This window comes from Anomaloglossus baeobatrachus, chromosome 1 (assembly GCF_048569485.1).
Source record: "Anomaloglossus baeobatrachus isolate aAnoBae1 chromosome 1, aAnoBae1.hap1, whole genome shotgun sequence".
NCBI classification, from domain to species: Eukaryota; Metazoa; Chordata; class Amphibia; order Anura; family Aromobatidae; genus Anomaloglossus; species Anomaloglossus baeobatrachus.
In genome coordinates, this window is record NC_134353.1 from 572,515,340 (window position 1) to 572,659,518 (window position 144,179).

The 144,179-nt window shown below is 44.1% G+C and overlaps 2 protein-coding genes across 3 annotated transcripts in view; one reads left to right on the forward strand and one right to left on the reverse strand.

Moving 5' to 3' along the window:
* Positions 1 to 9,128: 9,128 nt before the first annotated feature.
* Positions 9,129 to 77,000, forward strand: ERMP1 (endoplasmic reticulum metallopeptidase 1). Its single transcript, XM_075317508.1, has 15 exons — positions 9,129 to 9,407; positions 33,471 to 33,772; positions 39,221 to 39,348; positions 41,089 to 41,194; positions 44,491 to 44,637; positions 54,926 to 55,018; positions 55,536 to 55,748; positions 57,452 to 57,672; positions 60,214 to 60,388; positions 65,209 to 65,399; positions 66,649 to 66,801; positions 68,283 to 68,482; positions 69,881 to 69,996; positions 70,291 to 70,454; positions 75,899 to 77,000. The coding sequence occupies exons 1-15, from the start codon at positions 9,148 to 9,150 to the stop codon at positions 76,061 to 76,063; spliced, it is 2,634 nt and encodes an 877-aa protein (XP_075173623.1). The 5' UTR covers positions 9,129 to 9,147; the 3' UTR covers positions 76,064 to 77,000.
* Positions 77,001 to 113,423: 36,423 nt separating this feature from the next.
* The window catches only part of RIC1 (RIC1 partner of RAB6A GEF complex), a 212,419-nt gene continuing 181,663 nt past the window's right edge, over positions 113,424 to 144,179 (reverse strand). For both annotated transcript variants that reach the window (XM_075317531.1, XM_075317521.1), the window contains exons 22-26: positions 139,413 to 139,699; positions 122,631 to 122,819; positions 122,001 to 122,178; positions 121,672 to 121,860; positions 113,424 to 118,046 (exon numbers count right to left, since the gene is read on the reverse strand). In XM_075317531.1, coding sequence (XP_075173646.1) covers positions 117,761 to 118,046; positions 121,672 to 121,860; positions 122,001 to 122,178; positions 122,631 to 122,819; positions 139,413 to 139,699 — 1,129 coding nt within the window. In that variant the 3' untranslated portion in view covers positions 113,424 to 117,760. The remainder of the gene's footprint in view (positions 118,047 to 121,671; positions 121,861 to 122,000; positions 122,179 to 122,630; positions 122,820 to 139,412; positions 139,700 to 144,179) is intronic.

Genomic DNA, 144,179 nt, shown 5'->3' on the forward strand with positions numbered 1-144,179 from the left:
CAGGCTCATATTGGTCTGGGTGCACAATTTCCGTAAATACAGCCATCTGAATGATGCATCATATACAGACATTGCATCCTGGGCTCATTTTTTAAGCTATAATGTCTTTGAAACGCTGAAGTGTTTTATACCAGAACACCTCTGACATTGATGGGATTTTGTACTGCTTGTGGATTTATCCTACCCATGGAAAGAGATTAAAGGCCGCTTTACACGCTGCGATATCGTGACCGATATCGCTAGCGTTGGTACCCGCCCCCATCAGTTGTGCGACACGGGCAAATCGCTGCCCGTGGCGCACAACATCGCGTGGACCTGTCACACTACTTACCTGCCCTGTGACGTCACTGTGACCGGCGAACCGCCTCCTTTCTAAGGGGGGGGTTTGTTCTGCGTCACAGCGACGTCATAGTAGCGTCACTGAACCTCCGCCCAATAGAAGCGGAGGGGCGGAGATGAGCGAGACGAATATCCCGCCCACCTTCTTCCTTCTGCATTGCGGGTGGGAGGCAGGTAAAGAGAGGTTCCTCGTTCCTGCGGTGTCACACGGAGCGATGTGTGCTGCCGCAGGAACGACGAACTACATCATTACTGCAGCAGCAACGATATTCGAGAATGGACCCCCATGTCACCGATGCGCGATTTTGCACGTTTTTACGACGATGCAAAATCTCTCATAGGTGTCACACGCAATGGCATCGCTAAAGCGACCGGATGTGCGTCACAAATTCCGTGACCCCAACCAGAACGCTTGAGCAATGTCGCAGCGTGTAAAGCTTCCTTTAGGCCATGTGCGCACTAGAAATTGACTTTTTCTTAAGGAGAAACGAGATCCTCTGAAAGAATACCGCACCTGCGGTAAAAAACCCGCAGAAAAACCGCAATGAAATCCTCATGCGGTTTTGCCGCAAATTTTCCGCAGGTTGGTCCCTGCGGGTTTTTACCATTATCTATGGCAAAAACTGCAGGTACCTGCGGAAAAGAAGTGACATGCACATTAATTCCGCAGCGGAAATTCCGCGGGTAAATCTGCGGGTAAATCCGCAGGTATAAAAAAACGCAGTGTGCGCACAGAATTTTTTTTATAGGTTTTGCTGGGGAATGACTGCAGAAATGTTAGAAACATTTTCTGCAGCAAATCCACAGCAAATCCGCAACATGCGCACATAGCTTAATAGTGAGAATTCTGGTTGTTACTCATGGTAAGGGGTTAATGGAGTGAATTTTGGTTTTGAACTCAACATAGCATTCCACATTCTCAGCTGATTTTTTGCATTCTCATGATGGTCATGGGTTTTAGCCTCATTCATTCCTTACAATAACTGCAGACAGTGTTGAAATGTTTGTATAACTTAAATTATTTTAAAGGCAAATATAGCTAAAAGAATGGGTGAGATTTACAAAATGTGCTACAAATTGGAGTAAGTGTTGAGCCCAAATTATAATTTGCATCTTTTTTTAAGTCATTTTTCTTTTTTTTTGTCTTGCGGTACTGGTTGACTTTTGAGCAACAAATTGAAAAAAAAAAAGTTTTGTGCAAAACAAAAACTGATGTTTATTTTTCTCTTTAACATCCTTTGCTACTTTATAGTGCAAAAATTGTGCAAAATTTATAGAAAAATATAAAATCACTCCACGAGTATATTTGGGCAAATATTGAGTGACTTTTTAATAGTTGCAATTCGAGATGAATGGATCGCTTCACACATCTGTCCGCAGTCCAGGTCAGTGCTCTTGTGGAATTTCCTGACCTGCTAAGTTTCTTGGTAAGGTCTTGGTTCCACTTGCGTTTTGCAGGGGCAAGTGCAATCCGATAAAACATTGGACTGCACTTGCACCAGTGCAAAACTATGGGTCAGTGTCCATCTGCGATTGAATTCTCATGCCATGTCGGCATAAGAAATTAATCGCAGCACGCTGCATTTGGCAGCGGGTCTAGGCTCACACACCCCCACACAAGTCTATAGGTGCGTGTGATATATTGCACTGCACTCACATGTCATCCAACCGTAGTGCAATGTATGCAGAGACAGGCAGTGGTCCCTCCCCCTCCCCTCCATAGCTGTGATCCGATCGTAAGATCGGATCACAGTTGCAGCAGTGGGTCATTAGCATATAGCTTCTGATGCTCTCGCATCAGAAGCTATACACAAATGGAACCGAACCTTAAGGAGTTTGATTTTCCAGCCTGGTGAGAATATATTTGTGCACCGTGCAGCACAAAGATCCTCATGACATCCCAACACAGTAAATCATAAAAAGAGTCCGGGATCCTGGAAGTTCAGGAAATTCAAGAAGCTTTACGTCCACGGCCAGAGAGCAGTGACCTGGACCATGGTTGCACAAAACAATCCGCACAACTCTAATCGCAATTAATGAATCGGCCAAAAAGAGCTGGAAACCCCAAACCCTGCCCACAACAGTGAACATGAAAAAACAAACAGGCAAACAAATGTAAAAGCATGTAAAACGCTGGAATTTTGATGTTTCTTGCTTTTTACAACTTCTCATTGACTTCAGTGTTATCAAAACACAGCCCAAAAGGCAAAAACAATTACATGCTGCTTCTTTAAACGCTGAGATTTTGCCCAAAATTATGCAAATTAAACGCAGCGTTTTGAACTGCATGGTGGGCACAAGAAATTCCTATTTCTCATAGACTTTGCTGGGAAATCACAACGCATGCATTTTGGCATTAAAAAGGTGCAGTTGAAAACGCTGCAGAAAAGCATGTCAAAATGCATCGTGGACACATAGCCTTAGGCTGCTTTCACATCAGCGGTATTCTGCCGCACTGCCCGATGCGGCACAAATGCAGTACAGTTTAATACAGTTCACTGGCATCGCGGCAAGCTCTGGTCACATGCGGTCATGTGACCGGAGACTGTGACAGCTTGTGACCGGAGCTTGCCGCGATGCCTGTGAACTGTATTGAACTGTACTGTATTTGTGCCGCATCCGGCAGTGCGGCAGAATACCGCTGATGTGAAAGCAGCCTTAAACAATTGGAAAAGGTTTTTAGGATTGGTTTATTACCCTACCCTCCTTAGGCCATGGTGAATATTTGGTGAGAGTTTTTTTTTGGTGAGGTCTCTTTTTTTACCTCAGTATTTGGAGGGTTTTTGTACCTCAGTATTTGGAGGGTTTTTGTACCTCAGTATTTGGAGGGTTTTTGTACCTCAGTATTTGGAGGGTTTTTGTACCTCAGTATTTGGAGGGTTTTTGTACCTCAGTATTTAGTGAATTGTTTTTTTTACCTCAGTTTTTGGTGAATTTTTTTACCTCAGTATTTGTAAGCCAGAACCAGAAGTGTAACAATCATAGGAAAAGTATAATAGAAACACGAGCACCACTTCTGTATTTTTTTTACCCACTCCTGGTTTTGGCTTACATACTGAGGTAAAAATCTCACCAAATACTTAACGTGTGCAGGTGGCCTTACCACCACTTGTTGAAAACATTAAGCAAAGCTTTGTGTAGTGGAAAGAGATAGCTGTCAGCCAAAAGAATGTGAAAAAGTGAAAAAAAAAATTCTAATTGTGGAACTATATACCCTGATATTGTCAAATAAAACACTTTGACATTTTTCATAATTCGTTACAACTGTCTGCTAGTGTTATAAAGGGTAATGTTTCTCCTCGTGGAGAGTGCCAAGTCCATGTAGGAAGCATTATAGGTCATGCAATTCTCCTCTGGGAATTTAAATATTTTAACTGTTCACAAAATAATATTTCTTGTTATTAATCATGTTGGCCACTGAGTGGCTTGTGAGCTTTCCTACCTTAATTCAAATAGATTATCCAACATTCAGTGCGACAACAGAAAACACTGTTGTCAGTCTTTCAATTAGGCCGGAGTCACACTTGCGAGTGACTTGTTCGAGTCTCAGGCCTGTTTCACACGTCAGTGATTCTGGTACGTTTGTGCTTTTTTTTAAACGTACCAGAATCACTGACATACGCAGACCCATTCTAATGAATAGGTCTGCTCACACATCAGTGATTTTTCACTGCACGTGTCTCCGTGCAGCGTACCCGCATGTCCGTGATTGCCGCACGGAGACATGTCCATTTTTTTCTGGCATCACTGATGTCCCACGGACCACGCAGTCCGTGCTGTTTGATGAGACTTGCATGAGTAAGGGCTCATGCGCACGTAACTGCTGATTATTCTGCAGCGATTTGACAGCACATGTGCGCTTCAAATCACTGCAGAAACACTGCATAATGGATGCAGTATTTTTGTTTAAAAAAGCCGATTTCATGCGCTGTGGCTGCTGCCCCCACCATAGACAGAGTGGGAGCTGCATCCAGAACGCACTAATAATTGACATGCTGCTTTTATGAATGCACGGATTTGGGTCAAAATTTTAGCACCCAAATCACTGCATTCATAAAAGCAACGTGCGCACGTATCATGCACAATCTACATAGATTGTGCGGGGGAAGCAGGACGCATGCATTTAAGCTGCAGTGCAATACGCAGGGGAAATGCATTAATTCGGCAACGTGCGCATGAGCTCTTAAGCGCAAGTCACTCGCAAGTGTAACTCAAGCCTTATAATTTTTCTCTGTAAGTTCCACTCCTGGCTTTGGCAGACAAACACTGACGGAATATACTGATGTGTGAACGGACACTGATGGAATATACTGATGTGTGACTGAAGCCTAAAGCGGGCTTTACACGCTGCGATCTTGCTGCGATCCGCCCACCTCCTTCCTTCCTCATTGCCGGTGGACGCAGGTAAGGAGATGTTCGTTGCTCCTGCGGTGTCACACATAGCGATGTGTGGTGCCGCAGGAACGACGAACAACATCGCTAATAAGCCGAAAACGTTTTTTTTTTGTTTCAGGACGACCTCTCCGCGGCAAACGATTTTGACCGCTTTTGCGATCGTTTAAGGTCGCTCATAAGTGTTACATGCTGCGATATCGTTAATGATGCGTCACAAACACCGTGACCCCCACGATAATTAATGATATTGTAGCGTTTAAAGCCCGCTTTAAGCTATTTTCACACAGCAATATTTTCACATAGATTTTTGTGCATTTTCTGTCCCGAAATCCACATTGAAATCCGACTTCCAGTTATTTCAATTTGAAACCTGTGTTTCTTTTCAGCCATCACAAAATATTTCATTCCTGATTTGAAGTCCAGGATGCAGAGAATTCGGAGGTGACCTTTCACTCTTTGTTGTTGAATCCATGTAGCCTTTATCCATTTAAGGCCCCCTTCACACGTCTGTGTCTCCGGTACATGTTTGGTCCGTTTCTTCACGTGCCGGAGACATGGGCACACGTAGACCCATTAAAATCAATGGGTCTGTGCACACGTACGTGTTTTGCTATGGACCGTGTGTACGTGTGGCGCATACGTGTGCCCGTGTGCTCCACACGTAGACATGTCCGTTTTTCTTCGGCATCACGGGTGTTACACGGCCCGCACAGATGTGATTCGTGTGACACTCATCAGAGAAAACACACGTGTTGGTAAAAAATAAAACATTTCTATACTCACCTGTCCCCAGTGCTGCAGTCTCTGCCGCTGCTGTCACTCACTTCCAACCCCCGCTCATTATGCTCATCGCATATTCACTCCACTGCGGGCGGAAGCAGCAGCGGGGAGTCAGCAGGACCGGAGACCGAAAATCAGCACCACGGACAGCAACGCCAGGGACAGGTGAGCAGAAAGTTCCTGATCTCCGTGTGTTATCACGGATAGCACACGGAGAACACACGTGTGCCATAAAAATGGCACACGGAAGGATATACGCACCTTTGACATGTCCGTGAAAAATGTGCGTGATTTTCACGGATGTGTGAAGGGGGCCTAAAGGGAACCTGTCAGGTCCAATATACACCCAGAACCACAAGCACTTCTGGGTGTATATTGCTAATCCCTGCCTAACAGTCCCTGTATACACTAGCATAGAGAAAGGGATCTTTAGAAAAGGTATTTCTAAAGATCTTTTATCGTATGCTAATGAGTGAGGGGAGTAGTCCCCTAGGCGTTAGTTTCCTGACTAGTTGGCTCCATTATCATGTTAGTACACCCCTGTGAGCGTGCTAACATGCTAATGAATGCGCACCATCAGAGGATGATCTCACTCTCCTCTCCGCCGCCATCGCGTCCGACGTTGTATTTAGGCGCAGTGCGCATGACCCCGGAGGTTTAGTCATGTGCACAAAGAAGCTGGGTGTACGCATCCTGACTTCAAACTGAAGTAGTGTGCATGACCCTACTAGGTACTAGGTCCAACTGTACTAGCAGGTCCTGTGACCCTTAAAGGGAACCTGTCATCAGAAATTTAGCTATAAAGCTAAAAGTTCCCCCCTCTGCAGCTCCTGGGCTGCATTCTAGGAAGCTTCCTATAGTTCTTGTGGCCGCTTTTATACCAAAATAAACACTTTGTAAACGTGTACCTTTTCTTATGCAAATTTCGTAAATCTTCCATGGGGGCGGGCTCTCTGCTGACCATTGCTGTCCTCCTGCCGATCTACGCCGCCCTCGAACGCTGAATTTCAAAGCTCAGGACGCCGCCCCTGGGTGCCCGTGGTCCCGCGCATGCGCTGTTCCACTGTAGCGGTGCCGTGCACGTGTGACCGCTGGTGACGCTTTGCGCGGGCACGAGGTTATGGGCGGCGCTGTGAGTGTCATCAGCAAGTGCCGCCCATAACCTCGTGACCGCACTTTCCCCTATTACTCCAGCGTTATGCGCAAGCGCTCGCTGGCCAGATGACCGGACGTCACCTGCTGCTGAGCAGGATGGGAAAGAGGTGACGTCCGGTCATCTGGCCAGCGAGCGCTTGCGCATAACGCTGGAGTAATAGGGGAAAGGCGGTCACGAGGTTATGGGCGGCACTTGCTGATGACACTCACAGCGCCGCCCATAACCTCGTGCCCGCGCAAAGCGTCACCAGCGGTCACACGTGAACACAGTGCACGGCACCGCTACAGTGGAACAGCGCATGCGCGGGACCACGGGCACCCAGGGGCGGCGTCCTGAGCTTTGAAATTCAGCGTTCGGGGGCGGCGTAAATCGGCAGGAGGACAGCAACGGACCCCAGGCAGCCCGCCTCCATGGAAGATTTACGAAATTTGCATAAGAAAAGGTACAAGTTTACAAAGTGTTTATTTTGGTATAAAAGCGGCCACAAGAACTATAGGAAGCTTCCTAGAATGCAGCCCAGGAGCTGCAGAGGGGGGAACTTTTAGCTTTATAGCTAAATTTCTGATGACAGGTTCACTTTAAGGCCCTGTGCGCACTTGCCGGATTTTCCCACGGATTTGCTTCATGTTTCACTGCAGAAAATGTTCATAACATCTCTGCAGTGATTCACCAACAAATCCTATGGGAAAAAAAAATGCTGTGCGCACTATGTGGAATTTGACAGCTGCATGTTTTGCTGCGGGATTCCCTCAGCAAAAACAATTACATGTCACTTCTTTTCCGCAGGTAGCTGCAGGATTTCACTCTATTGACTGTAATGTAATTGTGAAATACTGCAGGGAATAACGCAGGTAGCAAATTCTGTGCAGTTCATTGCGTTTTCCTGCGTTATTCCCTGCAGTATTTCGCATTTTTCGGGACATAATGTTCATCACTGCCCTGCATTTTGCAGGGAAGTGATGTCATTATGACAGGAAGAGGAAGCGGAGCAGAGAGTAAACACACACAGATCACACTCACACACAGACACAGACATATAGAATACACATTGAAATCAAGCGTACATATTAAAAAAAAAACAAACACAAAAAAACCCCATGGGCTCCACTGTATTTTTACCATCCAGCCAAGGTAAACGCACAGCGACGGCCCGGTATTCTCAGGCTGGGGAGGGCAAGGGCCAGGGTTAATGCCCCCCCCCCCTGCAGCTGAGAATATCAGCCCGCCACTGCCCTGGGATTGTTGCATCCTTTATGCGACAGTCCCGGAGTGTTCCCGGCTCTTCCCGATTGCCGTGATGCAGTGGCAATTCGGGGTAATAACGAGTTAATGGCAGCGGATCGCCGCTACTAAGTCCAGGCTTAATCATGGCAGCGTCTATGAGACAGCTTACATGATTAACCTGTAAGTAAAGTGAATAAACACAAACACCGAAAAATGCTTTATTTTAAATAAAATAACAAAAAAAGCCCCCTCTTTCACCACTTTATTACACCCCCCAACACACAGCTCCGGCGTAATCCACGCAGGTCCCACGACGCTTGCATTCAGCCGCGACTGACACACTGTACTGAATGCAGTCTGGTAAGGAGACTGCAGAGAGGTAACTACAGGTCATTTCTCACGGTCGGTAATGTGAACACATTACCGCTTGGGAGAACTGCAGTGATATCTATCTATCTATCTATCCATCCATCCATTATCTATCCTTCCATCTATCTCAGAAGGAAATTACTTTTTTTTTTTTTTTCTCAGTGTGCATTATTGCATTAAAACACATGTACCACCCTGCGGAAAAACCACACAAAAACTGCACCAACACGCATGCGGATTTCAGTGCGTTTTTTTTCCATGGGTGCGGAAATCTTTCAGTGCCTGCGGAATTTTCTTAAGAAAATTCCATTTTCTAGTGCGCACAGGGCCTAACACTGTCCCTACTCCAGCTGAACCTCTCCATACACTATGACGCTGTGGCCAACCAATCACAGGCATTCCATGGCCCCGGCATTACTGTGATTGGCAGGCAATCCACACTTTTAGTGGCTGAAAAATAAAGCTAAAAACTGTGGAGTAGCCGGATACCCGATCGAGTACTGAGTGTCGTCATGCTGCTCGATCAGTACCCAGCTGTACCGAGCACACTCGCCCGCCTACAAATCGGTATAGTTCAGTACAGTGCGGTGTCCATCATATCATGTTAGGCAGGTGACAGCAGATATCCCTGTGATACGCCGTATGTGCAGTCACTGCGGAGCTCCAGGATGTGTGCTCCACCGCAGCGCTCTCCTCTCCGCTTGTGAATGAGCGCGGGCATTGACCCTCTCCGCCCCCTGTTATTTGCCGGCAAGGACACCCGGGAATTGTCTGCTTGTCAGCTGCTTCCGCAGCCCTCTGATTCGCCGTATCAGTGACAGCGCGCTCTCTGGTTGGCTGGCAGTTGCTATGGCAGCGGCAGGCGGGGCTACAGTGTGTCAGGCATGGAGAGGTCGGGAGGCACGGTCCGCAGGTCCCGGCACAATGTGCTCAGTTCTGGGGCAGGATCCGGTTCCGGGCTCCGGCGGGAGGACAGCGCTGGGAATGACCGGAAGACCCGGAGCCGGGGCTTGTGGTTTGGAGCTGGAGTCCCGGCCGTGCTGCTGCTCTACCTGCTCGGGATCAGAGGACTGGTGCACCTATCATTGCGGCAACTGGTGACACCGGGCACCCGCAGCAGCAGCTTCAATGCCAGCACTGCCAGGTAACTGCAGGGACCGTACCTGCGTGAGGGGATCCACGGTGTGTGGAGGCAGCAGACACTCAGCCTTCCACGCTATAACGTGGGCTGTGTGCATCAGGTGCAGGGTGGTACCTGTGCCAGTGTGTGGTGTACAGAGCCAGATGTGCCCGGCAGGTGGGGATATGCTTGGCATGACTGATGGGGTTATGCCCTGCACGGCAGGTGCTGATGTGACCGGCAGGCGGGGATATGCCCTGCACGGCTGGCGGGGATATGCCCTGCACGGCTGGCGGGGATATGCCCTGCACGGCAGGTGCTGATGTGACCGGCAGGCGGGGATATGCCCTGCACGGCTGGCGGGGATATGCCCTGCACGGCAGGTGGGGATGTGACCGGCAGGTGGGGATATGCCCTGCACGGCAGGTGCTGATGTGACCGGCAGGCGGGGATATGCCCTGCACGGCTGGCGGGGATATGCCCTGCACGGCAGGTGGGGATGTGACCGGCAGGTGGGGATATGCCCTGCACGGCAGGTGCTGATGTGACCGGCAGGTGGGGATATGCCCTGCACGGCAGGTGCTGATGTGACCGGCAGGTGGGGATATGCCCTGCACGGCAGGTGCTGATGTGACCGGCTGGCGGGGATATGCCCTGCACGGCAGGCGGGGATATGCCCTGCACGGCAGGCGGGGATATGCCCTGCACGGCAGGCGGGGATATGCCCTGCACGGCAGGTGGGGATGTGACCGGCAGGTGGGGATATGCCCTGCACGGCAGGTGCTGATGTGACCGGCAGGTGGGGATATGCCCTGCACGGCAGGTGCTGATGTGACCGGCTGGCGGGGATATGCCCTGCACGGCAGGTGCTGATGTGACCGGCAGGGCAGGTGGGCATGTGCCCATCATGTTGGGTGGAGTTGTGCCCGGCAGGTGGGGGTGTGCTTGGCACTGGTGTAACAAGCTGCTTTGTGTATGTTCATGTACTGCTCCATGCTGCAGGACCAGTCTAGCCTGTCCTATGTACATTGGTATACAATGTCTGCCCACACTGTAGGAATTGTCTGCATGTATGAAAAAGTAAGGCACAGGTCCCAAGATGTGACACTTAGACTTCACAAACGTAACACTTAAGGGGCGCTATTAAAATGAAACTTTCCACCTGTCACCTTTTCTTACTTTCCAGCCACAATCTCCACTGTCTGGGTGACCTCTAGAATATGCCTTGTCCACTACCTTGATATTCAGTCGTCTAACAGCCAGTGAATGAAAAACTGATGAGGTACGGCTGGTGGATGAGCTGCATTATGCTGGCTTTAGAGGGGGCATTCCAGGGTCTCTATATGGACTGCAATGCCCAGACTGACTGCAGGTCCTCTGACCTGATCTAATAGGCATATATGTGGCTTTACATTTGTGATAGAAGGATCAGTCCATGCATTGTAGCCATATACAGACCATGAAATGCACTCATCTGAACCGGTCTTGCAATGGATTAACCTCCAATGTTGCCTAAGAACTCCACCATGAGTAAAGAACGGTGTCTAACCATCCTCCAAGAACAACTGCTCCCAGAGATCCTGGAGCAATTTTGTGATGAACAATGCTTTTTCCAGCATGATGGAGACCATGCCACAAGGAAAGTGATAACCGAATGGCTTAGAGATCAAAACATTGAAAGTTTGAGTTTTTGGCCAGGAAACTCCCCACATCTCAATCCTATTGACTACCTGTGGTCAATCCTCAAGAAGTGGTGAGCAAAGAAAACCACAGAAATTGTGATGAACGCCAAGCACTGATTCGGTAGGAATTGGTTGTCATCAGTCAGGATTTGACCCAGAAGATGACATCCAGCATATCAGGGGGAATTGCATAAGTATTGAAAAATAATAGACAACACTGTACATATTAAGTATTTGCATAAACCTGATGAATTTGTAAAAGTGTAAAAATTTATGAAATGATTATTGTATTTCAGTAACTGGAGAAACATCTGACTAAAAGTTCTTAAACAGCAAACTATGAAAACAAGAATTTGTGTCCATCTCCAAAATGTTTAGTCACTAGGGATGGGCAAACCTCAACTGTAATGTTCGGGGTCTGTACCTAACACATGGTGTTCGTGCATACGACCCCCAACACGAGCTTTCTGGGACGTTCGTGTTACAGTTCGGGTCCAGGGGCTGTTTAAAAAAAATAAAAGCACGTTATTAAAAAAACATTCTGATCATACTTACAGGTCCCACGACGTCCTGCAGACTCTGTCTACCGGCTTCTTCTGCTTCCGCGTCCGTCCGATCATTGCTGTCCCCCCCCCCCCCTTCCTCCCGGTAAGCACCTCTGGCTAAAGGGACCTACCGTGACGTCATACCCATGTGACCAGTCACGTGTGAATGTTGTATTACGTCATTGGCTACAGACTGGTCACGTAAGTATTACGTCATCAAAGGTCCTGGTGCGCCGTGATGCGAGTGTCATCGCTTTACGGCGCACAATCTTCCCGACGGCAGCGGGTGAGCTGCATGTATTTCCATGCAGCTAAGGCGCTCCTGTCCAGAGAGAGGGAAGATGCAATGCAAGACTGCACGAGTAATACCCTCACTGTCAGCGTTTGCTTCATTGCTCTGTCCAGACCGATGTAGCAGATCTAACATGGCTCTCTGTGCTATGTATAGACACTGTCTATACACAGTGATGTAGCAGGCTGACATGGCTCTCTGTGCTTCTCACTATGTATAGACAGTCTGTGCACAATGATGCACAATCATGAAGCAGAGTTGACATTGCGCTTTGCTTCTCACTGTGTATGTGCACAGTGATAAAGCAGAGTTGACTTTGCTGTCCCTGTGGATTACGTCGGACTAAGGATTTTGTTTTATAATAAAGATGAAGTCTCTAAATGTTTTTTTATTTTATCTCTAATAAAAAAAATTTCTGTGGTGTTTTTTTTTTTTATTGTTTGTTTTATACTGTTTCCTAGAAATTCATGGTGGTCATGTCTAATTTGTCGTGACACCATGAATTTCGGGCTTAGTACCATCTGAGAATAAAAAGCCCTTTATTACCCAGCATGCCACCGCCATCATAGCCGCTGGACGAGCCGGGTAAAGCGCCTGGAAATGGCGCTAATAAATAATGCGCCATTTCCAGGGGCGGCTGTGGGCTGCAGAGAATTCCAGCCCCCAGATTCCTGGCTTTACCTGACTGGCGATCAAAATACAGCGAGAGCCCACTAATTTTTTTTTATTATTTTTTTAAATAACAAAAAAAATTAATGGGCTTCCCTGTATTTTGATTGCCAGCCAAGGTAACGCCAGGCAGATGTGGGTGGCAGCCCGTAGCCGTCCATTTTATCTGCGCTGAGAATCAAATCTGTCAATCAAAATACAGGGAAGCCCATCTTTTTTTCTAGTTATTTAAATAAATAATTAAAAAAAAATTGCATGGGCTCCTGCTGCATTTTTTTTGTATTGCTAGCTAAGGGTAATCCAAGCAGCTACTGGCTACTAAGCCCAACTGCTTGGTGTTACCTTCACTGGCAATGGAAAATCCAGGGAAGCATATTTTTTTTTCTTTAAGTTTTTTGCCAAAAAAAATAAAAAATATAAAAAAAATGACGTGGGCTTCGCCATATTTCTGTATGCTAGCCAGGTAGAGGCGGCAGGTACAAGCTGCCCCCAACCGCCAGCTGCCTATTTGTACCCGGCTGGGAACAAAAAATATAGGGAAGCCCTATTTTTAATCATTTCATGAAATAATTAAAAAAAACCAACATGGCCTTTGCCCCATTTTTGTGTCCAGCCAGGTACAACTAGGCAGCTTGGGATTGGAATCTGCACCGCAGGTTGGCCCAAGCTTTCTGGACCCCCCCCCCCCGGCTTTGAATTGCAGTCTGCAGCTGCCCCAGAAAATGGCGCTTTCATGAAAGCACCATCTTTTGGCGCTGTATCCAACTCTTCCAGTGGCCCTGGTGACAAGTAGCACACTGGGTAATAAGGGGTTAATACTTTGTTTTACTAGCTAGGAGGGTCATTCCGTGTCAAGTGGACCAGTGGTCCCCACTCGACGTTCTCCGATTTTGCTGAAAATTTATAAGGATGTACATGTATGTTTGAAAAGAGGTTCTGTAAATTTTTAGGGCCAGATCTCAAATATATTGGGCACTGTTGACCTTTCACTGGAGGCCCCCCCAAGGCTGCGGCTTCAGCTAAGAGGATTTTGCAAACTTTGGCACATAGCCATCACAGTTCTATACTGGCTATGATGCTGAAATTTGGCATACTAGCTCAACTTTTGCTGCTAAACGCGATAAAATTATTACCGGCTATGACAAAATAATATTTCGGCCGCAATTTTGTGTCAAAGTAGCTTGCAAAACGCCTCGCATAAAATTTATGCCAAACTTTGCCCATATATAACTCAAGACCAAAAACCAATAGGAACTGGTGCTTTACCCTGTACAACAAACATCTTCATGACTTTGCATTGCTGCAATATCACGGTCAAAGCATATGTATTTGTGGAAATATTCACACCCACATATGATGAAAAACTTAAAAAAAACGAATTTTACCTATTTTTAGGTCAAATTTCCCAAAAAGGGTACCCCTAAAATATATTAATTCTGTTATCGTTTGAAAGAGCACATTTTTCTCTACAAGGATCATTGGGGTTTTTTTTGGAGTCTCTCCATTTAAGAAAAGAAAAATGCCACTGAACATGGTGTTATGTATGCACGTAATGCATTGATTTTGTGTTTGATTTTCAGATTCTTATCACATGTTACAGAGTTGTATTGTTGCTAGCAATGTCTATTATAATCAAAAACCTATAAACCTATTGACTATTGTTACATTTTAATGCATATATTATTTATTTTTTAGTGATGGAGAATGAAATTGATGACAAAAAGATTGGCATTTCAAGGGTGTCAAATGACCTTTCATCTTTCATTGCCCATGTAGATGGATCTGTCAGATCAGAAATGCCTTTTGTGCCAATTGCAAACCTCCAGCCAGGGCAATACATTGCCTGCATTTACCATAGGAACTGGTGGATTGGAAATATTTCTGAAATTTCAGTCGACGACCATGATGCATTAATACATTTTATGCATCCTCATGGAGCAGCTTCTTTCACTGGCCTGTGAGAAATGATACATGCTGGATTCCCGAGCAGTCGATCATTGCAATAATTCCAGCACCAGCTGCAACAGCAATGGGCCGACAATACAGCTTCTCTGAACCCATTATGTTGCAAATTCAGCAACAATTCCAGACCACTTACTTAGACTGAACATTATGGCTTGGGAACCAACAAAAGATACCCAATATTAGGCTTGGGATCCTAGGCAAAGACCCCCACCCTCAGGCTTTGGAACCTGCGATAAAGAGACCACCCGCGACTTGCCTGGCACGGCTATCGGCCATGGCTCCTAGGCGATGGGGCTGCCAATTCTCGAAAGACAGCATTATTACAATTCTTAATAGGATTATAATACAAATTCTTAGGGAATTGGTTGTGGTATAACCACCATGGACCAACGCAAGGGTTTGAATAGTGCAGTTAGCATTCATTGCGTATGAATAAATAACACCATGTTCAGTGGCATTTTTTCTTTTCTTAAATGGAGAGACTCCAAAAAAACCCCAATGATCCTTGTAGAGAAAAATGTGCTCTTTCAAATGATAACAGAATTAATATATTTTAGGGGGACCCTTTTTGGGAAATTTGACCTAAAAATAGGTAAAATTCGTTTTTTTTTACGTTTTTCATCATATGTGGGTGTGAATATTTCCACAAATACATATGCTTTGACCGTGATATTGCAGCAATGCAAAGCCATGAAGATGTTTGTTGTACAGGGTAAAGCACCAGTTCCTATTGGTTTTTGGTCTTGAGTTAAATATGGGCAAAGTTTGGCATAAATTTTATGCGAGGCGTTTTGCAAGCTACTTTGACACAAAATTGCGGCCGAAATGTTGTTTTGTCATAGCCGGTAATAATTTTATTGCGTTTAGCAGCAAAAGTTGAGCTAGTTTGCCAAATTTCAGCATCATGGCCAGTATAGAACTCTAATGGCTATGTGCCAAAGTTTGCAAAATCCTCTTAGCTGAAGCCGCAGCCTTGGGGGGGGGGGGCCTCCAGTGAAAGGTCAACAGTGCCCAATATATTTGAGATCTGGCCCTAAAAATTTACAGAACCTCTTTTCAAACATACATGTACATCCTTATAAATATTCAGCAAAATCGGAGAACGTCGAGTGGGGACGATTTTTAAAACTGGTCCACTTGACACGGAATGACCCAGTATTAAGCCAGAGATTCTTAATGTCAGGCAAGTTTGACCCGGCCATTAAGAATCTCCAATAAAGGGCTAAAAAAAACACCACACAGAGAAAAAATACTTTTATTAGAAATAAATACACACACACACTTAGAGACTCAATGTTTATTACTCCCTCTCACCCCTCCACGATCCTGGTCTTCTGTCTTCTTTCTCCTTCAACCCATGCAGCTCTGCTACATCAGACAGCACTGCATGGGAGGAAGAACGCTGCTGCTCCCCGTGCAGTCTAATTACTCAATAAGTGAGCAGAGGCTGCGGGTTGGTAAGCGGTGATGTCACCGCTGCCACTGTTGCAATAGCAACCTGACAGGCGGGTTACTATAGCAACAGTGATTTCCGATCACCTGATTCCCGGCGCCGCTATTCATCGGCTGTGGCAGCCAGTCTCTGCATGTGGGCTGACTCTGTAAAGAGCGCTGACATGCAGGGACGGGGAGTCAAGCATGTGCCAAAGCATGTCGCCGGTACACGGCGTTTTCCGAGTATACCGAGTACGGAGATGCTCAGGCGAGCACCGCATACTGGTGAGCTGCACTGACAGGACCTAGCATGACGTCATAGCTATGTGACCAGTCTATAGCCAATGAGATAATACACACGTGACTGGTCACATGCTATGATGTCACGGAAGGTCCAATCATCAGTGCTGGTTACCGGGAGGGTACAACGATGATCGGAAGGAGAAGCAGCGGGAGACAGAGTGCAGGACGCATCGTGGGTCCTGTAAGTATAATGACAAAGTTTATTATTAACTGTATTCTTTATTTTACAGCCCCCCCCTCACATAACTGTAAAGTCCAAGTTTGGTGTTCGGACGCAAGTTCGCATTATATCAGAACCCGAACGCGAACTTTACAAAACGTTTGGGCGGGTTTCCCGAACATCCCTATTAGCCACAACTGTACTAGAACATATTTGGTTGTTTCAATTTTGGCATCTAGTGGATGAAGGGATCTACTATGTCCGTCTGCTTGAGACCAGTCTTTAGTGCTTCAGATGGAAAAGGTCTTTTACATTACATTTACTGCTGAAATGTATACAATGGCATGCAAATGTTTGGGCACCTCTGGTCAAAATTTCTGCTATTTTGAAAGTCAAGATAAAATTATTTCTATAAGTCGTAAAGTTAAAGATGACACATTTCCTTTTGTATTTTAGACAAAAAAATGTTTTTTTTTTACCCCATCTTTTACATGCAAAAGTTTGGACACGCTTGTAGATTTGTGTACTCAGATAACTTTGACCAAGGTTTCAGATCTTAATTAGCCTGTTCAGGTTATTATTACTTGTTCACTATCATCGGTAGGAAAGGCCAGGTGATGCAAATTTCACAGCTTTATAAAAACCCAGTCTCCTCTAACCTTGTGCCTAAAAAACAGCAGCCATTGGTTCTACTAAGCAGCTGCCTAACACTCTGAAAACGAAAAAGCTGGAGACCCACAAAGCAGGAGAAGGCTATAAGAAGATAACGAGGTGTTTACAGGTTGCCCTTTCCTCCGTTTGAAATGTAATTAATAAATGGCAGTAGAGGTCAAGATGAGGTTTGGAAGACCAAGTAAAATTTCTGTGAGAGCTACTCCTAGGATTGCTAGAGAGGCAATTCAGAACCCCCGTTTGACTGCAAAAGACCTTCAGGAAGATTTAGCAGATGCTACAGTTGTGGTCCATTGTTCTACTGTTGAGTGACTACACATGGAAAGGTCATCAGAAAAAACCTCTCCTGCACCCTCACCAGAAAATTCAGAGTCAGAAGCTTGCAAAAGAACAGATAAACAAGCCTAATACATTTTGGAACTAAGTTCTGTGGACAGATGAGGTGAAAATATAACTCTTTGGCCGCAATGATTAAACGTATGTGAGAAGCAAAAAAAGGGCACAGAGTTTAAGGAAAGTAATATATCGCCAACCATTAAGCATGGGGTGGATCAATCATACTTTGGGGCTGTGTTGCAGCCAATGGCAAGTCTCGAATGATGAAGTAGCCGACAACACAGAGATAATTATACCGTCAAGCAAACCTTAAATATGGCCAGGACTGAAAAACTACCATAAAACTTTGCAAAAACCCTAATAAACTTGCAGCAAATGTAAAACTGCTTAAAAAAGTAAACTTTTACTTAAACTCCCCCTCCCCCCCCATAAAAGTAAAAAATTACCAATTGGGGCCCTAGTTCTCGCTAATTAAAGGTAATCTCATCATGTGAATTGCCAACATTTAAAAGTCCACAACATTCTGTATTCACTGCAGTGCAAAAACCCATAGCCCAGCAGACTGAGATTGCGTTGCTGATAGATTCCTCTGCAGATTTGCCCACGGATATCACACTACTGTATTACAAACCATTGGCTTACATCTTGTGCCCTGACCTGTCGTTTTTACCAATACCATTTTTGGCTAGATACAATGTTTTGATCATCTCATATTGTATTTTATTGTGATGTTGCGGTGGCCAAAAATCCCTAATTTTGACGTTATGAAGCGTTCTAAGTCCTACTGCCAGAGATTGACATCAGGATTTAACTGGTTAACATCTGTCTGCGGATTTCCGAGGCACATGACGACTGTACAGATCAGCCAGCATGTGCAGGAAAAGATGCAGGCTCTGCGTGTGAGCTCGCATCAAAGGCAGGGACACGACCATTGACATAAATATACATCAAGGGTCATGAATGGGTTAAAGAGCCTACAAAATAGAAACGATAATAAATTTCAATCGTTTTACAGAAAATGTAGCAATGCATTCTTCATGATTTGTGGTGGTATAATATCTTCAATGCAGGCCTCTGACGCCAATGTGACCACAACCTTAGCTTTTTTTTTCTTTTATTTTGCGCGTTTCTTAAAGGGAATCTGTCAGCAGGTCTTTGCTATGTAATGTGAGAGCAGCAGCATCTAGGAGCAGAGAGCCTGATTCCAGCAATGTCACTTACTGGACTGCTAGGTGCAGTTGTGATAAATCTGTTTTCTCCACTGTAGATGTAACAATGCTCAGAATGCTAAGCTGTGTATAACCCCGCCCATACCCATGATTGGCAACCTCCTCTGTACATTGTCAGCAAACTGCCAATCAGTGGTAGGGATGGGTTTTATAGATTAGCAGATCGGGTTTGCAGCAACACCTAGTACTCTAGTGATAATCTCCTGCTGATAAAACACTGATTCTATTGAAACTACAACACACAGCCTAATAAGTGGCTTATCACGATAGTCAGGGTCTCTGCTCCTACATTATGCTGCTCTAACATTATATAGCAAAAACCTGCTGGCAGATTCCCTTTAAGACAGACGTAAGTGGAAATAGATTGAATGTATGAACGTGTATTTCAATATACCGCAAATTGTAGTATGCATTTGGATCTCCCTAGAAAGAAAACATATTTGTCGAATGCTAACTGTATACATTATGGCAGATAGCTATGAAGCTCTCATTACCATTAATATATATTGTAGTTGCAAATTTATTTGTTTCTCTCTGAAGAAAAAAAATGCTTATCTTAGATAGGTTTACACGACATTCGTGCTGTATGAACCCTAAACCGGACATCAGATAAATGTCACATAGCTGAGGCTAACGACTGCGGAAAACTGAGACAGAGTTCAACTGTGGTTAGTTGTAGTTTTCCCCTGACCTCATACGAGCGGTAAATTTGTACCACGCTCATAATGTCTCCGCGTACCTTTTATACACATATATTCATATGTAGATGATATGTTTTTGCCTTGAGGTGCCACATGTAGCATGAGCTCTTAAAGGGAACATGTCACCACAATTTTCCCTTGTGAGCTGTGGCCACCACCAGTAAGTTCTTATATAGAGCATTCTAGAATACTGTATAAAAGAGCCCAGGCTGCTCTATATAATATAAAAAAGACCTTTTATTATACTCCCCTAGGGGACAGTCGGGTGCGATGAGTGTCACTGCCCTCGGTCCGACGCCTCCTCTTTTCTTTCAATTGCTGTCCTCCTGCCCAGTCTCGTGTGGACGACGCATCCTATGTCATCCACACAGAGGCCTACATTGCGCTCCTTCACATGCACACTTTGATCTGCCCTGCTGAGGTCAGAGCAAATTACTGTAATGTGCAGGCACGAGTAAAGTTAAAGACTGCCCGCGCATGCGCACTACAAGGCCTAAGGCGCATGGCATGAAAATTGGAGCGAGTGGAATGCGGTAAAACATCGCATTCCACTCGGACCAATATTAACCTATGTGCCAGCACACATGAGCAATTATTTTCTCATCCCTTATCGGAATGCGATCCTTGTTTCTCTCGCACCCATTCAAGTGTATAGGGCGAGAGAAAAATCGCACTGCACTCGCGGTACACTGGTGTAATGCGAGTGCAGAGCGAGAATGGCAATAGCCAGCAACGGAGGAGAGAGGGAGATAAATCCCTCCCTCCCCTCCTCAGCGCCAGCCCTCCCCTCCTCAGCGCTGGCCTGCCCCTCCGCAGCACCGGCCCACCCCCCAGCTGTGGTCCAATCGCATGATCGGACCTCAGTCGCAATGACACTCGGCTCCCGGTGTGCTGCCAGCGTGAGCTGAGTTTCATGTGAGGATGGCAGTAGTCCTTGTGTGGCCCCGGCCTAATAATTTATCTGCCCCCAGTCCAGCAGTTCAAAGTGCGCAGGGGTGCAATGGAGGATTCTGTGTGGATGACATAGGACGCGTCAGCCACATGGGGCTGGGCAGGAGGACAACGACTGCACAAGATGAAGGAGGTGCCAGTATTCTAGAATGCTGTATATAAGAGCTTACTGATGGTGGCCGCAGCTTATAAGGGAAAATCCTGGTGACAGGTTCCCTTTAATGAGTTGATAATCCCTCTCATCTTTCAAGACTGATGTTAGTAGATTTTGAGAGCAAATGATCTGTTCAGGAGGCGTGGGCAGGGATGAAAGAAGTGACTGATAAGTGATCAAAGAGTAATTTTTCTCTATTAAGATATAGTAAAAAATGTCTCATCTTCACTTTTCCCACTGATTTCTGGAAAAAAAAAAGAAAACTTATTTAAAGTGTTTCTATGCACATCCATGGCATGGACAACAATTTTTGAGAATGCCATCTTTATTCTCGCAATCTCGATCAATAGATGTTATACTGTGGGCTTAAAGCTGGTGTCACACACAGCGACAACGACGTCGCTGCTACGTCACCATTTTCTGTGACGTTGCAGCGACGTCCCGTCGCTGTCGCTGTGTGTGACATCCAGCAACGACCTGGCCCCTGCTGTGAGGTCGCCGGTCGTTGCTGAATGTCCAGCTTCATTTTTTGGTCGTCACTCTCCCGCTGTGACACACACATCGCTGTGTGTGACAGCGAGAGAGCGAGGAAATGAAGCGAGCAGGGAGCAGGAGCCGGTGTCTGGCAGCTGTGGTAAGCTGTAACCAGCGTAAACATCGGGTAACCAAGGGAAGACCTTTCCCTGGTTACCCGATATTTACCTTCGTTACCAGCCTCCGCCCTTGCTGCCAGTGCCGGCTCCTGCTCTGTGCACATGTGGCTGCAGTACACATCGGGTAATTAACCCGATGTATACTGTAGCAAGGAGAGCAAGGAGCCAGCGCTAAGCAGTGTGCGCGGCTCCCTGCTCTCTGCACTGTGACATGTAGCTGCAGTACACATCGGGTTAATTAACCCGATGTGTACTGTACCTAGGAGAGCAAGGAGCCAGCGCTAAGCGCGTCTCCCTGCTCTCTGCACATGTAGCACAGCGACGTTATGATCGCTGCTTCTGCTGTGTTTGACAGCTAAGCAGCGATCATAACAGCAACTTACAAGGTCGCTGTTACGTCACAGAAAATGGTGACGTAACAGCGACGTCGTTGTCGCTGTCGCTTAGTGTGAACCCAGCTTAACTCACACTACAGTTTACCAATTTGTACACTTGGGGATTATGTAGTAGTTTCTGACTAGATTTCCACCTCCTATGAATTAAATACTTCTCCACCTGTTCTGCATCAGCTGGCTTTTCAGGTTTCATGAGATTATCAGGTTTTATGAGGGACACGCCTATGTTGCATGATAAGCGTACATTTCTACTATCATTTTTTCTATTCAATTAATGGGTGTTGTTTGTAGGATTGCTTGACAAAGATTTCATGATGATCCTCCCTATTACTGTAGGCTTTTTATTTAAAGAGGACTTGTCAGCAGGTGAAAAGTGGCTGCTTCAGCTCATATTTTATGCTGCTTCTCAGTATTCCTTTGAGTATTGTTCTTGCCCTTTGTTTTTTTCCTCCACTGTTTCCCAGAGCCATAACTTTTTATTTTTCTTTCCACATAGATGTATCAGGGCTGTTTTTTGTGGATCAAGATGTAATTTTGAATGACACCATTCATATAGTTGTCACGTTCTCACCAGAGTCCACTCCTGCAACTTCTGCTTCGATCACCAGGTGGCGCCGTGTTCCCGCCGTAGACAGTGCTGGTGATAGGAGAGGAATTTGTGCCAGTGGCTCTGGTGGACACAGGCTCCGCTCATCTACTAAGGCTGCTTTCACACTTCTGTCTTTTTCCATCAGTCATAATCCGTTTTGTGACTGATGTGACGGAAGCGTTGGAGAATGTGGTGTAACTGATGGAACAGATCCGTTAAAAAAAACGTATCTGGCAAAGAGAATCCAGCTGTGGCCGTGGGTAACCTGAGTGAGGTTGACAGCGCAACTCACTTTAGTTGCTCCGTGGAGCTTACAGCGAGCTGCGGTGTTCTACAGCCGCTCCTGTCAGCTTCCGATGTAGCAGAGCTGAAAGCGTCGTGGGACCTAGTGTTGATTACGTCGGACCTGCAGCGTTATTAGGGGATTATTAAAGTGGTGAAAGAGGGTGGTTTTGGTTTTTTTTGTCTTTTATTTCAAATAAAGGATTTTTCAGTGTTTGTGTTTATTTACTTTCACTACAGTTTAGTGATGGGGTGTGTCTCATAGACGCCAGCCATCACTAAGCTAGGACTTAGTGGCAGCTAAGGGCTGCCATTAACTCCTTATTACCCCGATTGCCACCGCATCAGGCTAATCGGGATGAGCTGGGTAGAGTCCCGGGACTGTCGCATTTAATGGATGCAGAATTTTCGGACGGCTGTTTGCTGGGTGCTGCTCCCCATCCTGAGAATACCAGCCCTCAGCCATGTGGCTTTACCTTGGCTGGTATCAAAATTTCAAAATTGAGGGGGACCGCACGCCGATTTTTTTTTTTTTTTTTTTTTTTTTTTTTTTAAGAATGTATTTTACTGCAAGATATAGACCCGCCCACCGGCGGCTGTGATTGGTTGCAGTGAAACAGCTGTCACTCAGCGTGGGGGCTCGTCTGACTGCAATCAATCATAGGCGCCGGTGGGCAGGGGAAGCAGTGAATATGAGATGGAATAATGAGCGGCTGGCATTTTCAAAAGCAGGAGAAGCCCCCTGAGCAGTGTGTCAGCTTTGCAGCGCCCGTGATTGGGGAGTATGAGAGAGGGGGTGAGAAGGAGAGACCGACAGAGAGAGAGACCGACTGAGACAGACAGACAGACAGACAGAGAAAGAGAGAGAGATTTTCTAACCAGAAAGGAATTTACACATCTGAGCATGCTCTGTTGCTAAAAGACGGAACCATCACCACAATACGTCATTTGACGGATTCTGCCGCCCATAGGCTTCTATTATAACACACAACGAACGCCGACGCATCTGTCGCTGTCAGTTTTTTCGCCACACAGAAAAAAACGTTACATTCTGCGTTGCTTCCGCTTGACGGTCAGTCACTCCATGACTGATACGTCGCGCGGCGTATGCAACGCAGGGCCATCAGTCGCAACCCGTCGTTAATAGAAGTCTATGGGGAAAAAACTGAATCCTGCAAAATATTTTGCAGGATACCCTATTCACTCAAGACAACGGGTTGGGACTGATACAAAAAGACGGAAATGTGAAAGCAGCCTAAGCTGGGTTTCCCTGGGACCTGCAGTACCATTCGCTGACTGTAGGTGGCGTGTGTCTTCCAGTTGAAGTTACCACCTTTCAGCTACATCCAATGAGAAGACGACACACCCTTCTAATTCCCCCTCTTGTCTGCTGGTCACTGCCAGAGATGGTTCTGAAATCCTGCTTCCTAATTCCAGTTCTGTTCTGTGTAGTTATTCCTGTGTTTTGACTGCTGCCTGTTCTCACTACCCTCCTGCCTACCGTTTTTGTACCTCGCTGCCCGATCTGAATTTGACCTCCGCCTGATTTTCTGATTACATCCTTGCCTGCCTGATTTTGTCCCTGTTCTATATTTCCTGGTTTGACCCTGCCAGTCTACTACTCTCATCGGACTGCAGCATACCACAGGTAGTGATCTCCAGGGCCCTGTGTAATTCCAAATCTCTGTATAGGGGTTATAGGGTTTCAGGGTTCTCGGGGTCCTGTTTTGGGAGCGGCTTTCTTCTAGCCTGTCCATTACAGCCAGTCGGAGTCTGTAGTTTCAGGCAGGCGTTACAATAGTGCACTAGAAAACGAGAAAACTTTTTTTTTTTTTATAATTCTTTATTTAACCGAAAAACATGGGAATACATCAATCCAGAACAGTAGCATAACAATTTACGACCATTGTACATTGTCACCCATCAGGCTAACTGTAACAACTGATAACTACCACACTTTGACTCCTCCATGTTTACCCGGGAATTTTCAAGTATAGAGATTCTGTAGAGAATTAAGGAGAGAAAGAGAAAGAAGCAAGAGAGCAGAAGAAAGTAGACCATAGACGAATAGGAGGGAGCACACAAAAAGGGGGGTAGGAATGGGGGGGTAAAGAGCAGAACATAAGGGAACAAACAGCCACTAGGCAGAGATCCATCATCTCAGAACACCACTGTCTAATGGCAGAAGAAGACCCCCCTCAGTCAGGGGGGATCCAGGTACCGTATTCCTTGGAGAATTTAAACTCGATCCAGGGAAACCAAGTTCTGTGAAAAGCCTCCTGTCTGTCGTGGAGAGACGCCGTCAGGTCCTCCATATGCAGCAATTCATTCACCCTGTTCGCCCACATTGATAGTGTCGGCGGAGTGGGGGATCTCCATTTCAGGGGGATGCACGTCCTGGCGGCCATCACCAGGAAGCTTAATAGAGACCCCTTATAAGCACGGACAGAGGAGTCGGGCAGTTGAAGCAAGAAGAGCTCCGGGCCCAGGGTCTGCGCGAGTCCAACCACATGCCCGATCACCCCCCGCATCCCCTCCCAAAACCGCTGCAACTCCGGGCATGCCCAGAATATGTGCAGGAAGTCACCTTCCCCAGTCCCACATCTCCAACAACTGGAGTCTACACCAGTGGAGTTTCGTCGGGACCCTATACCATCGAGAGATACATTTATAGTTGGCCTCTTGGAGTTTGGAGCTAACTGATGTTTTGTGGGCGAGTAACAGCACTTTATTTCTTTGCGAGGTCGAGAGGGTGAGGCCCAGGTCTGACTCCCAATGCAAGAGAAACCCCGGCAGGGACAGGTCTGTAGAGTTGCATAGCATGGAGTGTGAAATGGCCAGGGAGTGTCGGAGAGACCCCCTTTCCATACACAGCTTCTCAAAGTCGGTGAGGGGTCTGTCAAACTGACTATGGACCGGTAGAGTAACGAGAAAGTGTCGCAGTTGTAAGGAACGCCACGGGCCCAGGGGTCCAGGGACCCGGAAGCTCCGAAGTTCCTCTATTGTTGGCCAATGCCCCCCGACTCCGATGTGTTGAGCGCGGAATCTATTTAGATCCAGAGGCGAAACATTGGGTCAGAGAGACCCGGTGAAAAATTCGGGGCGCCAATGATCGGAGAAAGGGGAGAGGGCAAGGGCAGTAGGGCTCTCCGGACCACCTCCTGGGAACAACAAGATAGCGTAGCACCAATCGTAGGATGGGATTTGAGTTCTGTGCCCACAGGGGGAAGTGCCCAGGGAAGCCCCGCCAATGGCATGTCAGTAAAGCTCTGCTCCACCTGAACCCAAGCCTTGGCTTTAGAATGGCGACACCAGTCCACCACCCTGGCCTTGTGTGTGGCAATGTAATACGTCTTGAGGTCCGGGAGACCCAGCCCCCCCCCCCCCCCGAGCCCTAGGTCTACACAACAACGACCGTGCCAGTCTCGCCGGCTTGTTTGCCCATAGGAACATCGTTTGTAGAGAGGAAACTTCTCTAAAGAATGGCCTGGGGATCCCTATGGGTAGGGTCTGAAGGAGGTACAAGAGTCTCGGAAAAATGTTCATCTTAAAAATTGCGGCCCGTCCGAACCACGTGAAAGTGCCTTTTGACCAGGTTTTACAGTCTTCTTTAATTTTTTGGAGCAGAGGGGTAAAGTTCAACTGGAAAAGGGAGCTCACGTCGGCCGACAATTTAAGTCCCAAGTATCGCAGGTACTGAGGAGCCCACTGAATATCAGAGGCTCCCCGCAGCTGCGAAACTACCTCCGCGGGGAGGTTAACGCCCAGAGCCTCCGATTTTAGACAAGTTGACCTTGAAGTTGGAGAGGAGGGAGTAACGATTAAATTCCTGCATTAGCACTGGGAGTGATTCGGCTGGGTCAGCGATAAAAAATAATAGATCATCCGCAAAGGCTGCTACCTTATGAGTCGCTCCCCCGATCTCTGGTCCCTTAATGCTAGTGTTCATCCGAATGTGTCGCAGTAGGGGCTCTAATGTGAGTATGAATATCATTGGGGAAAGCGGACAACCCTGCCGGGTAATCGGAAAACTCTCTGAAAGCACTCCATTAACCCAAACACGAGCCGACGGTGCACTATATAGAGAACCTATCCAACTTAGCATGTTTCCCCCCAGCCCTAGGAAAGCAAGGACACCGTCCAGGAACGTCCAGCTGACCCGGTCGAACACCTTCTCGGCGTCTGTCGACAACAACATGAGAGATCCACCATCAGATCTGGCCCTATGAATCAGGTTTATGGCCCTCGTGGTGTTATCCCTAGCCTCCCTGCCCAGCATGAACCCGAGCCTGGTCAGAATGGACTATACCCCCTAGCAGTGGGGACAGTCGCTCGGCCAGAATCTTAGCAAACAACTTTAGGTCCACATTGAGCAGGGAGATCGGGCAATAGTTGGCACAAGTGGAGGGATCCCTCCCCTCTTTAGGAATAACCACAATGGTAGCAGCAAGGGCATCTCTTGGTAAAGGTGGGGATGGACACGATGGGATGTTGTTGAAGGCTGCTAGAAAATGGGGGGTCAATATAGGACCCAGCTTCTTGTAATAGGCCACCGGGAGCCCATCCGGCCCCGGTGCCTTACCTGAAGGGGAATTCTTAAGGGCCGCAGCTAGCTCCGCCTCAGAAATCGGTGCCTCCAGTGCCTTTATATCTTCCGGTTTAAGCCTTGGGAGTCCTGAGGATCTTAAATAATCCTGGATTCTTTCCCTGGCTGTCTCCCTATCGTCCTCTGTCAAGTTGTTGTCAATCGAATACAGGGCTGAGTAAAAGTCCCTAAATGCACCAGCAATGTCAGCCGGAAGTGAGGCTCTCTCCCCAGATTGTTTCCGTATATGTGGTATAAACCCCTTCAACCTTTGAATCCGCAACGCCCTTGCTAGAGTCCTATTTTTGTTTCCGAATTCATAAAAATGCCTTCGGCATCTTGCAAATGAGGCTTTAGCTTTGTTGGAAAGCAGCGATTTCAACTTTTCTCTTTTCTGAAAGAGAAGGGTTTTGGTCTCATCATCTAGTCGGTCTTTGTGAATCCTCTCCAACACGTGTATGTCTGCCAATAGCGACTCGATTTCCGCGTTTCTCTCCCGTTTCAACCGAGCGCCATGTTTAACAAACAGACCTCTCACTACACTTATGTGCTTTCCATTTTACCGCGGGTGTGGTGTCTCCCCGGGCGCAGAGGTTGAAGTACTCCTCCACCGCCTCCCGTATTTCCTGCATGGTCCCACGATCCCCCAGCAAAGAAGTATTCAATGTCCATTGGCCTTGTTTAACCAATGGGCGCACTAGGGAGACATCTAGAATTATTAAAGCGTGGTCAGAAAACAAGATCTCATCTATTTCAGTACCCACCAGGCAGTGGAGATCCCTGTGTTTGATAAAGAAGTGGTCCAACCTTGAGTACGTATTATGGACAGCGGAGTAGAAGGAATAGTCCCTATCTGTCGGGTGTTGCACCCTCCATGCGTCGACTAGCTGGTATTCGTGTAATCCCCGTTTGACCCGACTATGAGCGGCTCTAGACATAGTGGCGGCACCCTTTGAAGTATCTATCTCTGGGTCCATAAAAAAATTAAAATCCCCTCCCACTATCAACGTGCCTTCTGAGAACTCGTCCAGGATGCTCAGGTATTTTAGCAGGGCCGAGCATTGCCCCGTGTTGGGAAGGTAAAGGGCCGCAAAGGTGAAGACCTGGGACTGGACACTACCTTTTATCATGATCAATCGCCCCTCCTTGTCCGTGTGGGTCCCCATCAACTCCCATGGCAGAGAGCTCGCAACCAGAATGCTTGTCCCCCTGGATCGTGGGTCAGGTGATGGCGAATGGTAGACCGTCGAGTATCTCCGGTCAGACAGCTTATATGGTTTATCTAGGCAATAGTGGGTTTCTTGTAAGAAGATTACCTGAAGTCGCCTTTTCCACAACAGGTTCAGGAGGATTGAGCGCTTCTCTGGGCTGTGAAGGCCCTTGACGTTCAGGGACCCCACTCTAAGATCAGGTTTGGACATCTGCTTCGCGGCTTCAACAGGGACCTATGGGGAAACGACAAGGACAAGACGCACAAACACACCACGGGGAAAGGTATTAAGGGGGGGAGAAAAAAGGGGGAGATGTAGAAGTAGAGGGAGGGTGAAAAAGGAGAAAAAGGAAAAGAGAGAAAAATTAGGCGAAAAAAGGAGAAAAAGGAAGAAAACGGAAACCAAGAAAAGACGCTCTCAAAGAGCTTGCAGGCCTATGGGCCCGCCCTAGGCCTACTAGGGCAGTCTCAACGAAGACGGTAGTGAACACACGTATGAAACCCACCCGCCCCCCCCCCCCCCACCCCGCTATATACTGGCTATCACCCCTGTAAACCCACAGAAGGCAATGCTTATTATGAATTCCAACAGCCTCTCCTCCGCCGCCACCTTCAGACCATATGTATGGCCCACCCCCCACCCCCCCACACTGGAACAGAAACCCCAGAAAATGCAAGGGTACGCAATACACCAAAACAGTAATCCAAGAATGGAGCCTTGTAAACTTCTCAGCCACTGCCACTGCTTGGCATGAAACCTGGAACCTTTCCCCTCTTCTGCATCTGGGGGCTCGTGGACTCCCAGGATAACCAGTCTAGAATGGGGAGATCGGGCAAATCCAGGAATTTGTATAGGGCCGGCAGGTCCGCAGGATGCTTCAATAGGAAGACAGACGACCCTTTCCAGACAATAAGGTGGAACGGATGGCCCCAGCGATACGAGGCGTTCACCTCCTTGATTTTAACCAGGAGTGGTTGAAGCTGCCACCTCATGTAAAGTGTGCGGCTAGAGACATCAGAGAAAAGCTTTAATAACTGCACCGTCCATCTTTACAGGCCCGAACTCCCAGGCCCTTCTCAGGATCTGCTCCTTGTCCGTGAAGAAGTGTAAACGGCAGAGAACGTCTCTTGGTGCGGACGAGCCGGCTCCCTGGGTGGCCCTGGCAACTCTGTGTACTCTGTCGCATAGAAACGTGGCATCCAGTGGTCTATTAGTGACAGTATTAAATATTTCTTCACCTTGGTATGGAGCAACTCAGTGGGCCAGTCCTCTGGGATACCTTTTACTCTTATGTTGTTGCGGCGTCCTCTGTTCTCTTGGTCGTCCAGCAACAGTGTCATATACCTTAAGCGGTTATTGTAGGCCACACATTCTTTCTCCAGCCGTGTGACTCTGCTTTCCATAGAATATTGAGCCTGTTCAGTGGCTGTGACCCTGTCGTCCAAGGCCCCTATCTCCTCTCTCACCGCAGTGATGGCCTGTTGATGAGATTGCTCTATTCTGCAGACCAGTACATCTAGGTCACTTTTACTTGGAAGGGCTAAGATTAACTCCCTCAGTGCCTGTATATCTGGTGTATTATGAGCAGGGCTCGCACATGTGGGGGAGGGAGCCGGGCTGCCCAGGGGAGGCCCCCGCACAGGGAGGAAGATAGCTGGAATGTCTCTGCCTGGGGATTTCTCTGGTGAGTGCAGGGAGCAGCTCTCATGCACTGGGCTTGTGCTGGCCGGGTGCTGCAGGCCTGTCAGGGCCCCCACGATCTGGGCCCCCCCCCCCCCACTCCTCCGTTTCTCCTCACCTTCCTCCTCGCAGTGCCCTGCGGGTCCCGTGGCGTCCCCGCTGTGGAGCTTTTCAGCTGTGCGGTGTCTTTTCATTGGCTGGGACGCCCTCTCTGCAGCCGCTCTCGTCCCTGCTCCGTTGCGGGGGCTCGCGCCGGCCGTCGCTGACTTCTGCGGCATCCCTGCCTGTGGGGATCCCCCCCCCAGCGGGCCGCAGCATGGGAGCCGGCGCCATCTTAACGCTGCTGCCCGCACTCCTCATCTCCAGCGGCGCCCCGCTGAAGAAACTCTCCATTCTTCCTCCTGGACGCACAGCTCCAGCCACCGTGGTGAGTGCTCCCTGGGGCTTCCTTTTTAGGCGGCATTAGATTGCGGAGAGGCTGTAGTTTAGCTGAATACGGGCAGTGGATGTAGGAGCTCAGGTAGTTTGCTTCCTCACACCACCATGTTCAAGCCACGCCCCAGAAAACTTTTTTTTTTTTAAGTACACTGAAAATTGTGAAACAAATGCAATTCTGACATTGTTTTTTTTTTTTTTTTTTAATTGTTTTTACTGTATACATTGTTTGGTAAAAATGACCTGGCGATATGATTCTCCTCATCAGTATGATTACGGCAATATTGTTCTGGTTATGTTGCCATTTTCTGAAATCCATAGCATTATCAATATTTAGCCAATAGAGCCATTTGATGGATTATTTGTTCATGGACAAGGCAATGTTTTTATTGATACAATTTTGGGGTAGCTATGACCTTTTGATCTCACCATTTTTTACACCGTTTTTTGTTCTAATGAAGTGATCAAAAAAAGTAATTTTGTTTTTTATTTTTTTTTTATTTTTATGATGTTAACTGCTTGAGTTAATTTTATATTTTGATAGGGTATCACCACGCTCGGAAAATAACAAACTGTCTTTTGTTTTATTATCTTTACTTCTAATAGGGGAAAAAGGGGGTGAATTGACTTTTTTTTTTTTTCTTCATATTTCTTAAAATATTTTTTTTTTATATTTCACTGTATTTGTTAGTCCTGATTGCTATATCTGACTATACCATAGTATCGCTGTATACAGCAAAAATCACAGTCTTTGAAGCCCAGCTGCTGGTTTGATGTCAAGGGCGCTCCATAATGACAAGTACAGAGGTTTTCAGGAGACCCTTACCAGTAATCACTACCCATCGGCAACCTACAATCACGTCTAGCGTAATAGAATGGTGTGCCCCTATGCTAGTGCACTGTTAATGCTGCCGTCCAAGTTTGACAGCAGCATTTAACTGGTTAAGAGTCGAGGGTGGAGCAGGTATTGTATCTAACACACAGCCATTACCTGCCATGTATGGCGCGAGCTCAGTGTGTGAACCCGCTCCAGATACCCACTACTGGCTTGCTCTGTATATGTACAGTAGATGTCAGTAAGGAGTTAAAGGAGTTTTCCAGGACTTCAATTTTGATAACCTATCTTAGCTAGGTCATCAATATCAAATCGTAGTTGTATAACACTAAATAGTTTTAGTATAGGGACTCACAAGACAATGAGGACCTTTGAAAGGGGTTGCAAGCTTGCCTATTTTGGCCAAAATATTGACCAATATCTCAGGCATTTCTTTTTCATCTTTTTCAGGTTGCAGCCAGGCTCTATAGTAGTGCTTTGGGGAATTTGAGTGTCTATCCATTTTGGGTGCAATTATATAGTGTTGGGTATCCTGCCTCATCTAATGATGTGGGAGAAGCTAATAAGCTGTAAGCCAAGATACAAATAACAGACATTGGGAAGCTGGCGGCAGGCAGGGGAAGGGATTTTGTGGCTACTCTTTTCGGCCCTTTGGCTAATGTGGGCCGAACTGTAACAGCCAGAAGGCCAGAAGTGGTCCACGAGTCGTACTTTGCCCTGGTCTGCTATAGTGCTTTAATATTGTGACCTGGGGTTGGTAAGGAAAGTTGCATTTATTTCTGTAATGTTTTTGCAACTTTGTTATTTTGAGTGAGTTTTTAAGGTTTTATTCTAAGTGCCTCCTAATTGTTTCCTGTGTGTGTGCTAACATGCTAATAAATATGCAGCGTCACAGGATGATCTCACCCACCTCTCCGCAGCCATCGCATCGGACAGGGGATTTCGGCTTAGTGCACATGACCCCGGACTTCCGGTCATGTGCACTACTTCAGTTTAAAGCCAGGACCTGTACAACCGGATTCATAGTGCGCATGACCCAAACTCCGGGGTCATGTGCACTGACACATGACGCTGCTTATTCATTAGCATATTAGCATGCCCACAGGGGTGTACTAACATGCTAATGGGGGCGACTCGCCGGGGAACTAATGTGTAACAAACTAACTAACATTTGTGTAACAAATTTTCGACAGGTGTTAACCATTTTACCTGGGCCATTTTTGGGGTTTTCTATGAAATTATGTCCAATTTGCCTTTTTTCTCATTTTTGTGTTGTTCCAATACACAGAATATAAACATGTAACTGCAATAATTTTCTTGGAGAAATATTTCATTTACTGGGAACATTTCAAGGGTGTCAACACTTTCAGCCATGACTGTATGCATGCATGCATATGTGTGTATATATGTATATGTATATATATGTGTATATGTGTATATGTGTGTAATAAATATATATAATATATGTGTGTGTGTATATATATATATATATATATATATATATATATATATATATATATATATATATATATATATATATATACATATAATATGTGTGTGTGTATATATGTATATATATATATGTGTGTATATATATGTATATATTATACATATGTGTGTGTGTGTGTGTGTGTGTGTGTGTGTGTATATATATATATATACATATAATGTGTGTATATGTATATGTGTGTGTATATATATATATATATATGTGTGTGTGTGTGTGTGTGTATATGTAGGTATATGTATATGTGTGTGTGTATATATATATATATGTGTGTGTGTGCATATGTAGGTATATGTATATGTGTGTGTGTATATATATATATATATATACACACATATTTATACATATATATATATACACACATATTTATACACATACATATACACATATTTATACATATATATACACATACATATACACATATATATATATATATGTATATATCTATATGTATGTGTACATGTGTGTGTGTGTATATATATATATATATATATATATATATTACACACGTGTATATATGTGTGTATGTGTATGTATGATTTTATATATATATATATATATATATATATATATATATATATATATATATATATAATATATATAAACACACACACACACACACACTATAACTATATATATATATATATATTATATATACACACACTATATATATATATATATATATATATATATATATATATATATATATATATATAAAATGTGTATGTATGTAATATATGTGTGAGTACAAGTAGGCTGGTACATTTTTAAGAACCTTTTACACTTTACACATGTTAATCCCACTTTTTTTTTTTTTTACAGGGTTTACTTGGAACATATTACCGCCATAGACTCCAGGACAGTAGGGAGTCCTGCAAATGAAATCCTCACAGTTAACTATTTATTGGACAAGATCAATGAGATAGAAAAGAAGAGCAGCAAGAGCCACAAAATTGCAGTTGATATCCAAAGACCTACTGGATCATTCAGCATAGACTTTCTTGGAGGTTTTACCAGCTACTATGATAACATAACTAACATTGCTGTGAAATTGGAGCCGGTTCGGGGGTCACAGCATGCTGTGCTAGCAAATTGCCACTTTGACTCTGTCGCCAACACTCCAGGTAAGAATTACATTTGTTCATTTGAATAGATGGAGTGGTCACTTTTTAAAAAAAAAAAAAAAAAGACAGTAATAGTGATGGTCCTTTGAAAGTCTCTATCTACTTTAAATTTTTGTAGATATTTGGCCTTTTAGTTTTGATCATATTTCAATCACTATATTTTTTTCTAGGAAATACTATGACCTAATACCGAACCCAAAGAGTATAGAGATAAGTCTGTTAAAGCAAAACTCTATTCAAAACCTAAAAATTGATGTGTAACTTTGTATAATCTCATGCATTACATAGTTGGTAAGGAACCTGACAAATGGGGAGCTAGTTTGTGTGGTCTGTGCCAATAGGTGCACTGGAATGGTAACGGCAAAACAACCCTCAAAAAGAATATGGTTATGTAGGTGGTAATGATGGACAATTACTCTCTCCTTTCCAGTCTGAGTTTTCTCTAATTTAACATTTTGCTATTGTCCTTCTTATTACTGATAACATGAGGTAGCATCTGCAACCAATTCAGGTTGCACCAATAATTCAGCTCCTCCAGGTTGTCATATCCATGCATACCATCACAAAGATGTGTCCCACAGCACAGTCTCAAGAGCATGGAGAAGATAGCAGCACTTGATCCTTAACGTGAGGTGAGACAGACAGGGACGTAAGAAAGCTTCAACCCAACAGACTATTTTCTCCTTTTTATGACGAGGATAAGGCCTTGTGCGCACTAGGCGTTTTTGCCGCATTTTTAGCGGCGTTTTTTACCGCGTTTTTGTGCTGAAAACGCAGTGACATTGCTTCCCCAGCAATGTCTATGGGTTTTCAGAAGTGCTGTCCTCACACAGCGTTTTTTTGTAGCTGCGTTTTTGTGGTGACCACAAAAATGCAGCATGTCAATTATTTCTGCGTTTTTCACTGCGTTTTTCACCCATTGAGTTCAATGAGATGTTAAACAACGCAATGAAAAATGCATATAGCCGCGTTTCTATGACTAAAAACGCAGCTATAAACGCAATGGGTGGGCAGTATAGTGACGTGTACAGGAAGAGGATTCCTTCTGTTGGTAAACACAGAAGCATGAATCCTGCCGGTACCGTCACCGCTGCCTCCACCTCCCGTCCTGTGCATGTCAGCTCCGTGCGGCGCCATGTCATGGCGAGAGGTGGAGGCAGCGGCGAAAACCAAAGTGAACAGTAGAAAAAAAAAAAATGTCATATATACTCACCTGTCTGCCGGTGCCATGCCCGCTCCCAGCCCCTGTCTCGGTACCGCCGCTCCGGGTGTGTGCAGTCTCCCCGGGGCAGGACCTTGCTTGCAGGACCTGGCGCTGATCACCTGATGCAGTCACCTGACGCATCAGCTGATCGTAGTCTCGCCGGCTTTTTCGCGCCCGGCCGGCTATCAGCTGATCCTGCCGTCAGGGGACTTCATCAGCTGATTACCGGCAGCTCCTGCAGCGATCGGACGGGATCAGACTCCCGTCCAATCGATCGCTCCAGGAGCTGCCGGTAATCAGCACATAAGTGAGTATTATTTTTTTTTTTTTGCACCGATGCATCAGCTGATTGTATAATCGGCTTTTATACAATCAGCTGATGTGTGATGGGATTCACGTAGTTTAACCTGACATCATCTGATCGCTTTGCCTTCCAGCAAACCGATCAGATGATATTGGATCCGGATTGGACGGCGCGGGACCCTAACCCAGGATTACTGCGGAGGGGCGTTTATTTCAATAAAGATGGAGTCACTAATTGTGTTGTGTTTTATTTCTAATAAAAATATTTTTCTGTGTGTTGTTGTTTTTTTTTTTATCATTACTAGAAATTCATGGTGGCCATGTCTAATATTGGCGTGACACCATGAATTTCGGGCTTAGGGCTAGCTGATAATATACAGCTAGCCCTAACTCCATTATTACCTAGCTAGCCACCCGGCTTCAGGGCAGCTGGAAGAGTTGGATACAGCGCCAGAAGATGGCGCTTCTATGAAAGCGCCATTTTCTGGGGTGGCTGCGGACTGCAATTCGCAGTGGGGGTGCCCAGAAATCTTGGGCACCCTGCACTGTGGATTCCAATCCCCAGCTGCCTAGTTGTACCCGGCTGGACTCAAAAATTAGGCGAAGCCCACGTCATTTTTTTTTTTTTTTTTTAATTATTTCATGAAATTCATGAAATAATTAAAAAAAAAAAGGGCTTCTCTATATTTTTGGTTCCCAGCCGGGTACAAATAGGTAGCTGGGGGTTGGGGGCAGCCCGTACCTGCCTGCTGTACCCGGCTAGCATACAAAAATATGGCGAAGCCCACGTCATTTTTTTTTCTTTTTGGGCAAAAAACTGCATACAGTCCCGAATGGAGGATGCTGAGCCTTGTAGTTCTGCAGCTGCTGTCTGCTCTCCTGCATACACTAGTTCTGCAGCTGTCTGCTCTCCTGCATACCATGAACATTTTGAAGAAGGAAATGACATCAGACCTTTTTTTTTTTTTTTTTTTTCATCAACAATCTTTAATGGCATTGTGCACTGATTAAAAACGCAGTGAGCAAAAACGCAGCAAAAAACGCACCAAATCGCGGCAAAAACGCATGCGTTTTTGCCGCGTTTTTAGCCGCGGGTGCGTTTTTTGAGACAAAAACGCACATAAAAACGCAGCATGAAAAAAACGCCAAGTGCGCACATACCCTAAGAGGAACACTGTCAGTCCTACAACATGACCTCCTAGCAGAGTGCTGTTGTGCAAGTTTCTAACCAAATTGTCAGAAACAGATGCCATGAAGGTGACATGAGAGTCTGACGTTTTGTTGTGAGCCCTGTGCTCACAGCCCTACATTGTGTACATTCACCAGAGACAACCATAATTGGCAGGTTTGTCGTTGTCACTCAGTTTAGGGCAGGTTAACACTGAGCACATGTAAAAGAGCCTGGAGATTATTATTATTTCTTATAGCGCCCATTATTCCATGGGGCCTTACATGTAAAAAGGGGTACTCTTAGTAGGGACAAGTTCAACAATGATGCTTTGCTAAACATTACCTGCTACATCATCCAGGCTGACAGATTTAGCATTGGCTCAGTTATTGTCTGGGAGCTATTTCCTTGGAGGGTTGTATAAACGTCCATATGATGGCTATCATAACCTGACTGGGTACTTTGGTGAAATTTTCAGAGCTATTGTCAGACCTTACAATTTTTCTATGGGCCTTTTATTCCTACTGGTGAAGGACCATGCCAGACCTCACGTGGCTAAAGTGTGTGGGGCAGTTCATGGATGGTGAATGCATTGATACCATTTAATTGTTCTTGCGTTGCCCAGACCTGAACACAATTGTCCAGGAGCTCTCTGATGCCATGATCCATATCTGAGAGGAGCTCTTCCTGGACATCATTCTTAGTCCTCACCAGTAGCATGCCCAGACGTAGTTGGAAATGCATATGGGGCTATACACACATTGTGAGTGAGTTGCTGTAATGAAATTCATGCACGTTCAATGCTCCTATATGGGTTTTGTTTTGTTTTGCTTTGATGATTTTGAATCTAGCCCTCAATTAGTTGATAACTTTATATTTATGGTTGAGGTTCCATTTTGTTCTTTACAAATTACACAATTTGTATCAACATAAATATTTTTTTGCAATTCAGGATTAAAGTGCTCCCTTAACTTTTTTGAGCCTTTTATACTGTACCCCCGTGAGTGTGGCATATGGGCTATGGGATTCTAAGTTAATCCTAACATGTACATTTTCAGATATTTACTACAGTTGGGCAATAAGTATGGGGTATTTTTTTTTTTTCTTTTTTTGAGCAATTTATAACGAGATTGAAATCAATGTATTCTGAGGATTATTCACTGTGTAGTGATGACTTCTCTTCTTGTAGACCAATGACAATATAGCCCTTTTCTCTTTGTACTTTGTCCACTTTATCAGTAGATATCTCTTTATGGCAATGCATGACATATTAGAGTTTGCCCTCTCCTATGTATTATCATCTAAATGATGAAAGAGAATAATGTGAAAAATGTGGCAAAATAATCAACGTTGATACGGGTAATATAACTTTTATCACTTTAATTCATATTATGATCCGTTTCTTCCCATACTCTTGAATTGGCTATAAGATAAATGACCAATGTCTTATTTGGTAATATATGATGGATACGCTAAACGGAAAGCTGAAGGGGGAAAAGCGCAATAGGGTCTTATTCAACTTACATGCAAAAATTGATAAGGGAATGTGCTCACCTTATGGGGTTGTTTGTCACACAACATGATTCAAAGCATGCAATCGGCTGCTGCAGAGTTCACGCACTTAGCAAGCCGAAGCAGGTCAGGAACAAAAGAGATGTGAAGCTTATACTGCGCTGCCGAAGATAGGATTTATGTCATACAGTATTTTCGGCAGCGCAGTATTAGCTCCACATCTCTTTAGTTCCTGATCTGCTTCGGCATGATGGATACATTTGTCAGATGCAAAAAATGAAGTGCGCTACTAGGTGCTATTTAGTAATGGGATCATCAGCAAATGAGCCATGTAACAAGCTAGATCAATTCTGGCTTATTCGACCTTTTGGGAAAAATAGCGCTGCCAATTTGGTTGAAAAGCAAATCTACAAAGTTGTTCATTTTGGCCAACTGATTTCCTATCTCATGTCTATAACGGACTAAAGTTAATGTTGCTCTTTCCATCACTTTTGTAAAAATGGCCAACCGGATAGAAATAAGGCAATATCCCTGATAGTTAATGCTGATGTATTCATTTATTTGGACAATTTTAGGTCTTGGCCCCTTCACCCAAAGTTATTAATCTTTTATGCTAATTTACGATACAAGCAATGATAAAGCTCAGAATCTTTTGCCAGAAACTTTGATTAAAAATAATACCCCAAATCTTGTTCATGAGGATTGATAAGATGATGTAAATTGACATGTGACTCTGTATAATGAGGTGATTCTGTTTTAAGCCATTGAAGAATCCCAAACTTTGAGACTACAGCCCAATTCATCATGATCTTTGCTCCTTTTTACTGGAGTGAAAATGGTTCTAATTGTGACTTTTGCGCCTTTTTCATTATTTAAATTGCTTTTTTTTTGTTAACTTGGTTTTGTCTGTTTTTAGGGGTTTTTTTGCATTTTTTTCTGTAATTAGTGTATAAAATCTGTGGATTTTTACTCTAAAAAAGGCACAATACACATTAAAGGCAAAAACAAAAGGGCACAAAAATTCTCATCCGACAGGCACTATTTTGAAGAATTTGGCAGTAAAACTGCAAAGAACACTATAAATTTTTGTCACTTGTTGATTTGGGGACTGTATTCCATGCTAAATTAGATTAATAGTTTTTCCATATAGAAATTCCATCCATAACTCCTGCTTCTTGGTGTATAATATTTATTTGATCTGTCATGATGATAATGTGACGTTACTCGTTACTACTACATAAATTATGTAATATTACTTTAGGTGCCAGTGATGATGCTGTGAGCTGCGCCGTTTTGCTTGAAATCTTGGGCTCCTTGTCAAGTACATCTGTTCCTCTGAAACATGCAATCATCTTTCTCTTCAATGGGGCAGAAGAGAATATTTTGCAGGTAATTTTGAGGTTTTTGTTTTCTAAAACACATTTACAGGTATTAAAGTGGTATTCCAATCTTATAAACTGAGAGCATATTGCTTGGAACCCACCGTCCTAAAGAAATAAAGGGAACCAGCTACACAAAAGGTATTTACCAGCAACATAGTGGTAATATTAATATAAATACCATTCTAAACATACGTAGTGTTTATCTGGATCTTCGGCTGACATCCTGCAAGTTTGTGGACCATGATGTCAGTCAAGGAGTAGTTATTACATCGTGCTCACTGTTTAGAGAGTGCTGATTGCGCACAGCCCTCGGCACCGCCAAATTGACTGGAAGCAGGCAGCCGCAGGGAGAACATAACTTAATTTTTGCCCTGTAGATTAACATCCTGTAGCCAGCCACATATGTTTAGATCAGTATATTTACTCGCAGATTAGCACTATGGCTATAAGTAAATACTTTTTTTTTTCTTTGGTCCACTTTAAGAGGCCATAGGGATAGTGTAACATTGTGCCACTTTTACTGTTTTTTTTTTTTTTCTAGTGCAGTGTCCTTTTGGTCACCTGGCAGTAGAGTGAACTACACAATGCTCCTATTGAAGTAAATAGTGCTGGCTGCGGTTTCTTGCACAGCCAGATAATCAGAATTAAAGATTTCATAGGGGACACAGCCCTGCACATTTACTTTCAATATGCCTAACACTGTGTTCTCCGGGAAAATGAGCTGACATCTAAGGGTATGTGCGCACGTGTGCGCTCTGCACCGCACCGAAAATGTGCGCTTCAGAGCGCAGCTGAAAAGCTGCGTTCTGAAGCGCATGGTGCGGGCAGATTCGTGCGCTCTGCATGCTGCCTCTCCCTATAGACAGCATGCAGAACGCACGAAAGAAGTGACATGTCACTTCTTAGAACGCAGCGATTCGGCAAGCAGCCGAATCGCTGCGTTCTAACATGCCACGTGCGCACGGCTCCCGCACGGCTCCTGCACAATCTCCATAGATTGTGCAGGGGACGCAGGACGCATGCAGTTACGCTGCGGTGCAGAACGCAGCGTAACTGCATGTAATACGCACACGTGCGCACATAACCTAAGTGTCCGGCAGCTTTATCTTCTCACCTCATTATAAACACATGCATTTCACCAAACCGGAGTGGGATGGGGGGAATTGGGACGAATACTTGACAGCTGTTGAGAGGTGTTTGTTCACCTTAAAGGGATTGTCTCATCATAATAGATGTGTAAATTGCAAAGTGTTTGAAATATATACAACTGTGCAATTTCTTTATGAAAGAAGGAAGTGATTTAGGAATGATTACTGCCCATTGCCAGTGTTAACAGCCATCATTTCAGTCTGTTACCAGTGGCAGGTCTCCTATGCAAGGAGCGCAGTAACTACAAGCTCTTTTCTATAGAGCACGTAATTGCTGCACTGAAGCTGGCCAGATCGCTGGAACCTACTGACTTTAGCGCCTCTGCTTTTGCATCAGAGACCTCCGAACTTCAGCCAGAGGCAAACAATGCTGCTGATTTAAAGTTTTAAGAGTTTTAAGTGCACTGCCACCCAATACCTGGGGGGCTGAAGAGCCATGTGCTCCTTAAGAATGAGTATTTAACCCCTTTCATACTCTTTTCTCTGTAGATGAAGCACTGTTGATTTATACTTGCTTACTTCATTAGTAAAGCAGAATAGCACTGGACATGGAATGATTGGCATGTCAAACATAACAATTCACTTTTCTGTCTGGACAGGGGAGTCATGGATTCATCACTCAGCACCCATGGGCCAAGCTGGTTCGGGCCTTTATCAACCTGGAGGCTGCGGGAGTAGGAGGAAAGGAGCTGGTATTCCAGACAGGTAAAGAGCCTGCTTATATAAATGACTGGTATAACATGACATAATATCCAAATGCTGTCTCTGAGCTGAGATCTCTATTGGGCTGCTTTCACACATCCAGTTTTTCCTGAGCGGCACAATACGGCGCTTTGCAGAAAAAACACAACCCTTTTTTTTTGCCGCCGGTTGCGTTTTTTCTGCATAGACTTGCATGAGCGCCGTATTGTGCCGCATGGCGTTGCGTCCGGTTTTTGCCGGATGCGGCATATTTAGCCCATGCGGCGGCCGGATGGAACGTTGCCTGGCACTTTTTTTTGTGTGGCGATACGGCGTGATTTACAATGCAAGCCTATGGACGCCAGATGCGGCGTCCTGCGGCAAAAAAACTCATCCGGCAGCCGGATATGTTTTTTTTGAACTGCGCATGCTCAGTATCAAGCCGCGTCCGTCAAAAAACGGATGGGCCGCATGGAAAAACTTATGCAACGGATCAGTTTTTTTTCGCCGCATCTGTTGCATAGGTTTTTGAGGTGGATTGAGCCGCACTGTAAAAAACGGATGTGTGAAAGCAGCCATAGTGTGTGGACTCTATGTAATAATGGAAGATGCTACACATAAGGGAGAACACTGTAATAAGAGGAAAAAATATACACAATACAGGAAGAGGTTTCACAACTGAGCCTTACCACTGCCAGCACTCTACATGCCATACAGTATAAAACAGAATATGTATTTACATTCATTTACTATTGATATTGAGCAAAATTAATTTCAGCGTGTTGGTTCAGCCCACTACAGCAGTCACGGTCTCTCATGTTGCCCCACAGAAAAATTAATTGCCCACCCTTGGTCTCATGTCATGAAAAAAAGAAGGATGAATAAAATAATATGGCAACATAAAGTAGATATGGAAATTGTCATTTACTATTTATTTTGTGTGGTATGACTGTTTTAATGGCAAACAGACTAATAGTTTTAAAAGTGCAAATATAAAAAAATAAATACATAAATAAAAAAAATCATGAACTTAAAGCTCAACTCCAGCGCTTTTTTTTTCTTGAGCCGCTGGGATAGTGCTTTAAATCTAAGTCCTCTGCTCCCTGTATTATACGTGCCCTCTGGCGGCTTAATTTGTTTTCACCGTCACGCCCATCAGTCTCTGACACTTGACCAAGTCAATATAAGTCCTAAGATGGTACTTTGGGACTGGAGCAACGCCAAAAAAAAGGTGAAGACACTGGAGGGTTAGTACCGGGGACAGGGGACTTAGATTTAAAGCACCGCTCCAACATTGAAAAACAACTTCTGGAGTAATGCTTTGAAGTACAATGTGTCATGAAAAAAAAGTAATTACAGAACCAGTAAGTGGGAGGAATTCCAGAATTATTATGTAAAGTGACAAAGCCAGATTTGACTTTTCCAGTGTAAAACCAGATAACTCTTCTCTACAATTCTTATTATCTAATAAAGGTATACAAATGTAGATGTTTATGTGGCGCCCTGGACTAGCCAGGTCGTCACAGGTACTACAACACACACCCCCACCCCGAGAAAGGCACATCAGCCAGACACAAAATCCTTGTTGCCTCCCTCCAGGGGCTGATGTCCACACCAGGTGGGGTGGAGCCAGGCAGTTGGCCCCACCCACTGAGGAATTCACAGTCCTGGAGGCGGGAAAAGGAAGAGAGATCAGTTAGGGAAGTGCAAGAGAGAGGAGTGAAGAGTGTAGGAGTAAACTGACAATGTCCGGGTGTGTGGCCCGGGCACCAAGAGCAAGGTTGGCAGACGGTGGTGGCCGTCTGCAGGAGAGGCAGATCAACGCGGAACCGTAGGACCGGGGTCGGGCGGTGGCCCGCCGGTCCCAACCGGGGAGCGAAGTGAAGCCAGCACACACCGTCAGGGCCTGCGGACCCCGACCACGCTTGGAGTCGTCGTAAAGAGGTCAAATCCGTTAGTGACCGGAACCCCAGGGGTTTCCTAACATTCAAGACCCGATAGAAAGCAACCGTCCGACCTGTAGAAGGAAATACAGCTACCGCCACAGCTAGAATTCCAAGGACCAGAGCCTGCGGGCAAAAGGGCTCCTCCGGCACATATACACGCTGGGGAGCGGGTTACCGTTAGGAAGCCATCGGGACCGAACATACACAAAGGTGCAGGGAAAGGCAGCCACCACCAACCGTCCGGGAGAAACCACAGCAGCCTGCTGCGGGACCTGTCCATCCAGCCGTTTGGTTTACCAGAGACTTTGCGTACATTTGTGGCTGAGTGAGTACAACCATGCCATCCGGAACTGCGCTGCGCATTCCAGGCAACCCTGCACCTTGCCAACCCTGCCTCCCCGTCACCTCACCGGGCCCCGGGACCACCAACCCCTACCCACGGAGGGGGGGAAAACAACATCCCAGCTGCTCCCTACCATCGCTCCCGGGATCCCCGTCACCAGCAGCGGTGGTGCCCAACCTCACCACAACCCGTGGGTGGCGTCACGGACTACAATCCCCCAAACCAACCACCCCTTTTCACTCACGGGCGAGGAGCGCCGCTCGAGTCCCTGGATCCGGCCCACCGCTCGAGCCACCGAGCAACCATCGCAGCAGCGCCGGACCCGAGCGCTAGCGAGCACAGCACAGTGGCGTCCTCCCCGCCCGCGACATTTACTTTCAGAAAACATAGGTATTCCTATACTATATACTTCCTGGAGTTGCATGGTCCCCTTCTCGCCATGCTGTTGCTCAATGAAGAAGGTGGAGGGCAGGAAGCTGAGGATGGTTTCCTGCTGTACTTCTGCAATATTAAACTTATATATAATTACTTGGGCCTCAGGTGATTGTCTATATTGTCCTGCGTACATTTGTTATACAAATAGATAATCAGTTCCACGATGGTAACTGTAATAGAAAATGCATCCCCTTTACAGGAAATCTGTCAACAAGATTTCACCCCTCAAGCTATGTGTATTTAGCTCTTAGCAAGGCAAGTCCAACCTTCATTACTGAGAAATCCGTGCTTGAATTGATATGCCTCCCCTTGCTTGACTGATAGTGTCTATACTCTGTAACGTCAAGCAGGAGGAGGCGGTGCTGGGCGGGGAATAATGTAAAGGCATTGCTGGACTTGTGCATATAGCTCTTTCAAAGACATGTACATAGTGGGGGGGGGGTGAATCCCACTGATGGATTTCCTTTAAGGGCAAAGATCTTTTCCCTGGACATCTGATAGTGATTCGAAGATGGATGGAATATCCATGCTCCCAAAAAGGACTTATTGGAAATAAAAACCCAATGTATGTTTTCTGCTTATCACTATTGTTGCAGGACCTGAAAATCCATGGCTTGTACAAGCATATTCAGCAGCTGCAATTCATCCGTTTGCCTCTGTGGTGGCCCAAGAAATTTTCCAAAGCGGCATTATTCCATCAGATACAGATTTCCGCATTTACAGAGATTTTGGAAATATACCTGGTAAGCAGCTTATCAGTTAGTGCTTATTATATTTTACAAATGCCTCTGAATTACAATTCTCAGCATTAACTCTAGTATATCTGTTTGCTTTTAATTTTAAAGGGGTTTCCAACCCCTTCTTAACAGACAGACTGCCCCACATAAAATAAAAAACATATACTTACCGCCTGGACAAGCGCTGCTTTTATGTTGGAGCTGTCTCTGGGTAGTCACATGACATTGTGACGGGACTGATGCAGTCAATCATTTATCTGCTGCAGCATTTTGGTATTCCGTAAGACCTCTCAATTGCTCTGACTGAATGAATAGTAAAGGCTGGAACTGATCAGTGGATGCTTAGTGGCTGCAGCAGTCACGTGACATAACAGCGCCAACATTAGAGGAAGAGTGACGGTCCAGGAGATAAGTATAGATTTTTGGGGGGGACCCAGATGTAGTGGATAGCATCTTTAGAATCCCTAAAATGCAGGCAATACACAGTACAGCCTGTATTCAGTGACACATGTACAACAGGGAAACTGCATGGCAACTGTGAATAATTGTTACAGTCCTCTACTATTGTTTGGGATCAAAGACCGTTGCTGATAATTAACCCTTAAATATTGCTCTCAATTTACCCTGTCCATGTGATTCTTAAACCTAGTAAATACCCCCAATTTAAATTCCTTATGTATGTTTTTAAGATATGCATGCATTTTATTGACATACTGTATATTTTATGCCTTACATACATTTGTGTATCCATAGTTTATAGTTTTTCTGTGTAATTTTTAAAATGGTTAAGTGAAAAGTTGCTTAATAGAGCAAAAGAATGTTAACAATCTAAAAAATATTAACCCCTTCCCAACATTTGGCGTACCGTATATCCTATTTTGAAAGGACTTCCCACATATGAACGTAGCGGTACAACCTGCGGGAGAACGATTGCCATGTCGGGTGAACATAGTTGTTGTCCCGACAGCAGGCAATCAAGCCTCAATGTCCAGGGGGGGGGGGGTTGCCGCTCCCACCCCTCACCTGTATCAAAAATTGCTGTGATTAGCCATTCAAAAGCATATAAAAGAAATAATATTTTTTTTTTTAAACATTAGTGATCAGTGTTGATTGGTGCAGTGTGTGACCGCACCAATCAGTTTGGGGACCCCCAGTGATAGAGTGGCATCAAATGGGACTGGCCAATTGCAGCAGTTAACTAGTAAAAATCCATCTATTATTGGTGGTCATTAGTGATTTAAGCACTGTGAGAACCCCCAGTGACGCAACGATTACCCTACTTGCTGCAAATGGTCAGTCTGTGCAGATCAATCAACCAATCGCCGCAATATTGCTATCACTCTGCACATCTCGATTCCAGTCAGTAGCGACTTGCGGAGTCATTGTATTACCTCCATGCTGCCGTTTGCCCACTGGGACTTGTAGTGCTGCTCCTTCAGAGTTTATGCTGCTCCAGCTGCTGTTGTGTGCTGTCTGTGATTCCCTTCTATAATCCCCAGAGTATCTTCTCCTAAATTTCCTCTCCCCTTTCCACCTTGCCTCAAAAGGTCAGGGATGCAGTATTTTTTTCACACCACTTTGGTGTGTGTGTTTAGTGAGCTAAGAGCTTATTCGTGCCGTTCATCACTGATCGTGGAGCTCGATTTTTCTTTTTCAGTAAAAAAAAAAATAAATAATTAGCTGATAGGGTCAGATCTAGGGACTGCATTATCTCCTAAATATACTGTAGTAATTAACTTGTACCGCAGTATATTTTACTAAATTAGATCATTCGAGTTAGTGTCAGTCAGTTGTTGGCGCTCAGTAATTGTTTTTGCCGACATCTGCATAGTACTTTATAATTAGTATAGTTTCAGAAATGTAGTGATTATAATAGTGGTAATTATAAAACTACAATTATTATTTTTTTTTTGTAAGTCGCGGGCGGTCAGTAATTGTTTTTAATGACATTCGCTTTTGTATTTTTTTTTTTTCTTACATTTTCAGATTTTCATTATTTTACTTTTTTATTCTGTTCTTTTCTTCTATTGTTTTGCTAGTCTTCTCTGTAAGAAGTCAAAGTTCAATTCTTCTGTTCTGTATCAGTTACTTGTCTCACACGCCCCCTTATATTAAAAATAAGCTTTTGAGGCAGAGTTATTTTCCAGGCAGCAGCCGCCCCATAGCCTGGAAGAGCTCATTTACACATAAGAAATATGTTGATTTCTCTGGAATAAGAGATCGGATCACAGATATCAAGGTATCATTTTATTCGTCTTCCTATGACCTACAGGCCCTTATAGTTGGCTTGGGACTGTTGATCCTACTGACAATTTCCCTTTTAGCCCTTAGCGACCCATGACAAACTGGGTACGTCATGGATCGTGTGAAGTTAATCCCCGCGGCAGGCCGCACACATATCGGCTGACCTGTGTGCCTGCTAGTCGCGAGTGGAATCGCGTTCCACCCGCGACTATTAACTCCTTACATCTTGCTGCCAAAATCTAGGAGCGAGATGTATATGCGCGCAACCATTATGATGACTTACCCCGCCCCCATCGGAAGTCACGTGACGTGATCACATGACTTCCGATGCTTGCCATGGTAGCACAGGATCATGGAATGACACCTGTAGCTAACATGAGTCACTTGGTTTCAATGCCGGAATAGTAACTGCATTGAAAGTAAAGCAGCATATTTGCAGATCTCAGCTCTGTAGCTGTGATCTGGAGATATGGAAGAACGATCAGATTGCTAATCCATATAACCCCCTAAGGACCTAGTAAAATAAAAAAAAAGTGAAAAAAAGTTTTAAAAAATAAAAAAAACAAAGTTCAAATCATCCCCCTTTCACCCCATTGAAAATTAAAGGGTTTAAAAAAATAAAAAACATACACATATTTGGTATTGCCGCGTTCAGAAATGCCCGATCTATCAAAATATAAAATCAATTAATCTGATCGGTAAATGGAGTAGCGGCAAAAAAATTCCAACCGCCAAAATTACGTTTTTTGGTCACCACAAATTCTGCGCAAAGTGCAATAACAGGCGATCAAAACGTAGCATCTGCGCAAAAATGGTACAGTTAAAAATGTCAGCTCGAGACGCAAAAAACAAGTCACTGAGCCATAGATCCAGAAAAATGAGAACGATACAGATTTCGAAAAATGGCACAAAATGTGCGCCACTTTTTTTGGACACTTGTGAATTTTTTTTAACCCTTTAGATATAAGTGCACCTATTCATGTTTGGTGTCTACAAACTCGCACCGACCTCAGGCATCATAGCGACACATCAGTTTTACCAAATAGTGAACATGGTGAATAAAATATCTCAAAAACTATTGTGCGATCCAGCGCTGTGGAGTCTGAGTCGGAGCTCATTTTGGTGGAGTCGAAGTCGGTATAAAATGCACCGACTCCGACAATATATAATAAATTGGGGACAGTAGTGCAATGCAGAATGTGCTGAATATTTGACTAAATAATAACATTTAGTATAATGCTTATATTTAGGTGAAAAATGTATTGTAGCACAATGTGAACATCAGACATTTAGTTATTTTTGTGATACAATGGTCAAGATGTTTGGATGGAACGTGGAATATATTTGTTGGAGTGCAACTTTGAAGCACGGGAAACGTGTGTGTATATGTGTGTGTGTGTGTGTGTGTGTGTGTGTATATAATATGTAATTACACACAAGATATATATGTAATATACTGTATATTACATAGTGTATTGCATTTTTGTAGTTTGTTGTTTTTTTGTGTTCTGGAGTTGTATTCCAATGGATATATTTTGTGTTCTGTCCGAGTGTCTTGATTATTGTGTCATAGAAATTGTTAAATGTCTGATGTTCACATACACATGTTCATGTATTACAATAAATTTTTCACCTAACTATAAGCAATATATGTAGGAGTCGGAGTCTGAGTCGGTGCAAGAGAAATTGAGGAGTCGGAGTCGAAGGTTTGGCTTACCGACTCCACAACCCTGGTGCGATCACACCTTTTTTTTGCGGTTTTTCCACACTTGAACTTTTTTTTGCTGTTGTCCAGTATACTATATGGTAAACCTTATGGTTTCATTTAAAAGTACAACTCATCTCGCAAAAAACAAGCCCTTATATGGCAAGATTGACGGAAAAATAAAAAAGTTACAGCTCTCGGAAGAAAGAGAGGGAAAAAAAAAATGGAAAAACGCAAAATGCCCGAGGGCTTAAGGGGTTAAAAAATAAAAATACATTTTTATGGCTAATGGTATGAACTGTACATACGATATGTGTTGTATAGAAGAACTTAACTGGCCGCACAGAGCCTTGACCTCAACCTCATCGAAAACCTTTAGGATGACCTAGATTGAGCCAGGCGCTCTCATCCAGTATTAGTGTTAGACCTCACAAACACACTTCTCGATCAATGGACAAAAATATCCACAGTCAAGCTCCAAAATCTTGCTAGAAATCCTTTCCAAAACAGCTATTATAGCTGCAATCTGAAGACCTACTCCATATTCATACCTGTCGGTTTTAAAAGATTCTATAGGTGTATTGTGTAGGTGCCCCAACTGATCATGTAATATATAGTGCTGTAGTGCTCAGCATAAATGAGTACACCCCTACAGATTAGTCAGAAAACGTCTTTGTTTCCTTTCTGAATAAATATTTTCTATGGGATACCATACTACAAAATACTCCCACAAATGTAGGCCTATAATTGCAAACACGGTTTGGTATTTTGCACCCAAAAAAGAAAATTTCCTAACAAATTCATTCAAGACCATGTTACAAAAATGAGTACACCCCAATGAAAGTCTTCGTACCAAAGGTAAAGTTTAGATCATAAAAATCTAATTTTGTCCAGCCGATCATTGTCTTTAAAAGATAGTTGTTTGACAAAGAAAACCCCTTCAAATTTCATGCTTCAGCAAAGGCACCACATGGAAGAGAAATGTCAGAAGATTTGAGGAAGAAAATTTATTTACACAAGAAAGGTGAAGGCTACATGAAGATCAGCAAAGCTTTAGTTATCAGTCAGAATATTGTATACATCTTACAGAGATGTCCAGGCCATTCAGAGAAGTTAAAACTTAAACGGGAGTGTCTTCTGATGACAAAATTGAAAAAATACATTCAAGTTCACTGTTGTTAGCTAAAGAAATACAAAGCTGCTACGATAAATGTTTGTTTTTTGAACTGTTGGCTTCAAAATTGTATGGCATCACAAAGGTGAGGTATACAAAGAAGAATGGCCGGTGCCTACAGTGAAACATAGTGGTGGCAGTGTCCCTATGTGGGGCTGCACAAGCTGCTGGTGTTGCGGAGCTAAATTTCATTGATGGTATCATGAATTCACAGTTGTACTGCTTTATATTGAAATAGAAGATACTAATATGACTCTGGGCCCTTGGTAGTCTTTACTTTTCCAACAGGACAGTAATCCAAAACACACATCTAAGACCACTGTTGCAATTTTGAAGAACAACAGAGGGAAAGTGATTCAGTAGTTAAGTATGTCTCGTGATCTGAATGCCATGGACAAGAGACAAGTTGAGCATCACTCACTATCCAGCATCCAGGTTCTAACAGAAGTTGTTCTTAAAGAATGGAAAAAGATGTGCATTATGTCACCAACTTGTTCATTCCGTGTCTAGACGATATGGTGCTGCCTCTTAAAAATCATAGAGGTCATTCATTTTTGCATCAACTGATTTGAGTAAAACTGAAGATTTTGTAAAGAGAGTTATATTAACATTTTATGGGTTAAGGGTTAAAAATAAATGTTCTCTGAATCTGTCTTGTCAACATTTTGGTAATTGTTCTTTGTTCAGTGAGATTGATGTTACTTTTCAAAGGGTGTGTACTTATTTATGCTGAGCACTGTTGTATTCCAACTTTGCTTATTTATTAGGGATGTGTCATACTTGGGGGAAAAAAACCTCCTTATATAATACAGTATTGTTGTAGTTGAGCGTGCTGAAAGGATAAAGATTGGAAATAAATTAACATCAAAATCTTAGAAAATAAATTAAAAAAACCTAATATGAAGAATTAGTAAAATATATATATATATATATATATATATATATATATATATATATATATATATATATATATATATATATATATATATATATATATATACAATATAAAAAAATGAAAGAATTAATGTATGTTGAGTTTATTCAACTTTAATATCTAAATTGTTATACAAACATCTCTACATATACTGTCATGGCCAAATGTTTTGAGACTGACACAAATTTTGGTTTTCACAGTTTTTAGATACTTTAGTTACATGTTTCTCTGGTTAAGTTAATGAAGTACAATTATAAGCATTTCCTAAGTGACTAAAGGCCCCGTCACACTAAGCAACATCACTAGCAACATCGCTGCTGATGGACAACTTTTGTGACGTTGCTAGCGATGTTGCTGTGTGTGACATCCAGCAACAACCTGGCCCCTGCTGTGAGGTCGTTGGTTGTTGCTGAATGTCCTGGGCCATTTTTTAGTTGTTGCTCTGCCACTGTGCAGCACAGATCGCTGTGTGTGACAGCGAGACAGCAACAACTAAATGTGCAGGCAGCAGGAGCCGGCTTCTGCGGACACTGGTAACCACGGTAAACATTGGGTAACCAAGAAGCCCTGTCCTTGGTTACCCAATATTTACCTTCGTTACCAGCCTCCGCCGCTCTCACTGTCAGTGCCGGCTCCTGCTCCTTGCACGTGTAGCAGAGTACACATCAGGTAATTAACCCGATGTGTACTGTAGCTAGGAGTGCAGGGAGCCAACGCTAAGCATTGTGCGCTGCTCCCTGCTCTGTGCACATGTAGCTGCAGCACACATTGGGTAATTAACCTAATGTGTGCTGTAACCAGGAGAGCAGGGAGCCAGCGCTAAGCGGTGTGCGCTGCTCCCTGCTCTCTGCACGTGTAGCTGCGTGCGCTGGTAACCAAGGTAAATATAGGGTTGGTTACCCGATATTTACCTTAGTTACCAAGCACAGCATCGCTTCAGTGCGTCGCTGCTGGCTGGGGGCTGGTCACTGGTTGCTGGTGACAGCTCACCAGCAACCCGTATAGCGATGCTCCAGCGATCCCTGCCAGGTCAGGTTGCTGGTGGGATCAATGGAGCGTCTGACTGTGTGACCTCTCACCAGCAACCTCCTAGCAACTTACCAGCGATCCCTATCAGGTTGCATCGTTGTTGGGATCGCTGGTAAGTTGTTTAGTGTGACGGTACCTTTATACATCAAGCTTATGCAAGAACTCTGTGTTATTCCTTATTTTTCAAGACTTCCTGCTATGTTGCAGATCAGTTTCTGGGTCAAATCTTAACTGATAACAAATCATTCTTGTCTAATCATCTTGTGGAGTTTATCACAATTTCAGTGTTTTTATTTCTCCGCTCCCTTTTTGACGGTTGGCCACAAGTTCTCAATGCAAGTGAGCTATGGGGTGTTTCATGGTCATGTTCCCAGAATTTCAGTGTTTTGTTCACCAAGCCAGTTGGTTATCACTTTTGCCTTACGGCATGGTGCTCCATTTTGCTAGAAAAAGTATTCTTCATCACCAAATGTTTCCTAGATTGTTGAAAAACATTTGCTATTTGGTATGGGAGTGAGCCCACTCCCTTGAATGAGCAGAAACCCCTGGTCCTTGGAAGCTTTAACACATTACATATGCCATGATACAGGTGTCAGGTAGCAGCCAGCTTTTCTTCTCTGTACAGTCATTCTTCCAGATGTCCCATACTATCTGAAGGAGGCTTCATTAGAGAAAATAACTTTGGTCCACTGCAGTCCAATCCCCGAACTTCCTGCAGGTGCACTTACACTTCCCTGGTGCTATAGATAATTTTTTTTAAGGCTATGGCAGTTGCTGGACTTTCTTGGGTGCCCTGAAACGTTCTTCACAGCAACTGAAGTTCTTGGTGATCTGATACATTGTTGATTTAGCGGCAATCTTCAAAGCAGCAATGTCCTTGCCTGTAAAGGCCTTTTGATGCAAAACAATCATGACTACACGTGTTTCCTTGAAAATGACCATGGTCAACAGAAGAAAATAATTTCAAACCCTAGCCCTCTATTAAATTACCAGTCTTCTCTTAGCATCTGTCATCCTGACTGAAATATATCATATGTCCTGTCCTTGTTAACACTTTCTCTTGAGCAAATGAGAAGATCACTGACATTATCTAAGCAGGTCAGTTTATATTAGAGCTGAAATTAAGTGGAAAATTATTTTTTTGTATGAGCAAGTTAATTTTAATCCCAAAGGAGTTTGTAATTTATTTATTTCTTGCAATTCAACTGACCACTCTTCATAACAATCTAGAGTTAATCAAAAGCAAAATTTCCACTTTGAAAACAGAAGCAGCAAACTTAGTGGAAAGAAAATAAATTATGTTGTGTGTCACTCTCAAGACTTTGCCACAAGTGTGTGTGTGTGTGTGTGTGTAATATATATATATATATATATATATATATATATATATATATATATATATATATATATATATATATATATATATATATATATATATATATATATATATATATATATATATTATGATATAAATTATTATATATGTAGCACAGACCAAAAGTTCGGACACACCTTCTCATTCAAAGAGTTTCTTTATTTTCATGACTCTGAAAATTGTAGATTCACATTGAAGGCATCAAAACTATGAATTATCACATGTGGAATGAAATACTTAACAAAAAGTGTGAAACAACTGAAAATATGTCTTATATTCTAGGTTCTTCAAAGTAACCACCTCTTGCTTTGATTACTGCTTTGCACACTCTTGGCATTCTCTTGATGAGCTTCAAGAGGTAGTCACCGGACATGGTCTTGCAACAGTTTTGAAGGAGTTCCCAGAGATGCTTAGCACTTGTTGGCCCTTTTGCCTTCACTCTGCGGTCCAGCTCACCCCAAACCATCTCGATTGGGTTCAGGTCTGGTGACTGGAGGCCAGGTCATCTGGCGTAGCAGCCCATCACTCTCCTTCTTAGTCAAATAGCCCTTACACCTCCTGGAGTTGTGTTTGGGGTCATTGTCCTGTTGAAAAAAAAGATGATGGTGCAACTAAACGCAAACTGGATAGAATAGCATGCCGCTGCGAGATGCTGTGGTAGCCATACTGGTTCAGTATGCCTTCAATTTTGAAAAAAATCCCCAACAGTGTCACCAGCAAAGCACCCCCACACCATCACACCTCCTCATCCATGCTTCACAGTGGCAACCAGGCTTGTAGAGTCCATCCGCTCACCTTTTCTGCGTCGCACAAAGACACGGTGGTTGGATCCAAAGATCTCAAATTTGGACTCCTCAGACCAAAGCACAGATTTCCACTGGTCTAATGTCCATTCCTTGTGTTCTTTAGCCCAAACAAATCTCTTCTGCTTGTTGCCTGTCTTTACCAGTGGTTTCCTAGCAGCTATTTTACCACGAAGGCCTGCTGCACAAAGTCTCCTCTTAACAGTTGTTCTAGAGATATGTCTGCTGCTAGAACTCTGTGTAGCATTGACCTGGTCTCTAATCTGAGCTGCTGTTAACCTGCGATTTCTGAGGCTGGTGACTTGGATAAACCTATCCTCCGCAGCAGAGGTGACCCTGGGGCGGTCCTCACGTGAGCTAGTTTCTTTGTAGCATTTGTTTTTTGCCACTGCACTTGGGTACACTTTCAAAGTTTTCCCAATTTTTCGGACTGACTGACCTTCATTTCTTAAAGTAATGATGGCCACTCGTTTTTCTTTACTTAGCTGCTTTTTTCTTGCCATAATATAAATTCTAACAGTCTATTCAGTAGAATTATCAGCTGTGTTATCCACCAGACTTCTGCACAACACAACTGATGGTCCCAACCCCATTTATAAGGCAAGAAATCCCACTTATTAAATCTGACAGGGCACACCTGTGAAGTGAGAACCATTTCCGGTGACTACCTCTTGAAGCTCATCAAGAGAATGCTAAGAGTGTGCAAAGCAGTAATCATAGCAAGAGGTGGCTACTTTGAAGAACCTAGAATATAAGACCTATTTTCAGTTGTTTCACACTTTTTTTGTTAAGCATTTCATTCCACATGTGTTCATTCATAGTTTTGATGCCTTCAATGTGAATCTACAATTTTCAGAGTCATGAAAATAAAGAAAGTTGACTGAATGAGAAGGTGTGTGCAATCCTTTGGTCTGTACTGTGTATATATAAATATGTGTGGGTGTGTGTATAATATATATATATATATATATATATATATATCAATTTGTAAAGAATGTATCTGACTGCTGATGTCATGGATTCATTGTAGGTATTGATCTGGCTTTCATTGAAAATGGCTACATTTATCACACAAAGTATGACACCGCAGACAGGATTCATACGGACTCTATTCAGAGGGCAGGTAAGTCAGGCTACCCATGAATTTCTCCAATTTCACTTGTCTAATAATGAGCAGTTGATTTAACCTTTCTCCCTCCTGTACATAAGCAAATGACGACCTCTTGTAGTCAGTTTTATTGTTTTTCTTTAATATTACTATATATGAAAATGTACTTTCCTTAGCAGTTGTTTTCACATGTCTGGTGATTTTCATCGGCATTACATAAAGTATGTTTATACTTTTGGCTGTAATTCCTACCAATAAAGGCCAATTAAATAAGTGAAATTATTGGATCTTGCGTCAAGAATTTTGTTGAAAAGGTCAGATTTGTACTTTATTAGCAGTTATTAGAACTAACGAACTCTGAAGGCAGATGGGGTCGGAAAAGAGGAGGGTGTATTATTATTTATTTATTTATTTATTTTTTTTTTTGTGTGCTTTTGGACATAAGATCTCAAGGTTGTAGGCAAGTTTTGATTGTTTTTTTTTCCTGTCCAATGCTAAATATTGATGATAAATCACATCTGTTTCTTCCTAGGTGACAATATACTGGGTGTGTTACAATATTTAGCATCCTCTCCCCTTCTTGCTGACTCTTCAGAGTACCGCCATGGCAATTTGATTTTCTTTGATGTCAGCGGCTTGTTTTTGCTTTCCTATCCGGCGCGCATTGGAACTATTATAAACTATATTATAGCGGCTATCACACTATTTTATCTGAGCAAGAAGACCATTAAATATAGAAGAGGAGGTAAGATTTCCTGCTATGCATTAAGAGAATGTGTCATTCGAAATATTCTATTCTTTGTTATGTATTTTCTATGACTGCACCGTACAGGAAACCTACTGAAAATAATAGCAGTCCTCTCTAAACACCTCAGTGTGCTTTCCTGTCCTTGAATACCTGGGGAAATTTCCCCACATTGATGATCCTCTGATGCGGCATAGCTTCATGTGGCCGAGAAGTTAACAGGCCAGGACCCAGTTAGCCAACCTTCGACTGGTCCACAAAAGAGTTCAAGCTATGGGCAGGCTCCAAGGGAGCGGGGCAAAAGAGTAGGGATCAGTGGCCTCTGCTCTCTTGGCTATGTTGCATCCCCCAAACCACTTCAGGATTCGGAAGTCAGAGCTGGAGGGGTGCGAAACGCCGCGGTATGTGTAGGCGCTAGCCCCCGTATGCTTCTGGGTTTGGAGGTGAGCTGGAAGTGACGTTTCACATCAACAGGGGCTCAGAAGGTGGGTCCAGATCAATGAGCAAGGATTAACCAATTTAAAGGGTCGTAGTAATTGCTCCTTTCTGGACAAAAAGGTATGGTTAATGTGGCATAGATTTCTGTCAATATCTGACGCCTGGATGCTACTAGACGGGTCTAATCTTCTGTCTCATGGTCAGATCATTCACCCTCAGGTTTCCAGGCTACACCTGACTGCATGAAACTTGAAAGGGGATTCTTATCGACCAAGAAAATTTTACAAAATGTAATCTTTTGAGTAGGAAAGTAATCTAGAAATCTCTTGCCAAAAGCCGTTTACCCAGCAGCAGCAAATTCCCCCTGCATACGTATTTGAGTTCCTAAATATTGAGGGGCCTTTCTACCAACACACTAAAGGTGCAGGTATTTGCCCTCAGTGTGTTATTTGATTAAAAATAAATAAAAAAAAAAAATCGCTGAACATCCATGTATTCAGATGTTTATCAGAGCTTCTTTTTCTTGTAGGCCAATTAGTGGCCCTAAGTTAGCCCTCTAGGACCTAAACTTTGTTTTGAATACCTTTGCAAAAGTCCCACTTGAGCCAATTTCATCAGCTATCATTAAGGTTCTCACTCTTTATACTCATGGTAGCTCTGACATCAGCTAGACACGTGAGTGAATTGCGGGCTATTTCAACCCACCTCTCACTACTATCTTAAAAGATAGTGTTACCAAGGCGGAACCCCTGCTTTTCTGCCAAAAGTAAACTTTACGTTTCGTAGGTCATAGGAAATAATACTCCCTCCTTTTGTGACCGTTCAAGATCCCAGGGTGAGTTAACTTGCTGTCAGGAGACACTTGGATATCTTGAGGTGAGGGTTTTTGCGGAAGTCCCTTGTCATGCTTATTTTGTTCTAAGGGCCAAACAAAGGAAGTGGAGCTACTAAATCCACTATTACTAGGTGAGTAGGATGGCCATAACCTTAGCCTATTCTATCTCTGGTTAGGACCCCTCTCAGAGTATTAAGGAACATTTTACTACTACATTTTAATACCACAGTATTGCTGTATACAGCAAGAATCCGTCCCCAATGAACGGGCTGGCTGTCACAGGAGTATCGTGACGACAGGCACAGGGAGATTCAGCAGAAGTCTCAATCTCCATTAGACTTAAATACAAATAGATGTTATATGTGTGTTCCTGCATTTTGTGTATCATAACCATACAATAACTCTACTTTCTTTCTTGATATGGCTTTAGGTACAAACTACGCTCGAGACCTCATGATTGGACTGTTCATCACTGTGACAAGTTGGATCTCTTCGCTTGTAACCGTCCTCATCCTATCTGTGCTGGTTTCTCTCACTGGCAATGCCATGTCCTGGTATACTCACTTTTATGTTGCCGTGAGTTTGTACGGGACTGCGGCTGTTGCCAAACTCATACTGATGCACACTATGGCTAAAATCTTCTTCTTTGCTGTAAGTTTATAGCATTCCTTATTAATTTGTGAATGTCCGATAGGTCTATCACTTGTAGTGAAAAAGTTTTGATCTTCTGTGTTTTTTCAAATTAAAAGCAACTTGTCTTGTCAGAAAAACTATTAACCTGTAGATATAGGGTTAATCTCCAGGCTAATGGCCTTCTAAAGCCCTGAAAGCCTTGCTGCCGGGAGAAAATTAAATTTACTCCTCCTGGCAGCCTTGGCTTCAGTCATAAAGGTGCTTCATTCATCACCATTGAGTACATAGTTAGCAGTGGCTGTAACTACACCCCAGGACTGACTGACAGCTGGCTCATAAGTGCTGAGTCAGCTGTCAGTCAGTGCTGGGGGGTGTGGTTACAGCCGCTGCAAATTATGTACTGAATGGTGACGAAAGAAGCACCTCTATAGCTGAAAGCTAAAGCTGCATGTAGGAGTAATGTTAATTTCCACCCGGGATTCTTTTATCATAGCAGCCACACAGCTTTAGAAGGCTATTAACCCTATATCTGCAGGTTAATAGCGCTTTGCGACTTGACAGGTTGCTTTTAAACTTTGGAGGCCAAAACAAATCTCGGAAATTCACAAGGTTACTTCAGTAATTTTTATTGAGCTTGCTATTCTGTTTTTCCACAGTACTAGTTGTCAACATTTTTTTTCCATATGTTTGTTGCAATGTAAAGTATATTAAACTGTACACATTATGGGATAGTGGCTGCAGATCAGTGTAAAACATCATTATTATTTTTTTAATGTCTTCATTCCATTGCGGAGATATTAGCTTTTAAAGTTTGAGTAACTTCAGTAAGGAGAAGAGGATGTGTTCTTTCTCCCATGTATGATGCTGCTTGCTTGTGATTGGTCAACCTCATGTAAGAGAAGAAGTACACACCCCCAGAGATGAATGTCTGGTATTGCTCAGTAGAACTATAACATAACTTATAGCCTAGACTTCACAAGCTAATATCTCCACAGCAAATAGGAGGACCTAAAATAGAAAAACTGGTTTATTCAGCTCTGAAGCCACTATTCCATAATGTGACCAGTTTAACATGCTCAAACAGGTAAAATGACTTCTATGAACCCCTTTACGACATCTGCCGTACATGTACGATGCATTTTGAAAGCGGGTGTATAGAGTGGGCTCACATAGTGAGTTCGCTCTGTACCCATCATGAATTGGCTATGTGTTACAGCTAGGACCTGCCTCTAACAGTTGCAGGCAGAGTGGAGTTCCACCTGCGATTGATAACCTGTTAAATCCCACTGTCACACTCTGGCAGCAAGATTTAACACACGCTGGCATAAGGGCGCATCAATTTTCAGCTCTGATTTGCACACCCATGATGTGATGTGAGGGCATCTGCTGAAGACCCTCGTGCTTGTCATAGCAGAGCTGCTTTGAAACCCTGCCTTGCTGTATATACAGTAGCACAAGTCATCAGACGATCACAGGTTATGTAACCTAAGGAGACTATTAAAAACAAAAAGTAACAAAAAAAGTTTAAAAAAAAGACCCTCCCCCCAAATAAAAACAAATCATAAGTTCAAATCACTGCCCTTTTGCACGATTAAAAATAAAGATAGTAAAAAAAAATATATAAATGCACATGTGGTATCGTCACTTTTAGAAAAGTCCAATCTTTCAAAATATACAAATATTTACCTCGATCGGTAAAGGCCTTAAACAAAAAAATTCAAGAATTTCAATATTACATTTTTTAAATCGCTGCAATAACACAAAAATGCTGTAACAAGTGATCAAAACATTATATCTTGCCAAATTGTATATATAAAAATGTCATCTCAACTTGCAAAAAATAAGCCATCACATAGCTCCATCAAAAATGAAAACATTTTGTCTTAGACAATGGTGACACAACCTCTCATTTTTTTTTTTTGACCACTAAAATAATAAACAAAAACTGGTCATGTTTGGTATCACCGTAATTGTACTGATGAGAGAATCATATTGTGAGGTCATTTTTACAAAAAAATTAAACGTAGAATTCCCCCCAAAAAGTCAGAATTCATTTTTTTTCACAATTTTTCCACATGTAGATTATTTTTTCTGCATTTTACAGTATGCTTAGTGTTAAAAGGAATGGTGTAATTCAAAAGTACATCTCATCCTACAAAAAACAAGCTCTCATATGTCTATGTGGATAGAAAAATTAAAAAATGATGGCTCTGGGAAGAAGGGGAAGGAAAACAAGCCTGTTGCCATCAACCTGGCTTCTACTGTCTGAGGCATATGCGCCAGTACCACACACTAATTTACAGTAACGCTTGTGATAATGTAGATTGGTTTATGGTTTTATGTATATCAGGACATGTGCAACATGACCCCAATTTTAGAAGTAGCCACAAAGTAATTTTTAGCTGTTAGGAGGCAAGGACATGGACACGTCTTCTACGATTCCACTATGTCTCGATACAAATTTACCTTTCTGATATTAGAATTGATAGAAATCAAGGATACTGGAAGTAGCTAAAAGATTTGATGTGTTTTGACCATACTGTTTTTCATGTTCCTCAGAATACAAGTCGACAGTATTTGGGAGACCTGTTCTTCGATGTTTCCTTACTTACTTGGGGTATTCCGATGATGCTTCTTACTCAGAAAGGTCTTTGTTCTGCCTACTTCTTTGCCATGTGGGTGATATTCCCATTAGTCACAAAGCTGTTTGCTGAACAAGAATCTGTCCATCAAGGTACTGAATGCCTCTGTGCTGGCAGACACCGCTTGTATGTGCTTAAATGGTTACTGTAATTTCATCAAACTTTGCTTTAATTAATAGTACAAACAAAAATTATAATACAGTATAAATATATATTATAAGTATATTAGAATCTTATCAGAAATATGCATCATGTATGACCCACTCTTCCTACAGAGTGAAAAATTGCAATATATGGCCAGAAATAGTGTTTTCCTTCATGTAGCTTCATTGCAACGTATTCTGAAAAATTGCTTGAAATGAAAGACTATGAATGCTAAAAATGAAAGTGTAAGGCTAAGGTTGCATGTGCATTGTCCTTTAGTTTTCTGGATGTATCAATTCAAACACATCCAAAAGTTACTTCCCAAAAATTGTGACCAAGTCTTAAAACCCAATTTTAGGTACTTAGACTAGTTAATGGTAAAATCTACAATTGAACATCTATAACTTCTGAGTCTCTCTGTATCCTTTGTGAGTAACTTCACCCCATCTCTCCTGACTCCTGTTGGTGATAAGTTATATCCCGTTATCACTCAGCGGTGTAAGGCTATGTGCCCACGTTGCGTATTTGCATGCAGTTACGCTGCGTATTGCACTGCATGCGTCCTGCGTTCCCAGCACAATCTATGAAGATTGTGCATAATCCATGTGCACGTTGCGTTTTAGAACGCAGCTTGTTGGCTGCTGCCAAGATGCTGCGTTCTAAAAAAGCAAAATGTCACTTCTTTGTGCGTTTTGGTTGCAATGTCTGTCTCTCTCTCGGTCTGTCTGTCGGGCTCTCTGTCTCCTTGTTGGTCGGTCTCTGTCGGTCTATCCCTCTCCCCCCTCTCTCATACTCACTGATCACTGACCGATCACCGGCGCAGCGCTGCACAGCTATCAAACTATGGCGGCTTCTCCTGCTTTTGAAAATGCCGGCCGCCCATTATTCAATCTGGTATTCCCTGCTTTCCCCACCCACCGGCGCCTATAATTGGTTGCAGTCAAACATGCCCCCATGCTGAGTGACCGCTGTCTCAATGCAACCAATCACAGCCGCCGGTGGGCGGGTCTATATCGTGCAGTAAAATAAATAAATAATTAAAATAAAAAACGACGTGCGGTTCCCCCAATTTTGATACCAGCCAAGATAAAGCCACACGGCTGAAGGCTGGTATTCTCAGGATGGGGAGCCCCACGTTATGGGGAGCCCCCTAGCCTAAAAATATCAGCCAGCAGCCGCCCAGAATTGCCACGTCGATTAGATCCGACAGTCCTGGGACTCTACCCGGCTCATCCTGAATTGCCCTGGTGTAGTGGCAATCTGGGTAATAAGGAGTTAATGGCAGCCCATAGCTGCCACTAAGTCCTAGATTAATCATTGCAGCAGTCTATGAGACACCCACAATGATTAACCTGTAAGTGACAGTAAATAAACACATACGCCCAAAAAAATCCTTTATTTGAAATAAAAGACAAAAAAAACACCCTCTTTCACCACTTTATTAAAATCCCCAAACACCCCTCCAGGTCCGGCGTAATCCTCACGAGGTCCCACGACGTAGAACACCGCCGCTCCTGTCAGCTCCACGCAGCTACTGAAGTGAGTCGCACTGTCGGCGGAGATGTCACTCAGGTTACCCGTGGCCACAGGTTTCGGGTGGAGGACTCGAGCTGGCCGCGAGTAACCTGAGTGACTGCACCGGTGATCGCGCGGCTCACTTCAGTCACTCAGGAGATTTGCGGTCACCTGTGAGTCCTTCACGTGTGACCGCAAATCAAGCCGCGGCACATGCACAGAGCTGCGCGATCACAATGAAGTCGGGTGAAGTTCATCCGAGTTCATTCTGATCGCGCGGTTCTGTCTCACAGCCAGCCATGCTCTTTTTGACAGTGCGGTCCCACTCGGCTCTGCTGCAAGTCTATGTGGATGCAGTAGAGCCGAGTGGGACCGCACTGTCAAAAATGTGCATTCTGGAAGCATCCAAAACACATGAATTCTGCAGTTACAATGAGTCTCAGAACGCAGCTTTTCGGCTCCGTTCTGAGACGCACATGCAGTGACTTACACGCTGCGTAATAGAACGCAACATGGGCTCATAGCCTAAAACTGCATCTCCTAAAAATACACTGGAAATTCTGCACACAGAACTTTAAAATAGACAGGCAGTTTGAGTCAGGAAGTTTTGTAACCGCATCTAATCGTTGTATGGGTTCCCTATTATGTGAGTCACTTGTATCTTCAGCTGCCTAGGAAGTCAAATAGAGGAACAAGGATAGCTGGGAGAGACCTGAGAGCGGGGAGGAGAGATTTTTTGGGTGATGTCCTCTTGAAGTTCACAGGAAGTCACAGAGTGACTGTCGCGGGCGGGGAGGAGGGTGTCAGCACACTACGCTCACCCCTTCTGCTCGGGTCCGGCGGCTGCTGCTCAGTGGTGGCTCGAGCTGTGGGCCGGATCCCGGGGGTTCTCGAGCGGCGCTCCTCGCCCGTGAGTGAAAGGGGTTTGTTGGGTGTGGGAATGATTATTGTCCGTGACGCCACCCACGGTAGTGGTGATTTCACCACCGCTGCTCTATACGGGGCTCCCGGGGATGGTGATGCGGAGCAGCCAGGTGTTGTGTTGCCCCTCCGTGGGTAGGGGTTGGTGATCCCGGGGCCCGGTGATGGCTTGGGAGGTGCAGGGCCTGGTGGGCGCAGGGACGCGGGGGCAGCGCTGTGCCTTGCGGCACTGTGGTACTCACTCAGCCTGAGACGTTGACACAGTTTTTACGGTAAACCAAACGGCTGGATAGACGGTCCCACGGACGGCTGCACTTGTTCTCCCAGTAGGTGACGGTGATGTCCCTTTTCCTTGCACCTTGGTGTACTTGTTGGTTGCGATGGGTCCCCACCGGTAACCCGCTCCCCGGCTTCAAGCTGGACCGGGGGAGCTCTACTCTTTGCCTGCAGGCGCTGGCCCTAAGAAACGGGTGCCTTGGCGGTGGCGGTGTCTCTTCTACACTGGCTGGGCTGTTGCCTTCAATCGGGACTTGGTTGTTGGGGGATCTACGTCCCCTTCACTGACGGATTTGGCAAATTACGGCGACTCCAAGCCTTGCCGGGGTCCGAGAGGCCCCTGCCCTGGTGCTGACTGTCCTTCGGAACACTGCTCCAGACCGCCGGGCACACAGCCTACGGGGTCCTTCCAGGAACTTCCAAACGGTCCCCCTCCAGACAGTCACCGCCGTTGCTGACCTTGCTGACCTGGTCCTACACACAGCTGGACCCTTCAGGCTTTTACACGCTCTTTCTCTTCTGTCACCACTCTTGCTTTCCTCCTTTACTACTTTTCTTTCCTTCACTTTCACTTAGCTGTTTACTTTAGCCCTGTCTGGGCTACTCCTCCACTCCTTCCACTTCCTCCTCCTAAACTCAACTCCTCACTCAAGCTCGTCCCTGAGCTGACTGCCTGGTTTCTCCCGCCTCCAGAGCTGTGTCCTCCTCGGTGGGCGGAGCCAACCGCCTGGCCCACCCCCTGGTGTGAATCATCAGCCTCTGGAGGAAGGCAACAAGGATTTTTGGTTAGCTGTGGTGTTCCTAACTTTGATGTAGGGTGTGGTGGTGTGTGACCTGTGTCCCCTGGCTTGCCCAGGGCGACACTTGACCTCCTATCTAAGCTGGATATCATGGACTGGACTGGTGGTTAGATCGGAGAAGTCTGTAAATTAATTAATTAATTTAAAAAAAATCAAAACTGGATTTTTTTTCTTCAAAATAAAACAAATACATTTATTGATTTTAAGCCTTAAAGGGGTTGTCCACTATTTGGTAACCCATTCTCATTCCCCATGTTTGCCCACATTAAAATAAAAAAACTTAAATTCTACTCGCCGCCGATGCCATTTTAGCTGTCAGCACTCGCTCTTTCGGAGCTCACGGAAGGTTGTCAAGTCACACGAGCCCTGCGCCCAATCAGTGCTGGCTCCCCTCTCCCCACCTTCGCATGTATCAATCATCAGTATGAAGTGGAAGAACAGCTATAGCTCTGGCTTATTCCTCTTCATGTTCAATTTAACCAAAGGCAGGAAGAGGGGAGTCAGCACTGATTGGGCACATTGTTCGTATGACATGACAACCTCACGAGGTCTGGGAGAGTGAGTGCCGACTGGTAAAACAGCAGGGGGTATAGTCTTTAAAGCTTTTTTATTTTAACGGGGGCAAACATGGGGAATGAAAAGAAGGTGCCATATTACCACATTTTAAAATATATGTTCCATTAAAGTACTCAAAATAACTTAGAGAGAGATTTTTAACCCTTTTGCTGCGTCACAATGTTAAAGATTTTTCCACGAATAGATTTCATTTTAATCAATAAGTATTGGAATAATAATAAGTTCCACAATTTTGATATGAACAGTTTTTATTTGTTTTACCTTTTTTTTTATTTGCTATTGCTTCTCCTGTCATAGTAACCATCAGCACCTTCGTGTGTTGCCAGTGTAATGGGGGTGAAATGTTTGGGATTGCTGCTCGCACCAGCCCCGTCCATTACAGCAGGGTGTCAGCGGGGTGCTACCCATGATATCCTGCTGCTTGCCTGTTGTGCCTGACGATATAGCGTGAAGTCCCTGCTATCCATGATGTAATAGCATATCATGGAGCAGAAAGGAGGCTTTAAAAGTGTTTTATACTAGAGATCACAAGACACAGTTGCCAATAATTAAGGATAGACAATGAATGGATGCAACATAACTGGGATTAATACTTTAGGAATGTAAATGCTGCAATTTTTTTTTTTTTTAATATTCCTGCATAAAAGATGGATTTTTCTTTCTTTTTTTTCCCCCCATAGGTTCTTCTTATAGATACGTAGCGGTATATCTGCTAGGATTATTTTACCCTTATTTGCACACAACCTATCATGTATGGGCAGTTTTTGAGATGTTCACCCCCATACTTGGCCGTAGTGGTACAGAAATCCCACCGGATGTTGTTATGGCTTCCTTCCTCGTCATTTGCGCGATCGTTTTGTTGACCTGTTTTGTAAGTATATTAGTTTGTATATTAGAAGTGTAATATGTAATAGATTATTTTTGTTAGTGGATCACTGCAGCATTTTTTTTATACACATATGACTTCACTGTACACATATTTACACTCTGCAGCGCGCACACCGTGTATACACTACCACATATTGATGTTGCTTCCAGGCATGTACTGACCATATGACCTGAAAATCCTTCAGCTACTCAGGACCTGCAACGTCTGTGCAGCCTTAAAGGGGTTGTCCACTACTAGCCCAACCCCTTCTGATTCCATATTTCCGACAGGTAAAATAAAAAAGCCTATACTCAGCTCCGCTGCCGGCGTGGCTTCAATGGTGCCAGGGGTCATATTCCAGGGGCTCATGAACTTGTGACGTCATGTGAGCCCCAGGTCAAATTAGCACTGGCTTCTGTCTCCCCGCCTTTAGACAAACAAGCTAATGGGCAGGAAGTGAGCGTTGCACCTGTCTCTCACTTCCTGTTGTTTGCTCCTGTGTCTGAAGGGGGGAGACAGAAGCTGGTGCTAATTGGAGCTTGGGCTCCCGTGACGTCACAACCTCACATGAGCCTTGGGAACACGAACCCTGGCACCACTGAAGCCACGCCGGCCGTGGAGGTGAGTATAGGCTTTTTTTATTCTTATTTTACCTGGGGGAAATGTGGAATCTGAAGGTGGTTGTCCTAGTATTGGACCACCCCTTTAATGATGTGCAGGTCCTAGTAGCCTCCTCTCTTGTCCTGTACTGATCAGACAGGTCATTGTCTGACAGGAGGTGAAAGAACAGTGCCAATGCACCATTCTCTCAGTGGTCAAGAAAGACGAGTTAACATACTTCTCCCATATAAGAAGGTGTGTCCGGACTATACATTCCCCCATAGCATAAACACTGCATGTTGCTAGGTTGGTTTTTTTTTGTGTGTGTGCGCAGAAAATCTGTTGTGTTTAACAATTGAAGTAAAGTGGCTGTATAATGAAACAAAAAATTGTCAAAAGAGGCTACACTAGAAGTGCATCAAAGATGGAAAACGCAGCAAAAATGCAATAATCACAGAAGATTGTTGTGTTTTTTTGCAGGTGTCCACACCAAAATACACTCTAGGGATGAAAAGCAGCATAGAATTGAGCATTTACACTACGTATGAACATGGCCTTAAACACACACACTTGCTAAAAAAAATATGCAGTCTTGTCTATATAAAAAAAAATATTTTCAGTTTTAGATGGAATAACATGTATTCTCTTATAGGTCAAATTTGTCTACCTTGTCAAAAGCACCAAAACACTAATGGTATTGTTGGCAGTTGTGTCTGGTGTGACATTTATCCTTGTGTGTTCGCGGGTGTTCTTCCCCTATAGTGCCAGTATGGAGAGCCCCAAACCAAAGAGGATCTTCCTACAGGTAATCTGTAATGATGCCCATACAAACTAAAATATCATGATACCCACATCATCATCACATATTATTATTATTATTATTATTATTATTGTTATTATTATGTTATCAAAAACATGATTTTATTAATAGCTTTAGAATGGATCAAAAAGGAGCCTTCTGATCATTTCTAATAGGACCATCATGTACAATGTATAAAGGATTAGCAAATGCTGGGACATATTAAATCACCATCAGGATAAAATAACTACAGCACCTACTTATAATGCAAATCACATCCCGAAACTATCCAAAAAGGATAGGCCATCAATGTAAAAGTGCTTGGTAACTTCTTCAAAGGGAATCTGTGAGAAGGATCCAAACTGTTTAAACAATCATATTGCTCACTGAAAGATGTATTCACTTTACTTGGGGTACTTTCACACTTGCATTGTTTTCCTTCCGTTACAATCCGCCCTATTGGAAAACAGTGGAATCCGTTAACGGATTCCGCTGTTTCCCATAGACTTGTATGGTTGACGGATTGTGCCAAAAGGACCTGCGTTGCTTCCGCTGGGCGACGCTCCGTTGCTTCCGACCAGCGGGAGGAACGCAGCATGTAATGTTTATTTGAGCAGCGGAATCCGGAATCCTCAAGATTTCACTGCGCATGCTCTTCTCCTTTTTTTTTTAAATCACAAACTTTATTTTGTATCGCAGTGGCCAAACGTTCAGCTGAGCGCCCGCCCGCCGTCATGCCCGGCCGCCAGCAAGTGAAAGCGCTCAGCTGAGCGCCGGCAAGTGAGAGCGCTCAGCTGAGCGCCCGCCCGCCGGCATGCCCGGCCGCCTGCAAGTGAGAGCGCTCAGCTGAGCGCCGGCATGCCCGGCCGCCGGCAAGTGAGAGCGCTCAGTTGAGCGCCCGCCGGCATGCCCGGCCGTCAGCAAGTGACAGCGCTCAGCTGAGCGCCAACATGCCCGGCCGCCGGCAAGTGACAGCGCTCAGCTGAGCGACCGGCCGCCGGCTATTGAGAGCGATCAGCTGATCGTTCACAATAGTCTGCTGCCGGTAAACTGTAAAGAAGAAGAAAAAATAAAATAAAAAAAAAAAAGCTTTCCGTTGTGTTACCTATTTTATGTGGTATGGGTAGCTAAGTTAAAGATATACATTTTCAGCAGATTTGATATATTTTCATCAAAAAAACTAAAAACTTAACGATTTACTATTTACTGCTAACATAAAGTACAATGTGTCACGAAAAAACAGTCTGTGAATCATCGGGATATATAAAAGTGTTCCAGAGTTATTACCACATAAAATGACACTGGTCAGATTTGAGAAATGTGGTTCAGTCTTTAAGCTTAAAATTGTCTCAGTAACTAAGGGGTTAATTCTATTGTTTATTTGTATTCTTTAAACAAGTAAACACATTAAGTAAATCACCCCGATTTGTATTCTCGTGTAGGTAAGAACGGTCTTCAAATTTAATTTTTTTTCTATATCATTTCAGCACACGACCCGAAATATTCATAACTTGAATGGAGATCTGGTAAAGAGAGATTCTGGGATATGGATAAATGGCTTTGATTACAATGGAATAACACACATCACACCTCATATACCTGAAATAAATGAGACCGTGAGGGCACCATGTGATGATGGTCCATTTTGTGGGTTCCCTTGGTATTTCCCTGTGCACAGCTTAATCAGGTTGGTATTTGTTTATTGTAGGGCTAACCTTAAAGAGAATCTGTCAGCAAGTTTTTACTACCTCATCTGAGAGCAGCATGATATAGGCAAAGAGACCCTGAATCTAACGATGTGTTACTTAGATTATTGGGTGCAGCCAATCTGACACAATCAGAATTTTTAGATTTAGTCTTGTAATTGAGCGAATTGAGCTTCCCCATCCACACTCAGCTCTTCTATGGAGAGTGTATATTGTCAGTCAGAGGAGGGGGTGTTCCGGACTACCGTGCGTGTAACATTGTAGTCCAAGCAATGGTAAGGGTCCTGTTGCTTAAAGAAGCATAGCAAATAAACAACTGATTGGACTGTTACAAGGTAGGCATCCCTGATTTCACTATTTAACCCTTGCAGCATGCTGGCTTCAGCTTACATAGCAAAAACCTGCTGACAGATTCTCTTTAAAGGCATAGTCCCTTCGTCATAAATTAGTATAGAAGTATTGTTGATCATACTTTAGAAATGTTGCAATATCCTAATTTTTAACATTTTATAAGATATCAAGGCATTTCTTTTATCTACAAATAGTTGCCTTGGTGCTTGTCCACTGAATACTAAATAGCACAGTGTTTACAAGCTTTTTTATATTGAGGTTTTCAGCTGGCCAGGATCGCTGGAACATGCGGTTTCCTCCGTAAGCGCAATGCTTACATCATAGACAGCAGTAATAGTTATCTTTTTTATCTTTATTTTTTTTTTTAATATAGTGCTAACATATTCTGCAGTGCTTTACATACATCAGGAACACTGTCCCCATAGGGGCTCACAATCTAAATTCCCTATCTGTATGTCTTTGGAGTGTGGGAGGAAGGAAAACCGTAGAACCCGGAGGAAACCCACGAAAACACGGGGAGAACATACAAACTCCTTGCAGATGGTGTCCTTGGTGGGATTCGACCCCAGGACCCCAGCGCTCCAAGGCTGCAGTGCTAACCACTGAGCCACCGTGCTGCCCATAGTTAGTGTCCTAAACAACAAACTGTGAACCAAAGAAAAGTGTTAATATCTCAAGAATAGCTACACATTTTAATAAGCAATAAATTGCAAAAATCAAGCACTATCGTGCAGTATCCATCTCTGATAATGGCAATAACCCTTTAAGTAACAAAAATACAAATGTTTAATATTCCCTTGTATCTTGATGTAGTTATGCATCATCCAGCGTGAATGTGTTTTAAAGTGGTGTTTAGATAACATTTTGTACCCCACATTCAGCGCGATAAGTTATATAGACATAAGGGGTATGGCTGTGTACCCATTTGCAGTTCATAAAGTTTAAAGAAAAGTGAACAGATTATTTTGGTAATTTTAGTTAGATCAAATCAGCTCAAACCTTTTTTTTTTCGCTCTTGTTATCAACAGAAAAAATTGGTATCTTCCAGCTCCTCATCCTCCAGTCTCCAAGGATATGGATTTCAAACTGGAATCCAAGGAAGAAATGCCGTGGGGTGCTGTACGCCTGAATTTTGAAGTTAACGGTGAGCACATTGTACATTGCTACATTTCTAAATAACTATTTCCACAAAATCATATAACATAATTAAAACAGAATAATATCCAAGAAAAATCACCATTATCAACTGTATCTTTAGCTTTCTCTTTCAGTAAAAGACTGTCTTTAGCAATTCATTTTAGATACCAACTTGTTGCATTTGTAAGATAGTATACATACAGTGCCATTTACATTGTAGTGCGTTCCTCACAGAAACATTTATTTTGGATATTTCTGAATCCACACTTGGATCACATACAGTACTTTTTCTTTTTGGTAGGGCCCAGTCATATAACAGTGTACATCCGTCCACATGAAACTTCTCTGCTGTCGAGCTGGTCACTGGGTGACGGGATACCAGTGGCAAGCAGTGGAGGAGACTATTTTATATATTATTCCCATGGCCTGTATGCTAATTCATGGAAATTCTGGATTGAAGTTAAGGTAAGCAGTTGAGTCTGTCCCTTTTCTGATCCGGAAAGTATTGTCTTGGACTATTATGTTATGGAAAGCCATCTTTGGGAAAGGTTTTCTTGCATTCCTTTGATAGAAGCCAAGCTTGCAAACATGGTGACAGTACGCCAACACTTGAATACAAATTCACAAAAGCTAGTGCATCAAATTTTTTACCTCAAAAGCTACCTCAATTAATATACGTAAAAACACTTTTAACTTGTTAAAATTCCTAAACATCCCACATTGTGAACAATAACACACATGAAAAAAAAATTTAAAAAAAAATCCCAGGACCATGGGACAGCCACAATAATTTATTCCTATCAGGGGAACCAAAAACTGTTAATTTATCAGAGCATCAAATACTGCCAAAGGGATAATGTCGAAATGACCCTCAATCTCTCTTTCCTCTACCTATCAATGGAGATATAACTTGCGTTACACGCACCCTAAAGGTGAAGTGGTCCCCCATTCCTCGGCGGCTTTCCCTCCTATAATGTCCCTGACCTCCCTTCTTGTCAGGTAGGGCCTATAGGGTCATATCATTAAATATCAGAGGAAACCAAAAAATCACTTATCTGAGATATATTCAGGTCATAGGCCCCTCAGCAGTATTTTTTCTCTTGTATGATGATATCCAGGCTCTCCATGGTCCTCAACCAATTAACTAAAAGTGACAAAGCCTCGACACGTTTCTCCCCATTTATTGATTGGTTCCCCATTTGTTGTATGGGGTTATGCACATATTCTCATTTTTTTACCTCCAACAGCGTGGATGGCACTCACCTGTTAAAGTGTATGGGTCTGTGACAAAATTGGATTGCACCTGATGACTAGTGGTGGGTGAACCCAAACTTTAACGTTCCGGGTCTGTGCACGGACCGCAAACACTGACTTCTCAGGGAAGTCCGTGTTACTGTTCGGGTTCTGCCACCCAGATAAAAATAAATAAAGAAAAAGCGTGCAAAATGGATATTAAAGCAGGACAATTATACTTACCAAATTTCCACATGCCTGCCACACTGCTTCCAGGTCCACTCATTAAATCTCATGAACATTCACTGCTTCCTTCTCCCACCCCCTGTGACACCGTCTGTAATTGGTTGAGCTCACGCTAGCTATCTGGGTTCCGAAGTAGAGTGTAAAAATAAATATAAAATTTGAAAAAAAGGCGTAGGATCTCCTATCTTTTAATACCCAGCGCAGATAAAGCAGACAGCTGGAGGCTGCAACCCCCAGCTGTGTGCATTATCTTGCCTGTGTATTAAAATACTAGGGACCTCACACTGCTTTTCTAAATTATTTAAAAAATATATAATTAAAAAAGACGGCTTGAAGTTTCCCCCAATTTCAATACCCAGCAAAGATAAGGCAGATAGCTGAGGACTGGTATTCTCAGGCTAAGTGAGGCCCACAGTTATTGGCCCTCCCCTGCCTAAAAATAGCAGCCTGCATTTACCAGGCTCATCCCAATTGCCCTGGAGCGGTGGCAAATGGGGGTAACATAACGGGTTAATGTCAGCTGTGAATTGACAAAATCACAGCTGTCATCAAGCCGAAGGTTAGTAATGGAGAGGAGGTCTATGACTTTTTACTTACACGATTAATAATGGGGGAACCTCATAGACCATACACCATTTTTTTCTAACTATTTATTTTTACACTCCACTTCGGGGACCCAAACAGCTAGTGTGAGGGTAACCAATCACAGATGCTGGCAGCCTGACTGTAACCAATCACAGACTATGTCACAGAGGATGGGCGGGGGAAGCAGTGAATATTCATGATATTTAATGAGTGTGACAACCGCGTGGAAACTCAAAGTATATTTTTCCTCCTTTTTTCCACATTTTGCTTTGTTTGCAGCTTATGAAGTCTGCACCTAATATGTTGTTCCCGTTTTTTAATTGCATTTATGTGTGTGGCTAAGGCCACGTGCACATGTTGCGTATTTCGTGAGGTTTTTACCTCAGTATTTGTAAGCCAAAACCAGGAGTGGGTAATGAATACAGATGTGGTGCCCGTGTTTCTATTATACTTTTCCCCTGATTGTTCCACTACTGGTTTTTGCTTATACTGAGGTAAAAAATTCACTAAATACTGAGGTAAAAACCTCACCAAATACTGAGGTAAAAACCTCACCAAATACTGAGGTAAAAACCTCACCAAATACTGAGGTAAAAACCTCACCAAATAGTGAGGGAAAAAAACTCACCAAATAGTGAGGGGAAAAAACTCGCCAAATAGTGAGGGAAACAAACTCAGAAACTACTCTAGGTGTGCACGTGGCCTTATAGTGATGCTTTTTCCAGAGCAGGTGACTTAATAATTTTATTAGAGACAGATTTATATGTGGAGCAATGAAATCTGTCTTTTTCTGTGCAGATAAGTAACCCCCTTGATCAAACCTACACAGCTCTCAGTACCCTATGTTATGGTAGCATTGTTGCTTTTACTATACTTCTCAGAAATAAAGGTGGCTTTACACAGCAGTCTTGGGTCATCCAAAAGCACCAAACTCTTAACACATGCTAATGACATTTTGTTACAGACTTAATCTGGTCTAGATTAACCTGGTTTACACTTGGTCTACATATAACTCTGTAGTGATGTTCTAAAATGTCACTGCAAGGTAGAGCAGCTCCATGCAATCTTGGAGCTATGGTAGCGGGGACTCTGCTGTCAGATACAGCTGAACTCCTCATAGAGAGGACAAGGATGGTTTGGTATCGCCTTAACCTTTTCAGACCATTGTGTACACATGGTTCTGACAAAGCTCTGTGTACACAGTATGTAGAAAGCTCTAAGGCTATGTGCACACGGTGCGTTTTTCTCGGCGTTTTTCGGGTGCGTTTTTGGCCTCAAAACTGCATGACTTTGCTTCCCCAGCAAAGTCTATGAGTTTTCATTTTTGCTGTCCCCACACAGCGTTTTTTTCCAGCTGCGTTTTTGTGGTGACCACAAAAACGCAGCATGTCAATTATTCCCGCGTTTTTCACTGCGCTTTTCATCCATTGAGTTCAATGGGATGTTGAAAGACGCAATGAGAAACGCAAATAGCTGCGTTTTGGTTTTTTTTGGTGCGTTTCTAAGACCAAAAACGCAGCTATAAGCGCAGGAGGTGGGTAGCAAAGTGACGTGTACAGGAAGAGGATTACGTCTGTCAGTATATACAGAAGCGTGAATCCTCCCGGTACCGTCACCGCCGCTTCCATCTCCAGTCCTGGGCATGTATGCTGCCGTGCGGCGCCATGTCTGGGCGGGAGGTGGAAGCGGCTGCGAAAACAAAAGTTAACAGTAGAAAAAAAAAAAAAAGTTATACTCACCTGTCTGCAGCCTCGCGGTGCCATGCCCGCTCCCATCTCCTCTCACGGTATCGCCACCCCCGCTCCGGCTGTGTGCAGACGGCCGGGAAAGCTCCGATGGATGCAGGACCTGGCGATGGATCACCTGATGCAGTCACCTGACGCATCAGGTGATCGTAAGTATCGCGGTGACGCGAGCGCCCGGCCGGTATCAGCGGATGCGTCAGGAGACTTCATCCCTGATTACCGGCAGCTGCTGCAGCGATCGGACAGGATCAGACTCCCGCCCCATCGCTCCAGGAGATGCCGGTATTCAGCACATAAGTGAGTATTATTATTTTTTTTTTTTTGCACTGATGCATCAGCTGATTGTATAATCGGCTTTTATACAATCAGCTGATGTGTGATGGGATTCACATCCTGGAACCTGACACATCATCTGATCGCTTTGCCTTCCAGCAAACCGATCAGATGATATTGGATCCGGATTGGACGGCGCGGGACCCTAACCCAGGATTACTGCGGAGGGGGGTTTATTTCAATAAAGATGGAGTCACTAATTGTGTTGTGTTTTATTTCTAATAAACATATTTTTCTGTGTTGTGTTTTTTTTTTATCTTTACTAGAAATTCATGGTGGCCATGTCTAATATTGGCGTGACACCATGAATTTCGGGCTTAGGGCCAGCTGATAATATACAGCTAGCCCTAACCCCATTATTACCCGGCGAGCCACCCGTCACCAGGGCAGCCGGAAGAGTTGGATACAGCGCCAGAAGATGGCGCTTCTATGAAAGCGCCATTTTCTGGGGTGGCTGCGGGACTGCAATTCACAGCGGGGGTGCCCAGAAAGCATGGGCACCCTGCACTGTGGATTCCAATCCCCAGCTGCCTAGTTGTACCCGGCTGGACTCAAAAATTGGGCGAAGCCTACGTCATTTTTTTTTTAAATTATTTCATGAAATTCATGAAATAATTTAAAAAAAAAGGGCTTCCCTATATTTTTGGTTCCCAGCCGGGTACAAATAGGCAGCTGGGGGTTGGGGGCAGCCCGTACCTGCCTGCTGTACCCAGCTAGCATACAAAAATATGGCGAAGCCCACGTCATTTTTTTTTTGGGGGGGGCAAAGAAATCCTGCATACAGTCCTGGAAGGAGGATGCTGAGCCTTGTAGTTCGACAGCTGCTGTCTGCTCTCCTGCATACACTATTGGATGGAGGATGCTGAGCCTTGTAGTTCGACAGCTGCTGTCTGCTCTCCTGCATACACTATTGGATCGAGGATGCTGAGCCTTGTAGTTCTGCAGCTGTCTGCTCTTCTGCATACACTAGTGGAGAATGAAGAACACATTGAAGAAGGAAATGACATCAGACCTTTTTTTTTTGTTCACTGATAAAAAACGCATAAGGACGCAGTGAGCAAAAACGCAGCAAAACGCAGCAAAAAAACGCACCAAATCGCGGCAAAACGCGTGCGTTTTTTGCCGCGTTTTTTCGACGCAGTTGCGTTTTTGTGCGTTTTTAGCGGCCAAAAACGCACAAAAACGCAGCGTCAAAAAAACGCAGCGTGTGCACATAGCCTAAAGTCTTCCTCCTCTAGACCCAGTGATCAAGTGTTTTCCAGGTACATGGAGGAGCAGAAAGCTGCAGAGTCCTAGGAGACCTGTATTTCCACTGTAACTAGGGCTAATTTATAGGCTTAATCAGGTATACAAAAAAAAGTCTCTATTGATATGCCCCCAAAGGTCTTAACCTTTTGGGGGGCAGAATGTATGAAATCTATAAAAAATAAATAAAAAGCAGGGAAATATAAATAATAAAAATTCTACTGTTAACCCAAATCACTACAGAAGTATTACCCCAACCATCTGAAATATAAATCAGATAGTACATTTCCGATGCAGCACTTCACTGGACAGTATGTGGCAACAGGTGCTGCTGATAAATTGTCTGCAAAGGTCTGTGAGGATTGCGCCAATCAGTTGGTAATGTGGGAGAAGGCTTTTGTACTTTAAGAAATTCTTTTGTTAATCTTTACAGCGTAATAAGTGGGTACACCAACCCACTTTTCTTGCTGTTTGTCATACGTTACATGCCACTGATTTTTGCTTTTTTTTTTTTCCCCCCAGAGTTCAGGTGAAAACCTCGATGGAATAGTTACAATTGCAGCGGCTTCACATTATTTCCATGGGAAGGATCAGCACTCTCCTGAGCTTGACTCCTTATTGCGGAGGTTCCCAGACTGGAGCTTCCCATCCAGTTGGGTCAGTTCATACAAGCAGTATGTGTATTGAGGTCTTTCTGTGCAAGCATCGACATAGTGCTGTGTGTGGTACACCAACGATGTTCGGGTGAAAGAATTATGGGAAAAGCATTTGCATTAACTATAATCACAAATAGACAACTGCAGTTCCTTATTATGAAGCTGAGGGAAGCGGGTCATTTTATAAATCATGAAAACTGCACTGAATTTTCTAGAGGAACGTGGAAAATAATTTTGGAGAAACGCTGAATTGGATATGTCCTATGTATTATGAACTACACTCATGCAAATCAGAACATTATATCTGGACTTTTTAGTATTTTCTCACTGGATTACCCCTGTTTACATGGCATTAATGTGGTCTAGACTAACGTTACCTGTACTGTCTGTATTATAACATGTACCAAACTCGCTCTCCAATCGCCACCACTAATGGTCTCACCGGCTGCCGTTGCTTGTTCCTGCGCTATCATTTGTCCTCTAATACATGGAAAGTAGGAGTTTGCCTACCTCGAAAGCGAATCATCTCTGAATAATAAAGTCTTGAAATCCGTCCTGGAGGCAGAACGCAAAAAAAGTACTTGAGATCTTGTTCTGTTTGACAGGGATTGCACTACAGCTAGATTTCAAAAGGACACGTCAGCTCTTCTGATTTTTTTTTAGTATATTATTATATTTGTATGCCTTTACTGGTATTACTACTGGAAATATATGAATAAAGACTGGAAAGTACTATCATTATTCATCAAAGCTGATGTTCTATCTAAACATCCAGTTAGCAGGAGAGTACTAACTTCCACTTGTCAGTTCATATATTTTTTTTTCTTAAGGAGGAATTGTACCATGCAAAGTCTTAAGAAAAGTTGCTCCAGAATTGTCTAGAATATTCAAGATTCTCCTAAAAAAAAAAAAATCTATAATCATGAATCTACTAATCAATAAAAATACATGGAGCTTTATTTAAATAACTCGCTCTGTCTGAACTCTTTTTTTTTTTTTTTTTTTTTTTCTTTTTAACCAAGCCTACCATTTCACTGCTTTTATTTACTGAAAAAAATACATTTTTGGTTAGGTGCTCTGGACAAAACATTTGCCACCTGCACGAGTTCTAGTTTAAAGGGGTTATCCGGCTTATTTTGTCTTTTTTTTTTTTTGTCATTTCACTATTGGGCTACATTAGGGTAGGTAAGTAGATAGCAATGAGCTACCTGCCCTGCTGTCAGCCCCTCTCCCCAGCTCAAAGCGGTTACGTGACCGCTCCTGCTGCGATTTTGCTTCTTACTATAACGTCACGTTGATAGGGGCAGGACCTTGTTGATGGGCAACACAGCCGACTTCATGTTGCCACCCTGCTGGGCGGCTACAATGCGTGGAGTCCCTGCCCACCTTCCCCCGCACCCTCCCAGACATTCCGTAGTGCAGTGGTCTCAAAGGGCCGTGCAGTCAGCACTTTATATCAGATGACAGATTCCCAGGCGCTGTGCAGATGTGAACTCTGTATACAGCTACTGCAATGATCAGCCGCTGGCCAATCAGAGATCAGCAGCTGATCCCTGGAGAAGCTGTATAGAACGTTTGTCCCTGTGCAGCCCCTGGGAATCTGTCCTCTAATATAAAGCGTGGTCAGCGGCAGCCCCTGATGCTTCAGGGCAGAAGGATGGGGCACATTACTATATTATGGGGACAAGGATGGGCACATTACTACATTATATATGCGGTGGATGTGATGCGAGGTGATTGCACTGTTACAGATGAAAGGTAGTATCAATGCTCTGTATTTCCAATGCTGGCACCATCAGTGCTGAGCAGAATACTGACAGCCAATGTGTGCAGAGGGTGGGGCTGGACAGTGAGGCCGGGCGGTGCCAGCTCTGACTGATGTTTGGCAACCAAGAACAGGAAAAATTCAAGTTTGGTTGAGCTGCAGGTAAAGTGGCTGCAGAGAATAAAGTGATAAAGAGGAACAAAAGTTAGAAAACAAAAAAAAAATAAAAAAAATGTAGGGATGTTTTAGATGACAATACAGCACAGATAAACTCCAAAAAAAATGTAAGTTAATGGCGGACAACTCCTTTAATATTTAGATTTTTAAACTGCAGGCAGATCAGGTTTTGGATTTCATTTTCTCAGCTATTAAATGGACTCTCTAAAGCTAGGTTCACACAATGAATATTTGATGCAAAAAAATAGAATGCATTAAAATTCCAGAAAAATAAGTGGGACTTATCATAATCCCATGCCCACTGTGCTTCTGTACTCAGTGTAAAATGACACATTTGTGGATTTAAAAAAAAAAAAAGCAACACAGATTAATTTACAGTAAATAGGTGAAATTTCTCCATAGACTTGAATGGGATGAGGAAAATTTGCAGGGAAAGAAATACATGTAATTCTCACTTAGCTTTGATAAAAGTTTATTGATAAAGTAAAGTTATAAGAAGGATCCAAAACAGAGCAGTTGTTTTTAAAAAATATGAATGCCAAAAGGAGACAAAAACCACAGCGTAAAAAAGCACTTTCCAGTTGATTGACAGGTCTCCCATCTATGCAATAATGCAGCCGGCTCTGATTCATGATGCTCGTGGTTTGGGGAGCAGGAATTGACTGACAGGTTTCCTTTTAATCAAAAAAAGAAAAGTCCACAGCACCTTGGTTAAAAAACTTAAGTGCCTGTGCACCAGCACAATCAGCACCTCAGGATCGCACGTCCATGATCAAGGGATCACTTGAAATAACATACCAATAATACGGATGACAGCGCTCCTCCGGGAGAAAAATACATGCAATTTCTTTATTCCATCAGTTGTATAACAGCAACGTTTCGACCTGGTGGTCTTTGTCAAGCATGCTTGACAAAGACCACCAGGTTGAAACGTTGCTGTTATACAACTGATGGAATAAAGAAATTGCAGGTTTCCTTTTAATGTGATCTGCACATGGACCCATATTATTTATTGGTTATGATGACCTAGGAAAGGTCATCAATATTGTATGTCAGGATAACCCATTTTAACCCATGGAGTGTATTCCAGGGAAATAATTAAGCTCCAAGCCCATACAGTTTCTAGTCTTGTTTCCCGCTGGTTGTCTTTTACAGCGTTTTATAATTGGAGTAAATAAAGCAATGAGAAAGACCTAGCTGATCCTACGGTAGAGAGTATATGTGATGGGAGATGTAAGTTACAGGTCCAGAAGTTTCCAGATACCATTTAATAAATCAACCTGCTTATTGACTGCTGCAGTCTTCAGATTTCATGGATCCTCAGATAAAGGAATAAGCAGTGGGGAGCAAGTCTTTGGAATCTACTTCCCAGATAGATTTCCGCAAAGTGTGATATAAAGCCACGTTCACAAACTGCAGATTCTGCAAATGCAAACAACACAAATAGACTCAGAATAATCAGTTTCCACCAGAATTCTCAAAGTTGGACAAAATTGTTACAAATTTGGGGAGGTTTTCCTAGCTGAATTGGGGCTTCTGTTTCCCTAGCAGATCGGTAGTGATGGGCGAATTCGCAGATATCCGGGATCGGCGAGACAAACCGTATTTAAAAAAAAAACCAAAAAAATCCCGTATCTGGACAGATGCTGGTTCCCATGTAAATCTATGAGGACCAGAATCCGGCGCTTAAAAATGGTGATAGGAGGATTAGAGCAAGTGCGCTATGCTTACTGAGTCTCCGTTGCTGCTGTAAATGCTTCCGGACTGCTCAATCTTCTTCCGGAGCTGCTCGTTTACCTTCATGCATATTCACTGCTTCCCCCACCCACGGGCAGTCCTGGAGTCTATAGGCCCAGTCACACTAAACAACATCGCTAGCAACATCGCTGCTAACGAACAACTTTTGTGACGTAACAGCGATGTTGCTAGTGCTGTTGCTGTGTGTGACATCCAGCAACAACCCGGCCCCTGCTGTGAGGTCGTTGGTTGTTGCTTAATGTCCTGGGCCATTTTTTAGTTGTTGCTCTCCCGCTGTGAAGCACACATCGCTGTGTGTGACAGCGACAGAGCAACAACTAAATGTGCAGGCAGCAGGAGCCGGCTTCTGCGGACTCTGGTAACCACAGTAAACATCGGGTAACCAAGAAGCCTTTACCTTGGTTACCCGATATTTACCTTCGTTACCAGCGTCCGCCGCTCTCACTGTCAGTGCCAGCTCCTGCTCTGTGCACATGTAGCTGCAGTACACATCGGGTAATTAACCCCATGTGTACTGTAGCTAGGAGAGCAGGGAGCCAGCGCTAAGCGGTGTGCGCTGGTAACCAAGGTAAATATCGGGTTGGTTACCCGATATTTACCTTAGTTACCAAGCGCAGCATCACTTCCACACGGGGCTGGGGGCTGGTCACTGGTTGCTGGTGAGCTCACCAGCAACTCTTGTAGCCACGCTCCAGCGATCCCTGCCAGGTCAGGTTGCTGGTGGGATCGCTGGAGCGTCGCAGTGTGACATCTCACCAGCAACCTCCTAGCAACTTACCAGCGATCCCTATCAGGTTGGATCGTTGTTGGGATCGCTGGTAAGTTTAGTGTGACTGGGCCTTATGATTGGTTGCAGTCAGGAAGACCCCCAGCCTGTGTGACAGCGTCTGATTGCTTGCAATCACAGACCATGTCTGCGGGTCACACTAGGGGTATAAAAATAAATAAATTGTCATAGGGTCCACTCGTATTATGATACGCAGATAAAGAATGCTGCAGCCCCCGGGCATGCACTTATCTCGGATGTTTATCAAAATAAGAGGAACCACATGCAGCTTTTTTTTTTTTTTATGTATAATTTAATTGAATAATTTTAAAACGGCATGCTGTCCCCCCAGTTTTGATACCCAGCCATGATAAAGTCCCACAGCTATGGGCTGGTATGCTTAGATTGGGGAGACCCATGCTTATTGCCCCTCCCCCAGCCTAGAAATAGCAGCCTGTAGCCGTCCAGGATTGTCACATCCATTAGATGTGACCATTCCGGAACTTTACTCAGCTTTTCCCTATTGCACTTGCATGGTCGCAATTGGGGAAATAAGGAGTTAGTAACAATCCACAGCTGCCACTAGGCCATAGATTAGTAATAGGAGACATCTATGAGACCCTCCCTTACTAATATGTACAGTTGAAACCAGAGGCTTACATACACTATCTAAAAAGACGTATGCGTGTTTTTTTCGCTATCTGACATGAAATAAGAATAAACCTTTTCCATTTTAGGTCAATTAGGATTATCAAAATTATATTTGCCAAATTCCAGAATAATGAGAGCGAGAGAATGTTTTAAGGAATTTTTATTACTTTCTGAAAACTTTACATACACTAAAGGGGGCTTTACACGCTACGATATCGTTAATGTTTTGTCGTCGGGGTCAAGTTGTTAGTGACGCACATCCGGCATCATTAACGATATCGCAGCGTGTGACACTGACCAGCGACCTTAAACGACCTCAAAAATGGTGAAAATCGTTCACCATGGAGAGGTCGTCCCAAAGTCAAAAATCGGTAAGGGTTGTTTTTCGTTGTGGTTCGTCGCTCCTGCGGCAGCACACATCGCTGTGTGTGACACCGCAGGAGCGAGGAACGTCTCCTTACCTGCCGCCGGCCACAATGCGGAAGGAAGGAGGTGGGCGGGATGTTATGTCCTGCTCATCTCCGCCCCTCCGCTTTGATTGGCCGGCCGCTTAGTGACGTTGCGGTGACGTCGCTGTGATGCCGAACGTCCCTCCCTTTTGAAGGAGGGATTGTTCGGCAGTCACAGCGACGACGCTGACCAGGTAAGTATGTGTGACGCTGCCGTAGCGATAATGTTCGCTACGGCAGCGATCACAAACAATCGCATGCGCGACGGGGGCGGGTACTTACACGCTCGCTATCGCTACACATTGCTAGCGATATCGCTACCGTGTAAAGCTCCCTTAAGAGTACTATGCCATCAAACAATATGGAACAGCCTATATAATGATCGTGTTTGGGAACTTCTGATAGGTTTATTGGCAACATCTGAGATAATTAGAGACACACCTGTGGATGTATTTTAATGCACACCTAAAACACACTGCTTCTTTGTGTAGCATCATTGGAAAGTCAAAAGAAGTCAGCCAGGATGTCAGGACGAGAATTGTGGACTTGCACAAGTCTAGTTCATCCTTAGGTACAATTTTCAGATACACGAAGGTGCTTCGTTCATCTCTACAAACAATAATATGCAAGTACAAACATGATGGGAATGTCCAGCTAGCATACTGCTCAGGAAGAAGTCGGGTTCTGCGTACCAGAAATGAACGTGCTTTGGTCAGACGTATATATCAACCCAAGAACAAAAGGAAAAGCCCTTATGAAGATGCTGGCGGAAGCTGGTAAGATTGTGTCATTATCCACAGTGAAACGAGTACTGTATCAACATGGGCTGAAAGGCCACTCTGCCAGGAAGAAGCCATTACTCCAAAAGTAACATAAAAAAGCAAGATTAGTGTTTGCAAATGCAGACAGGAACATAGACGTTAGTTTTTGGAGACATGTCCTGTGATCTGACAAAACTAAAATTGAACTGTTTGGCCATAATGACAATTATTACGTTTGGAGGAATAAAGGACTTGCTTTGAAGCCTAGGAACCCCATCCCAACTGTGAAACAAGGGGGTGGCAGCATCATGTTGTGGGGTTGTTTTGCTGCAAGTGAAACTGGTGCACTTTGTGAAATAGAAGGCATCCTGAGGAAAGGAGATGTCTTAAGATTATGTGGCAATAATGAAGCAACATCAGGTTAGGACCTAACGCTTTAGCGGAAATGGATCTTCCAAATGGACAATGACCTGAAGCATACTTCCAAACTGGTTACAAAGTGACTTAAGAATAACAAAGTCAATGTCTTCGAGTTGCCATCACAAAACCCTGATCTCAATTCCATTGAAAATTTACAGGCAAAGCTGAAAAGGCAGGTGCGAGCAAGACGACCTACAAACATGGCTCAGTTACACCAGTTCTGTCAGGAGGAATGAGCCCAAATTCCTACCAACTATTGTGAGAATCTTGTGGAAGGATCTCCAAAATGTTTGACGCAAGTTATACAGTTTAAGGGCAATGGTACCAAATACTAATGAAATGTATGTCCACTTTTGACTTTGCAGAAAGTAATAAAACTGCCTTTCATTCTCTCTCTCTCATTATTCTGGTATTTGGCCAAATATAAATAATTTAGGCAATCCCAACTGACCTAAAACAGGTCCAGCGTAATCCACACGAAGTCCCATGACCATTCCAGCTCTGCTACATTTGCATCTCTTGGCCCAAAAAAACGGTTTTGACACCGTTTCAGTGAGGTATTCTGCCAGGACGTGCAAATTTGGTGCTGAAATGTCTGCACCAAATTTGCACCTCCTGGCAGAAAACCACAATGACATGGTGTGAAAACTGGGTGTTTTTTTTGCATTTTTGGGCCAAGAGATGCAATTTTGGTGATGACATTTTTACACCATATTCCTGCATCCAAGCTATACCTCCTGGCAAAAAAATTGCATGCGGTATGAGTTAATGTGCGGCCCCGGAAGAAGAATGAGCAGCCCAGAAACAGTTACAGCCACGCCGGAGACTCTATAAGTATAGCGCGCTTGCTTAATTTTATTATTCCTTTATTTATTTATTTATTTTTTGTTATTTCCAGAATTGCCGGATCCATATTATTAGCTGGCGTTCCCTGAGAACTCCAGGCACGGCCCCAAGATACTTTTCAAACCGCGCAGATCCGGACTTTTACAGTCTGGCTCCATCCATCACTTCAGATCGGTCATACTCGTTATAGTGTCCTCTTGTCTAGGGAATGCCACAAATTGAATAGGGAAGCCTGATTTTGGTGATTGAACATATGGGTTCACTAGTCTAAAGGACTAAAGTGCAACTTTTCAGTGTATCACAAACTGTTTTTAAGTGTCAATGTTTGAAGAAGAAAAAAAAAAAGTTTGTGATAAACTAAAACATTGAACTTTATTCAAAGTTACCTAAAATACATCAGTAAATAATCTTGACTTAGGAAAATGCTGATGTCTTTCTGCAATTTGCTGGAAGCTGAGGATTCTGTCAGAATTTAGACCTGGACTTGATCCTAAATCCTGACAACTTCCAGTGACATTTGTTTTCAACAATTCATGTGAATGGAGTATTTTATACCTCATTAACAGGCTCAGGGAAATATCCATATGGAGTAATGAGCTTTCTGTCGTCTTCTCTATATAGGATTCCATGCTGGAAAGATGTGGATGCAATCAATTTGATTTCTGCAATTAATCTGTGTGTAATTCAAGTTTCAGTTATATATGCCTCCCTTGGATTTTTCTTTTTTTTTATTTATACCAAATAACGTAGTGTGAAGATGCCCTAAAGATTCATTAACACTAGAAGTCCCAGAGAGGGGTCATTTAACATTTCTACCTTTGGAACCCAGAGACTGGTCGAATGACCTGAAGGATTTTAGCTAACTTCATATAATCCCCGTCTTTTGTTTTGTAATTAAGGCAATTACTGTCGCACCACAGGAGGTTGTTGTTTTCCATTGAGTTTAGCCATTTAGTTTCTAGTTAGTTCTATTCAGTTTGGACTAAAGGCCCCTTTACACACTGCAACATCGCTAACGACATCGCTGTAACGTCACCGGTTTTGTGATGTAATAGCGACCTCCCCAGCGACATTGCAGTGTGTGAAATGCATCAGCGACCTGGCCCCCGCTGTGAGGTCGCTGATTGCTACAAATCTTTCAAGACCATTTTTTTGGTCCTTTGTTTCCCGCTGCGCAGCATGCATCGTTGTGTTTGACACCGTTACAACGACTTTGTTAGCGACTTCCCTTTCAAATAGCTGATTTGAAACGTCCCCAATGACCAGCTAGGTCGTTCTGCAGGTCCGCATCGCTGCTGCGTAGTTGCACAGGTCTGCCTGTTTGACCGCTCACCAGCGACTCACCAGAGACTTTGTAGCGATCCCGGCCAGGTTGGGATCGCTGGTGGGATCGCTAGAAAGTCTCAGTGTGTAAAGGGGCCTTAAGGGTCATTTGACCCTCTTTCGGGACTTCAGGGGGGAGCTCGAAATTTCTGGGACTTTTAGTGTTAAGGGGAGGACGGGAACTGAAATTCTGAATGGTCGCGCTTGTACTCTGTTGCCATATTTGAGTGCTGGCTGGGTCTAACAGCTAAGTACATAGTATAAAAAAAATGGTGGACTCCAAATATTACATTTTTATGGGAACTTGTGAATCAAGTGTCCTCTGAGGATGTATTTTTTGAACTTCCCAAAAGTTGGCTAAGGAAGAGACATTTTCTTTGGGCAAAGAATAGATTCCGATGTTCAGGAATTCAGCTGTTGTTATGGCTTTATAAACCACTACGAGTATGTGATGGAAAGGATAATTGCCACAATTCATTAAGACTGGAGTTTCATCTTAATGAGGAGCGTGCAGGAGTTGGCTACATCAAATTTGTTAAAGTGAACCTGTCAGGTGCAATATGCACCCAGAACCACGAGCAGTTCTGGGTTCATATCTCTAATCCCTGCCTAACTGTCCCAGCATCTAGTAGCAAACAAAGAGATGTTTAGAAAAATCCTTTATGATATGCTAATGAGCGCAGGAACAAGTTGCAAGGGCGTTAGTTCCTGCTCTCATTTTGCCCTCTTAGCATGTTAGCACGCTCACAGAGACGTGCTGCCATGCTATTCAATGCCCATAGCCCAGCGTCATTATGGGCATTGACGTGCGTACCTGTGTCCGTTGCACCGCCTCAGATGCCAAGCTTAGGGTCAGTGCGCATGGATCAGAAGTCTCGGTACTTCCTGTCATGCATGCTAGACCTCTCTGAAGCCGGGACACATACACCCAGCTTCATAGTGCGCATGACCGGAAATGTGGGGCATGCTGATCCATGCGCACTGACCCTAAGCCCGGTGTTCTGAAGCAGTCACAACAGACACAGGTACGCGTGTCATCGATGATGACGCTGGGCAATGGGAACTGATTAGCATGTTAGCACTCCACTGTAGGCGTGCTAAGAGGGCGGAATGAGCGCAGGAACTAACGCCTGTGCTTATTAGCATATAATAGCAGATCTTTAGAAATACCTTTTCTAAAGATCTCTTTATCTATGTTAGTATATACAGGGACAGTTATTAAAATTATGCACCCAGAAATGTTCGCGGATCTGGGTGCATATTGCACCTGACAGGCTCCCTTTTAAGAGAGTAATAAATATAATGCATCTTATCAGTAACGTGGGCCTCGCAAAAATGTTACTTTAGTTGAGTAAAGAGTAATATTTCTGGCGTAACAAACACAGCCGGTTTCTAAGAATTTGATGATTGGACATGGATGTGCCCTATCCCTTCCCCAGTCCTGCCCATTTTAACAGTGGCTTATAACTTGGAAATAAAAAATATGCAAATCTGATTGCAAAAAAAGGCTAAACTAATAAATCTTTAAACAGAGCCTTGAATATTGCCAATGGCAAATCTTGCCTGGAATTATTACAGGATAAAAACAAATTTGATAAAAAGTCCAATCAAATCACCTTTTCCACTTCGTACAGCAAGGCTTTTGACAGGATAAAGGTAGCCTTTTTGCGCTTTATTCCTCTTCTTTATCAGGATGCCGACCTTGCCCATATATTATCAAATGGGGTTAACATCGTTGCCAAAAAAGCAAGGACGATTGGAAACCAAGTTTCCCCCAGCTTTTTTTCCTCCAAAGATAACACAGGAACATGGCTCAGTGTGAAACGCTCCTACAAATGTGGATCGCAGCGTTGCAATTTGTGCAGGTATATGGACAAAACACAAGTTTTTCCCATTGGTAATGATTATTCTTACAAAGTTCCTACATTTATCAATTGCTCCACCACACATCATCTACAGAACCTCTTGTTTAATATGTGATAAAAATTATATTGGATGTATTTCTGAGCATACCAATCTACCATGTATGAATTTTACACTTAGAAAACAGTTTAAAGGTAGTATATCAATTAGTTACACCCAAGGCTACCTCAATTAGTATGTCTAAAAACAATTTTTAATGAAATAGATTAAAACAATTTAGAATTCCACCTGTGAAATGTGACACACACAAAACATCCCAGGACCATGATACAGCCTCAATAGTATTCACCTATGGAACACAACGGTTGTTCCAATTTTATATCACTCTCATGGGATTCAACAGTTAGAAAGATCTCTAAATGACCCTCCTTCTCTCTTTCCTCTACCTGCCAATGGAGATATAACCAAGGTTACACGTACCCTAACGGTAAAAAGGTGCCCCCATTCCTCGGCGGCTTTCCCTCCTATGATATCCCTATACTCCCTTCTTATCGGGTAGTCTGAGGGGCTATACCATCAAATAGTGAGGGAATATAGAAAATAGTATACACTTATCTGAGATAATTCATGTCAAAAATTCGTTAGCGTTTGTTTCTCCCTTGAGGTGAAGGTGTCCCGGCTTTCATGGTCCTCAACCCAATACTATAAAATCAAAAAGTCTCGACGCGTTTCTCCCCATTACATCCACTGGGGTTCATCAGGAGACGATATTTAATAAGGGGCCCAATCGCCTGTGGAATAAATATATATCAACATAACCCCAAATCCAAACCACATGAATTGTCTATAAGATAATGAAAAAGGCAGCAATTAACATACCAGAGAGTTTTCAGAGGGCTACTTGTTCTGCAGCACGCACCTCTCCATGCAGATGTATCGCATGGTTGACCTGCTCTGTAGCTGCTCACAGTTAAATGCCCCCCATGTAAAACTGATTGGTTAGGTGATTAACCCCAGCGACGCCTACATCTCCTTGGAAACCCTGGAGGTTTATCATTATAAGCCAATTACCAGGCCGGGAAATCTCGGCCCTTGCCGGATGTAAACAAACCCATGTGACCTATCAAAGTCACATGATCGCATAAGCCAGGTCACCTTATTACCATATGCACGCCCAGCGTGCAAGGTCCGGAAATGACGTGCAGCAAACAAGCCTTCCAGCTGACAAAATCTAAATGGGCGTAAAACATCAAAAGGGCACATGACCGCACAATTTACATAATCCCACATACGGAGCAAGGCTCCGCCCCCCTCCGCATCATTCATTCACAAACAAAGGATCCAGGACTAATAGGAGTAAAACGGCATGATCGCCTATATTGCAAACACACTCCCATTACCTCCAGTAAGCACATCCTCACCAGACTGTAGTTTGCAGACTCCCAGCTATGGAGAAAATCTCCGTCCCCCTCTCTGCATCATTCACTTTAAAGCAGGGGATCCGAGACTAATAGAGGAAAGTCGGCACGGTCGCCTGGGGAGCAAATACTCTCCCAATAACAATAATGAGTGCACTCTCCCATAGCCACATAAGGCATAACCCTTCAGAGAAGGTGCGTGCTGCAGAACAAGTAGCCCTCTGAAAACTCTCTGGTATGTTAATTGCTGCCTTTTTCATTATCTTATAGACAATTCATGTGGTTTGGATTTGGGGTTATGTTGATATATATTTATTCCACAGGCGATTGGGCCCCTTATTAAATATCTTCTCCTGATGTACCCCAGTGGATGTAATGGGGAGAAACGCGTCGAGACTTTTTGATTTTATAGTATTGGGTTGAGGACCATGAAAGCCGGGACACCTTCACCTCAAGGGAGAAACAAACGCTAACAAATTTTTGACCTGAATTATCTCAGATAAGTGTATACTATTTTCTATATTCCCTCACTATTTGATGGTATAGCCCCTCAGACTACCCGATAAGAAGGGAGTATAGGGATATCATAGGAGGGAAAGCCGCCAAGGAATGGGGGCACCTTTTTACCGTTAGGGTGCGTGTAACCTTGGTTATATCTCCATTGGCAGGTAGAGGAAAGAGAGAAGGAGGGTCATTTAGAGATCTTTCTAACTGTTGAATCCCATGAGAGTGATATAAAATTGGAACAACCGTTGTGTTCCATAGGTGAATACTATTGAGGCTGTATCATGGTCCTGGGATGTTTTGTGTGTGTCACATTTCACAGGTGGAATTCTAAATTGTTTTAATCTATTTCATTAAAAATTGTTTTTAGACATACTAATTGAGGTAGCCTTGGGTGTAACCAATCTACCATCTATGTCAGCTACACATGAATCCAACATTAATAAGAAAAACCGTTCAACCTCGGGTCTTAGTAAGCATTTTCAGGAGCATCATAATGGTGATTTTTCCTCCCTGCGGGTTGCAGGTACGGTTTCGAGCATGTGAACAGGCCTCCAAGAGGTATGGATTGGTTCCGCGATCTATTACATGCCTGGACACAAGACAGCCAAATGGCTGAAATTACATTATGTGAGGTAATATTAACTTTCTCTCCTTCTTCTTGAATAATGGGGTGCAATGTATAAGCAAAAAATGCAAACATTTATAATGAAAATTTTGGACTGGGTCTATGTTTGCATGCACCTCTTTCATGCATAAATACATATATAATCCCCCCTTTTCTCTTATTATTACTAAATTCCTGATGAATATTCTTTCCATACATACAAACACCTTTTATTATTTTTACACATGTATCACCATATCGTATATATATTTTTCCTCAATATTTACATCCAGCTTTTGAGCTGTTTCTGCCATATGTACAGTGCTGGCCAAAAGTATTGGCACCCCTGCAATTCTGTCAGATAATACTCCGTTTCTTCTTGAAAATGATTGCAATCACAAATTCTTTGGTATTATTATCTTCATATAATTTGTCTTCAATGAAAAAAACTAAAAAAATTATCATAAATCCAAATTGGATATAATTCCACACCAAACAAAAAAGGGGGTGGACAAAAGTATTGGCACTGTTTGAAAAATCATGTGATGTCTCTCTAATTTGTGTAATTAACAGCACCTGTAACTTACCTGTGGCACCTAACAGGTGTGGGCAATAACTAAATCACACTTGCAGCCAGTTGACATGGATTAAAGTTGACTCAACCTCTGTCCTGTGTCCTTGTGTGTACCACATTGAGCATGGAGAAAAGAAAAAAGACCAAAGAACTGTCTGAGGACTTGAGAATCCAAATTGTGAGGAAGCATGAGCAATTTCAAGGCTACAAGTCTATCTCCAAAGACCTGAAAGTTCCTGTGTCTATGGTGCGCAGTGTCATCAAGAAGTTTAAAGCCCATGGCACTGTGGCTAAACTCCCTAGATGTGGAAGGAAAAGAAAAATTGAGAGATTTCAACGCAAGATTGTGCGGATGGTGGATAAAGAACCTCGACTAACATCCAAACAAGTTCAAGCTGCCCTGCAGTCCGAGGGTACAACAGTGTCAACCCCTACTATCCGTTGGTGTCTGAATGAAAAGGGACTGTATGGTAGGATACCCAGGAAGACCCAACTTCTTACCCCGAGACATAAAAAAGCCAGGCTGGAGTTTGCCAAAATTTACCTGAGAAAGCCTAAAATGTTTTGGAATAATGTTCTCTGGTCAGATGAGACAAAAGTAGAGCTTTTTGGGAAAAGCCATCAACATAGTTTATAGGAAAAAAAAGAGGCATTCAAAGATAAGAACACGGTCCCTACAGTCAAACATGGCGGAGGTTTCCCTGATGTTTTGGAGTTGCTTTGCTGCCTCTGGCACTGGACTGCTTGACCGTGTGCATGGCATTATAAAGTCTGAAGACTACCAAGAAATTTTGCAGCATAATGTAGGGCCCAGTGTGAGAAAGCGGGGTCTTCCTCAGAGGTCATGGGTCTTCCAGCAGGACAATGACCCAAAACACACTTCAAAAAGCACTAGAAAATGGTTTGATAGAAAGCACTGGAGACTGCTAAAGTGGCCAGCAATGAGTCCAGACCTGAATCCCATAGAACACCTGTGGAGAGATCTCAAAATGGCAGTTTGGAGAAGGCACCCTTCAAATCTCAGGGACCTGGAGCAGTTTGCCAAAGAAGAATGGTCTAAAATTCCAGCAGAGCATTGTAAGAAACTCATTGATGATTACCGGAAGCAGTTGTTCGCAGTTATTTTGGCTAAAGGTTGTGCAACCAAGTATTAGGCTAAGGGTGCCAATACTTTTGTCTGGCCCATTTTTGTAGTTTTGTGTGAAATGATCAATGATTTGATTTTTGTTTTAATTCTCTTGTGTTTTTTCATTGCAAGCAAAATAAATGAAGATAATAATACCAAAGAATTTGTGATTGCAATCATTTTCAAGAAGAAACTGAGTATTATCTGACAGAATTGCAGGGGTGCCAATACTTTTGGCCAGCACTGTATATTAGTTTGTCATTACATATTTTTGCAAATAAGAAGTTCAGGGACCCAAATAAGTTCATTTTAGTCCGAACCCCTGAATAGGGGCCATTAACTACCTGCAACATACATAGTGGGTTTTTTTCCCCATTGGATTAGTCATACAGTTAGGTCCAGAAATATTTGGACAGTGACACAAGTTTTGTTATTTTAGCTGTTTACAAAAATATGTTCAGAAATACAATTATATATATAATATGGGCTGAAAGTGCACACTCCCAGCTGCAATATGAGAGTTTTCACATCCAAATCGGAGAAAGGGTTTAGGAATCATAGCTCTGTAATGCATAGCCTCCTCTTTTTCAAGGGACCAAAAGTAATTGGACAAGGGACTCTAAGGGCTGGAATTAACTCTGAAGCCGTCTCCCTCGTTAACCTGTAATCATTGAAGTAGTTAAAAGGTCTGGGGTTGATTACAGGTGTGTGGTTTTGCATTTGGAAGCTGTTGCTGTGACCAGACAACATGCGGTCTAAGGAACTCTCAATTGAGGTGAAGCAGAACATCCTGAGGTTGAAAAAAAAGAATAAATCCATCAGAGAGATAGCAGACATGCTTGGAGTAGCAAAATCAACAGTCGGGTACATTCTGAGAAAAAAGGAATTGACTGATGAGCTTGGGAACTCAAAAAGGCCTGGGCGTCCACGGATGACAACAGTGGTGGATGATCGCCACATACTTTCTTTGGTGAAGAAGAACCCGTTCACAACATCAACTGAAGTCCAGAACACTCTCAGTGAAGTAGGTGTATCTGTCTCTAAGTCAACAGTAAAGAGAAGACTCCATGAAAGTAAATACAAAGGGTTCACATCTAGATGCAAACCATTCATCAATTCCAAAAATAGACAGGCCACAGTTAAATTTGCTGAAAAACACCTCATGAAGCCAGCTCAGTTCTGGAAAAGTATTCTATGGACAGATGAGACCAAGATCAACCTGTACCAGAATGATGGGAAGAAAAAAGTTTGGAGAAGAAAGGGAACGGCACATGATCCAAGGCACACCACATCCTCTGTAAAACATGGTGGAGGCAACGTGATGGCATGGGCATGCATGGCTTTCAATGGCACTGGGTCACTTGTGTTTATTGATGACATAACAGCAGACAAGAGTAGCCGGATGAATTCTGAAGTGTACCGGGATATACTTTCAGCCCAGATTCAGCCAAATGCCGCAAAGTTGATCGGACGGCGCTTCATAGTACAGATGGACAATGACCCCAAGTATACAGCCAAAGCTACCCAGGAGTTCATGAGTGCAAAAAAGTGGAACATTCTGCAATGGCCAAGTCAATCACCAGATCTTAACCCAATTGAGCATGCATTTCACTTGCTCAAATCCAGACTTAAGATGGAAAGACCCACAAACAAGCAAGACCTGAAGGCTGCGGCTGTAAAGGCCTGGCAAAGCATTAAGAAGGAGGAAACCCAGCGTTTGGTGATGTCCATGGGTTCCAGACTTAAGGCAGTGATTGCCTCCAAAGGATTCGTAACAAAATATTGAAAATAAAAATTTTTTTTTTGGGTTTGGTTTATTTGTCCAATTACTTTTGACCTCCTAAAATGTGGAGTGTTTGTAAAGAAATGTGTACAATTCCTACAATTTCTATCAGATATTTTTGTTCAAACCTTCAAATTAAACGTTACAATCTGCACTTGAATTCTGTTGTAGAGGTTTCATTTCAAATCCAATGTGGTGGCATGCAGAGCCCAACTCGCGAAAATTGTGTCACTGTCCAAATATTTCTGGACCTAACTGTATATATTGGGATAAGTGAGTTTTCCTTATAGCCTAAAAAAACATATAAAAAATTTTATAAATTAACAACAAGGTCTGAAACAAGTATTCACTGTAAACAAAATTCAAGACATTTGTGGAGTAAAAAAATACTCAACAAGAAAAACAGTGATTTCAATATAAAAAAATAGTTTATTGAATAATTATAAAAGCATGCATGTCAAAATTCATAAAATAATAATAGTAATGGTACTTCAAAACACGAGGGACGATATATAAGCAATATAACAATAATTAGTGCACACAATTACATATGGAGCCGACTTGTTTGTTGTAATAAAGATAAAAAACAAAAAAATATATATTTGTTTCATTCTATATCATTTTGAAAAAAACATACTAGATTATCTTAAAAAAATTTTGACAGTGAAACTAATGTATCCAGGGAATAAGGATGTGTAATATGAGAGGGATATTGAGACTGTATGAATAAAAGATAATAATATTGGGAATATGTATCAATCCAGTAAAAGGCCTGCTAGCCAATTCTTACAAGGTGTATGTGCAGTCTAAAAAAGTGAAAAAATAAAAATAAATATAAAAAGACACAATAGTCAAAAAACGCTACAACAGGCAAAATCAGTGTAAAAAAAAAAAATTATAAAAAAGGCACAAAGTGACTGGTGTAAAATATTAATGACTCTCTGAATTCACAATAATAGATTGGTGAGCAATGAGCTACAATGGCACAAAACTGAAACATAAAGTGGCAAGTACTAAACAGTACTAATGTATTTTATAAAAAACGTGTAAATAAAGTGCATAGTGCTGACTTGCAAAAAATCTCCCGGATATCATCAAAAATAGCACTGAAAAAACTCCTAGATGTCTGGATCAAAAAGGTATATACTGACTGAGTGAAAAAAAATCAACTAATCATGGATCATATGGAAACAAATAAATAAACCGCCTAATAATTTAGCAGAAAGCCGCATAAATAGTGAAGGAGCACAGGTGAAATTAACACCATACTATGAAGAAAAAGACATGGATCGCACATCCCAAAAATACAATGATCTAAAGCCGCTAGGCAAAAAATGAAATAGAACATGAGGTTCTTTTGTTACCATTCTGATCAGATTGTATTAAGCCCACTGCCACATCACGGCAAACCTCTTGAGTGGGTCCCTAACCTGACCTTTTTGCGTGGCACCGCGTACCGACCACCGCCGCAGCGACAAAGCGCCAGCAGGGCGGGCAACCTGGTGCCTCACAGCACCCATGCTGCAAGGCAAAGCCCCCAAGGCTCCAGGCCGCGCCGCCCCACCGACACCACACTACCACAACAGCAGCCATCACACAGCAACAGCACACAGTGAGAGGAGCTGTGCACTCACCTCCCACTGGCTCCCATATGTGAACTGGGAGCAAAAAGAAGGCTGACCCCTCTTGCAGTCTCCTGCTGATTAAAATCACCTGTGCCAAATGGGGAGAGTGCAGATCCAAGCAAAAAAAAAAGAGGGGGATAGACTGATATAAATACCATACTATGAAGAAAAAGACATGGATCGCACATCCCAAAAATACAATGATCTAAAGCCGCTAGGCAAAAAATTAAATAGAACATGAGGTTCTTTTGTTACCATTCTGATCAGATTGTATTAAGCCCACTGCCACGTCATGGCAAACCTCTTGAGTGGGTCCCTAACCTGACCTTTTTGCGTGGCACCGCGTACCGACCACCGCCGCAGCGACAAAGCGCCAGCAGGGCGGGCGACCTGGTGCCTCACAGCACCCATGCTGCAGGGCAAAGCCCCCAAGGCTCCAGGCCGCGCCGCCCCACCGACACCACACCACCACAACAGCAGCCACCACACAGCAACAGCACACAGTGAGAGGAGCTGTGCACACACCTCCCACTGGCTCCCATATGTGAACTGGGAGCAAAAAGAAGGCTGACCCCTCTTGCAGTCTCCTGCTGATTAAAATCACCTGTGCCAAATGGGGAGAGTGCAGATCCAAGCAAAAAAAAAGAGGGGGATAGACTGATATAAATTTTAATCAGCAGGAGACTGCAAGAGGGGTCAGCCTTCTTTTTGCTCCCAGTTCACATATGGGAGCCAGTGGGAGGTGAGTGCACAGCTCCTCTCACTGTGTGCTGGTGCTGTGTGGTGGCTGCTGTTGTGGTGGTGTGGTGTCAGTGGGGCGGCGCGGCCTGGAGCCTTGGGGGCTTTGCCTTGCAGCATGGGTGCTGTGAGGCACCAGGTCGCCCGCCCTGCTGGCGCTTTGTCGCTGCGGCGGTGGTCAGTGCACGGTGCCACACAAAAAGGTCAGGTTAGGGACCCACTCAAGAGGTTTGCCGTGACGTGGCAGTGGGCTTAATACAATCTGATCAGAATGGTAACAAAAGAACCTCATGTTCTATTTAATTTTTGCCTAAGCGGCTTTAGATCATTGTATTTTTGGGATGTGCGATCCATGTCTTTTTCTTCATAGTATGGTGAAATTAACACAGTAATTGTTGCAAGGTCTTCCACGTAGTAAGGTGCAGTGTGCAAATAACAGTGGATCAGACCAAGGTGCATGTGCTGTGCAAGGAAAAAACGGCAGAATATCCAATTTAAAAAGGCAAACGAGCAGCCAAAAATTAAATTAAAAGTGCGAACGTGCTACAGAGCAATGGTAATTACCTAAAGTGCAGTGCTGTGTCTCTACCCCGACGTACGTTTCAATGTATTTTTCCTCAGGGGGCGTATGTGCAGGGTAGAGGGAATGGGTCTTAAATACCCCATCCATTACGAGAAATCAACTCCACATGCGGCGCATGGATCCCAATAGTGTTCCGGTCAGTAAAATATTCCCGAGTCCGCGGTGCTAATCACTGGTATGGAGCCCTAGCAACCATGTACGCCGCGAGCTCAGGGAATGATGTTACACCATGGGAGCACATGCGCTCTAGGTAGGTTCCCGCAAGGGTAATGATTAATGAGAGAATATGAAAAAAGTATATAGTTTTTGGATTCATATATAATAATCATTACAAAAAAGCAAAACAATGAAATATTGCTCCACCTCTCAAGGTCCCGCTCGGCTGAGCTCAGAGCTGGGGCGAAGTTCAAGGAGTAAAGGCTCGTCACATCTGGGGAGAGTTTGACTCAGAGATAGGTGAGAGATACTGGTTGCCATTTAAAGGGGAAGGACGCCTATAGGCGGGTAACAAGATTTTGGGGCAAGTTTATGTTTAGCATCTCTGATTTATGAGTTTATTTTAAAAATACTTAAATGCCCATATTCGCGTAACTCTAACAAGATATTAGGGAGGCTAGTTAATGGGGAGGTGACGTACAAGAGAAGATCGTCTGCGAACAATGAAAGTTTATATTCTGAATTCTTCATGGGGACTCCTTTAATTGAGGGATTGTTTCTTATGGCTGTTGCTAAAAATTCCATACAGATGACATAAAGCAAGGGCGAAAGTGGGCAACCCTGTCGTGTGCCACTATTGATCTGAAAAGGGGGAGACAGTGTACCATTTACTTTAACCTGAGCCATCGGGGAGTCATAAAGAGCAGAGACCCTATTTAACATCACGTCTTGAAGCCCAATATGGCGGAGAGCCTGGAACAGGAATCCCCAGTGCACCCTGTCAAACGCTTTTTCAGCATCTATTGACGATGCATATGGGGGAGGCCAACCCTCCCGCCCTTTCCATAAGGGACACTGTTTTAATGATATTGTCCCTAGCCTCCCTACCCATAACAAAGCCCACCTGGTCAGGATCAATCACTGTTGGAAGAAGCGCCCGCAGTCTATTGGCTATCAACTTAGAGAACAACTTAATGTCTGTATTTATGAGGGAGATTGGACGATAACTGCTGCACATCGAGGGGTCCTTTCCGGGTTTTAAAATGACAGAGATATGTGCTTTAAGTGCTTGGGAAGGGAAGGAACCACCAGCTGAAATATAGTTGCAAAGAGAGAGAAAAGGAATACTCAGGGGATCCACCAAAAGCTTATAAAAGCCAGAAGTGAATCCGTAAGGTCCCGGGCTTTTGCCTGGTTTAGTATTTTTAATGACTGCAGACACCTCCTCCAAGGTGAAATCCCTCTCCAGATCTGACAGAGAATCAGGTGACAGAGGAGGGAATTTATTTGAGCTAAGGTATGCTTGAATTTTGTCTCTAACACCAGAAGATGAAAGACAAGTTTTTGAATTTTATTATTTTGGAATTGGTGCGGGGTCCTTCCTCCCTCTCCTTCTGACTCCATTTTAACAGAGCTGCTTAGAACTGGCATGAAAACGCCAAAAGTCGCAATTTTTATTTTTTTACAACTCTGTGTTGTGGAAAAATTTTGCAACTTCAAAGTGTTTTAAGTCTGTTTTTTTATGTAAGTATTTTGAGGAATCAGACCTGAGATCCTTATTTTAAGGTCAACTAAAATTCACTCACCTACAATCATATAGAGCTGGTTTCTTAAAAAACAACCAAAACACCAAGTGAGATATCCCCTGAGTGGTGGCAGGACAAGTTAACACAGCATACGAATGTCTAAGAAAACACTATAGCCACAAGTTCCCATATGAACGTAACGTGTCAGATGAAAACCTAATTTCTCCGAGAGTCCACTATTCTGACATTGAGAGCTGTAGAGACCAAAACCCAGTTTACGTACCTTGTGCTACACACAGTCATTATACTGAGGTACTATCATACATCAAATCAGAAAATAAGGTATTGGAGCTGTCAGCGTCTGTAATTGTTTTGCAGAATACTCCGGGGACATCATTTGGAGCATTACAGAATGACTTGATTACAGTGTACGATTCCTAATAGATTGTTAGGACTGAAGCCAGGAGAAACAGGCATTCCTCCCATTTGAGCATATTGATCACTAGAAAAAAAAGTAATTGATCTGGTAAAATCCTGAGCAAAGTGCTTAAGTGATCATAATCGTTTGCCAGTGAAAATGCAACTTCCACATTTTTAGATTATATTTCCTAAAGGGTCAGGTATGCAACTCATTTAACCACAAATAATTCAGGGAGGTTGATTTGCAATGTCACAATGCCGATGTCATCTTACTAATTATCCGGAAGGAAGACTATAGCTAAGAGCAGGGTATCGCTAACAAATGCTCCATACACTCATGTGTCCAGATTAGGGTGGAATAAATTGTAAAACACGGGCAGGTAATTATCAGACAGAAAATGTCTTTGATTCAAGCAGCTTTAATTGTAGTGAAATGGACAAAGCATATTAAGGCCATCAGTCAGTGAAAGTGTAGATATAGGAAGGGGGGGTGATCCAAACGTCAACAGGAGTCATCCAAGCCTCTGCAAGGACTGAGTGAAGAGCGGCAAGAGAAACAGCAAAAGACAGCAACTCAGGAAGAAATATCAACACTTGGCATTGATTTGCTACTAATTTTGAGGCCCACAATTGTCATTCATTAAAGAGGTTGACCACTACCTTGACTCAGTTAGGCTCCTTTCAACCTGCATTTTGTCCTCCATTCAGTACTCCCGTAGAGGCTTACATCTGAACCCACCTCAAAATGGGACTCATGTGTTCACCAGTGAGTGGAGTTACAGTGTGCTCTGTCATGCACAATTTTCTCAATTATATGCCTATAAGAGGCGGACACCCAGACATACAGTAGTAGACTGTGTCTGGTTGTCCACCTCTTGTAGCCGTATATACCCTAAAATGGTGCATGACAGAGCACATAGTGACTCCGTCTGCACCATTATTGTCAATGGCCCCGTTGGCCCATATGTACAAATCCTGTTTTGCTGGGGATTTGGATGTAAGCCTTGACGGAGCTTCCGAATATGGGGAAGAGCGCATTGTGAAAGGGCCCTTCTTAACTTTCCCATAAAGGGTGAAGGATAATGCCCTTAAAGGTCTTCATACACCTTTGCTATCAAGTTTTATGTTATTTTATGGCTTTCTGCTTTCCTTCCTGTGTTCTTTCACCATCTCTGTTGTCATAGCGATTACTTCTTCAGAATACTCTGCTTCCTTAATACTACATTTCCCATCATTCCTTGGACTGGCTGACATCGGTGGAAGTGATCAGAACGCCAACTTGATCTCCTTTACAGGACACTGCAAACAATTGAAGTAATGTGAGGTTCCCTGAGCGTTTAGCGGGGGACAACATGGTAACACAGGCTCTTAGGTTTGGTTGCCATGTATGTGAACATCTGCAGCATGTCAGTTGCCAGGGGAAAAGGTGTTTTGCTAAAGGGTAATAGCTGGTTGGATGGCAGCTGGCCAATCAAAGGTCATGCTGGCTAGGTATTTTGTTATTGGCCAGCGGTAATCTGGCAGTAAATGTGAGGTATTTATGTCAGAATTCCTGTCAGAGGTTCAGTCTGACCTCTGACATTTGATAAAGAATGGACAGGTTGGTTGCGGAGGTATTATTGAAGGCCAGTCAGGAGGGAGGTGAGGAGTGGCTGCGTTCCGGTCTTTCACTGCCTGATGCTGTCTATGCCCGTCACCTGCCAGAACATGCTGTTGCTGCTGGTGGAGCCGCCGCTGAAGTGGCTGTGGCATTGCAAGTGCCGGCAGGACGACACCTTTGGTCTCATCCGAGGCCTAATCCTAAGTATTCCCCATCACCTGCACCGTCGAGGAGGAGAAGCGGCGGTACTCACCAGGCCAGAGTCCACACAAAAAAAGAAGCCATCTCAGGAGGTTTTGGACTCAGCATCTTGTGTCAGCGGGGCGGGCCTGAGAGACTGTGTGGGTTCCCGACCGTCCAGGAGGAGATTGCGGGATGCTGAATGTGGGCCAGCGGTTGGGGAGTCAGCGACGGCGGAGTCACCATGTAAGGAGGATATGGGCAGGGGAGCTGCCACTGGAACATGGCTGAAGCAGCTTGAACTTCCTGCTGTAACGGCAGGGGTTAGGGGCTGTGCACCTACCTGCCTCCCGCACGGAACTGGCCTGCCGCTTCACTGCTTAGCCCGGGACCAGCGGTTTACGGAGGTGTCCTCAGTGCACTTGTTACTCCCCCCTTTGTATGAGGATGCTCACCGGGTATGGACCTAGTCAGATAATTCTTCAGAGGAGGAGCTTCTGTGTGGTCTCCGGATCCAGGGATCTCAGGCTCTTCCAGGTGGGGTTCCTCTGCAGCCAGCCACTGGAGTACCATCTTTCCATCCGCAGCATCTGGATCGTCAGGGTCAGGCCCCTTCTAATCTTTTGTTTCAGGGTTTGTCTATGGAGTCAGTTAGGTCCGTAGTGGCTAAAGCGGTGTCTGAAGCTTTTGGCCTATTGAATAAACCGGTGGATAAACGTAGCAAGGTGGCTGCAGATCATGTGGATAGTTGGGCTGCTGCAGTGTCAGAGGTCTGTTTCATGGAGGCGCTGGTCTGTGAGGTCTCTCCCCTTGGATTCCATCTTCCTCTCTCTGTGAAGGAAAAGATTTGAAACAGGGAGTATTTGGACATTTTTCTCTCCTTCCTTCTTCTCGGGATTTCCCAGGTAGGGGGGAAAGGATGACAAGTCAGATCATGATGCCGACAAGCGCAAGCCTTAAGTCATTCCATAATTGGGTGCAAGCATTTTCTATCTTTGTTGCAGTTTTAGGTGAGAAGTCCCCTTCTTGTTGTACTGGACTTTTCCAGCACTTTCTGCTAAGCCTACAGCGGTTCAACAGTCTCGTAAGGGAGTTTTGTTTTTTTTTTTTTAAACATCTTTTTATTAAATTTTAACCGAATTTCTTTTACAATCTGCTCTTATACAAAGAGCATTTCATTGATGACATTATAATCAAAAGAGTCCCGCCCACCCCTCCCCCCGCTCTGCATGCGACCAGAAGCAACTTAAAATGGTAACTTATGTAAATGGTATGTGTCCATTGAGCAGTTCAAAAAGGTACCAAGAGGTCTGTCCAAACTGAGATTTAAGTCTATCCTTAAGCACTGTAGCCAAGTTAGGTATAAATAAAAACCATGCTTCAAAGAAACGCTTAGTCAACTTCTCCTTATTCGACAGTGCATCCAGCCAGTCCATTTTGAATATGAACATTAGTTTTGTTTGGATAAACGCTAGAGAGGGTGCTTCAGGATTTACCCAGAGATGTAGGATACTTTTCCTAGTGGCCGAGGCCCAAATAGTTAACATTGCCCTGGTACCTCTCGGAAGACTTTGTTGAGCCTCCTCCAACATGTTAAAAATCGCCCACTGTGGTGTCAGAGCAAACTGAATATTGTATGTGTTTTGTAAGACTGAGTGAACGCTTCTCCATACTCCCTGTATCTGAACACAGTCCCATAAGTGCTGAAACAGGTCAGTGTCTCTTATGCCACATTTAGAACAAGAGTATAAGGCATTTGTGTCCATTTTGATTGAATTTTTGGAGTAATATATGCTCTATGTAGAATCATCAAGGCCATATCTGTGTAGCTACTGGACGACAGAAATTTACGTTGCAACAGCGTGGCTTGTAAAAAATCCTTTACCTCGAACTCTGGCATGTCTACCTTCCATTTTGCTGGACCTGTTGTTTTCCCCTCCCATGTCCAAACTGTACGCAACATTGAATAAACCTGACTAGTTGAGGACGCCTGGCTTCTTGCCCTCCTAAGAAAGTTATCCACACTTCCTCCAAGATCTCCCGTTGGCTTGTCAACAAGATATTTTTGTGCCAAGCTACGCGCCTGAAGAAAAAGAAAAGGCTGACCCACAAAAGCTGGAAATCGGTGTGCCGCCTTCTCGTAAGAAAACAACGACCAATCAGGCTCCATTAGATCTGCAGCATAAGCACAACCCTGCATTGACAATGTTTCATAAATCCTCGGAGGGCGACCCTGGAGGAATCTCGGATTTCCAATAAAGGATTGAAATGGGGAACTTGAAGTGTTAATTTTACCAAGTTTCCTCACCTTCCTCCACGTTAGTATAATATGCCATAGTGTTGGATGATCCCTAACCTCACTCGGTATTTCCTCGTTCCCTAAATGCAGCAATGCTGTTAACGAGACTTGTGAACATAGCTGTTGTTCCAATTGTACATTGGCAAAGTGAGGTACTCCTCGCACCCAGTCCACCACATATCTAAAATTTGCTGCTAGATTATATCTGCCCAGATCTGGAAGATTTATGCCCCCTGCCCCTTTTGGTAATTGAAGCTTGATTAAGCTGATCCTAGTACGCCCCTTGTGCCCCCAAATGAATTTTCCAAAGGATGAATTTAGTAGCTTAATATCTGATTTGCGTAGAAGCAACGGGAGAGTCTGAAATAAGAACATTATTTTGGGGAATACTGGTTAGAAGAGGGGGAGGAAGGGCACCGCCTGGTGGGATCTCCGGGTATACAATTATATATGCCAAGAAAAGAAAGAAAAGAATATACCCAAAAGGGATCACCAAAAAATTATAAAAGTAGGAAATCTTTATTACAAATAAGGATACATATGGAACTCCATACTGGGAGTGAACACACAAGGGACAATTAAAAACATTTAAAACATACACAAATCCCCTAAGCCAAAGCACATATGGAATTAGTACTAGATAGATAAATGTTATATAACACCCTTTAAATAAGTACAACCAACAATATTATGACTTGCTATATAATGTACGTAGTGTGAGTATGGACCTCATGTAACACCTGGGCTACTGAAGAGGTTGTTTGGCATTTTTATTCGGTTAGCCCACATAGCAACAGCACGTATTTACTGTGCTCTCTCTGTATGTGCTAGTTACCTTATGCCTCATGTGCTGTGTGCATGCTCCAATTAGATGCACTAGCCTTTAGAATTGATTGTCTGAGCAGGGTCTTGATCTATATAGGTAATTTTTACTGGTCAAATATATCTTATTTGTTTTATTCTATTGTTGCATGAGTGGTATGCTTAACCTTGTCTATACACCTTATTGAATATAGCCAAGCCTTTTTCAGAAGTCCTATTTATATTATCTTGTGGTCTAAGCTCTATAAGAATCATTCTATTCTGTCCTTGCATTATAGATGCTATAGAAGTCCTTCATATATCCGTAACCTTATCAATATTTGCCTATAAAGGCTGTTTCAGCCTCGGCTATTGTGATGCTGGCATAATGTATATTATTTTCTAACATCATGACAAATATCACGTACATTATATAGCAAGTCATTATGTAAATAGGCCCAAGAGACCCTGTCAAAGGCCTTGTCCGCATCAAGGCTAACTACTATATGTTTGGTACATCTATGCTTCCTGCTATAAGAGATAGCCCCAATAGCCGTCCTGATGTTATAGGTGATGGATTTCCCGTGCACGAATCCCGTTTGGAAGGGCAGAATAAGATCTGGAATCACTTGTTGTAATCTACCAGCTAGTATTTTAGTAAAGATTTTAAAATCAGAGTTGAGTAATGAGATGGGTCTGTATCCCTCCACCTGTAGTGGGTCTTTTCCTGGCTTAGGTAATACTATAATGTTTGCCTCATTGAACCTGTCGGGAATTATTCTATCTGTGACTATCTTATTATACACTGCACATAGATGAGGACCGATAGAGGCTCCCAAGATCTTATAATATTCGTTACTAAATCCGTCGGGCCCTGGGCTTTTGGCTAGTTTAAGAGTGCCAATAGTTTTTACTATTTCTGAAATATTTATAGGGGCGTTTAGTACTACTCTTTGTTCCTCTGTCAAGATGGGCGCTACGGTACCATGGATAAAATCAGCTTCCCCGTCCACCTCCCTCGGTTCCGCCTCATACAGCGAGCCAAAGAATGCCCTGAACTCCTCCACTATTTCCTCATCTTTTGTTACCATGGTACCATCTTTCTTTTTAATTTTGTAGATTCTAGTGGTGGTTCTAAAGGGTTTGGTTAAAGAAGCTAGTAATTTCCCAGGTTTGTTGCCCCATTTAAAGTATTTATGTTTCTGGTAGTCCAGGTTACTAAGTGCCATCTCATGGGCCAAGGTGTCCGCCGCCTCCTTGGCCTCTAAGAAATGTTGTTTTGTCGTATCCGTGTTGTTATTTTTAAAATCTTTATATGCCTGCGTGAGACGTTTTTGTGCTGATATAGTTTGTTCCAGGAGCTTTTTTCTCTTATGGCTGACATATGATATTATCTGACCTCTTACTACTGCCTTGGAGGCAGCCCAATACAAACCAGCGTCCCCACTATGCTCGTGATTATCCTTCTCATAAAAGCTCCAGTAGTTTTGTAAAGAAGCTTTGAAATCCTCAGATTGATATAAATATGAAGGAAACCTCCACCTTCTTTCCCGTAGTATTGTGGTAGATAATAACAAATTAAAAGTAACCGGTGCATGATCCGAAATACAGATGTCTAGGATGTTGGAGGAAAGTAAATGTGGCATCAGTGCTGGGCTTAGTAGCCAATAGTCAATCCGTGTATGCAAGTCATGGACATGTGAAATACAATGTATAATCTTTATCTATTGGGTGCTGCATGCGCCATGTGTCTATTAGTCCCAATTGATTGACGAGATATTGCAAACCACTATGGAGCGCCAATAGAGGAGATGGCTGGGGACTTGACCTGTCTAAAATTCCATCGTGAGCCTCATTGAAATCTCCGCCTACAATTAAATTAGTCATATCCCAAACTGTGATACTTTCGATCAATCTGGCTCTGAACTGTGGATCAGGAATATTTGGTGCATATATGTTTGCTAAGTTGTAGATAGTGCCCTCTATCTTCACTTTCACCAATAATAATCTCCCCATAGGGTCCTCTGAAACCTCCAGAACTTCATGACTAATATGCTTATTGATCAATATAGCTACCCCTCTTTGTTTTCTCGTAAATGACGCTTCTGCACATACGGCATATTTTCTGCTGTGAAGAAATGGGTGATTGCCCTTCATCCAGTGTGTTTCCTGTAAGAAGACAATATGGCAGTTTAAACGATGTAGATAATTTAAAACTTTTTTCCTCTTAATAGGAGAGTTTAACCCGTTAACATTCCAGGAGCACCAATACAGCGATTTAATCGTGGACACATTTGTGCTCTCTGTGTTAGTCATTTATCCTATTCCAGAAGGAGGAATTAATTGTAAAATTATAAACAACCTATTTGGGTTCCCACGTCCATCCCAGCGAGTAAACGCGACAACCCATATGAGAGCTAAACTAAAGGTACGCACGCAGAGCCCCCTAACCCCTTCCCATCTAAACAAAAACCTTAATCTAATGGCAATGTCACCTGCCTCTCTGGCAGTCCTGACACTGAAAAAAAAAAGGAAAAACAGAATGAACATCAGAACTGTAGCACAGTGACGTCTCCGATTTAAGTGTCTGTGTTGACTGCTGGCGAAGCTCCATTTTCCTGAAGAAGGTAGTTTAAAGCCAACTTAGGATCTTCAAAAGTCCAATTCTTTCCCCCTGTAGTGAAGCGTAGAACAGCAGGATGCAGTAGACTGAAGCGAATATTTTTTTCCGCCAATAGTTTGCATACTGGATTGAAGGCTTTGCGTCTTGTTGTCAAGGCTGCTGAGTAATCTTGGAACAAAAGCAGTTTAGAGTTATTGTAGGTAAGTGAGCGATTTTTTTCTAAATGCTGTCAGCAATCTGATCTCGTCTTGGAAGTCCAGGACCTTAAAAATTACTTGTCTGGGTCTGACCTCTCCATCATTTCGAGGTGGGCTCACTCTGTGGGCCCTTTCAATAGCAATTGGCCCCGACTTTAGATCCAATTTCAAAGCTCCTGGTAGCCATTCTGAAGTGAGTTTCAGTAGATCAGCTTGCCGAACCGATTCAGGGACGCCCACCAACCTTAAATTATTGCGTCTGGACCTGTTCTCCAGATCATCTACCTTGTCCAGCAATACAGCAATGTCCTTATTCCTGCTCTCTAGCATCTCTGAAATTTCCTTTACAGAGTCCTCCATGTCAGAGACCCTCTGCTCCACATCTGTTAGCCTTGAACCCTGGGCATTAACTTGGGTGACTATAACGTCTAATGAAGACTGGAATGCTGCCAGCCGCCCATCAATCACCGGCATCAAGAGATCCGTGATGGCCTTAGCAGTGGCCTGGGGTGGGTCTGTAGTTGCCTCAGGGGAAGCCCCTGGTGATGGGGGTGCATTTTGGTTTCGTCTTTGTGGTCTATTTCCTTTACTTGGTTGTGTGGCATTGCTCTTACCCACAAATTTATCCATAGTAAGAACTGTAAATATGGAGCTTCTTTAGAGACTGTGGTGACGTCACAATAACATAAGCTTAATTACATCTGTGTGGTAAACTTGGCTGTTTCACAATTATTTCCACGCTGTGTATGAGAGTGTATAGATGTTACTTGAAAAACACCAGTCAGAAGGGCAGGAGGCAGGCCAGATGACTGATCCCACTTCTTTTTGTTTTTCACCCTCTACTATACTGTCAGTGCTGGTGAAGTGGTGGAGTAGGGGTTAATCAAGTTGAGCTATGATGCACTTCAGGCTTATCTGCCTCTGTTTACTGTTGCAGATTACAGGCCTTGTGCAGCAGCCATGTAAGATGAGAACTGCAGGGATGTATCTGCCCCCTCCTCAGCCCCCTGTTTATCTCCTGACCTGCTCTCACAGCCGAATGTCTCCAGGGGCTCTCAGCTCCCTCCTCACTCACAGTATCTCAGACGGTGGGCCTGTCCACCGGAGCTCTGTGTGACAGGTAAACACAGCATGCAGTCCTGTTTGCTGAGCTTGCTGCTGCTCAGTGTTTCACTATTTCTTCTGTGGCAGGGAGGGGAGTGTGTGAGAGTTCACTGAAAACTATGGCTGCCGCTGGAAGCACTTCAGTCCCCTTCCCTGTCTCCTTCTGGATGTTAGTGCCCGATATTTAACCCCTCTCTTACCAGGTCCCGGGTGCTTTCCGTTTGCAGTGGCACAGCTGCAGGGGGAGCAGGGAGGATGGGCAGCGTTCCTCTGTGCAGCACAGCCCACAGCCTGCAGCCTGGTGCTTTGTGTCAGAGCACTCCTTTCTTTGTGGTGCAGCATACACCTTTCACCTCCGGAGTATCAGGAGAGCCGGGCCTGATGTGCGCCCCTTGTCCTGGCCTTATCCCTGCAGCCTTTAGATGTTAGGATGGGCCTGGATAACGTTTTTGGCCTAGGCTGCTGCAGGAGCTCATGATAAAAGCAGCTACCTCGTAGCTCCGCCTCCCGGAAGTCCCAAGGGAGTTTTTTTGCTTATAATGACTCCACTTACAGATGGTTGAACTCGTGCCATTTCCGGCATGAATGCTCATTTTGTGGTGGGGCTCACCCTGCAGCTAAGTGTTTTCATAAGCAAAATATGTCGGGCCAGGCCATCACGCCAAGTGGACATTCTGTGGTCAAAAACCCAGACTCCAGTGAGTTTTCAAAACATGTAAACGACGGTTAAACAGTTTTCCCGACAGGGAGATAGCGGCCCTTCTAATTGAAGGTTTTAGGTCAGGGTTTTTGGTACCGCCATTTCATGGGAAGGGGTGTGTGATTGGAAGGAACTTGGCTTCTGTGCTAGCTTACCCCTTGGTGGTTGCTCAGCATATTGAGAAGGAGCTGGCATTCGGCCGTATTTATGGCCCCTTTGCTGAGCCACCATTTGAGGATTTTCGGGTTTCACCGTTGGGAGTGGTCCCTAAGAGGGAACAGGGTTCCTTCTGTAGCATTCATCACTTGTCATTTCCGAACGGTGGTTCTCTTAATGATCAGGTTGATTCGGCTACTGCTGCGGTTAAGTATATTCTATTTAATGCGATGGTCGATCTTTAGTGGCGGTTTGGTAAGAATTGTTGTCTAGCCAAGTCGGATATTAAGTCGGCGTTCCGCCTGTTACCGGTGCACCTGTCTGGGTTTAACTCACTGGGGTTTTATTTTGACGGTGCTTTTTATTTTGACCGTTGTCTTCTCATGGAGTTCCCTTTCCTGTTTTTATTTTGAGTCTTTTCCCAAATTTTTATCCTGGGCTGTTGAAGTTTGCTCCCAGACGGGAAATATACTCCATTATTTGTATGATTTTTGTATTGCTGTTGATGGAACATTTTGGCATCCCCATCACTTTTGAGAAAACAGTTTATCCATGTACAAAGATTGAGTACTTAGGGATTACTATCGATTCAGCTAAGTTGGAGTTTAGCTTGTCTGATGAGAAATTGGACAAGCTAAAGGTATTAGTGTCAGGTATGTTGTCAAAAGAGAAGGCTACTCTTAAGGAATTTCAGTCCCTTTTGGGTAGCTTGAATTTTGCCCTTCGTATTTTGCCTATGGGCTGCCCCTTTTTGTGTCGGCTGCATGATGCAACAAAAAGTTTTCGTCGCCTTGGCATCACATCCGCATCTCTAGCTGCCTTCAGGAAGACCTATCCATGTGGATGCAGTTTTTGTCTTCATTCAATGGCATATGCTGCTTGCAAGATGATGCTGTTTCTTAATCTTCTTTAGGCTTATTTTTGCATGCAGACTGTTTATGGATTTGGCTTGGTTTTCGAGCAAAATTGGTGTTTTTCTCCGTGGCCCAAGTTATTTCGTGAATGTGGCTTTTGCAAATCTCAAGTTTTGCTGGATGTTTTTTCATTGCTTGTTGTCTTAGAGCTGTGGGAGGGCAATTAGCCAATAAACGGATTACTTTCCAAATACAATCTTTGGGAGCTGTTTTTGTGATTAATACATTGTCATCCAAGTATCCTTTTATTAGCAAGGTTTTAAGACAGCTTGTTTTGGTATGTTTAAAGGGGATTTTGGCCTTACAACTAGCCAATGGTTCAGTATATTTTCTTTCCCAGCAGCAATTGGTGGAGTGTCGCGGGTCCGCTCCGTCAGCAGAGCAAAGCGGTATGGAATGCCCATCGGGGCTGTGGAGGTTATTGGAGAGTTAGTACGGGGTTCATTATGAATTCTTTGGCTCCCTCAACATGGGCCGCGTATTCGGCTGCATGGCGGGACTGGTCCAATTTTTGTGCTGCGAGGCATTTGTCTGCAGTTAGTGGTGAAACTGATGTGGTACTTTGTTTTCGTGATGAGCTTTTGAAACGTGGGCATAGCCGTGCTAGTTTGACGAAGACTCTTTATGGAACTCCTTTTTTCACCAGTTGATGGGAGGTATCTCTTTAACCAGCCTTTTTGCAGTTCGCCAACTGTTGAAAGGTATGCGCAAAGGGTTTTTGCAGCAGGATACTCGGCGGCCTATTTCGTTGGATATGTTGGCTCGGCTTTGGGAATCACAATGAATGCGTTCTTTTTCGCACGTGCTTTCTCCTGATGTTTTTTGGTGTGTTTAGGATAGGTGAATTAGTTTCATATAGTAAGAGTAAACTGTCTGGGTTGAGAATCGAAGAGGTTTCTCTGTTTAGTTCTTTCATTCTTCTTTTTATTCGGAAGTCAAAAACAGATCAGTATGGCAAAGGTACTTCTGTGAAGCTTAATGATGAGTTTCCACATTCCTCTTTGTGCCCATGTAAACATTTGCGGATTTGGCTTTCTTTTCGCCCTCCTTTTATGGGCTCATTGTTTATTCATGAATCTGGTGAACCCGCCACAGCGTTTCAATTTTTCATCGGTTCTTAAAAAATGCTTGTCTGTATTGCGCATGGGGCATCTTCGTTTCTCATCCCATTCGTTTAGAATCGGTGCCGTAACCGAATCGGCTCGTGCGGGGCTTAATTTTCGGTCGATCCAAAGTTTGGGTAGATGGCGTTCTAATAGAGCAAATCTGTATGTTCGCCCCTCCTTGTTGGTTTAATGTTATGTCTCTTTTGTTTTAGGTCCATTAGTAGTATGGATTGTGGGCCATTCTTATATTTATTGGGCCCACAAGAGGGTGTCTCGCTGCGCTCCTATACGGAGAACCTGTCGGTCGATGCGTCACAGGCGCTGCTGTATTGGTTTGGCTATAGGGGTTTGCGTCTAGCAGGCTTATGTAAGTAAGCGAAATTTCGGTTGCCTTTCCACCTCCGGATGTCCTTGTCATACATGTTGGGGGTAACGACCTCGAGATACATACATAGACCTTAGGCTGAATTCAGTCATCGTTTTTAACAAACAGAATATGCACCCATTATACCCTACAAGCATGTCATTTTTATTTATTTATTTTTTAAGTGAATCGATACAGCAAGGGTCTCAAACTCTGCTGGGTATATAGGCCGCACATACAAAAAAAAAAAAAAAATATTTGGTGGGCCCCATTCTTTGCAGGGCCAAGTGACATTTTTAGGGATTCCCTGTATTTTCTTCTATACACCTTTGGATCACTTTTTTGAACTTTGCTTGTTTATTATAACAATCTTGCACTTTTTTTGTTTTGTTTATATGTAACAAAGCATTTTTTAAAATGGTGAAAAATCCCCCATTTTATCCCTTTCTGGTGCCGTGACCCAACCTTGTCGCCTGTAGTAATATACCCATCATGTATTAATGTGCACATCCTTGTGCCCTGTAGTAATATACTCATCCTTGTTCTCATCCTGTAATAATGTCCACATCCATTTAGATTGTGAGCTCCAATGGGGACAGTGTTGCCAATGTATGTAAAATGCTGTGGAATTAACAGCCCTATATAAATGAATAAATATTATTATCCTGTAATAATATAGTCATCCTTGTGCCATGTAGTAATGTTCCCAATCCTTGTGCCATGTAGTATTGTCCTCAACCTACAGTATTGTGCCCATCCTTGTGCTTATCCTGTAGTGTTGTGTCCATCCTTGTAGAATTGTGCTCATGCTTGTAGCATTGTGCCCATCCTTGTAGCAATGTCCCCAGTCCTCATCCTAGTTCCCTATTAGGATGTTCTTCACATACACACAAAAAACCCCCCCCCAAAAAAACAAAAGATTTTTCTCCCCTTTCCTCCATTCCCTCGGTGTTCTGTTAACTGCATGTTGCGGCCTGCAGACCCGTAGACCCTGTGATGATCGCGGCCAGTGCAGGTGGTCGGTGCCGGCAGGTCTTTACTACAGTTGATTCATTTGCGGCGCAGCGTGCACATAGGAGTTCTCTGCACTCTACCAATCACAGGCAAGCAGGTGACTTCATACAGCGAAGTTACCTGCTTGCCATTGTATAGTGCAGAGAGCTCCTACGTGCGCAGTGCGACACAAATTAATCAACTGTAGTAAAGCCCTGCCTGTGTCGCCCACTGCATAGGACCGCGATCGTCACGGACCACGGGCCTGGGGGCCACAACAAGAAGCCTCAGGGGCCGCACGTGACACTTCTGATCTACAGTGAAGTGGACACATCTGTTATGAGTTTGTGGCTTAAACTCGCCAAACTGAAATGATTGGTTCTATAAAAACAAAAATTATAATATTTGAATGCCACTAGTGTAAAATTTGATTGTTGTGCACTTTTAGTGTTAAATAGGTAAAGAAGTTTGGAAAATGTATTTTTAATTTGTATGTAAGAAAAATATGCCACACTGATGGCAAAAAAGGACACAGCCCACAAGTGGATAAAAATCAGATTTACCACACGGATAAAGAATGGAATTTTTTTTCTCTCATATGGGGGAAAACAAAACCCTCAAATGTTTAATTTTACTGACCAAAATGCTGTGACATATGAGGTCTCAGGAACCAAAGCAAGTTTTTACACCCACTCAAAAAAAGGCTTTTGTTTTACACTTTAATGTGTGTATTACTCCAAGCCCAATTCTTGGCTTATGGCTGGTCAATGATTGTGTTTAAGAGCCCATTCCGACATCGGTGATTTTTATGGCACACAAACAAAAATAGCTCGAGATGCAGCAGTGTTTATCAGTGATTTTGTCGTACCAAAAATATAAATAAAATGCAAAGCTCATCCATCACAATGTGAATCACGAACAGAACACAGACTGTACAATAATGACACTGTGTGCTATCAATAATTTTCATGGACCCATAGATTTGGATGGGTAATTTTGATCCGTGTCTTAGATTAAGAAAAAAAGAAAAACAAAAAGGTCTGAATTTTTGCAAATATTTAAACAGCCACAGACCATAATTGGCATGTGTACTATCCATGAAAATCAGAACATGTAGATGACTCAGAACTTGCACACTACCGTACAGCTTTTAGATGCTGGAACACCTGTGGACGCTTTAGGAAAACAAGCTAGGTTTTATTTCTGAAGCCACTTTTTTAACTCTCATCTCCAAATCTATTTGGCGGTGGCTTTCCTGTGGGGTTTCTCAGAACTGTAGGTATGAAGAGTGAGCTACTTCCAAGCAAAAGCCGAGAGAAGCAGTTAAAAGAAGCTCAAAAAGACTCAATATATGCTTAGCGGATTCTAAGCAAAAGCCGCCAGAAGAATGATCACTTTTAACCACTTTGCAGCTGAACCACCTAAAATGGTTAAAAGAAGTTCAAAAGACTGAACGTATGCACAACAACGTCAAAAAACAATTAACTTTTCATATGTTTATTCTTTTGATAGTTTTTTTTTTAAGGCTTTGTGCACATGTTGAGTATTTGGTGAGGTTTTTTTTTTACCTCAATATCAGCCAAAACCAGGAGTGCGAAAAAGAAAAAAAAAATACAGAACTGAGGCTCGTGTTTCAATTACACTTTTCCTCCGATTGTTCCACTCCTGGTTTTGGCTAACAAATAAAACACTCACAAAATACTCAACGTGTGCACGTGGCCTAAATAACCACTTGAGCATATTAGGTTAAAAGCATCACTCCAGTGCTGAAAAACATAAAAGGTCCCTACCCCTATACTTAGGACTTGGCCATTTTTATGCAAATGTGAGCAAGTGCTATCTGATGTTTTATCAGCTTAGTGTTATACTGTGATGCAGCGTCGATGAGCAATTTTGTTTCTCATGCCAATTCGGCATGAGAGAAAAGCTTAGCATGTTGCGACTGTCATTGTGTCTTGGATCATGTGCACCCATACAAGTCTATAGGGGAATGTAAAACATTGGACTGCATTCGAATGACAGTCCAAGATACACTGACAGGCAATGGAGAAATTAATCTCTCCCTCTTCTCTGCATCTGTGATCAGATTCTCAAATGCGAGAGAATGGGAGCACAGTATGATGACACTCCGATCACGCTCCCAGCAGAGTTTGAACCAAGTATCATTAGCATATGCTCGCTCATCAGATGCTATGCAGTAGTGTGACCCTAGCCTTATATTCTCCATCCGGTGTTTTCACCTTTTTTGGTGTTGCACCACTTCTCCTTTGGCCACCAACGGAACAGATCCGACATTTCATGCCCTGATGTTTCCTGTGCCTTAATGGCATTATATTACACAGTAATATGTTAATTATCAGAGCAGCATGAGATAATTTCACTCCAATTGCACAAATGCAGATATAAGTGTTGTGAGTCCAGAATCTATCTTCCATTACCAGAGAACCATAATAATTGAAGAAGGTGAATAGCCGAAACGTTTTGTTTAAAACAATTTATTGGAAGAAATACCTTTCTCTAAATAAAAAGAATCAATATAAAATTCCTTTTGAGTGCCGGAGTTACTTGTATTATAGTTCGATATTTTTCTCCAGAGCACCTACAACGCGGTGTGCTTAGCCATACTTTATCGTTTGCACCGGTACCGTGGCGCCACCTTGTGACAACAACTACTTACTGCCGGAAGTCAAAAGTTACATCACAAGCTTTCAATATAAGTCGTTGAGAGCACATAACCATGCTCTCAGACTTCTGTTGAAGAGTAACCTCGGATTCCCTTCATGAAACACTGGAGCAGCCAGTAGGTCACAAACTGCAGAAAATTGACTGAAGCAACGCAGATAATAGATGGAGACACCAGAGGCGGGAGGCAGGGGGCTTACATTAGAAGCAAACAAAACATCGGAGTGGCGTTCTAATGCTTTTTCAGGTGAGTTCCTGAGCGGAACCGCCTGAAAAAGGTGTCATGTGTGCATACCCTTTAGAGATTTTTTGTGTGTGATAGACAAGACAGAAGATCAAATGAACCAAATTGACCACAAAGTCAAAGTCAAATGTATGGAAAAGTAAGTTATGATAGCTTTATTACTTTAATCATTTATTGCACATATTTGAAGTAGTGTCTGACAGAATTGTGCATGGAGCAGTGTAACAAATTCCAGGAGATATTTATCCTTAGACTGTAAGAGAATGCAGAAATGTATCAGGAAGAAGAAAACTCTAGACAGTATCCAAAAGAAGGGACAAAAAAAATAAAATAAATCAAGCACAGGTTTCAGAACAGTATTCTAGTTAAAAGTAGCGTCCACTTTTCGCATAGCTCTTACATTACGTTTATTGGGGTTCAGAACTCAGCACTAATAACTTTTAATTGTGCTCCAAATAACTGTAATTAATTTGAAAACTGTGTCCTGTGACTACTCCTGACTAGAGAGGAGCGACCCGTGGAAGTTCAGTTTGGTGGGTTCAGCAGGACTTTGCATAAAATTCGTAGTGGGACCTGGAGACTTGATCCGAACCTCATTGGAAGTCACTAATTGGGCAGTTTGTGCCTCCACCCACATGCAGCCAGTGTTAAACAGAACATATCCAGGGCGGAGGGTTTTTTTTTTTCCATTATTTATTTTTTTGTTACACACTACATGTGATCACACTGTTGTTACCCCCCAGTGTGAGCCGATAAAACAAACAGCTCACACTCGGCTGAGCACCGAGCGTACCCGACCACAGCAATGCTTGAGTGTTTTTTTTTCTACGTAAAGCACCCAAATTTCAAATCCAAACTTTTTGGTTTTTGTCAAGTCTGTGTTTGTTACGAACACCGAACATCTGGCTCACTCATCCCTACTTCTGACCACAAACACACAAAAAAAAAAAAAAATAATAACCAGCAGACAACTACAGCTTAGGGAAATTCAACTATATATCGGAAGTGTCAGGTAAAATGTGGGAAATGGAACCCATGGGTTTACGTCATCTATCAGGTGTACAAAACAGCACCACAGATTCCGCACGAGCTGTCCAAGGAAAGCTCATACACAACTCCATGTCATTGAGATCACACAGTTTTTCTCCCCATTCAATATTTCATATATTGCACTGTATATGGTGAAAACAGTGCAACACTATAGTGCAAATGTATCCTATATGTAACAAATTTGTCATTTCTTTCAGCCTCCATTCCAAAAGGAAGATCTAAAGGGGAACAGACCAATGCTGAATTAAAAAAAACTACAGAAAAAAAGAAGAGTAGAAATATTTACCAAGACAGGTCACAAAACTAATGCTGCTGCATCTGGTAAGTGCATTAGTTTTCTCACCTGTGTTGGTAAATATGGCTGCTTTTCCCAGAATGTTGTGTCCCTTTGTGGTGTTTTACAAATATGAATTCACCTGTATGTTTTCGCATTTACATGCAATGATCCCAATGTGTATGTGAATGACAGTGTTAAGTGTGTTTTGTAGGTTAATCATAGTATCGTAATACAGTCTTTTCCCTGGCATAATAGAAACTGCTCACAGGATTGTGCATACTTACAACAGCTTAGTGGTTATTAAATGTTTTATATCCTCTTTTTTAATAGTGTGCCTATAAAAATGATTATATCTAATTATTCTCACTTTAGTGGACCTAAAATGAATGAATCCATTTTCAAGTGAGGTACAGTTATTTTGAGCATTCTTTAAATTTTAGGTAGACTCTAGTATATAAAAAAGTTCTCTATTTTAGGAAGTAGTTGCATTGTTCAAACAATTTCAATTTGATGGCATAATTTACTTAGAAAATTGCATTGTGCCATGCCGATGCGTTACCAACTGGGGGAATGTCTGCACCCATCAATCTCATGCGGTCCAATCAGTCCTGACGGTGGACTGTGGGTGGTACCATTCACCATCTCAAATTGTCGGTTCCCCTACAGTCATCAATTTATTATAATAATATTAGAGGAATGACAACACAGAATGGTTAAAAAAATAAGTTTCAATTTCTTCTTTTCAATAAATAAATTTAGAAAGAGATGCAAAACCCTTTAGAAAGAGATGCAAAACCCTTTAAGTTAATGCTCTGACCAATGGGGAAGTCATCCTGATAAAAGAAGCCATATTTACTCCCAGAATCCGCCTTCCACTACAGCGCTGCCGCTCCGATGGTCTCACTGGGCATGGAGGTAATGTCGTCAGGTTGACTACTGACCTGAATGCTGAAGCCACTGACTGGCTACAGGGTTAGATGACTGGTGATTGGGACATCTTTACTTCTGGCTCAGTGGAGGCCAGCAGAGTGGCTGTGCTGGAGAAAAGGGTAGATTCCAGGGCAAGTATGGCTTCTTTGTTCCTTTTATCTGGATAACTTATTACTAACTTTTACTAAAAGGGGGCAAAACTTGTTTAAACAAATCACTTAAGAAAACATGTTGGGCCTCAAGTGTCCTGGCGCTTGTCAAGGACATAATTACAAGCACTAACTCCCCCCCATTGTCATGAAACCTGTGTTGTTACAATCGCCCTTCAACTTTCCGCACATTCAGGATGTTTTACTAGAAACATTTGGTCCACATAATAATCATATAGATCTATTAGAAAAATAAACATGTATGTCTTGTATAAAATAATACATATGCTTTTTTTTTCTCCTCTTTCAAATTGCACGGTACAAACTGAGTGATTTCTATATCTTAATACTGTTATGCAAGGATATCAGCCTTAGCTTTCGGATCTGAGGACATCAACAATGAGAGACGGAGTTTCACAAAAAGTGTTCATGTATCTTCTTGTATTCCATCCAAACAAAATGTATAGAAGATAAAAAGATGGATGCAGTTATATAATAAAATGGTCAAAAATCCATTTGAAATTATTGTTGCAGATAATAAGGGACATATTTGCTGACATTATTTACAAAAAAAAGCCAAAAACCTATGTTCAAGTGAATTATTGTACAAAGGTAATAAATAAAAATCTTATTGTACCTTATTTAAAAAGATAGACAACAGAAGGATTTGTTCTGGGGTCACAGTAGTTAAAATGAGTCTGTAGAAGCACAGTGTAGTTAATGAACTGATATTACCAAGCGTCGTGTCCATTGCAAAGTGCAAAAAAATGGCTTTCCAGCTCGTGGCAGGCTGGTGCTGACGGACCTGCAACGTTATCTTACAAATTCAGAACAAAAAACTGCAATCTTTAGAATGATCGGAAAGAAGTATTTCACAAAAATACACATTATTTACACTGTAATGCCAAACTTTTCAGATGTATGAAAGAAAGATCATATCACCCAAATGTTCAGCAATTTCAAAGCCTGCTCCACAGATCCATCAAATAGAATGACAAGTCAGATTATGCGTTCCTCCGTAATTCATACTCCTCCCAAAACGGAGGAGGCCCAAACACTTATAAGACTCTTGCAACTTTTGGGTTATGAGAAGATTAAATAAATAAGTGGTTGAAAAATAGCTGGTAGAACCACATTATGTACGACTAAAATCGAGGCTACACTTTCATTCTGATGGGTTCTTACTCCAGATTCTCTAGTGGGAGCTTCTCACATATTTGGTGTAGATCTCTCTTCTTACCATACAGCTCAGCACAGCGTTGTACATAGGAGTTATTGATTCCACATGTTCACTGCCCTTGAGTTCTTATTAATATGAATAAAAATGTATTTCAGAAAAAAAATAAAGATATACAAACAAACATAAGGCTTCCATTTTGCTGAGTTATGGTTTCGTGGAAACCACTGAGAAGAGGTTGTCGTTTCACACCCATTAAAACTGTCAGCTATGTGACCAGCCACATATGAATGATTCAGTCTGTAATACTGTTGGGATTGGGGCCCGAGAAGCTCGCTCGGCATTAAGAGATCACGCAGTCATAACTTCCCTCTTGAAGAGCCTCGTCTTGCTCTTGCTTTGACACATTCTCCTCATGCCTGCTGACGTTACAGCTTCCTGTGTCACTTTGAGGGCTGGCACTGTGGCTAGTGGAGCTTCGGCTGTCCTCCGCCCTGGGGCTGGATTGCTCCGTGACCTTTGAGATGACGGTGGGCTGAAAAATTTCAGGTTGCACTTGCTCCACTGTCAGTTCACTCAGCTTTTGAAGTTGAGGTTTTATAAGGTTGAGAAATGGCTTGTATCCAGGGCTGCAGAATAAAACATCAATTAGTCCAGTTAAGTGTGGATGAAAGGAAGTACAGGAGCAATTATTTTTTAAGCCATACCTAAGGTATATGTCCTTAAATAAACATTATAGATGGACAGACATGGGATTCATATAGGATCACAGTTCTGATTGATAGCCCTGCTCCTAGATTCAGAATGTAGAGAAGCTCAGAGTGCATACACTTGGCTTTCTTGATCTGTTGCAATGGCAGTGTGATCCTAGGAGACACATTCACTGCACACTTTTCATCTAAAAGTGTAGAGGTTTCTATTCCATATTCCAGTTGCATAAAGCCCTATAACATATTTCTTTAACCCTGTGGCTTCTTTTCAGCAATGGTTTGTGAAAGATTCTATGTATAGAAACCTCATCTTCATGGTTGCAACCAAGAGGCACTGCTGTATTTTTCCAATCCAGAGTGTACCACCGGAGTAAGAACCTCGACACTTTTGCATGAAATGAGTGTGCAGTGAATGTTTCTTCTAGAATTCTGGAATCCCAGAATCAGATTAAGCCCTTTCCTTTGTTAAGACACCAGACATGCCTTTTTTTCTTAACAGCTCAGATCAGCATTTCCTTCACATTCCAGTCATAGCAGCAGGACTGCGGCTGTCAGTCACAGACAGTGGACTGCAAAATCATCCTGACATTACTGCTATATGGTTCTCTAGGCAGGGGTGCAATTCATTTTCCCAAAGGGCCACATAAGAAACAAAATATGATGCACCCAGACCCTTCCATCTATTATGATGTCCCCACAGCTTCCTCACATACTGTAAAATGCCCCCACAGCCCCACCCACACACAGAATTATGTCTCCAGACACCCCGACACTCAATACGGTGGATTCCATACCCTCTCTTAAACAGTATGCCTTGAGTCATACAAAAAAATATGAAGACCCCCCCCACCCCATACACTATGATGGCCAAACAGCACCCTTCCTACACAACATGATAGCTTACACAGCCCTGCCCCATCATCTGGTGACTCCACACACAATATAATGCCCCCAGTAACTTCCACACAGTAGGATATCTATGATATCCCCACAACTTACACAGTATAATGACCTGACATCACCGCCACACAAAGTATGAAGGTCCCCACAGTCCCCCCCACACAAACAGTATTACTTGCCCACAGCCCCCTGCTCAACTATGAAAGCCCCCACAAAAGTATGGTGTCCACAGAGCCAACCACATAGCAGGATGGCCCTCACAGTTTTCCTCAAATAATGACCAATGATTAAATAAATTATTAAAACCACTAACCTAACCCCTTTCCCCAATACACTGCTTCGCTCTACACACTATGTGGATTGCACAGCAGTCAATTCCCCACTGAAGTGCTGAGATGAAAACACTCAAGTTGAATAGCAGAAGAGAGAACGGTTGACTATTCTACCATTGTATTTACTGGTAATTGCATCCTACAGATGCAGATACTGGTTGAAAAGTTGACAACGGCCAGGGGAGGCTGCGTTGTGAGGTACACAACTGTAATCAGCACTTTGGCAGTCCAAGTCCACGGACCAAACAGGAACAACCAAGGGGCTGGATGTGGCCCGAGGGCTGCACTTTTCCCATGTCTGCTCTAAGACATTGCGTACAGTGCCTTGCGAAAGTATTCGCCCCCCTTGAATTTGTCAACCTTTTCCCACATTTCAGGCTTCAAACATAAAGATAAAAAAATTAAATTAATGGTGAAGAATCAACAAGTGGGACACAATTGTGAAGTTGAACGAAATTTATTGCTTTTTTTTTTAAACCTTTTTTAAAAATAAAAAACAGAAAATTGTGACGTGCAATATTATTTGGCCCCTTTACTTTCAGTGCAGCAAACTCACTGCAGAAGTTCATTGAGGATCTCTGAATGATCCAATGTTGTCCTAAATGACTGATTGATAAATATAAGCCACCTGTGTGTAATCTAATCTCCGTATAAATACACCTGCTCTGTGATAGTCTCAGTGTTCTGTTTAAAGCACAGATCGCATCATGAAGACCAAGGAACACAACAGGCAGGTCCGTGATACTGTTGTGGAGAAGTTTAAAGCTGGATTTGGTTACAAAAATATTTCCAAAACTTTAAACATCCCAAGGAGCACTGTGCAAGCGATAATATTGAAATGGAAGGAGTATCATGCCACTGCAAATCTACCAAGACCCGGCCGTCCCTCAAAACTTTCATCTCAAACAAGGAAAAGACTGATCAGCGATGCAGCCAAGAGGCCCATGATCACTCTGGATGAACTGCAGAGATCTCCAGCTGAGGTGGGAGAGTCTGTCCATAGGACAATAATCAGTCGTTCACTGCACAAATCTGGTCTTTATGGAAGAGTGGCAAGAAGAAAGCCATTTCTCAAAGATATCCATAAAAAGTGTAATTTAAAGTTTGCCACGAGCTACCTGGGAGACACACCAAACATGTGGAAAAAGTACTCTGGTCAGATGAAACCAAAATAGAACTATTTGGGCACAATGCCAAACGATATGTTTGGTGTAAAAGCAACACAGCTCAGCACCCTGAATACACCATCCCCACTGTCAAACATGGTGGTGGCAGCATCATGGCTTGGGCCTGCATTTCTTCAGCAGAGACAGGGAAGATGGTTAAAATTTATGGGAAGATGGATGGAGCCAAATACAGGACCTTTCCTGAAGAAAACCTGTTGGGAGTCTGCAAAAGACCTGAGACTGGGACGGAGATTTGTCTTTCAACAAGACAATGATCCCGAACATGAAGCAAAATCTACAATGGAATGGTTCACAAATAAACATATCTAGGTGTTAGAATGGCCAAGTCAAAGTCCAGACCTGAATCCAATCGAGAATCTGTGGAAATAGCTGAAAACTGCTGTTCACAAATGCTCTCCATTCAACCTCAATCAGCTCCAGCTGTTTTCAGAGAAAGGAAGAATGGGTAAGAATTTCAGACTCTCGATGTGAAAAACTGATAGAGACATACTCCAAGCGACTTGCAGCTGTAATCGCAGCAAAAGGTGGCGCTACAAAGTATTAACTTAAAGGGGACGAATAATATCGCACCCCCTACTTTTCAGTTTTTTATTTTTTAAAAATGTTTAAAATAAATCAAATTTCGTTCAACTTCACAATTGTGTCCCACTTGTTGTTGATCCTTCACCATTATTATTTTTTTTTTTATCTTTATGTTTGAAGCCTGAAATGTGGGAAAAGGTTGACAAATTCAAAGGGGCCGAATACTTTCGCAAGCCACTGTATGTCAGGCAAAGGGATATAGGGATATATTGTACTAGTTTACAGTTGTAATAACATGTTTAAGAACATGTAGAGGTCGGTAAAGCAATATTAATGTATGATTATTGGGAATGAGCAAATAGTAATTATTCGTGTTCAAAAAATGCTTACCAAATTCAGAGTACTATTCCAGTATTCGTCACGTTAAGGAAAATGCTCAGGTTCCGCACTGACTTGCATTAGGTTTATTTTTCGTAACAAATACCGTAATGGTACTATGGATTCGATAAGAATAATCCGAACACAAATATTTACTATTCACCCATCACTGATCATCATTTAGCCAACTAAGTGATACAAATATTACAAAATGATAACACTCACCAGTCATTAAGGGCCCAGGTATCCACAGCCTGTATTCCATTCTGAATGCCCAGTAACATCTCCTCTGCAACTTCAGGACATTGTAAAAAGTTCAATACTTGGTTAATAACTGAAGAATCTCGAAGTATAAGACCAATTATCACACACCACTCCAGGCAACCAGCCTCCATGAAGACATGCAACAGGTAACTGTAATTAGAAGAAATAACCAAACAGCCATATGAAAATGAATTAGTAAAGTAACCTAATGGGATATCTTCTGCTTCTATCGCTATTTATATACCAAAACAAATTCTTTCTCAAGAAATTATTACATATTTGCCACATACCGTAATTGGACTTGTGATTTGTGGGGACCCTTGTTTGCCAGTTCCATTGAAATGTGTTCTAGTTCCGACTGTGTCAAACTCAGGGTGGAGAAGTTCTCATCCACCATTGTCCAGTCCCCATCCACCATGGAACTTGTTTCAGTGAGGTCAGTTGCTGAACCAATGCTACATTCATCTCCTACAAATATAGCAATTCAAGAAAAACAATTGTAGTCTCTAAGAATGTATGATATGAAGTGAGGCATTAGCTTTTTTTACGGTTAAAGCTAGGGAGCCCTGGGAGGTCTACCCTTTACGAATGCACACCCCTGCATCTTCTTAATACATTACCCCATTAAAACGTAATGAAGCACTAACTAAGTTTGTATCAACCAAATTGTCATCAAGTAGATATAAATCCACTACACAAAAAGGTAATATCTCAAAAAATGCTAAAGTACCTTTACTACATGTCATCGGTACGTGACAGTTCAGGGTATAGCAGATTTTGGTTGCATATAATCTGTCATCTTAATAAGATTCTCGGTTTGTCTTTGTTTTCAAAGATCTTGTTGAGATTCCTAATCGTCAAGAGTTTGTGTGCTGGACAGTTGGATAGAATATGAAAGAAACATTTGTCTGTATAGATACCTTTATTTAATAAAGGAGAAAGGAGTGCATCTTGTGTGTGAGGGCTGTGAGATGAGGCAGAGTCCATTTCTCGATGAGCAGTTCCAATACTTCCCATCCAAGTGTGACTTCGAGGAACACTTGGAACACCACTATCAGCATCCAGTAAGTTATCAGTAGATTGAGACTTCATGATCTGATCTCCAATTGCTGTAAATAGCAGCAACAGGACAAAAGTTATCTCAACTTCACATTCCAAATTAAATTGGCTTTAATAGACAATAAAAAAAAAAGTACATTATATTCTATCTATATATTACACACAAACACACATTGTGTGTATAAGTATTGAACAAACCACTAATTTTCTAGGCAAGTACATTTATAAAGGTGCTATTAACATGAATTTCTCACCACATGTCAGTAATACGTCATATGATCCACACAGGCCATAAATTTAGTGCTGTGTAATGAGAACTGACAGAACTAGGATTGAATACACTTACTGAAATTATAATTCATTCAAAAGCCTTTGTTGGTGATAAAAGCTTCAAGATGTCACCTGTATGGAGAAACTAGTCACATGTATTGCTCAGGTGTGATTTTTGTGCATTCATGCACACAAACTCCTCAAATCCTAAAGGTTCCATGGGCTCCTAGGACCTTGGAGCTTTAGTTCCTTCTATAAATTGTCTATTGTATTCAAGTTTGATGATAAGCTGGGCCAGATTACCAGCTTCCTTTTCTTTCTCTGAAAACAAATGAGAGCTTCTGTTGCTGTGTGTTTGGGACCATTTTCTTGCTAAAATGTGCCTCCTTATTTCATCTTCATTATCCTTGTAAATAGCAGCAGATTTTTATAATAAATGCCTCAGTACGGGGGAGTGGTGAGCGTGACCAGAAATCAAGGACACTGGTGCGAGCTCCAGTCCCATCAACATTAATGCACATTAAATTGGTAGTTTTTGGGGCTATCCACCCTCCAGAATATCTGCCCCTGCCTTACGTTACCCTTAGGACCCCTTCTAAGCCCGCTTCTGCAAATCGGCGCATTTGTCACCATTTCAGCCTACCTGAGGGCCTGAAGCTGCAGCATCTCCTGAGCATGCCCGCCTTGCCTGGTCCCAGAAGCGATAATCTCCACTTCTCCCTCAGGCTGTGGGACGTTCCAGGCAACCTACAGGTAACGTCTGATAAGCGCCAAGGCTCCAAATGCGAAAGGCCTCTGCTCTTTACTACAAGAGGTTCATGCGGCTTTGACTCTCAGCGTGTAAGCTAGACTGCGCTGTAGCATTGCTGGGACTGCACAGCCCACAGCACCCAGAGGATCCCCTCCTTTTTTGAACAATACAAGGCTGGACAAGAAACCCTCTACATAGAAACATTCCCTGCCAGCAATTCCCCTGTCCTGTTGTGCCCGACTGCACTCAACCACTTGTCTTCTGCCCCCTCAGATTCCTTGAGTAAGGTAATAGCCCTCAAATGCCTTGAGTGCTGTCCCTCATCTAATACCCCATAAACTTTTAAGACCTGTGTGCTTTCCAACACGGAAGCACAAACAAACATCGCTCAGCAGAACAAGAGTTAACTCCACATTGCTGGGTACAACTTGCTGTCATCTAGTGATCACCTACTATAATTGCGCCACCAACTACAAAAGCAATACCTAATGAATATTCCTATAAATTGGTCAAACAAATGAACTACCACTTTGTGACCTCACTGCCTCATTATATTTCCTAATCTGTGACAAATATAGCCTATTACCATTACTTTTGTAGGGCTAAAACGTGTGGCTTCTGTGAAGACTTCACTCTCTCCAACCCGTCAAGTAAAGCACAGCATGCTTTCCCTTTGGCTCACTCACCTAGTCCTGGGCTACATCTACCAGATTTTATAACATCCCATATCCGCCATCATGCAGAGGCTGTGCAGAACAACCTCCGAGAACCCCAACTACAAGCTTGACTGTTTTTATGGTATATTTTCACTACCTTGTCTACTCTAGTTTCCCTTATTCTAATGCCTCCCCTTTCTCCTCTATACCCTATTAAAATTTTGAAAATTTCAATAAAAACAATATTGAAACAGATATCAACCTCTAACAGATTGCATTGCTAAAATGTATTCAGGTCCACAATCTGCAGCTAAATCTTCCTGCTCTACTCCTGATGGGACTGACTCAGACAATTCCAGCATTCACAACCAGGATCCCGCATAGTCTAACCTTGGAGCTTTCCAAAATGTCAGATAAACAAACTAGAGAATTTTCTAAGGAAATCAGAAAATCGGGTTCTCGTATCTCCAATCTTGAAGTTTAAATAGACTCCACCGTGGTAACTCTTGCCACACTTGGAAAAGAAGTTGAGATGCTTCACAAAGAAATCTACACCCTTAATAGCCAACTAAAAGACTTTGAAAACCATACTTTTTCCCCTCAAACTGCGACTTCTGGAGCCATCCTCACCACATTCAACATTCCCTCTTGCACAGAAGCCTAAAGTTTCTTGCTCTAGACTATGTGCCTCACCCATACCTTCATGAAAATGAAGCTGTATACTTCCGTTCAACCCCATCTCCAGGATAGAAATTTACCTGAAGCAACAATATTTACAATTTTTTTCCTCTTTTCATTTTGTGAACTTTACTTCAACTGAGAAAAAATTTCTTACAAAAATTCTTAACACTTTCACCTCAAATTGTTATTCCAATGTAACCATGTTAACTTACTGTGTTTTGATTGTTACACATTGTACTGCAGACAATTATGGTTTCAGGTACCTTTTAAAACAGGACCAACCACCAGGATTTTTATATCTAAGCTAAAGCCAGTGCTATACTGGTGCTATCATGCCGATTCTAAACATACCTTTAATTTTGAGATCGGATGTATAATTGTTTAAAAATAGGCAAGAAAATTTTGTGGAATGCACTGTTATTTGATGAGAGGTGAAACTGAATATCTAATAGGTGGGTCAGGTTTTGCTAGTTATTCCCGCCCCTGTCTGACTGCCGGTCCTTCCTAGAGGACCCGAAGTAGAAGGTACTCCATGACCATGGAGAAAAGCAAGGCATAATCCTGCCTGTGTGGGGGGAGGGGTGGGGCGCGGAAGACGGGACACCATAAGCTTAGTTCCTCTTATCCCAGACTGATTGTTGTTGCTCTTGTCACCTACCCTATAGATGGGGTCAGAATTGTTCACTATGAGATGCTGTTGGAATTTAATAGGGGCAGGCTTATAAAAGTTTGCTCTGTTTAATGACATTGCCGATTACATACTCACATGGTCATAGTTTGTAAGTTTAAGTTACACCTGTTTTTAATTTTTCCATCTCCTCACATGTTGGCTGGGATCTGGAGTTAGGCCCTGGGGGAGGGGTTATCCTCTGTAGAAAGTCCGCCTCTACTCAGGGGATCTATACTCTGCTGGACAGGTGTGGAATTTTTCTCTCCCCTTTCCTTCTTACTTTCTCTATAAGAGATACCCTGGTGGTTGGGAGCTCTCTTTGACCATTTGATTGTTGAGAGGAGTCTGCTTTTGATCAGTTGTGGGCTTCTCCTTTTATTACCTTTTCTCTCCTCTCTTTATCCTTTATTCTATTCCCTAAATCAGCATCTATTAAGTTTATTTAGTTCAATGTAAGAAATTTTAACATTCCACAGAAACGTTCACGGATCCTCTCTTCTATGGATAAACAAAGAGTTCAGATTCTTTTGTTACAGGAAACTCACTAAAGTTTGAATATGTCCCCATTCTAAAGGATAGATATTTTTCCATTGGTTCCACAGCACTAATCCAGAGTCAAAATCTAAAAGTGTTGCTATTGTAATCCATTAATCATAAGCATTTTTGCTCATTGATTCTCTTATTACTGATCAGGGTAGATTCATTTTTCTCAAATTAAAAATCACAAACTCACTTTGTACAGTCATGGCCAAAAGTTTTGAGAATGCTACAAATATTAATTTTTACAAAGTCTACTGCTTAAGTTTTTCTACTGGCAATTTGCATATACTCCAGAATGTCAAAGAGTGATCAGCTTAACAGCAATTACTTGCAAAGTCAATATTGGCTAAGAAAATGAACTTTACCCCCCCCCCCCCCCAAACACATTTCAACATCATTGCATTCCTGCCTTAAAAGGAGCAGCTAACATTGTTTTAGTGATTGTTCCATTAACACAGGTGTGGGTGTTGATGAGGACAGGGCTGGCGATCAATCAGTCATGATTAAGTAAGAATGACACCACTGGACACTTTAAAAGGAGGCTGGTGCTTGGAATCATTGTTTCTCTTCAGTTAACCATGGTTATCTCTAAAGAAACACGTGCAGCCATCATTGCTCTGCACAAAAATGGCCTAACAGGGAAGAGTATCGCAGCTACAAAGATTGCACCTCAGTCAACAATCTATCGCATCATCAAGAACTTCAAGGAGAGAGCTTCCATTGTTGCCAAAAAGGCTCCAGGGCGCCCAAGAAGGACCAGCAAACGCCAGGACCATATCTTTAAACTGTTTCAGCTGCGGGATCGGACTACCTGCAGTGCCGAGCTAGCTCAGCAATGGCAGCAGGCTGGTGTGAGTGCTTCTGCACGCACTGTGAGGCGGAGCCTGCTTGAGCAAGGCCTGGTTTCAAGGAGGGCAGCAAAGAAGCCACTTCTCTCCAGAAAAAACATCAGGGACCAACTGATATTCTGCAAAAGGTACAGGGAGTGGACTGCTGAGGACTGGGGTAAAGTCATTTTCTCAGATGAATCCCCTTTTTGATTGTTTGGGACATCTGGAAAACAGCTTATTAGGAGAAGAAGAGGTGAGCGCTACCACCAGTCTTGTCTCATGCCAACTGTTAAGCATCCTGAAACGATTCATGTGTGGGGTTGCTTCTCAGCCAAGGGAATCGGCTCACTCACAGAGTGACAGCACAGTTCACTGAGGGGAATCTACATTGTTCAATAGTCTGCCAGATACAACTGCAGGTGACAGGTAGACCGTTATTTAATTTCTCATCCCCTCATATCAGTCATCTTTTTGTGTAGCGAAAGTGGCTGTAAGGTAATAAACGTACCAGAGAAAAAGAACATTGGGCACATAGTGGTTCCATCATTGTCCAAAAGTGAATGTACTGAATGTAGCATCATCCGCTCCCAATCTATGCTGGTAAGCAAAACTGTAGGGGGTCAACAGAAACCCTCACTCTTGGACTCAAGTAAGCACTAATCTTTCTAAAGACTTCATCGTATGAGATGTTAAGGCAACAGAACGATAGTCATATAGGGATGTAGGAAAAGTAGTTCTGGGTACGGAGTCAGTCTGGCCTGACTGCTTCCAGTCTTGTATCATTTTCTCTTTGTCCCTCAATTTAAATGCCAGTTTTTTTCCTATTTAGTAAATTCTTTAATTATTTCGTTATCCATGGCTTGTTATTTGCAAAATACCTAATCTCTTTTTTAGGCACCAGCATATCGTGCACAAGTTAAACATATGATTAGTTATGCAGATTCTTGTCATGTCACTGTATTGTTACGGTTTTGCTCCTGGTGGTGTAAAAGAAGGGAATTTTGTTTACTTACCGTAAATTCCTTTTCTTCTAGCTCCAATTGGGAGACCCAGACAATTGGGTGTATAGCTACTGCCTCCGGAGGCCACACAAAGTATTACACTTAAAAGTGTAAAGCCCCTCCCCTTCTGCCTATACACCCCCCGTGGGATCACGGGCTCCTCAGTTTTAGTGCAAAAGCAAGAAGGAGGAAAGCCAATAACTGGTTTAAAGACAAATTCAATCCGAAGAAACATCGGAGAACTGAAACCATTGAACATGAACAACATGTGTACCCGAAAAAACAAAAATCCCTAAGAAAACAGGGCGGGTGCTGGGTCTCCCAATTGGAGCTAGAAGAAAAGGAATTTACGGTAAGTAAACAAAATTCCCTTCTTCTTTGTCGCTCCTAATTGGGAGACCCAGACAATTGGGACGTCCAAAAGCAGTCCCTGGGTGGGTAAAAGAACACCTCGTGATAGGGCCGTAAAACAGCCCTTTCCTACAGGTGGGCAACCGCCGCCTGAAGGACTTGTCTACCTAGGCTGGCTTCCGCCGAAGCGTAGGTATGCACCTGATAATGCTTGGTAAAAGTGTGCAGACTCGACCAGGTAGCCGCCTGGCACACCTGCTGAGCCGTAGCCTGGTGCCGTAATGCCCAGGACGCACCCACGGCTCTGGTAGAATGGGCCTTCAGCCCTGAGGGAACCGGAAGCCCAGCAGAACGGTAGGTTTCAAGAATTGGTTCCTTGATCCACCGAGCCAGGGTGGATTTGGAAGCTTGTAACCCTTTACGCTGACCAGCGACAAGGACAAAGAGTGCATCCGAGCGGCGCAGGGGCGCCGTGCGGGAAATGTAGATCCTGAGTGCTCTCACCAGATCCAACAAATGCAAACCCTTTTCAAATTGATGAACTGGATGGGGACACAAAGAAGGTAAGGTGATATCCTGATTGAGATGAAAGGAGGATACCACCTTAGGGAGAAACTCCGGAATCGGATGCAGAACCACCTTGTCCTGGTGAAACACCAGGAAGGGAGATTTGCATGACAGCGCTGCTAGCTCGGACACTCTCCGGAGAGACGTGACCGCTACTAGAAAGGCCACTTTCTGTGAAAGACGAGAAAGGGAAACATCCCTCATAGGCTCGAAAGGCGGCTTCTGGAGAGCAATTAGAACCTTGTTCAGATCCCAGGGCTCTAACGGCCGCTTGTAAGGAGGGACGATATGACCAACCCCTTGCAGGAACGTGCGTACCTGAGGAAGTCGTGCTAGGCGTTTCTGAAAAAATACAGATAACGCTGAGACTTGTCCTTTAAGGGAGCTGAGCGACAAACCTTTTTCCAAACCGGATTGCAGGAAGGAAAGAAAAGTGGGCAAAACAAATGGCCAGGGAGAAACTCCCTGAGCAGAGCACCAAGATAAGAATATCTTCCACGTCCTGTGGTAGATCTTGGCGGAGGATGGTTTTCTAGCCTGTCTCATGGTGGCAATAACTTCTTGAGATAATCCTGAAGACGCTAGGATCCAGGACTCAATGGCCACACAGTCAGGTTCAGGGCCGCAGAATTCAGATGGAAAAACGGCCCTTGAGCCAGCAAGTCTGGTCGGTCTGGTAGTGCCCACGGTTGGCCTACCGTGAGGTGCCACAGATCCGGGTACCACGACCTCCTCGGCCAGTCTGGAGCGACGAGGATGGCGCGGCGGCAGTCGGACCTTATCTTGCGCAGCACTCTGGGCAACAATGCCAGAGGTGGGAACACATAAGGTAGCCGGAACTGCGACCAATCTTGAACTAAGGCGTCTGCCGCCAGAGCTCGGTGATCGTGAGACCGTGCCATGAAAACCGGGACCTTGTTGTTGTGCCGTGACGCCATTAGGTCGACGTCCGGCATCCCCCAGCGGCGACAAATCTCCTGAAACACGTCCGGGTGAAGAGACCATTCCCCTGCGTCCATACCCTGGCGACTGAGGAAGTCTGCTTCCCAGTTTTCCACGCCTGGGATGTGAACTGCGGATATGGTGGATGCCGTGTCTTCCACCCACGTCAGAATCCGCCGGACTTCCTGGAAGGCTTGCCGACTGCGTGTTCCTCCTTGGTGGTTGATGTATGCCACCGCTGTGGAGTTGTCCGACTGAATTCGGATCTGCTTGCCTTCCAGCCACTGCTGGAAGGCTTGTAGGGCAAGATACACTGCTCTGATTTCCAGAACATTGATCTGAAGGGTGGACTCTTCCTGAGTCCACGTACCTTGAGCCCTGTGGTGGAGAAAAACTGCTCCCCACCCTGATAGACTCGCGTCTGTCGTGACTACCGCCCAGGATGGGGGTAGGAAGGACCTTCCTTTTGACAATGAGGTGGGAAGAAGCCACCACCGAAGAGATTCCTTGGCCGCCTGAGAAAGGGAGACATCCCTGTCGAGGGACGTCGACTTCCCGTCCCATTGGCGGAGAATGTCCCATTGTAGTGGACGCAGATGAAACTGCGCGAAAGGGACTGCCTCCATTGCTGCTACCATCTTCCCTAGGAAGTGCATGAGGCGTCTCAAGGGGTGCGACTGGCCTTGAAGGAGAGATTGCACCCCTGTCTGTAGTGAACGCTGTTTGTCCAGCGGAAGCTTCACTATCGCTGAGAGAGTATGAAACTCCATGCCAAGATATGTTATCGATTGGGTCGGGGTTAGATTTGACTTTGAAAAGTTGATGATCCACCCGAAACTCTGGAGAGTCTCCAGCGCAACGTTCAGGCTGTGTTGGCATGCCTCTTGAGAGGGTGCCTTGACAAGTAGATCGTCCAAATACGGGATCACAGAGTGACCTTGAGAGTGCAGGACTGCTACTACTGCTGCCATGACCTTGGTGAAGACCCGTGGGGCTGTCGCCAGCCCGAAAGGCAGAGCTACGAACTGAAGGTGTTCGCCTCCTATAACGAAGCGTAGAAAACGCTGGTGCTGTGGAGCAATCGGCACGTGGAGATAAGCATCCTTGATGTCTATTGATGCTAGGAAATCTCCTTGAGACATTGAGGCGATGACGGAGCGGAGGGATTCCATCCGGAACCGCCTGGTTTTCACGTGCTTGTTGAGCAGTTTTAGATCCAGAACGGGACGGAACGACCCGTCCTTTTTTGGCACCACAAACAAATTGGAGTAAAAACCGTGACCTTGCTCCTGAAGAGGAACGGGGGTCACCACTCCTTCTGCCTTTAGAGTGCACACCGCTTGCAGAAGAGCATCGGCTCGGTCGGGAGGTGGAGAAGTTCTGAAGAATCGAGTTGGAGGACGAGAACTGAACTCTATCCTGTACCCGTGAGACAGAATGTCTCTCACCCAACGGTCCTTGACCTGTGGCAGCCAAATGTCGCCAAAGCGGGAGAGCCTGCCACCGACCGAGGATGCGGAGAGAGGAGGCCGAAAGTCATGAGGAAGCCGCCTTGGTAGCGGGTCTTCCGGCTGTCTTTTTTGGGCGTGACTGAGCCCGCCAAGAATCTGAGGTCCTCTGATCCTTTTGAGTCCTTTTGGACGAGGAGAATTGGGACCTGCCCGAGCCTCGAAAGGACCGAAACCCCGACTGACCCCTCCTCTGTTGGGGTTTGTTTTGTCTGGGCTGAGGTAAGGATGAATCCTTACCCTTGGACTGTTTAATGATGTCATCCAAACGCTCACCAAACAGTCGGTCACGAGAAAATGGCAAACTGGTTAAGCACTTTTTGGAAGCAGAATCTGCCTTCCATTCCCTTAACCACAGGGCTCTGCGTAAAACCACGGAGTTGGCGGACGCCACTGCCGTACGGCTCGTAGAGTCCAGGACAGCATTAATCGCGTAAGACGCAAATGCAGACATTTGAGAGGTTAAGGATGCCACCTGCGGAACAGATGTACGTGTGACCGTGTCAATCTGTGTAAGACCAGCTGAAATAGCTTGGAGTGCCCACACGGCTGCGAATGCTGGAGCCAACGACGCGCCTTTAGCTTCATAGATGGATTTCAACCAGAGCTCCATCTGTCTGTCAGTGGCATCTTTAAGTGCAGCCCCATCTTCCACTGCAACTATGGATCTAGCCGCAAGCCTGGAGATTGGAGGATCCACCTTGGGACACTGGGTCCAGCCCTTGACCACGTCAGGGGGAAAGGGATAACGTGTATCCTTAAGCCGTTTGGAGAAACGCTTATCTGGATAAGCGTGGTGTTTCTGGACTGCCTCTCTAAAGTCAGAGTGGTCCAGAAAAGTACTTAATTTACGCTTGGGATACCTGAAATGGAATTTCTCTTGCTGTGAAGCTGACTCCTCCACTGGAGGAGCTGGGGGAGAAATATCCAACATTCTATTGATGGACGCTATAAGATCATTCACTATGGCGTCACTATCAGGTGTATCCAGATTGAGAGCAGTCTCAGGATCAGAATCCTGATCAGCTACCTCCGCCTCATCATACAGAGAGTCCTCCTGCTGGGACCCTGACCAGTGTGATGAAGTCGAGGGCCGCTCATAGCGAGCTCGCTTAGGCTGTCTGGGACTGTCGTCCGTGTCAGAGCCGTCACCCTGGGATGCATGTGACACCCCCGGAGCCCGAAGCTGTTCCAACTGAGGGGGACCAGGGATCAATGATTCAACAGTGCCCATGGTCTGAGTTACCGGTCTAGACTGCAATGTTTCAAGAATTTTAGTCATAGTCACAGACAATCTATCAGCAAAAACTGCAAACTCCGTCCCCGTCACCTGGACAGTATTCACAGGTGGTTCTCCCTGGGTCACCTCTAGCAGAGGCCCCGGCCGAGCAAGTGCCACAGGGGCCGAGCACTGCACACAATGGGGGTCAGTGGAACCTGCCGGTAGAGCAGCCTCACATGCGGTACAAGCAGCATAGAAAGCCTGTGCCTTGGCACCCTTGCTTTTTGCGGATGACATGCTGTTGTCTCCTCTGAGCAATCTAGGAGGGTATATAGCCAAGAATCACCAGCGACCGTACAGTGCAATGTATAGCATGCAAGCATAAAAATACAAATGTACACTTCGGCACTAGTGGGGTCAGCCCTTGAGGGCTGCTTACCGCCCGCTCAAAAGCGGGTGTGTGGTCGCCAGAATCCCGTGTCTGGGTCTCCTAGAACTTGTCTCCCCTCTCCAGCTCAGACTGCACACAGGAATGGCTGCCGGCGTTCTGTGAAGAGGGGCGGACCGTGGGCGTGCCTCAAACAAAGTGCGGGAAACTGGCGTCCCACTGTGCCCAGTGTGAGGGCTGGAGTATGTAAAACAGACTCCAGCCCTCTGCGCTGACGTTCTGCACAGCGTCCCGCCCTTCCCCTGACTGGCAGGCCTGGGGGCGGGAACGAAACGAAACTAGGCCGCAAAAGCCGGGGACTCGAGTAATAAGCGCGGCCGTCATATATGCACGGCCAGCGCGGAAGTCCCCGGCGCACCATAAGTCCCAGCCGCGCCGCAGTGAAAAAAACTGACAACAGCGGCCGGCGCGGCAGTTTCCAATACATTTACCCACTCAGCAGAGCTGTAGTTAGGAATGGCACAAGCGCGCAGCGCTGTTGTCCCCGGCGCACTAACACACCCAGCAATGCTGCAGTGTGTCTGCGCGCGGTCTGTACGGGGACACAGAGTACCTTGACGTAGCAGGGCCCTGTCCCTGACGATACTCAGCTCCATATCCAGCAGATTCTCCAGGGGCTGTGGATGGAGCACGGTCTCAGTGCCTGGAGACCGGTAAAATCCCACTTCACCCAGAGCCCTAAGGGGGATGGGGAAGGAAGCAGCATGTGGGCTCCAGCCTCCGTACCCGCAATGGGTACCTCAACCTTAAACACCGCCGACAAAAGTGGGGTGAGAAGGGAGCATGCTGGGGGCCCTAGTATGGGCCCTCTTTTCTTCCATCCGACATAGTCAGCAGCTGCTGCTGACTAAACAGTGGAGCTATGCGTGCATGTGTGCCTCCTTCGCACAAAGCATGAAAACTGAGGAGCCCGTGATCCCACGGGGGGTGTATAGGCAGAAGGGGAGGGGCTTTACACTTTTAAGTGTAATACTTTGTGTGGCCTCCGGAGGCAGTAGCTATACACCCAATTGTCTGGGTCTCCCAATTAGGAGCGACAAAGAAATCTTTTTCTTCCTGTGTACTACAAAATTTCAAATGGTTCTTACATTACCTAATAGCTCAGTGTTTTATTAGGTTGATTCCCAAGAGAAAGGTCACTGGTTCAAATCGAGGAGCAGCCATGAAGATTTCCCAAGAAAAGAGAAACAGCATCATCCAGCTCATCGATAGAGGTCTCTTGGACAACAAAATGTGGCTCGGAAAAAGATGAAGAAGCCTCAACTTCAATATCATCATAAGAGGCGTCGGCTAAAGTTTGCAAAGAAGTGTTAAAAGCGGACAGTAGAAGATTGAAAACGGGTGATTTGGAGCCATGAGATGGAAATCAATAGACTAGGCTCTGGTGGGTGCAAATGGGTCTGAAAGAAATAAGGGAAAAAGGGGCTAAAAGATCGAGAAATTGAAAGAGCTGCCAAGTTCAGTGGAGGAAACCTGATGATATGGGGTTGTTTCACAGCAAAAAGGTGTTGGATACTTGACCAGTATCGATGGTGGTCTCAATGCTGAGCTATGTGGGAGTATCCTACAAAGATAAATTATTTTGTACACTCGAGTACTATGGGTATGAAAAAAACGACATAGTGATCCAGCTGGACAACGACCAGAAGCATATGTTAAGATTGGTTGAGAAATGGTTAAATGACAATGAAGTAGAGCTGCTGGATTGATCCCCCACAGTCCCCAGACCTCAACCCATTCAAAAACCTGTGGGTAGAGTGGAAGAAAAAACCTGCATACATACCTAAGTGAGTCGACCAGTATGCGCCAACATACGGAATATGTAGAAGAGACCTGGGATCAGATTATGGTCGAGAAATGTTTAAATCTGATTGACAGCATGGCCAGAAGGGTTTTGTCAGTATGGTAAGCCAAAAAATGGATTTACAAAATAGGAAAAATTTCAATTTAGATTTTTAGGAGCAAAATAGTACAAATGCAGTGACATGACAAGAATCTGTATAACTAATCATATGCTAAATAGTAGCAAGTCAAATTTATGTATGAGACAGCCAAGATGATTGTCTATAAAATGATGGTAGTCTCACGCTCAAATCTGTAGTGGATGATGAGATATGAAGCCTAAAAGTTCTAAACATTGTTACCCTTTTGCGTTTGTGTGTGTATAATATATATATATATATATATATATATATATATATATACACACACACATATATATATATATACATACACACACAAACATACATACATATACAAACATACATATGCACACACACACATTTATTTATACACTAGAAGGTGGCCCGATTCTACGCATCGGGTATTCTAGAACTTACGTGTTGTGTAGTTCATGTATGATTTTTGTAATTATATATATATATATATATATATATATATATATATATATATATATATATATATATATGTTGTTGTGTGTAGTTACCAAGTGTTTGTGTAGGGCACTGTACATGTTCTGGGTGTTGTCTGGGTGTGACGGCGGTGAGAGCGGTGTTGTATGTGTGTTGCGTTGTTTGTGGAGCGCTGTGTGTCTGTAGCGTGTGTGTGTGTGTTGCGCGGTTTGTGTGTGTGTGGTGTGTTTTGGGGGGAGGTATGTTTTGTGCAATGTGTGTGTTGTGCGGTATGTGCGTATATTTGTGTGTGCCGCGGTGTTTGCGTGTTGGGTGTTGTGTGTGTGCAGCGTTGTCTGTGTGTGTGGGTGTCTGTGTAGGGCAGTTGTTTGTGGTTCCCAGTGTGTGTGTGTGGTGTGTTGTGCAGTGCGCGCGCGTGTGCGTGTGTGTGTGTTGGGGGGAGGTGTGCACTTCCCATCGTGCTCCATCCCCCATGCAGCGCACTCCCCATTGTGCTCCATCCCCTATGCTGCGCACCCCCCATCGTGCTCCATCTCCCATGCTGCGCACTCCCAAACATGCTCCATCCACCATGCTGCGCACTCCCAAAAGTGCTCCATCCGCCATGCTGCGCACTCCCAAACGTGGTCCATCCGCCATGCTGCGCACTCCCAAACGTGGTCCATCCGCCATGCTGCGCACTCCCAAACGTGCTCCATCCGCCATGCTGCGCACTCCCAAACGTGCTCCATCCGCCATGCTGCGCACTCTCAAACGTGCTCCATCCGCCATGCTGCGCACTCCCAAACGTGCTCCATCCGCCATGCTGCGCACTCCCAAACGTGCTCCATCCGCCATGCTGCGCACTCCCAAACGTGCTCCATCCGCCATGCTGCGCACTCCCAAACGTGGTCCATCCGCCATGCTGCGCACTCCCAAACGTGCTCCATCCGCCATGCTGCGCACTCCCAAACGTGCTCCATCCTTCATGCTGCGCACCCCCCATCGTGCTCCATCCCCCATGCTGCACCAGCATCAGCCTCTCTACCCGCAGCATCAGCCTCTCTGCCCGCAGCATCAGCCTCTGTCCCCAGCATCAGCCTCTCTCATCCCAGCATCAGCCTCTCTCATCCCAGCATCAGCCTCTCTCATCCCAGCATCAGCCTCTCTCATCCCAGCATCAGCCTCTCTCATCCCAGCATCAGCCTCTCTCATCCCAGCATCAGCCTCTCTCATCCCAGCATCAGCCTCTCTCATCCCAGCATCAGCCTCTCTCATCCCAGCATCAGCCTCTCTCATCCCAGCATCAGCCTCTCTCATCCCAGCATCAGCCTCTCTCATCCCAACATCAGCCTCTCTCATCCCAGCATCAGCCTCTCTCATCCCAGCATCAGCCTCTCTCATCCCAGCACCAGCCTCTCTCATCCCAGCACCAGCCTCTCTCATCCCAGCATCAGCCTCTCTCATCCCAGCATCAGCCTCTCTCATCCCAGCATCAGCCTCTCTCATCCCAGCATCAGCCTCTCTCATCCCAGCATCAGCCTCTCTCATCCCAGCATCAGCCTCTCTCATCCCAGCATCAGCCTCTCTCATCCCAGCATCAGCCTCTCTCCTCCCAGCATCAGCCTCTCTCCTCCCAGCATCAGCCTCTCTCCTCCCAGCATCAGCCTCTCTCCTCCCAGCATCAGCCTCTCTCCTCCCAGCATCAGCCTCTCTCCTCCCAGCATCAGCCTCTCTCCTCCCAGCATCAGCCTTTTCTGTCCCCAGCATCAGCCTCTCTCCTCCCAGCATCAGCCTTTTCTGTCCCTAGCATCAGCCTCTCTCTCCTCCCAGCATCAGCCTCTCTCCTCCCAGCCTACCCGAGCCTCAGCCTCCCCCAGCATCAGCCTCTCTTCTCTCAGCCTCCCCATGATCAGCCTCTCTCCTCCCAGCCTCCTCCAGCACGCCGTGCTCCTCTGCCGACACTCACAGATCCGATCGCATACACTCACACACACCCAATCGCATACACTCACACACACCCAATCGCATACACTCACACACACCCAATCGCATACACTCACACACACCCAATCGCATACACTCACACACACTCAATCGCATACACTCACACACACCCAATCGCATACACTCACACACACCCAATCGCATACACTCACACACACCCAATCGCATACACTCACACACACCCAATCGCATACACTCACACACACCCAATCGCATACACTCACACACACCCAATCGCATACACTCACACACACCCAATCGCATACACTCACACACACCCAATCGCATACACTCACACACACCCAATCGCATACACTCACACACACCCAATCGCATACACTCACACACACCCAATCGCATACACTCACACACACCCAATCGGATACACTCACACACACCCAATCGCATACACTCACACACACCCGATCGCATACACTCACACACACCCGATCGCATACACTCACACACACCCAATCGCATACACTCACACACACCCAATCGCATACACTCACACACACCCAATCGCATACACTCACACACACCCAATCGCATACACTCACACACACCCAATCGCATACACTCACACACACCCAATCGCATACACTCACACACACCCAATCGCATACACTCACGCACACACACATTGACGATATTGCACATACGCGCTCACACTCACAACATCCGGAGATACCACATGCTTCTGGCCATGTGATCCTCCGGCAGGTCCTGGAAGCTCACAGCACAATATCGCCGCCGAGAAGCAAGCGATATCCCAGGATGTTGTGAGTGTGTGGATGCGATGTGATGTGTGTGTGAGGTGTGTGTGAGAGTGAGTGTGATCTGATGTGTGTGTGTGTGTATGTATGTGTGCTGTTATGTGTGTGCGTATGTTCCGCCGCTGCAGGACCTTGATGCGCTGGTAACTATGCTACCATGGTTACCAGCGTATCTCGTCCCCCGCTCGGGAGCCCACACCAGCATACGCCGGCCAGCCCCAGCAATGCGAGGGTATGTGTCGGCTGGTTTGGCAGCGTACGCTGATGTGGGCTCCCGGGGGTACAGTACTCACCTGGGAGTCGTGGCTCCGTGACCGTGTCGGTTCGGGAAATGCGTGGGGGGGGCGGAGCCAGAGCTAGTGTGCATTGCGTGAGGGGGCGGAGCGTGGCTGAGTTGCCAATGCCTGCAGGGTGCCGGGGCGAGAGGCCAGTCTGTGGGGGGGGCGGAGCCTGGGCGAGCGGCCGGCAAATCCGTGTGGGGGCGCAGCCTGGGCGAGCGGCCAATCCGTGCAGGGGGGCGAGGCCATGGCGAGCCCAGCGGCCAATCAGCTTTGTGTCACCGTAAGGACACAATTTTGGAGCAAGACAGACAGACAGACAGACAGACAGAATAAGGCAATTATATATATATATAGATATGTACGGAGATACACACACACACACACACATATACAAACATACATATACACACACATTTATTTATACATATGTACGGAGATACACACACATACACATTTATTTATACATATGTACGGAGATACACACACACACACACACACACACACACACACACACACACACAATCACTTGTAGAACCAGTATGTTCTGCAAAACAGTACAGAACCTGTAGATGATGCAACAAAGACATAACACCATGTAAATAAATATAACACACACAAAGCATCAAAATATATATTTCAAAACAGTGCAGACTGTAAATCACTATTGCAATCTGGAGATTACAATTGTAATCAGAAGATCTTGGAGTGGCCCATTAAACCATTAAAACCATTAAACCATTAAAATAGCAAACAACTACATAAAAATGATGGACAAAAACTGTGTAGCATACCTGTCCGAAATTTACCATTCTTAAATGGAGAGCTGATGGAAGAGACAGGTATAACTGGAAAAGGCCAAAGGAAATCTTTATGAAGCTTCTTCAAGGCCGTAACAAAATCTTCCACCCGTGCAGCCCTTGTGCGCTCCTTGCATAGCCAGCCTATCAGCTCAAATCCCAGCTGTGCGGAGAAACAGCCAAGGTCTTTTAGCCGGATTTCTTCCAGCAGCCTGCGAGCATGCCTCCACAACATCATGTCTATGTACATGTTCTCTGCGCAGTCACTGTCTTTACTCCACCTAAACATGGCACAGAAGTTACTCTCACCAAATAACCCACCATCAAATCGCTAAAGCAACAACACATTTAAAGATGACATCAGTATTAAGCTGGGTTCAGACAAGAGCATGGAAAATACATCAGTTAATAATGGAAATGTATCCATAAAAATCAGAAAGGGATTGTGCCACCACAGAGCATATAGGTAATGAGGCAGACATCATGGAAAGAAAAACTGTTGTAAATTAAACCTATTCGAAATGATGTCAAACTCAAAAGCTATGTGCCTTTGATGGTTAGTACAGCGCTAGTAATCGCACCACTGGCCTCTATTGCCGTCTATCTCTCACTTCTAGAGGCTGAGCATGCGCGGTTCCCTCTCCTTTAGTAATGCCTGCCTGATCTGCTCAGGTGGCTCTCGCAAGTCATCGAGATCTCATCCAGATGTCTGAAAGCTGTAAGCTGGGAAGTGTCTGAAGCCCCTGTGCCTCTGCTCCCTCTTGATGAGAGGAGCTCTAATGATCCTCTTGCCTTGTATATGATCCCCATCCTTGTATATATGTCCCTCATCCTGGTATAGCCCCCATCCTAATAAATACACCCATCCTGATAAATAACCCTCATCCTACCAATAACCCCCATCCTGGTATATGGCTGCATCCTATGGTACACACAAAAGAAGGGAATTTTGTTTACTTACCGTAAATTCCTTTTCTTCTAGCTCCAATTGGGAGACCCAGACAATTGGGTGTATAGCTACTGCCTCCGGAGGCCACACAAAGTACTACACTTAAAAGTGTAAGGCCCCTCCCCTTCTGGCTATACACCCCCCCGTGGGATCACGGGCTCCTCAGTTTTAGTGCAAAAGCAAGAAGGAGGAAAGCCAATAACTGTTTTAAATACAAATTCAACCCGAGAAACAACCTCGGAGAACTGAACTGTTCAACATGAACAACATGTGCACCCGAAAAAAACAAACTTCCTAAGAAAACAGGGCGGGTGCTGGGTCTCCCAATTGGAGCTAGAAGAAAAGGAATTTACGGTAAGTAAACAAAATTCCCTTCTTCTTTGTCGCTCCTAATTGGGAGACCCAGACAATTGGGACGTCCAAAAGCAGACCCTGGGTGGGTAAAAGAATACCTCGTGATAGGGCCGTCAAACAGCCCTTTCCTACAGGTGAGCCACCGCCGCCTGAAGGACTTGTCTACCTAGGCCGGCATCCGCCGAAGCGTAGGTATGCACCTGATAATGCTTGGTAAAAGTGTGCAGACTCGACCAGGTAGCCGCCTGGCACACCTGCTGAGCCGTAGCCTGGTGCCGTAATGCCCAGGACGCACCCACGGCTCTGGTAGAATGGGCCTTCAGTCCTGATGGAATCGGAAGCCCAGCAGAACGGTAGGTGTGAAGAATTGGTTCCTTGATCCAACGCGCAAGGGTGGATTTGGAAGCTTGCGACCCTTTACGCTGACCAGCGACAAGGACAAAGAGTGCATCCGAGCGGCGCAGAGGTGCCGTGCGGGAAATGTAGATCCTGAGTGCTCTCACCAGATTCAATAAATGCAAACCTTTTTCAAATTGGTGAACTGGATGCGGACACAAAGACGGTAAAGTGATATCTTGATTGAGATGAAAGGAAGATACCACCTTGGGAAGAAATTCTGGAATTGGACGCAGAACTACCTTGTCCTGGTGAAACACCAGGAATGGAGATCTGCATGATAACGCCGCCAGCTCGGACACTCTCTGAAGAGACGTGACCGCCACTAGAAAGGCCACTTTCTGTGAAAGACGAGAAAGGGAAACCTCCTTCATAGGCTCGAAAGGCGGCTTTTGGAGAGCAATTAGAACCTTGTTCAGGTCCCAGGGCTCCAACGGCCGCTTGTAAGGGGGGACGATATGACAAACCCCTTGTAGGAACGTGCGTACCTGAGGAAGTCGCGCCAGGCGTTTCTGAAAAAATACGGATAGCGCGGAGACTTGACCCTTAAGGGAGCCAAGCGACAAACCTTTTTCCAACCCAGACTGCAGGAAGGAAAGAAAAGTAGGCAATGCAAAAGGCCAGGGAGAAACTCCCTGAGCAGAGCACCAAGATAGGAATATCCTCCACGTCCTGTGGTAGATCTTGGCGGAGGATGGCTTCCTAGCCTGTCTCATGGTGGCAACCACTTCATGAGATAAACCTGAGGCCGCTAGGATCCAGGACTCAATGGCCACACAGTCAGGTTCAGGGCCGCAGAATTCAGATGGAAAAACGGCCCTTGAGACAGCAAGTCTGGACGGTCTGGTAGTGCCCACGGATGGCCTACCGTGAGGTGCCACAGATCCGGGTACCACGACCTCCTTGGCCAGTCTGGAACGACGAGAATGGCGCGGCGGCAGTCGGACCTGATTTTGCGGAGCACTCTGGGCAACAATGCCAGAGGTGGGAACACATACGGTAGCCGGAACTGCGACCAATCTTGAACTAAGGCGTCTGCCGCCAGAGCTCGGTGATCGTGAGACCGTGCCATGAAAACCGGGACCTTGTTGTTGTGCCGTGACGCCATCAGGTCGACGTCCGGCATCCCCCAGCGGCGACAGATCTCCTGAAACACGTCCGGGTGAAGAGACCATTTCCCTGCGTCCATGCCCTGGCGACTGAGAAAGTCTGCTTCCCAGTTTTCTACGCCTGGGATGTGAACTGCGGATATGGTGGATGCCGTGTCTTCCACCCACGTCAGAATCCGCCGGACTTCCTGGAAGGCTTGCCGACTGCGTGTTCCCCCTTGGTGGTTGATGTATGCCACCGCTGTGGAGTTGTCCGACTGAATTCGGATCTGCTTGCCTTCCAGCCACTGTTGGAAGGCTTGTAGGGCAAGATAGACTGCTCTGATCTCCAGAACATTGATCTGAAGGGTGGACTCTTTCCGAGTCCACGTACCTTGAGCCCTGTGGTGGAGAAACACTGCTCCCCACCCTGATAGACTCGCATCTGTCGTGACCACCGCCCAGGATGGGGGTAAGAACGACTTTCCTTTTGACAATGAGGTGGGAAGAAGCCACCACCGGAGAGATTCCTTGGCTGCCTGAGAGAGGGAGACCTCCCTGTCGAGGGACGTCGACTTCCCGTCCCATTGGCGGAGAATGTCCCATTGTAGTGGACGCAGATGAAACTGCGCAAAAGGAACTGCTTCCATTGCTGCTACCATCTTCCCTAGGAAGTGCATGAGGCGCCTCAAGGGGTGCGACTGGCCCTGAAGGAGAGATTGCACCCCTATCTGTAGCGAGCACTGTTTGTCCAGTGGAAGTTTCACTATCGCTGAGAGAGTATGAAACTCCATGCCAAGATATGTTAGTGATTGGGTCGGGGTTAGATTTGACTTTGAAAAGTTGATAATCCACCCGAAACTCTGGAGAGTCTTCAGTGCCACGTTCAGGCTGTGTTGGCATGCCTCTTGAGAGGGTGCCTTGATAAGTAGATCGTCCAAATACGGGATCACGGAGTGACCTTGCGAGTGCAGGACTGCTACTACTGCTGCCATGACCTTGGTGAAGACCCGAGGGGCTGTCGCCAGCCCGAAAGGTAGAGCTACGAACTGCAGGTGTTCGCTTCCTATAACGAAGCGTAGAAAACGCTGATGCTCTGGCGCAATTGGCACGTGGAGATAAGCATCCTTGATGTCTATTGATGCTAGGAAATCTCCTTGAGACATTGAGGCGATAACGGAGCGGAGAGATTCCATCCGGAACCTCCTGGTTTTTACGTGTTTGTTGAGCAGCTTTAGATCCAGGACGGGACGGAACGACCCGTCTTTCTTTGGCACCACAAACAAATTGGAGTAAAAACCGTGACCTTGTTCCTGAAGAGGAACAGAAGTCACCACTCCTTCCGCCTTTAGAGCGGACACCGCTTGTAGCAGAGCATCGGCTCGGTCGGGCGGTGGAGAAGTTCTGAAAAAGCGAGTTGGAGGATGAGAGCTGAACTCTATCCTGTACCCGTGAGACAGAATGTCTCTCACCCAACGGTCTTTGACCTGTGACAGCCAAATGTCGCCAAAGCGGGAGAGCCTGCCACCGACCAAGGATGCGGAGAGAGGAGGCTGAGAGTCATGAGGAAGCAGTCTTGGTAACGGTTCTTCCGGCTGGCTTTTTTGGGCGTGATTGAGTCCGCCAAGAATCTGAGCCCCTCTGATCCTTTTGAGTCCTTTTGGACGAGTAGAATTGGGACCTGCCTGAGCCTCGAAAGGACCGAAAACCAGACTGTCCCCTCCTCTGTTGGGGTTTGTTTTGTCTGGGCTGAGGTAAGGATGAATCCTTACCCTTGGAGTGTTTAATGATTTCATCCAAACGCTCACCAAACAATCGGTCACGAGAAAAAGGCAAACTGGTTAAGCACTTCTTGGAAGAAGAATCTGCCTTCCATTCTCTCAACCACAGGGCTCTGCGTAAAACCACAGAGTTGGCTGACGCCACCGCCGTACGGCTCGTAGAGTCTAGGACAGCATTAATCGCGTAAGACGC

What these genes read in the sequence shown, in the direction of transcription:
- ERMP1 (XM_075317508.1), top strand. Translation starts at nt 9,148, where the DNA reads ATGGAGAGGTCGGGAGGCACGGTCCGCAGGTCCCGGCACAATGTGCTC. An exon ending in ACAAGAATCTGTCCATCAAG is followed by an intron (nt 60,389 to 65,208) that starts GTACTGAATGCC and finishes TTCCCCCCATAG; the next exon opens with GTTCTTCTTATAGATACGTA. An exon ending in TCGTTTTGTTGACCTGTTTT is followed by an intron (nt 65,400 to 66,648) that starts GTAAGTATATTA and finishes ATTCTCTTATAG; the next exon opens with GTCAAATTTGTCTACCTTGT.